Source organism: Aythya ferina (assembly GCF_964211825.1).
Source record: "Aythya ferina genome assembly, contig: HAP1_SCAFFOLD_97, whole genome shotgun sequence".
Classification (NCBI taxonomy): domain Eukaryota; kingdom Metazoa; phylum Chordata; class Aves; order Anseriformes; family Anatidae; genus Aythya; species Aythya ferina.
This window is the reverse complement of record NW_028181421.1, coordinates 154,605-298,783: the sequence shown is the minus strand read 5'-3', so window position 1 is coordinate 298,783 and position 144,179 is coordinate 154,605. Positions and strand designations below refer to the sequence as shown.

The window sequence follows — 144,179 nt, the reverse complement described above, 5'->3', positions numbered from 1 at the left end:
CATAGATCCACCCCAAAAGTCCCCCTAAGCCTACCTGATGTTCTCCAAAACCCACAATTTACCCTTTTTCACAATGATGACCAACGAGAACCCAACAAAACCCAACGGACAACCCCAAAACACGTCAAAAACACCCCAAAAAAGAACAGGATCACCCCAAAAAACAGAAGAAAACCCCAAATACCATGAATCCACCCCAAAAGTCCCCCTAAACCTACCTGAAGTTCTCCAAAACCCACAATTTACCCTTTTCCACCAAGATGCCAACAGAAAACCCAACAAAACCCAACAGAGACATCAAAACATGTCAAAAACACCCCAAAAAAGAACGGGATAACCCCCAAAACTGGAAGAAAATCCCCAAAAAGCATGGATCCAATCCCAAAACCACTCTAAACCTACCTGATCTTCTCCAAATCCCAAAGTCCACTCCCAACCACCATAAAACCCATTAGGAACTCAACAAAACGCAACAGAAACCCCAAAACACCTCAAAAACACCCCAAAAGCAAACCGGATCAGAAGAAAATACGTGATTTAACGCCAAGAAAACCCTTAAACCTACCTGATCTTCTCCAAATCCCAAAATCCACTCCCACCCACCATAAAACCCATTAGGAACTCAACAAAACGCAACGGAAACCCCAAAACACGTCAAAAACACCCCAAAAAAGAACTGGATCAGAAGAAAAAAAAAAACAAAACTATGCATTTCCCTCCCAAATCACCCTAAACTCACCTGATCTTCTTCAAAACCCACAATCCACTCCCATTTAGCTTAACGACCAACGAGAACCCAACAAAACCCAACGGAGACCCCAAAAACGTCAAAAACACCCCAAAAAAGAACTGGTTCAACCCCAACAACGAAAGAAAACACCAAAAGACATAGATCCACACCAAAAATCCCCCTAAACCAACCTGAAGTTCTCCAAAACCCACAATTTACACTTTTCCACATTGATGACCATGGAAAACCCAACGAAACCCAACGGAGACCACAAAACACGTCAAAAAAAAAAAAAAAAAAAAAAAAAAAGAAAGGGATCACCCCCAAAATTGGAAGAAAATCCTTCAAAATCATAGATCCACCCCAAAACCACCCTAAACCTACCTGATGATCTCCAAAACCCACAATTTACAATTTTCCAACATGATGACCATGGAAAACCCAACGAAACCCAACGGAGACCCCAAAAGAAGTCAAAAACACCCAAAACAAGAACGGGATAAACCCTAAAAACGAAAGAAAACCCCAAAAGCCATAGATCCACACCAAAAGTCCCCCTAAACCAACCTGAAGTTCTCCAAAACCCACAATTTACACTTTTCCACATTGATGACCATGGAAAACCCAACGAAACCCAACGGAGACCACAAAACACGTCAAAAAAAAAAAAAAAAAAAAAAAAAAAAAAAAAAAAAAGAAAGGGATCACCCCCAAAATTGGAAGAAAATCCTTCAAAATCATAGATCCACCCCAAAACCACCCTAAACCTACCTGATGATCTCCAAAACCCACAATTTACAATTTTCCAACATGATGACCATGGAAAACCCAACGAAACCCAACGGAGACCCCAAAAGAAGTCAAAAACACCCAAAACAAGAACGGGATAAACCCTAAAAACGAAAGAAAACCCTAAAAGCCGTTGATCCACCCCAAAAGTCCCCCTAAACCTACCTGATGTTCTCCAATACCCACAATTTACCCGTTTTCACCATGATGAACAACAAGAACCCAACAAAAACCAACGGAGACCCCAAAACACGTCAAAAACACCCCAAAAAAGAACTGAATCAGAAGAAAAAACACCAAAAACTATGAATTTCCCCGCAAAACCACCCTAAACTCACCTGATCTTCTTCAAAACCCACAATCCACTCCCATTTCCCTTAAGGACCAACGAGAATCCAACTAAAACCCAACGGAGACCCCAAAACAAGTCAAAAACACCCCAAACAAGAACGGAATCACCCCCAAAACTGGAAGAAAATCCCCAAAAAACATAGATCCACCCCAAAACGACACTAAACCTACCTGATGTTCTCCAAAACACGCAAGTTAAACTTTTCCAACATGATGAAAAACAAGAACCCAACAAAACCCAACAGAGACCCCAAAACATGTCAAAAACACCCCAAAAAAGAACGGGATCACCCCCAAAACTGGAAGAAAATTCCCCCCCCCAAAAATTTACAATTTTCACCATGATGACCAACATGAACCAAACGAAAACCCAAAAGGAGACACCAAAACACGTCAAAAACACCCCAAAAAAGAAAGGGATCACCCATAAACTGGAAGAAAATCCCCAAAAAGCACAGATCCAATCCCAAAACCAGCCTAAACCTACCTGATGTTCTCCAAAACCCACAAATTTACCCTTTTCCACCATGATGACCATGGAAAACCCAACGAAACCCAATGGAGACAAAAAACGTGTCAAAAAAAAAAAAAAAAAAAAAAAAAAAAAAAACAACAAAAAAGAACAGGATCTCCCCCAAAAACAGAAGAAAAACCCAAATGCCATAGATCCACCCCAAAAGTCCCCCTAAGCCTACCTGATGTTCTCCAAAACCCACAATTTACCCTTTTTCACAATGATGACCAACGAGAACCCAACAAAACCCAACGGACAACCCCAAAACACGTCAAAAACACCCCAAAAAAGAACAGGATCACCCCAAAAAACAGAAGAAAACCCCAAATACCATGAATCCACCCCAAAAGTCCCCCTAAACCTACCTGAAGTTCTCCAAAACCCACAATTTACCCTTTTCCACCAAGATGCCAACAGAAAACCCAACAAAACCCAACAGAGACATCAAAACATGTCAAAAACACCCCAAAAAAGAACGGGATAACCCCCAAAACTGGAAGAAAATCCCCAAAAAGCATGGATCCAATCCCAAAACCACTCTAAACCTACCTGATCTTCTCCAAATCCCAAAGTCCACTCCCAACCACCATAAAACCCATTAGGAAATCAACAAAACGCAACAGAAACCCCAAAACACCTCAAAAACACCCCAAAAGCAAACCGGATCAGAAGAAAATACGTGATTTAACGCCAAGAAAACCCTTAAACCTACCTGATCTTCTCCAAATCCCAAAATCCACTCCCACCCACCATAAAACCCATTAGGAACTCAACAAAACGCAACGGAAACCACAAAACACGTCAAAAACACCCCAAAAAAGAACTGGATCAGAAGAAAAAAAAAAACAAAACTATGCATTTCCCTCCCAAATCACCCTAAACTCACCTGATCTTCTTCAAAACCCACAATCCACTCCCATTTAGCTTAACGACCAACGAGAACCCAACAAAACCCAACGGAGACCCCAAAAACGTCAAAAACACCCCAAAAAAGAACTGGTTCAACCCCAACAACGAAAGAAAACCCCAAAAGACATAGATCCACACCAAAAATCCCCCTAAACCAACCTGAAGTTCTCCAAAACCCACAATTTACACTTTTCCACATTGATGACCATGGAAAACCCAACGAAACCCAACGGAGACCACAAAACACGTCAAAAAAAAAAAAAAAAAAAAAAAAAAAAGAAAGGGATCACCCCCAAAATTGGAAGAAAATCCTTCAAAATCATAGATCCACCCCAAAACCACCCTAAACCTACCTGATGATCTCCAAAACCCACAATTTACAATTTTCCAACATGATGACCATGGAAAACCCAACGAAACCCAACGGAGACCCCAAAAGAAGTCAAAAACACCCAAAACAAGAACGGGATAAACCCTAAAAACGAAAGAAAACCCCAAAAGCCATAGATCCACACCAAAAGTCCCCCTAAACCAACCTGAAGTTCTCCAAAACCCACAATTTACACTTTTCCACATTGATGACCATGGAAAACCCAACGAAACCCAACGGAGACCACAAAACACGTAAAAAAAAAAAAAAAAAAAAAAAAAAAAAAAAAAGAAAGGGATCACCCCCAAAATTGGAAGAAAATCCTTCAAAATCATAGATCCACCCCAAAACCACCCTAAACCTACCTGATGATCTCCAAAACCCACAATTTACAATTTTCCAACATGATGACCATGGAAAACCCAACGAAACCCAACGGAGACCCCAAAAGAAGTCAAAAACACCCAAAACAAGAACGGGATAAACCCTAAAAACGAAAGAAAACCCTAAAAGCCGTTGATCCACCCCAAAAGTCCCCCTAAACCTACCTGATGTTCTCCAATACCCACAATTTACCCGTTTTCACCATGATGAACAACAAGAACCCAACAAAAACCAACGGAGACCCCAAAACACGTCAAAAACACCCCAAAAAAGAACTGAATCAGAAGAAAAAACACCAAAAACTATGAATTTCCCCGCAAAACCACCCTAAACTCACCTGATCTTCTTCAAAACCCACAATCCACTCCCATTTCCCTTAAGGACCAACGAGAATCCAACTAAAACCCAACGGAGACCCCAAAACAAGTCAAAAACACCCCAAACAAGAACGGAATCACCCCCAAAACTGGAAGAAAATCCCCAAAAAACATAGATCCACCCCAAAACGACACTAAACCTACCTGATGTTCTCCAAAACACGCAAGTTAAACTTTTCCAACATGATGAAAAACAAGAACCCAACAAAACCCAACAGAGACCCCAAAACATGTCAAAAACACCCCAAAAAATAACGGGATCACCCCCAAAACTGGAAGAAAATTCCCCCCCAAAAAATTTACAATTTTCACCATGATGACCAACATGAACCAAACGAAAACCCAAAAGGAGACACCAAAACACGTCAAAAACACCCCAAAAAAGAAAGGGATCACCCATAAACTGGAAGAAAATCCCCAAAAAGCACAGATCCAATCCCAAAACCAGCCTAAACCTACCTGATGTTCTCCAAAACCCACAAATTTACCCTTTTCCACCATGATGACCATGGAAAACCCAACGAAACCCAATGGAGACAAAAAACGTGTCAAAAAAAAAAAAAAAAAAAAAAAAAAAAACAACAAAAAAGAACAGGATCTCCCCCAAAAACAGAAGAAAAACCCAAATGCCATAGATCCACCCCAAAAGTCCCCCTAAGCCTACCTGATGTTCTCCAAAACCCACAATTTACCCTTTTTCACAATGATGACCAACGAGAACCCAACAAAACCCAACGGACAACCCCAAAACACGTCAAAAACACCCCAAAAAAGAACAGGATCACCCCAAAAAACAGAAGAAAACCCCAAATACCATGAATCCACCCCAAAAGTCCCCCTAAACCTACCTGAAGTTCTCCAAAACCCACAATTTACCCTTTTCCACCAAGATGCCAACAGAAAACCCAACAAAACCCAACAGAGACATCAAAACATGTCAAAAACACCCCAAAAAAGAACGGGATAACCCCCAAAACTGGAAGAAAATCCCCAAAAAGCATGGATCCAATCCCAAAACCACTCTAAACCTACCTGATCTTCTCCAAATCCCAAAGTCCACTCCCAACCACCATAAAACCCATTAGGAACTCAACAAAACGCAACAGAAACCCCAAAACACCTCAAAAACACCCCAAAAGCAAACCGGATCAGAAGAAAATACGTGATTTAACGCCAAGAAAACCCTTAAACCTACCTGATCTTCTCCAAATCCCAAAATCCACTCCCACCCACCATAAAACCCATTAGGAACTCAACAAAACGCAACGGAAACCACAAAACACGTCAAAAACACCCCAAAAAAGAACTGGATCAGAAGAAAAAAAAAAACAAAACTATGCATTTCCCTCCCAAATCACCCTAAACTCACCTGATCTTCTTCAAAACCCACAATCCACTCCCATTTAGCTTAACGACCAACGAGAACCCAACAAAACCCAACGGAGACCCCAAAAACTTCAAAAACACCCCAAAAAAGAACTGGTTCAACCCCAACAACGAAAGAAAACCCCAAAAGACATAGATCCACACCAAAAATCCCCCTAAACCAACCTGAAGTTCTCCAAAACCCACAATTTACACTTTTCCACATTGATGACCATGGAAAACCCAACGAAACCCAACGGAGACCACAAAACACGTCAAAAAAAAAAAAAAAAAAAAAAAAAAAAAAAAAAAAAAAGAAAGGGATCACCCCCAAAATTGGAAGAAAATCCTTCAAAATCATAGATCCACCCCAAAACCACCCTAAACCTACCTGATGATCTCCAAAACCCACAATTTACAATTTTCCAACATGATGACCATGGAAAACCCAACGAAACCCAACGGAGACCCCAAAAGAAGTCAAAAACACCCAAAACAAGAACGGGATAAACCCTAAAAACGAAAGAAAACCCCAAAAGCCATAGATCCACACCAAAAGTCCCCCTAAACCAACCTGAAGTTCTCCAAAACCCACAATTTACACTTTTCCACATTGATGACCATGGAAAACCCAACGAAACCCAACGGAGACCACAAAACACGTCAAAAAAAAAAAAAAAAAAAAAAAAAAAAAAAAAAAAAGAAAGGGATCACCCCCAAAATTGGAAGAAAATCCTTCAAAATCATAGATCCACCCCAAAACCACCCTAAACCTACCTGATGATCTCCAAAACCCACAATTTACAATTTTCCAACATGATGACCATGGAAAACCCAACGAAACCCAACGGAGACCCCAAAAGAAGTCAAAAACACCCAAAACAAGAACGGGATAAACCCTAAAAACGAAAGAAAACCCTAAAAGCCGTTGATCCACCCCAAAAGTCCCCCTAAACCTACCTGATGTTCTCCAATACCCACAATTTACCCGTTTTCACCATGATGAACAACAAGAACCCAACAAAAACCAACGGAGACCCCAAAACACGTCAAAAACACCCCAAAAAAGAACTGAATCAGAAGAAAAAACACCAAAAACTATGAATTTCCCCGCAAAACCACCCTAAACTCACCTGATCTTCTTCAAAACCCACAATCCACTCCCATTTCATTAAGGACCAACGAGAATCCAACTAAAACCCAACGGAGACCCCAAAACAAGTCAAAAACACCCCAAACAAGAACGGAATCACCCCCAAAACTGGAAGAAAATCCCCAAAAAACATAGATCCACCCCAAAACGACACTAAACCTACCTGATGTTCTCCAAAACACGCAAGTTAAACTTTTCCAACATCATGAAAAACAAGAACCCAACTAAAACCCAACGGAGACCCCAAAACATGTCAAAAACACCCCAAAAAAGAACGGGATCACCCCCAAAACTGGAAGAAAATTCCCCCCCAAAAAATTTACAATTTTCACCATGATGACCAACATGAACCAAACGAAAACCCAAAAGGAGACACAAAAACACGTCAAAAACACCCCAAAAAAGAAAGGGATCACCCATAAACTGGAAGAAAATCCCCAAAAAGCACAGATCCAATCCCAAAACCAGCCTAAACCTACCTGATGTTCTCCAAAACCCACAAATTTACCCTTTTCCACCATGATGACAATGGAAAACCCAACGAAACCCAATGGAGACAAAAAACGTGTCAAAAAAAAAAAAAAAAAAAAAAAAAAACAACAAAAAAGAACAGGATCTCCCCCAAAAACAGAAGAAAAACCCAAATGCCATAGATCCACCCCAAAAGTCCCCCTAAGCCTACCTGATGTTCTCCAAAACCCACAATTTACCCTTTTTCACAATGATGACCAACGAGAACCCAACAAAACCCAACGGACAACCCCAAAACACGTCAAAAACAACCCAAAAAAGAACAGGATCACCCCAAAAAACAGAAGAAAACCCCAAATACCATGAATCCACCCCAAAAGTCCCCCTAAACCTACCTGAAGTTCTCCAAAACCCACAATTTACCCTTTTCCACCAAGATGCCAACAGAAAACCCAACAAAACCCAACAGAGACATCAAAACATGTCAAAAACACCCCAAAAAAGAACGGGATAACCCCCAAAACTGGAAGAAAATCCCCAAAAAGCATGGATCCAATCCCAAAACCACCCTAAACCTACCTGATCTTCTCCAAATCCCAAAGTCCACTCCCAACCACCATAAAACCCATTAGGAACTCAACAAAACGCAACAGAAACCCCAAAACACCTCAAAAACACCCCAAAAGCAAACCGGATCAGAAGAAAATACGTGATTTAACGCCAAGAAAACCCTTAAACCTACCTGATCTTCTCCAAATCCCAAAATCCACTCCCACCCACCATAAAACCCATTAGGAACTCAACAAAACGCAACGGAAACCACAAAACACGTCAAAAACACCCCAAAAAAGAACTGGATCAGAAGAAAAAAAAAACAAAACTATGCATTTCCCTCCCAAATCACCCTAAACTCACCTGATCTTCTTCAAAACCCACAATCCACTCCCATTTAGCTTAACGACCAACGAGAACCCAACAAAACCCAACGGAGACCCCAAAAACGTCAAAAACACCCCAAAAAAGAACTGGTTCAACCCCAACAACGAAAGAAAACCCCAAAAGACATAGATCCACACCAAAAATCCCCCTAAACCAACCTGAAGTTCTCCAAAACCCACAATTTACACTTTTCCACATTGATGACCATGGAAAACCCAACGAAACCCAACGGAGACCACAAAACACGTCAAAAAAAAAAAAAAAAGAAAAAAGAAAAAAAAAAAGAAAGGGATCACCCCCAAAATTGGAAGAAAATCCTTCAAAATCATAGATCCACCCCAAAACCACCCTAAACCTACCTGATGATCTCCAAAACCCACAATTTACAATTTTCCAACATGATGACCATGGAAAACCCAACGAAACCCAACGGAGACCCCAAAAGAAGTCAAAAACACCCAAAACAAGAACGGGATAAACCCTAAAAACGAAAGAAAACCCCAAAAGCCATAGATCCACACCAAAAGTCCCCCTAAACCAACCTGAAGTTCTCCAAAACCCACAATTTACAATTTTCCAACATGATGACCATTGAAAACCCAACGAAACCCAACGGAGACCCCAAAAGAAGTCAAAAACACCCAAAACAAGAACGGGATAAACCCTAAAAACGAAAGAAAACCCCAAAAGCCATAGATCCACACCAAAAGTCCCCCTAAACCTACCTGATGTTCTCCAAAACCCACAATTTACACTTTTTCACCAGGATGACCAACATGAACCAAACGAAAACCCAAAACGAGACAACAAAACACGTCAAGAACACCCCAAAAATAAAGGGATCACCCATAAACTGGAAGAAAATTCCCAAAAAGCACGGATCCAATCCCAAAACCACCCTAAACCTACCTGATGTTCTCCAAAACCCACAATTTACCATTTTCCGCCACGATGACCAACGAGTACACAACAAAACCCAACGGAGACCCCCAAACACCTCAAAAATTTCCCAAAAAAGAACGGGACCACCCCAAGAAACAGAAGAAAACACCAAAAAACATGACTCTGCCCCAAAAGTCCCCCTAAACCTACCTGATGTTCTCCAAAAGCCACAATTTACACTTTTTCACCATGATGACCAACAAGAACCCAACTAAAACCCAACGGAGACCCCAAAACAACACCTTATAAACACCCCAAAAAAGAACAGGATCACCCAAAAAAAACAGAAGAAAAGACCAAATACCATGAATCCACCCCAAAATTCCCCTAAACCTACCTGAAGTTCTCCAAAACCCACAATTTACAATTTTCCACCACCATGACCACGGAAAACCCAAGGAATACCAACGGAGACCCCAAAACACGTCAAAAACACCCCAAAAAAGAACGGGATCACCCCCAAAAACAAAAGAAAATCCCCCAAAACCATAGATCCAATCCCAAAACCAACCTAAACCTACCTGATGTTCTCCAAAACCAACAATTTACCCTTTTCCACCATGATGACCACGGAAAACCCAACGAAACCCAACGGAGACCACAAAACACGTCAAAAACACGCCGAAAACACACTGGATCACTAGAAAAAACAGAAGAAAACCCTAAAAACCATGAATCTGCCCCAAAAGTCCTCATAAACCTACCTGATGTTCTCCAAAACCCACAATTTACACTTTTCCACCATGATGACCACGGAAAACCCAACGAAACCCAACGGAGAACCCAAAACACGTCCAAAACACCCCAAACAAGAACAGGATCACCCCCAAAACCAAAGAAAACCCCAAAAAGCACGGATCCAATCCCAAAACCACTCTAAACGTACCTGATGTTCTCCAAATCCAAATGTCCACTCCCAACCACCATAAAACCCATTAGGAACTCAACGAAACCCAACGGAAACCCCAAAACACATCAAAAACACCCCAAAAAAGAACTGAATCAGAAGAAAAAACACCAAAAACTATGAATTTCCCCGCAAAACCACCCTAAACTCACCTGATCTTCTTCAAAACCCACAATCCACTCCCATTTCCCTTAAGAACCAGCGAGAATCCAACTAAAACCCAACGGAGACCCCAAAACAAGTCAAAAAAACCCCAAACAAGAACAGGATAACCCCTAAAAAAGAAAGAAAACCCCAAAAAAACATAGATCCACCCCAAAACCACACTAAACCTACCTGATGTTCTCCAAATCCCAAAGTCCACTCCCAACAAACTTAAAACACATTAGGAAATCAACAAAACGCAACGGAAACCCCAAAACACGTCAAAAATACCACAAAAAAAAAAAGCGGGATCACCCCCAAAACCGAAAGAAAACCCTAAAAGCCGTTGATCCACCCCAAAAGTCCCCCTAAACCTACCTGATGTTCTCCAATACCCACAATTTACCCGTTTTCACCATGATGAACAACAAGAACCCAACAAAAACCAACGGAGACCCCAAAACACGTCAAAAACACCCCTAAAAAGAACTGAATCAGAAGAAAAAACACCAAAAACTATGAATTTCCCCGCAAAACCACCCTAAACTCACCTGATCTTCTTCAAAACCCACAATCCACTCCCATTTCCCTTAAGGACCAACGAGAATCCAACTAAAAACCAACGGAGACCCCAAAACAAGTCAAAAACACCCCAAACAAGAACGGAATCACCCCCAAAACTGGAAGAAAATCCCCAAAAAACATAGATCCACCCCAAAACGACACTAAACCTACCTGATGTTCTCCAAAACACGCAAGTTAAATTTTTCCAACATGATGAAAAACAAGAACCCAACAAAACCCAACAGAGACCCCAAAACATGTCAAAAACACCCCAAAAAAGAACGGGATCACCCCCAAAACTGGAAGAAAATTCCCCCCCCCAAAAATTTACAATTTTCACCATGATGACCAACATGAACCAAACGAAAACCCAAAAGGAGACACCAAAACACGTCAAAAACACCCCAAAAAAGAAAGGGATCACCCATAAACTGGAAGAAAATCCCCAAAAAGCACAGATCCAATCCCCAAACCAGCCTAAACCTACCTGATGTTCTCCAAAACCCACAAATTTACCCTTTTCCACCATGATGACCATGGAAAACCCAACGAAACCCAATGGAGACAAAAAACGTGTCAAAAAAAAAAAAAAAAAAAAAAAAAAAAAAAACAACAAAAAAGAACAGGATCTCCCCCAAAAACAGAAGAAAAACCCAAATGCCATAGATCCACCCCAAAAGTCCCCCTAAGCCTACCTGATGTTCTCCAAAACCCACAATTTACCCTTTTTCACAATGATGACCAACGAGAACCCAACAAAACCCAACGGACAACCCCAAAACACGTCAAAAACACCCCAAAAAAGAACAGGATCACCCCAAAAAACAGAAGAAAACCCCAAATACCATGAATCCACCCCAAAAGTCCCCCTAAACCTACCTGAAGTTCTCCAAAACCCACAATTTACCCTTTTCCACCAAGATGCCAACAGAAAACCCAACAAAACCCAACAGAGACATCAAAACATGTCAAAAACACCCCAAAAAAGAACGGGATAACCCCCAAAACTGGAAGAAAATCCCCAAAAAGCATGGATCCAATCCCAAAACCACTCTAAACCTACCTGATCTTCTCCAAATCCCAAAGTCCACTCCCAACCACCATAAAACCCATTAGGAACTCAACAAAACGCAACAGAAACCCCAAAACACCTCAAAAACACCCCAAAAGCAAACCGGATCAGAAGAAAATACGTGATTTAACGCCAAGAAAACCCTTAAACCTACCTGATCTTCTCCAAATCCCAAAATCCACTCCCACCCATGTGGTGTAAATGCCTGGAGTAACTAGGAAAATAAAACTAACATTCACATTTTTGAGGAAAAGGTACAGCATTGAAGAGGCTTTCAGGGTAGGGCATAACTGCATTATTTGAGCGTTCCCTAGGCTCCCAACCTTTGATGCTATCGCGCTGGGGAAACTTGGTGTGCTAGCTCTAAGGAACAGCACGGAGTGTAGAGTGGAGTGGAGACACCACGGCTAGGCTCTGTAATCAGATGGGGCCTCGATTGTTCTTGTGCACACAGCTGCACTTTTTGCCACCCTAAGCCAAAGACCTGTCATGTTTTGACAAATGCTGTACCCTAGTGTACTTTTTGCTCATTATAATATCATTATAATACCAAAACACACCTCCATCCCAAAAGCTACCCGCCTCCAAGGTGCGACCACCCCTCACTGAGCATGCGCTCTGAATTCCTCGGAGCCTATTACTTTAAACGGAGACGGGAAAACTTTACACCAATCATAACTAAGATATGCTTGACTAGAGCCACTCAAGCTCCACCTAAAAGATAGAAAATAATATAAATTGGCCCAAGAGAAAGGGGATGTTAGGGAAGATACCACCGTCAGGGGAGATACCATCCCGAGGACAACATCCTTAGGACCTCCTGACTCTTGGGATCAGTCGACGGGCTGAGCCTCTCTTCCCCCCCCATTGGGACGCCTTTGGGTGAGATCTGAATACTTGCTTATGAACCTCTATAGAGTCTTTGATCCTTTTAACGCGTTTATTTCTAGGCTGCGCACCTGTAACATCTGTAAACACCTGTAACATCTGTAACACCTATAACACCTATAACACCTGTGTATTTTATGCATACTAACTTGCTTTTGCAGACAGTCACTATCGCCGGCAATCCAAAAGAACCTGATTATCTGTTGCTGTAATAAACCATACTTGATTGCATTGTGATAACTCTCATTGAGTGCAACGAGGGTGAGGGTGGTTATCCGTGATAGTTCAGTGTTCTGAATCTAACCAGACCCCCAGGCGGTTAATGCATTTTTGGTGAATGTCCGAGCGGACCCCCAGATGGTTAATGCGTTTTTGGTGAATGTCTGAACGGACCCCCAGGCCGTTAATGCGTTTTTGGTGAATGTCTGACTGGACCCCCAGACGGTTAATGTGTTTTTGGTGAATGTCCGACTGGTTCAGTAACCTGAATCTGACCGGGCCCGTAACGGTTAATCAGCTACACCCCTTAACGCGACAGTAAAATTGGCGTAGTCGGCAGGATTGCTATGGATAAACGTCTGCAAAAATACAAATGTGCCCCTTCCCAGGCAGGGAAGGAGTTTTCCCAAAAGTTTTGGAAAGATGAGGAGAAAGTGGTAGAGTGCATTGAGCAGTGTCAGGCTTCACGAAAGATTGGTCAAAGAAAGGGTAAAGGTGCAATTTGTGCTGTGTTAGGAGCCTGTTTGTCTTGTGCTCGGCAAAAAGCTAAGGAAACTCCTGCTCCCAAACTGATCTCTGATGCGGAACATACAGCTTTGAAATCAGTGAATGAGGTGTTGAAGTCATCATTGGCCTTTGAAAGGGAGACAGGAAAAACATTAGGAATCAGAGTGGATAAACTTTTGGATGAAAATAATAAACTTTCCATTGAGAATGACAAACTTGTGACTGAAAATGATAAACTTGTGAGTGAGAATAATCATCTTAAACAATTGCTGGAGAGGGTTAGTCATCTGTTAAATGAAGTACAGCCTTGCGCTCCGGTCAAGCAGATTCGTGGAGTGCTGCATAGTGTAGAACCTGAAAGCTGGGACAGTGATTTCTGGTCTGACAGTGATGATGGTGTTGAAGAGATTTCTGATTCTGAACCTCAATCGATTTCCTTGAGACCTTTGGTTAAGACTGAGACTACTGTTGATGATAATGATGAAATCCGTACTACTGTGCAAACGATTCCGTTGTCACCAGCAGAGTTGGTTAAAATACAGGAGAAGTTCTCAAGGCGGTCAGGGGAATCAGAAGTTGAGTATGTGTGTCGAGTTTCTCTTAAAGGAGGAGATCGAATGATGTTGTGTAAGGAAGAAGTAGGAGGCTTTTGGAGACCTGGAGTATTTTTAACCACCACACCAGGAGCTGACTTGGCTGTAGCAGTACAGAAAGCAGCCTGCATTCAGGCAATATATGAAAGAGATAAATTAAGGAATTCCCCAATGTTAGCTCCTATTGACCCGGTTCAATTAACCCCTCTCATCCGTGGACTCCCTGATTGTCTTAAGATGTTTGTAGAAAACACCCAAGATCACATACTAGCTGCTTGTAGGGATGATGATAGTGGTTGCAGGCGAAATCCTAACTCCCCTATTCCCACCTGGAGTGAATTGGTACAAGACATAGATAAATACGGATGCCAAATAGGCTGGATTAATTCATCCAGTGTTAAATCCCAAAACCACTCTCGGCGAGTCTGCCAAATCCACACTAAAAATCCCAGATATCCCAAATTCAAAGAGAGGTTGAAACCTAATAGGGAACGAGGTGAGTTGTGGTGTCGGCAAAAAAACTCTTGTCCCCGGGGAGGGCAGTGAGCCACCCTGCTCAGCGGGTATTAGCAATTCAATGGCTCTCTAATGAACACTCTGACCCTATAATTGCCATTCCTGTTGAACCCCCAAAAATACTGGTAAATTTTCTTATTGATACCAGGACCCAAATGTCAGTAATTACACATGAGACAGCACAAACCCTGAGCATAACACCTGGTCAACGCAGGGTTAAATTCACGGGAATTAATGGTGTGGAAAAACAATGCCCCACTGCAAAAATTTCACTCTGGTTGCCAGAGGAACAAAAATTAACCAGGATAGAAGTATTAGTTGGTGCTGCATATACTAATATTTTAGGATTTGACATACTGCATGGTTGCATGTGGAAACTCCCTGATGGAACTGTGTGGAGTTTCGCGACACATCAAAGGGATTCAGGCACCATGAGACTGAGCCTGTTACAAACATCCATACCCTTATCCCCTGCTAAAATCATTAATGATCGGCAATATCTGTTGTCAGCAGCAGTATTTATGGGGATTGACGGGGTGGTAACAGAATTGGAAAAAAGAGGCATTATTAAAAGGACCCATTCACCTTATAATTCACCAGTGTGGCCAGTAAAGGAACCAACCAGGCAATGGCATTTTACAGTGGATTACAGACAGTTGAATGCTAACACTATACCTTTGACTGCCGCAGTTCCAAACATGGCAGAGATAGTGAAAGCCCTCTGTGTGTCTAACAGTAGTAATAGTGCTAACTACTCCCGAATATTTCTATGCATGGGAAATCAAAGATTGCTATTTCACCCTCTTTCTAACCCTGCCGGTTGAATACAACCGAGCATATTTTATTTTCTTTTGTGTTCACAGGAACCCTGAGCAAACTGTATATGGACAGCTGGAAGATGACGAATCAACAGTTTGGATTAATAATGCCATGCTTTACCCTGACCTTGATGCAATTACAGACCTTAAAGGAAACTTAGCTACTGTGGCTGTGCATGGAGCTGAGGTGTTTCACCATGGCATCTAACCATGTATTGTCACAGTATAGCACAGTCACTGGAACATCTCAAAACAGAAAGGACCTAAATCTCTCTACTTTAGTTATGAATGGAGTTGGAATGATTCTCTAAGAATGGCTGAACTTCAAGCCACATCTGGCCAGATAATACAAATTGGTTGTCGAATAACTAACCGATCCACTTATAATCGGCTGACTGAAATTAAGACAGTTTCCACAATAACTGAACCAAATTTTGATTGCTGGTACAATTTTACTTTCACCAAACCTATAATTGTGTACTGTCTTTGGGGTTACAGAGGCACAGAATTACAAAGGATAAGAAGCCTCTGCCTCCGCAAATACTTGAAAATGAACCGACTCAACCCCCCATTGGTCTAACTCCCTCCATCTTCAACACAGGTCCTTATATAATTAAAAATGTGGGACAACAACAAATTCTCTTTAACCCTAGTTGGTCCCTAAAAGAGGGCCACGGGATGCAAATGGGTTATTAGGGACAGGATTAGGTATATTAAATAGCATTGATGCTGAGGTTTTAATAAGTAGAATAACTGCTACTACAGATGACCTAAGGAAACTGGAACAACCAATAAAATCATCCTTATTGGCTTTAGGAGCAAATCAATGGCTTCTATCGGATATTTTACCCCATTGGGAACAAATTGAGGAAAATGATCATCAATTAATTGTAAATGCCCTTGGAAAAGCCCAAGGTAATACCTCCCTTGCCTTGAGCTGTATCCAAGCACAGTTATGGATACAATCTGTAGCAGCAGCTATAATTAGAGAGGGAGAAGGAGGAACTTTGCCCACTGAAATTCGAAAATTGATTTGGGATAACGCTTCAGGATTTGAAAAAGAATTTCAAGCATGGTGGCAATTAGTCAACTTTACCCATTATGCAGAAAATGATAAAATTGTTGCCTTTGTACTTACTATAAGCAATGCCACCGTATACAATGTATATCCAATCATTGCATTAGGACTCAATCATAATGGAACTATACTTTATCCTAAAGAGCATAAAGTATGGGCCCATCAAAAGGGAGGAAAGTGGCAAACAATTGATGTTAATGCATGTATTGTGCGTGAACAAAAAGGTTTCATCTGTGAAAGTAACACGCTGGAATCCCAAGACATTTGTCTTGACACTGAGCAAAATATTTGCCACTTTGAGATATATCCTAATGAAACCCTTGAAACTGTACTTGTATATATTGGGAAAGGTTGCGTTTGTATGAGAACTCATTGTGATTCTATAGTCGTAGATAATGCAGTGGTAGATATCAATAATCACTCTAATGTTTGTGTTTGCAATTTTACCAAAATTCTAGGATGTGATTTTAAATACTCAGCTCCTGTCACTTCTTATCAACTTATTGCATCTAATTATATTCTGCTTCATGAACTGCTGCCTACTCCTATTGGAATGAACCTTACCTTGGTGAAGAAATTGCTGGTACATGAGGACCTGAAGCAGCTGATGACACAGGTCCGAGAAAATGGACAAAAGACTCTGATTACTGTCCATCATGATGCGCAAGAAATACATCGAGTGATGGAAAGAGTGCAGAGAGATGAGAGACACCGTTGGTGGGACACTTTGTTTGGATGGTCGCCAGCTGCCAAGGGAATCTTCAACAAGATGCTTCACCCTGTTATTGTTCTGCTAATACTCACTGTATTATGTTTTATACTGACAATTAGTTTGTATGTTAAACTCTGGTTTATGATGAAACGCTTAGCATCTCTACACAATGTACATACACTAGATAAACCCCAATCCGAGAATGTATGTGATATCCCCGACATATTCCAACTGTCGTGAAGCTTGAGTGACTATAGTCACGGGGTGGATTATGTGGTGTAAATGCCTGGAGTAACTAGGAAAATAAAACTAACATTCACATTTTTGAGGAAAAGGTACAGCATTGAAGAGGCTTTCAGGGTAGGGCATAACTGCATTATTTGAGCGTTCCCTAGGCTCCCAACCTTTGATGCTATCGCGCTGGGGAAACTTGGTGTGCTAGCTCTAAGGAACAGCACGGAGTGTAGAGTGGAGTGGAGACACCACGGCTAGGCTCTGTAATCAGATGGGGCCTCGATTGTTCTTGTGCACACAGCTGCACTTTTTGCCACCCTAAGCCAAAGACCTGTCATGTTTTGACAAATGCTGTACCCTAGTGTACTTTTTGCTCATTATAATATCATTATAATACCAAAACACACCTCCATCCCAAAAGCTACCCGCCTCCAAGGTGCGACCACCCCTCACTGAGCATGCGCTCTGAATTCCTCGGAGCCTATTACTTTAAACGGAGACGGGAAAACTTTACACCAATCATAACTAAGATATGCTTGACTAGAGCCACTCAAGCTCCACCTAAAAGATAGAAAATAATATAAATTGGCCCAAGAGAAAGGGGATGTTAGGGAAGATACCACCGTCAGGGGAGATACCATCCCGAGGACAACATCCTTAGGACCTCCTGACTCTTGGGATCAGTCGACGGGCTGAGCCTCTCTTCCCCCCCCATTGGGACGCCTTTGGGTGAGATCTGAATACTTGCTTATAAACCTCTATAGAGTCTTTGATCCTTTTAACGCGTTTATTTCTAGGCTGCGCACCTGTAACATCTGTAAACACCTGTAACATCTGTAACATCTATAACATCTGTAACATCTATAACATCTATAACATCTATAACATCTATAACATCTATAACATCTATAACATCTATAACACCTGTAACATCTATAACACCTATAACACCTATAACACCTGTGTATTTTATGCATACTAACTTGCTTTTGCAGACAGTCACTATCGCCGGCAATCCAAAAGAACCTGATTATCTGTTGCTGTAATAAACCATACTTGATTGCATTGTGATAACTCTCATTGAGTGCAACGAGGGTGAGGGTGGTTATCCGTGATAGTTCAGTGTTCTGAATCTAACCAGACCCCCAGGCGGTTAATGCATTTTTGGTGAATGTCCGAGCGGACCCCCAGATGGTTAATGCGTTTTTGGTGAATGTCTGACTGGACCCCCAGACGGTTAATGTGTTTTTGGTGAATGTCCGACTGGTTCAGTAACCTGAATCTGACCGGGCCCGTAACGGTTAATCAGCTACACCCCTTAACGCGACAACCCACCATAAAACCCATTAGGAACTCAACAAAACGCAACGGAAACCCCAAAACACGTCAAAAACACCCCAAAAAAGAACTGGATCAGAAGAAAAAAAAAAACAAAACTATGCATTTCCCTCCCAAATCACCCTAAACTCACCTGATCTTCTTCAAAACCCACAATCCACTCCCATTTAGCTTAACGACCAACGAGAACCCAACAAAACCCAACGGAGACCCCAAAAACGTCAAAAACACCCCAAAAAAGAACTGGTTCAACCCCAACAACGAAAGAAAACCCCAAAAGACATAGATCCACACCAAAAATCCCCCTAAACCAACCTGAAGTTCTCCAAAACCCACAATTTACACTTTTCCACATTGATGACCATGGAAAACCCAACGAAACCCAACGGAGACCACAAAACACGTCAAAAAAAAAAAAAAAAAAAAAAAAAAAAAAAAAAAAAGAAAAAGAAAGGGATCACCCCCAAAATTGGAAGAAAATCCTTCAAAATCATAGATCCACCCCAAAACCACCCTAAACCTACCTGATGATCTCCAAAACCCACAATTTACAATTTTCCAACATGATGACCATGGAAAACCCAACGAAACCCAACGGAGACCCCAAAAGAAGTCAAAAACACCCAAAACAAGAACGGGATAAACCCTAAAAACGAAAGAAAACCCCAAAAGCCATAGATCCACACCAAAAGTCCCCCTAAACCTACCTGATGTTCTCCAAAACCCACAATTTACACTTTTTCACCAGGATGACCAACATGAACCAAACGAAAACCCAAAACGAGACAACAAAACACGTCAAGAACACCCCAAAAATAAAGGGATCACCCATAAACTGGAAGAAAATCCCCAAAAAGCACGGATCCAATCCCAAAACCACCCTAAACCTACCTGATGTTCTCCAAAACCCACAATTTACCATTTTCCGCCACGATGACCAACGAGTACACAACAAAACCCAACGGAGACCCCCAAACACCTCAAAAATTTCCCAAAAAAGAACGGGACCACCCCAAGAAACAGAAGAAAACACCAAAAAACATGACTCTGCCCCAAAAGTCCCCCTAAACCTACCTGATGTTCTCCAAAAGCCACAATTTACACATTTTCACCATGATGACCAACAAGAACCCAACTAAAACCCAACGGAGACCCCAAAACAACACCTTATAAACACCCCAAAAAAGAACAGGATCACCCAAAAAAAACAGAAGAAAAGACCAAATACCATGAATCCACCCCAAAATTCCCCTAAACCTACCTGAAGTTCTCCAAAACCCACAATTTACAATTTTCCACCACCATGACCACGGAAAACCCAAGGAATACCAACGGAGACCCCAAAACACGTCAAAAACACCCCAAAAAAGAACGGGATCACCCCCAAAAACAAAAGAAAATCCCCCAAAACCATAGATCCAATCCCAAAACCAACCTAAACCTACCTGATGTTCTCCAAAACCAACAATTTACCCTTTTCCACCATGATGACCACGGAAAACGCAACGAAACCCAATGGAGACCCCAAAACACGTCAAAAACACCCCAAAAATGAATAGGATCACCCCCCCCCCACAAAAAAAAAAAAAAAAAAAAAACAGAAGAAAACCCCATATATCATGAATCCACCCCAAAAGTCCCCCTAAACCTACCTGATGTTCTCCAAAAGCCACAATTTACACATTTTCACCATGATGACCAACAAGAACCCAACTAAAACCCAACGGAGACCCCAAAACAACACCTTATAAACACCCCAAAAAAGAACAGGATCACCCAAAAAAAAACAGAAGAAAAGACCAAATACCATGAATCCACCCCAAAATTCCCCTAAACCTACCTGAAGTTCTCCAAAACCCACAATTTACAATTTTCCACCACCATGACCACGGAAAACCCAAGGAATACCAACGGAGACCCCAAAACACGTCAAAAACACCCCAAAAAAGAACGGGATCACCCCCCAAAACAAAAGAAAATCCCCCAAAACCATAGATCCAATCCCAAAACCAACCTAAACCTACCTGATGTTCTCCAAAACCAACAATTTACCCTTTTCCACCATGATGACCACGGAAAACGCAACGAAACCCAATGGAGACCCCAAAACACGTCAAAAACACCCCAAAAATGAATAGGATCACCCCCCCCCCCCCAAAAAAAAAAAAAAAAAACAAAACAGAAGAAAACCCCATATATCATGAATCCACCCCAAAAGTCCCCCTAAACCTACCTGATGTTCTCCAAAACCCACAATTTACACTTTTCCACCATGATGACAACGGAAAACCCAACGAAACCCAACGAAGAACCCAAAACACGTCAGAAACACCCCAAAAATGAATTCGATCACCCCAAAACTGGAACAAAATCCCCCAAAACCATAGATCCACCCCAAAAACACCCTAAATCTACCTGATGTTCTCCAAAACCCACAATTTACACTTTTCCACCATGATGACCACGGAAAACCCAACGAAACCCAACGGAGACCACAAAACACGTCAAAAACACGCCGAAAACACACTGGATCACTAGAAAAAAACAGAAGAAAACCCTAAAAACCATGAATCTGCCCCAAAAGTCCTCATAAACCTACCTGATGTTCTCCAAAACCCACAATTTACACTTTTCCACCATGATGACCACGGAAAACCCAACGAAACCCAACGGAGAACCCAAAACACGTCCAAAACACCCCAAACAAGAACAGGATCACCCCCAAAACCAAAGAAAACCCCAAAAAGCACGGATCCAATCCCAAAACCACTCTAAACGTACCTGATGTTCTCCAAATCCAAATGTCCACTCCCAACCACCATAAAACCCATTAGGAACTCAACGAAACCCAACGGAAACCCCAAAACACGTCAAAAACACCCCAAAAAAGAACTGAATCAGAAGAAAAAACACCAAAAACTATGAATTTCCCCGCAAAACCACCCTAAACTCACCTGATCTTATTCAAAACCCACAATCCACTCCCATTTCCCTTAAGGACCAACGAGAATCCAACTAAAACCCAACGGAGACCCCAAAACAAGTCAAAAACACCCCAAACAAGAACAGGATAACCCCTAAAAAAGAAAGAAAACCCCAAAAAAACATAGATCCATCCCAAAACCACACTAAACCTACCTGATGTTCTCCAAAACACGCAAGTTAAACTTTTCCAACATGATGAAAAACAAGAACCCAACAAAACCCAACAGAGACCCCAAAACATGTCAAAAACACCCCAAAAAAGAACGGGATCACCCCCAAAACTGGAAGAAAATTCCCCCCCCCAAAAATTTACAATTTTCACCATGATGACCAACATGAACCAAACGAAAACCCAAAAGGAGACACCAAAACACGTCAAAAACACCCCAAAAAAGAAAGGAATCACCCATAAACTGGAAGAAAATCCCCAAAAAGCACAGATCCAATCCCAAAACCAGCCTAAACCTACCTGATGTTCTCCAAAACCCACAAATTTACCCTTTTCCACCATGATGACCATGGAAAACCCAACGAAACCCAATAGAGACAAAAAACGTGTCAAAAAAAAAAAAAAAAAAAAAAAAAAACAACAAAAAAGAACAGGATCTCCCCCAAAAACAGAAGAAAAACCCAAATGCCATAGATCCACCCCAAAAGTCCCCCTAAGCCTACCTGATGTTCTCCAAAACCCACAATTTACCCTTTTTCACAATGATGACCAACGAGAACCCAACAAAACCCAACGGACAACCCCAAAACACGTCAAAAACAACCCAAAAAAGAACAGGATCACCCCAAAAAACAGAAGAAAACCCCAAATACCATGAATCCACCCCAAAAGTCCCCCTAAACCTACCTGAAGTTCTCCAAAACCCACAATTTACCCTTTTCCACCAAGATGCCAACAGAAAACCCAACAAAACCCAACAGAGACATCAAAACATGTCAAAAACACCCCAAAAAAGAACGGTATAACCCCCAAAACTGGAAGAAAATCCCCAAAAAGCATGGATCCAATCCCAAAACCACCCTAAACCTACCTGATCTTCTCCAAATCCCAAAGTCCACTCCCAACCACCATAAAACCCATTAGAAACTCAACAAAATCCAACGGAGACCCCAAAAACGTCAAAAACACCCCAAAAAAGAACTGGTTTAACCCCAACAACGAAAGAAAACCCCAAAAGCCATAGATCCACACCAAAAATCCCCCTAAACCAACCTGAAGTTCTCCAAAACCCACAATTTACACTTTTCCACATTGATGACCATGGAAAACCCAACGAAACCCAACGGAGACCACAAAACACGTCAAAAAAAAAAAAAAAAAAAAAAAAAAAAAAGAAAGGGATCACCCCCAAAATTGGAAGAAAATCCTTCAAAATCATAGATCCACCCCAAAACCACCCTAAACCTACCTGATGATCTCCAAAACCCACAATTTACAATTTTCCAACATGATGACCATGGAAAACCCAACGAAACCCAACGGAGACCCCAAAAGAAGTCAAAAACACCCAAAACAAGAACGGGATAAACCCTAAAAACGAAAGAAAACCCCAAAAGCCATAGATCCACACCAAAAGTCCCCCTAAACCTACCTGATGTTCTCCAAAACCCACAATTTACACTTTTTCACCAGGATGACCAACATGAACCAAACGAAAACCCAAAACGAGACAACAAAACACGTCAAGAACACCCCAAAAATAAAGGGATCACCCATAAACTGGAAGAAAATCCCCAAAAAGCACGGATCCAATCCCAAAACCACCCTAAACCTACCTGATGTTCTCCAAAACCCACAATTTACCATTTTCCGCCACGATGACCAACGAGTACACAACAAAACCCAACGGAGACCCCCAAACACCTCAAAAATTTCCCAAAAAAGAACGGGACCACCCCAAGAAACAGAAGAAAACACCAAAAAACATGACTCTGCCCCAAAAGTCCCCCTAAACCTACCTGATGTTCTCCAAAAGCCACAATTTACACTTTTTCACCATGATGACCAACAAGAACCCAACTAAAACCCAACGGAGACCCCAAAACAACACCTTATAAACACCCCAAAAAAGAACAGGATCACCCAAAAAAAACAGAAGAAAAGACCAAATACCATGAATCCACCCCAAAATTCCCCTAAACCTACCTGAAGTTCTCCAAAACCCACAATTTACAATTTTCCACCACCATGACCACGGAAAACCCAAGGAATACCAACGGAGACCCCAAAACACGTCAAAAACACCCCAAAAAAGAACGGGATCACCCCCAAAAACAAAAGAAAATCCCCCAAAACCATAGATCCAATCCCAAAACCAACCTAAACCTACCTGATGTTCTCCAAAACCAACAATTTACCCTTTTCCACCATGATGACCACGGAAAACGCAACGAAACCCAATGGAGACCCCAAAACACGTCAAAAACACCCCAAAAATGAATAGGATCACCCCCCCCCCCCAAAAAAAAAAAAAAAAAAAAAAAACAGAAGAAAACCCCATATATCATGAATCCACCCCAAAAGTCCCCCTAAACCTACCTGATGTTCTCCAAAACCCACAATTTACACTTTTCCACCATGATGACAACGGAAAACCCAACGAAACCCAACGAAGAACCCAAAACACGTCAGAAACACCCCAAAAATGAATTCGATCACCCCAAAACTGGAACAAAATCCCCCAAAACCATAGATCCACCCCAAAAACACCCTAAATCTACCTGATGTTCTCCAAAACCCACAATTTACACTTTTCCACCATGATGACCACGGAAAACCCAACGAAACCCAACGGAGACCACAAAACACGTCAAAAACACGCCGAAAACACACTGGATCACTAGAAAAAAACAGAAGAAAACCCTAAAAACCATGAATCTGCCCCAAAAGTCCTCATAAACCTACCTGATGTTCTCCAAAACCCACAATTTACACTTTTCCACCATGATGACCACGGAAAACCCAACGAAACCCAACGGAGAACCCAAAACACGTCCAAAACACCCCAAACAAGAACAGGATCACCCCCAAAACCAAAGAAAACCCCAAAAAGCACGGATCCAATCCCAAAACCACTCTAAACGTACCTGATGTTCTCCAAATCCAAATGTCCACTCCCAACCACCATAAAACCCATTAGGAACTCAACGAAACCCAACGGAAACCCCAAAACACGTCAAAAACACCCCAAAAAAGAACTGAATCAGAAGAAAAAACACCAAAAACTATGAATTTCCCCGCAAAACCACCCTAAACTCACCTGATCTTATTCAAAACCCACAATCCACTCCCATTTCCCTTAAGGACCAACGAGAATCCAACTAAAACCCAACGGAGACCCCAAAACAAGTCAAAAACACCCCAAACAAGAACAGGATAACCCCTAAAAAAGAAAGAAAACCCCAAAAAAACATAGATCCATCCCAAAACCACACTAAACCTACCTGATGTTCTCCAAAACACGCAAGTTAAACTTTTCCAACATGATGAAAAACAAGAACCCAACAAAACCCAACAGAGACCCCAAAACATGTCAAAAACACCCCAAAAAAGAACGGGATCACCCCCAAAACTGGAAGAAAATTCCCCCCCCCAAAAATTTACAATTTTCACCATGATGACCAACATGAACCAAACGAAAACCCAAAAGGAGACACCAAAACACGTCAAAAACACCCCAAAAAAGAAAGGAATCACCCATAAACTGGAAGAAAATCCCCAAAAAGCACAGATCCAATCCCAAAACCAGCCTAAACCTACCTGATGTTCTCCAAAACCCACAAATTTACCCTTTTCCACCATGATGACCATGGAAAACCCAACGAAACCCAATAGAGACAAAAAACGTGTCAAAAAAAAAAAAAAAAAAAAAAAAAACAACAAAAAAGAACAGGATCTCCCCCAAAAACAGAAGAAAAACCCAAATGCCATAGATCCACCCCAAAAGTCCCCCTAAGCCTACCTGATGTTCTCCAAAACCCACAATTTACCCTTTTTCACAATGATGACCAACGAGAACCCAACAAAACCCAACGGACAACCCCAAAACACGTCAAAAACAACCCAAAAAAGAACAGGATCACCCCAAAAAACAGAAGAAAACCCCAAATACCATGAATACACCCCAAAAGTCCCCCTAAACCTACCTGAAGTTCTCCAAAACCCACAATTTACCCTTTTCCACCAAGATGCCAACAGAAAACCCAACAAAACCCAACAGAGACATCAAAACATGTCAAAAACACCCCAAAAAAGAACGGGATAACCCCCAAAACTGGAAGAAAATCCCCAAAAAGCATGGATCCAATCCCAAAACCACCCTAAACCTACCTGATCTTCTCCAAATCCCAAAGTCCACTCCCAACCACCATAAAACCCATTAGGAACTCAACAAAATCCAACGGAGACCCCAAAAACGTCAAAAACACCCCAAAAAAGAACTGGTTTAACCCCAACAACGAAAGAAAACCCCAAAAGCCATAGATCCACACCAAAAATCCCCCTAAACCAACCTGAAGTTCTCCAAAACCCACAATTTACACTTTTCCACATTGATGACCATGGAAAACCCAACGAAACCCAACGGAGACCACAAAACACGTCAAAAAAAAAAAAAAAAAAAAAAAAAAAAAGAAAGGGATCACCCCCAAAATTGGAAGAAAATCCTTCAAAATCATAGATCCACCCCAAAACCACCCTAAACCTACCTGATGATCTCCAAAACCCACAATTTACAATTTTCCAACATGATGACCATGGAAAACCCAACGAAACCCAACGGAGACCCCAAAAGAAGTCAAAAACACCCAAAACAAGAACGGGATAAACCCTAAAAACGAAAGAAAACCCCAAAAGCCATAGATCCACACCAAAAGTCCCCCTAAACCTACCTGATGTTCTCCAAAACCCACAATTTACACTTTTTCACCAGGATGACCAACATGAACCAAACGAAAACCCAAAACGAGACAACAAAACACGTCAAGAACACCCCAAAAATAAAGGGATCACCCATAAACTGGAAGAAAATCCCCAAAAAGCACGGATCCAATCCCAAAACCACCCTAAACCTACCTGATGTTCTCCAAAACCCACAATTTACCATTTTCCGCCACGATGACCAACGAGTACACAACAAAACCCAACGGAGACCCCCAAACACCTCAAAAATTTCCCAAAAAAGAACGGGACCACCCCAAGAAACAGAAGAAAACACCAAAAAACATGACTCTGCCCCAAAAGTCCCCCTAAACCTACCTGATGTTCTCCAAAAGCCACAATTTACACTTTTTCACCATGATGACCAACAAGAACCCAACTAAAACCCAACGGAGACCCCAAAACAACACCTTATAAACACCCCAAAAAAGAACAGGATCACCCAAAAAAAACAGAAGAAAAGACCAAATACCATGAATCCACCCCAAAATTCCCCTAAACCTACCTGAAGTTCTCCAAAACCCACAATTTACAATTTTCCACCACCATGACCACGGAAAACCCAAGGAATACCAACGGAGACCCCAAAACACGTCAAAAACACCCCAAAAAAGAACGGGATCACCCCCAAAAACAAAAGAAAATCCCCCAAAACCATAGATCCAATCCCAAAACCAACCTAAACCTACCTGATGTTCTCCAAAACCAACAATTTACCCTTTTCCACCATGATGACCACGGAAAACGCAACGAAACCCAATGGAGACCCCAAAACACGTCAAAAACACCCCAAAAATGAATAGGATCACCCCCCCCCCACAAAAAAAAAAAAAAAAAAAAACCAGAAGAAAACCCCATATATCATGAATTCACCCCAAAAGTCCCCCTAAACCTACCTGATGTTCTCCAAAACCCACAATTTACACTTTTCCACCATGATGACAACGGAAAACCCAACGAAACCCAACGAAGAACCCAAAACACGTCAGAAACACCCCAAAAATGAATTCGATCACCCCAAAACTGGAACAAAATCCCCCAAAACCATAGATCCACCCCAAAAACACCCTAAATCTACCTGATGTTCTCCAAAACCCACAATTTACACTTTTCCACCATGATGACCACGGAAAACCCAACGAAACCCAACGGAGACCACAAAACACGTCAAAAACACGCCGAAAACACACTGGATCACTAGAAAAAAACAGAAGAAAACCCTAAAAACCATGAATCTGCCCCAAAAGTCCTCATAAACCTACCTGATGTTCTCCAAAACCCACAATTTACACTTTTCCACCATGATGACCACGGAAAACCCAACGAAACCCAACGGAGAACCCAAAACACGTCCAAAACACCCCAAACAAGAACAGGATCACCCCCAAAACCAAAGAAAACCCCAAAAAGCACGGATCCAATCCCAAAACCACTCTAAACGTACCTGATGTTCTCCAAATCCAAATGTCCACTCCCAACCACCATAAAACCCATTAGGAACTCAACGAAACCCAACGGAAACCCCAAAACACGTCAAAAACACCCCAAAAAAGAACTGAATCAGAAGAAAAAACACCAAAAACTATGAATTTCCCCGCAAAACCACCCTAAACTCACCTGATCTTATTCAAAACCCACAATCCACTCCCATTTCCCTTAAGGACCAACGAGAATCCAACTAAAACCCAACGGAGACCCCAAAACAAGTCAAAAACACCCCAAACAAGAACAGGATAACCCCTAAAAAAGAAAGAAAACCCCAAAAAAACATAGATCCATCCCAAAACCACACTAAACCTACCTGATGTTCTCCAAAACACGCAAGTTAAACTTTTCCAACATGATGAAAAACAAGAACCCAACAAAACCCAACAGAGACCCCAAAACATGTCAAAAACACCCCAAAAAAGAACGGGATCACCCCCAAAACTGGAAGAAAATTCCCCCCCCCAAAAATTTACAATTTTCACCATGATGACCAACATGAACCAAACGAAAACCCAAAAGGAGACACCAAAACACGTCAAAAACACCCCAAAAAAGAAAGGAATCACCCATAAACTGGAAGAAAATCCCCAAAAAGCACAGATCCAATCCCAAAACCAGCCTAAACCTACCTGATGTTCTCCAAAACCCACAAATTTACCCTTTTCCACCATGATGACCATGGAAAACCCAACGAAACCCAATGGAGACAAAAAACGTGTCAAAAAAAAAAAAAAAAAAAAAAAAAAACAACAAAAAAGAACAGGATCTCCCCCAAAAACAGAAGAAAAACCCAAATGCCATAGATCCACCCCAAAAGTCCCCCTAAGCCTACCTGATGTTCTCCAAAACCCACAATTTACCCTTTTTCACAATGATGACCAACGAGAACCCAACAAAACCCAACGGACAACCCCAAAACACGTCAAAAACAACCCAAAAAAGAACAGGATCACCCCAAAAAACAGAAGAAAACCCCAAATACCATGAATACACCCCAAAAGTCCCCCTAAACCTACCTGAAGTTCTCCAAAACCCACAATTTACCCTTTTCCACCAAGATGCCAACAGAAAACCCAACAAAACCCAACAGAGACATCAAAACATGTCAAAAACACCCCAAAAAAGAACGGGAGAACCCCCAAAACTGGAAGAAAATCCCCAAAAAGCATGGATCCAATCCCAAAACCACCCTAAACCTACCTGATCTTCTCCAAATCCCAAAGTCCACTCCCAACCACCATAAAACCCATTAGGAACTCAACAAAATCCAACGGAGACCCCAAAAACGTCAAAAACACCCCAAAAAAGAACTGGTTTAACCCCAACAACGAAAGAAAACCCCAAAAGCCATAGATCCACACCAAAAATCCCCCTAAACCAACCTGAAGTTCTCCAAAACCCACAATTTACACTTTTCCACATTGATGACCATGGAAAACCCAACGAAACCCAACGGAGACCACAAAACACATCAAAAAAAAAAAAAAAAAAAAAAAAAAAAAGAAAGGGATCACCCCCAAAATTGGAAGAAAATCCTTCAAAATCATAGATCCACCCCAAAACCACCCTAAACCTACCTGATGATCTCCAAAACCCACAATTTACAATTTTCCAACATGATGACCATGGAAAACCCAACGAAACCCAACGGAGACCCCAAAAGAAGTCAAAAACACCCAAAACAAGAACGGGATAAACCCTAAAAACGAAAGAAAACCCCAAAAGCCATAGATCCACACCAAAAGTCCCCCTAAACCTACCTGATGTTCTCCAAAACCCACAATTTACACTTTTTCACCAGGATGACCAACATGAACCAAAGAAAACCCAAAACGAGACAACAAAACACGTCAAAAACACCCCAAAAATAAAGGGATCACCCATAAACTGGAAGAAAATCCCCAAAAAGCACGGATCCAATCCCAAAACCACCCTAAACCTACCTGATGTTCTCCAAAACCCACAATTTACCATTTTCCGCCACGATGACCAACGAGTACACAACAAAACCCAACGGAGACCCCCAAACACCTCAAAAATTTCCCAAAAAAGAACGGGACCACCCCAAGAAACAGAAGAAAACACCAAAAAACATGACTCTGCCCCAAAAGTCCCCCTAAACCTACCTGATGTTCTCCAAAAGCCACAATTTACACTTTTTCACCATGATGACCAACAAGAACCCAACTAAAACCCAACGGAGACCCCAAAACAACACCTTATAAACACCCCAAAAAAGAACAGGATCACCCAAAAAAAACAGAAGAAAAGACCAAATACCATGAATCCACCCCAAAATTCCCCTAAACCTACCTGAAGTTCTCCAAAACCCACAATTTACAATTTTCCACCACCATGACCACGGAAAACCCAAGGAATACCAACGGAGACCCCAAAACACGTCAAAAACACCCCAAAAAAGAACGGGATCACCCCCAAAAACAAAAGAAAATCCCCCAAAACCATAGATCCAATCCCAAAACCAACCTAAACCTACCTGATGTTCTCCAAAACCAACAATTTACCCTTTTCCACCATGATGACCACGGAAAACGCAACGAAACCCAATGGAGACCCCAAAACACGTCAAAAACACCCCAAAAATGAATAGGATCACCCCCCCCCCCCAAAAAAAAAAAAAAAAAAAAAAAAACAGAAGAAAACCCCATATATCATGAATCCACCCCAAAAGTCCCCCTAAACCTACCTGATGTTCTCCAAAACCCACAATTTACACTTTTCCACCATGATGACAACGGAAAACCCAACGAAACCCAACGAAGAACCCAAAACACGTCAGAAACACCCCAAAAATGAATTCGATCACCCCAAAACTGGAACAAAATCCCCCAAAACCATAGATCCACCCCAAAAACACCCTAAATCTACCTGATGTTCTCCAAAACCCACAATTTACACTTTTCCACCATGATGACCACGGAAAACCCAACGAAACCCAACGGAGACCACAAAACACGTCAAAAACACGCCGAAAACACACTGGATCACTAGAAAAAAACAGAAGAAAACCCTAAAAACCATGAATCTGCCCCAAAAGTCCTCATAAACCTACCTGATGTTCTCCAAAACCCACAATTTACACTTTTCCACCATGATGACCACGGAAAACCCAACGAAACCCAACGGAGAACCCAAAACACGTCCAAAACACCCCAAACAAGAACAGGATCACCCCCAAAACCAAAGAAAACCCCAAAAAGCACGGATCCAATCCCAAAACCACTCTAAACGTACCTGATGTTCTCCAAATCCAAATGTCCACTCCCAACCACCATAAAACCCATTAGGAACTCAACGAAACCCAACGGAAACCCCAAAACACGTCAAAAACACCCCAAAAAAGAACTGAATCAGAAGAAAAAACACCAAAAACTATGAATTTCCCCGCAAAACCACCCTAAACTCACCTGATCTTATTCAAAACCCACAATCCACTCCCATTTCCCTTAAGGACCAACGAGAATCCAACTAAAACCCAACGGAGACCCCAAAACAAGTCAAAAACACCCCAAACAAGAACAGGATAACCCCTAAAAAAGAAAGAAAACCCCAAAAAAACATAGATCCATCCCAAAACCACACTAAACCTACCTGATGTTCTCCAAAACACGCAAGTTAAACTTTTCCAACATGATGAAAAACAAGAACCCAACAAAACCCAACAGAGACCCCAAAACATGTCAAAAACACCCCAAAAAAGAACGGGATCACCCCCAAAACTGGAAGAAAATTCCCCCCCCCAAAAATTTACAATTTTCACCATGATGACCAACATGAACCAAACGAAAACCCAAAAGGAGACACCAAAACACGTCAAAAACACCCCAAAAAAGAAAGGAATCACCCATAAACTGGAAGAAAATCCCCAAAAAGCACAGATCCAATCCCAAAACCAGCCTAAACCTACCTGATGTTCTCCAAAACCCACAAATTTACCCTTTTCCACCATGATGACCATGGAAAACCCAACGAAACCCAATAGAGACAAAAAACGTGTCAAAAAAAAAAAAAAAAAAAAAAAAAAAAAAACAACAAAAAAGAACAGGATCTCCCCCAAAAACAGAAGAAAAACCCAAATGCCATAGATCCACCCCAAAAGTCCCCCTAAGCCTACCTGATGTTCTCCAAAACCCACAATTTACCCTTTTTCACAATGATGACCAACGAGAACCCAACAAAACCCAACGGACAACCCCAAAACACGTCAAAAACAACCCAAAAAAGAACAGGATCACCCCAAAAAACAGAAGAAAACCCCAAATACCATGAATACACCCCAAAAGTCCCCCTAAACCTACCTGAAGTTCTCCAAAACCCACAATTTACCCTTTTCCACCAAGATGCCAACAGAAAACCCAACAAAACCCAACAGAGACATCAAAACATGTCAAAAACACCCCAAAAAAGAACGGGATAACCCCCAAAACTGGAAGAAAATCCCCAAAAAGCATGGATCCAATCCCAAAACCACCCTAAACCTACCTGATCTTCTCCAAATCCCAAAGTCCACTCCCAACCACCATAAAACCCATTAGGAACTCAACAAAATCCAACGGAGACCCCAAAAACGTCAAAAACACCCCAAAAAAGAACTGGTTTAACCCCAACAACGAAAGAAAACCCCAAAAGCCATAGATCCACACCAAAAATCCCCCTAAACCAACCTGAAGTTCTCCAAAACCCACAATTTACACTTTTCCACATTGATGACCATGGAAAACCCAACGAAACCCAACGGAGACCACAAAACACGTCAAAAAAAAAAAAAAAAAAAAAAAAAAAGAAAGGGATCACCCCCAAAATTGGAAGAAAATCCTTCAAAATCATAGATCCACCCCAAAACCACCCTAAACCTACCTGATGATCTCCAAAACCCACAATTTACAATTTTCCAACATGATGACCATGGAAAACCCAACGAAACCCAACGGAGACCCCAAAAGAAGTCAAAAACACCCAAAACAAGAACGGGATAAACCCTAAAAACGAAAGAAAACCCCAAAAGCCATAGATCCACACCAAAAGTCCCCCTAAACCTACCTGATGTTCTCCAAAACCCACAATTTACACTTTTTCACCAGGATGACCAACATGAACCAAACGAAAACCCAAAACGAGACAACAAAACACGTCAAGAACACCCCAAAAATAAAGGGATCACCCATAAACTGGAAGAAAATCCCCAAAAAGCACGGATCCAATCCCAAAACCACCCTAAACCTACCTGATGTTCTCCAAAACCCACAATTTACCATTTTCCGCCACGATGACCAACGAGTACACAACAAAACCCAACGGAGACCCCCAAACACCTCAAAAATTTCCCAAAAAAGAACGGGACCACCCCAAGAAACAGAAGAAAACACCAAAAAACATGACTCTGCCCCAAAAGTCCCCCTAAACCTACCTTATGTTCTCCAAAAGCCACAATTTACACATTTTCACCATGATGACCAACAAGAACCCAACTAAAACCCAACGGAGACCCCAAAACAACACCTTATAAACACCCCAAAAAAGAACAGGATCACCCAAAAAAAACAGAAGAAAAGACCAAATACCATGAATCCACCCCAAAATTCCCCTAAACCTACCTGAAGTTCTCCAAAACCCACAATTTACAATTTTCCACCACCATGACCACGGAAAACCCAAGGAATACCAACGGAGACCCCAAAACACGTCAAAAACACCCCAAAAAAGAACGGGATCACCCCCAAAAACAAAAGAAAATCCCCCAAAACCATAGATCCAATCCCAAAACCAACCTAAACCTACCTGATGTTCTCCAAAACCAACAATTTACCCTTTTCCACCATGATGACCACGGAAAACGCAACGAAACCCAATGGAGACCCCAAAACACGTCAAAAACACCCCAAAAATGAATAGGATCACCCCCCCCCACAAAAAAAAAAAAAAAAAAAAAACAGAAGAAAACCCCATATATCATGAATCCACCCCAAAAGTCCCCCTAAACCTACCTGATGTTCTCCAAAACCCACAATTTACACTTTTCCACCATGATGACAACGGAAAACCCAACGAAACCCAACGAAGAACCCAAAACACGTCAGAAACACCCCAAAAATGAATTCGATCACCCCAAAACTGGAACAAAATCCCCCAAAACCATAGATCCACCCCAAAAACACCCTAAATCTACCTGATGTTCTCCAAAACCCACAATTTACACTTTTCCACCATGATGACCACGGAAAACCCAACGAAACCCAACGGAGACCACAAAACACGTCAAAAACACGCCGAAAACACACTGGATCACTAGAAAAAAACAGAAGAAAACCCTAAAAACCATGAATCTGCCCCAAAAGTCCTCATAAACCTACCTGATGTTCTCCAAAACCCACAATTTACACTTTTCCACCATGATGACCACGGAAAACCCAACGAAACCCAACGGAGAACCCAAAACACGTCCAAAACACCCCAAACAAGAACAGGATCACCCCCAAAACCAAAGAAAACCCCAAAAAGCACGGATCCAATCCCAAAACCACTCTAAACGTACCTGATGTTCTCCAAATCCAAATGTCCACTCCCAACCACCATAAAACCCATTAGGAACTCAACGAAACCCAACGGAAACCCCAAAACACGTCAAAAACACCCCAAAAAAGAACTGAATCAGAAGAAAAAACACCAAAAACTATGAATTTCCCCGCAAAACCACCCTAAACTCACCTGATCTTATTCAAAACCCACAATCCACTCCCATTTCCCTTAAGGACCAACGAGAATCCAACTAAAACCCAACGGAGACCCCAAAACAAGTCAAAAACACCCCAAACAAGAACAGGATAACCCCTAAAAAAGAAAGAAAACCCCAAAAAAACATAGATCCATCCCAAAACCACACTAAACCTACCTGATGTTCTCCAAAACACGCAAGTTAAACTTTTCCAACATGATGAAAAACAAGAACCCAACAAAACCCAACAGAGACCCCAAAACATGTCAAAAACACCCCAAAAAAGAACGGGATCACCCCCAAAACTGGAAGAAAATTCCCCCCCCCAAAAATTTACAATTTTCACCATGATGACCAACATGAACCAAACGAAAACCCAAAAGGAGACACCAAAACACGTCAAAAACACCCCAAAAAAGAAAGGGATCACCCATAAACTGGAAGAAAATCCCCCAAAAGCACAGATCCAATCCCAAAACCAGCCTAAACCTACCTGATGTTCTCCAAAACCCACAAATTTACCCTTTTCCACCATGATGACCATGGAAAACCCAACGAAACCCAATGGAGACAAAAAACGTGTCAAAAAAAAAAAAAAAAAAAAAAAAAAACAACAAAAAAGAACAGGATCTCCCCCAAAAACAGAAGAAAAACCCAAATGCCATAGATCCACCCCAAAAGTCCCCCTAAGCCTACCTGATGTTCTCCAAAACCCACAATTTACCCTTTTTCACAATGATGACCAACGAGAACCCAACAAAACCCAACGGACAACCCCAAAACACGTCAAAAACAACCCAAAAAAGAACAGGATCACCCCAAAAAACAGAAGAAAACCCCAAATACCATGAATACACCCCAAAAGTCCCCCTAAACCTACCTGAAGTTCTCCAAAACCCACAATTTACCCTTTTCCACCAAGATGCCAACAGAAAACCCAACAAAACCCAACAGAGACATCAAAACATGTCAAAAACACCCCAAAAAAGAACGGGATAACCCCCAAAACTGGAAGAAAATCCCCAAAAAGCATGGATCCAATCCCAAAACCACCCTAAACCTACCTGATCTTCTCCAAATCCCAAAGTCCACTCCCAACCACCATAAAACCCATTAGGAACTCAACAAAATCCAACGGAGACCCCAAAAACGTCAAAAACACCCCAAAAAAGAACTGGTTTAACCCCAACAACGAAAGAAAACCCCAAAAGCCATAGATCCACACCAAAAATCCCCCTAAACCAACCTGAAGTTCTCCAAAACCCACAATTTACACTTTTCCACATTGATGACCATGGAAAACCCAACGAAACCCAACGGAGACCACAAAACACGTCAAAAAAAAAAAAAAAAAAAAAAAAAAAAAGAAAGGGATCACCCCCAAAATTGGAAGAAAATCCTTCAAAATCATAGATCCACCCCAAAACCACCCTAAACCTACCTGATGATCTCCAAAACCCACAATTTACAATTTTCCAACATGATGACCATGGAAAACCCAACGAAACCCAACGGAAACCCCAAAAGAAGTCAAAAACACCCAAAACAAGAACGGGATAAACCCTAAAAACGAAAGAAAACCCCAAAAGCCATAGATCCACACCAAAAGTCCCCCTAAACCTACCTGATGTTCTCCAAAACCCACAATTTACACTTTTTCACCAGGATGACCAACATGAACCAAAGAAAACCCAAAACGAGACAACAAAACACGTCAAGAACACCCCAAAAATAAAGGGATCACCCATAAACTGGAAGAAAATCCCCAAAAAGCACGGATCCAATCCCAAAACCACCCTAAACCTACCTGATGTTCTCCAAAACCCACAATTTACCATTTTCCGCCACGATGACCAACGAGTACACAACAAAACCCAACGGAGACCCCCAAACACCTCAAAAATTTCCCAAAAAAGAACGGGACCACCCCAAGAAACAGAAGAAAACACCAAAAAACATGACTCTGCCCCAAAAGTCCCCCTAAACCTACCTTATGTTCTCCAAAAGCCACAATTTACACATTTTCACCATGATGACCAACAAGAACCCAACTAAAACCCAACGGAGACCCCAAAACAACACCTTATAAACACCCCAAAAAAGAACAGGATCACCCAAAAAAAACAGAAGAAAAGACCAAATACCATGAATCCACCCCAAAATTCCCCTAAACCTACCTGAAGTTCTCCAAAACCCACAATTTACAATTTTCCACCACCATGACCACGGAAAACCCAAGGAATACCAACGGAGACCCCAAAACACGTCAAAAACACCCCAAAAAAGAACGGGATCACCCCCAAAAACAAAAGAAAATCCCCCAAAACCATAGATCCAATCCCAAAACCAACCTAAACCTACCTGATGTTCTCCAAAACCAACAATTTACCCTTTTCCACCATGATGACCACGGAAAACGCAACGAAACCCAATGGAGACCCCAAAACACGTCAAAAACACCCCAAAAATGAATAGGATCACCCCCCCCCCCCAAAAAAAAAAAAAAAAAAAAAAAAACAGAAGAAAACCCCATATATCATGAATCCACCCCAAAAGTCCCCCTAAACCTACCTGATGTTCTCCAAAACCCACAATTTACACTTTTCCACCATGATGACAACGGAAAACCCAACGAAACCCAACGAAGAACCCAAAACACGTCAGAAACACCCCAAAAATGAATTCGATCACCCCAAAACTGGAACAAAATCCCCCAAAACCATAGATCCACCCCAAAAACACCCTAAATCTACCTGATGTTCTCCAAAACCCACAATTTACACTTTTCCACCATGATGACCACGGAAAACCCAACGAAACCCAACGGAGACCACAAAACACGTCAAAAACACGCCGAAAACACACTGGATCACTAGAAAAAAACAGAAGAAAACCCTAAAAACCATGAATCTGCCCCAAAAGTCCTCATAAACCTACCTGATGTTCTCCAAAACCCACAATTTACACTTTTCCACCATGATGACCACGGAAAACCCAACGAAACCCAACGGAGAACCCAAAACACGTCCAAAACACCCCAAACAAGAACAGGATCACCCCCAAAACCAAAGAAAACCCCAAAAAGCACGGATCCAATCCCAAAACCACTCTAAACGTACCTGATGTTCTCCAAATCCAAATGTCCACTCCCAACCACCATAAAACCCATTAGGAACTCAACGAAACCCAACGGAAACCCCAAAACACGTCAAAAACACCCCAAAAAAGAACTGAATCAGAAGAAAAAACACCAAAAACTATGAATTTCCCCGCAAAACCACCCTAAACTCACCTGATCTTATTCAAAACCCACAATCCACTCCCATTTCCCTTAAGGACCAACGAGAATCCAACTAAAACCCAACGGAGACCCCAAAACAAGTCAAAAACACCCCAAACAAGAACAGGATAACCCCTAAAAAAGAAAGAAAACCCCAAAAAAACATAGATCCATCCCAAAACCACACTAAACCTACCTGATGTTCTCCAAAACACGCAAGTTAAACTTTTCCAACATGATGAAAAACAAGAACCCAACAAAACCCAACAGAGACCCCAAAACATGTCAAAAACACCCCAAAAAAGAACGGGATCACCCCCAAAACTGGAAGAAAATTCCCCCCCCCAAAAATTTACAATTTTCACCATGATGACCAACATGAACCAAACGAAAACCCAAAAGGAGACACCAAAACACGTCAAAAACACCCCAAAAAAGAAAGGGATCACCCATAAACTGGAAGAAAATCCCCCAAAAGCACAGATCCAATCCCAAAACCAGCCTAAACCTACCTGATGTTCTCCAAAACCCACAAATTTACCCTTTTCCACCATGATGACCATGGAAAACCCAACGAAACCCAATGGAGACAAAAAACGTGTCAAAAAAAAAAAAAAAAAAAAAAAAAAAAACAACAAAAAAGAACAGGATCTCCCCCAAAAACAGAAGAAAAACCCAAATGCCATAGATCCACCCCAAAAGTCCCCCTAAGCCTACCTGATGTTCTCCAAAACCCACAATTTACCCTTTTTCACAATAATGACCAACGAGAACCCAACAAAACCCAACGGACAACCCCAAAACACGTCAAAAACAACCCAAAAAAGAACAGGATCACCCCAAAAAACAGAAGAAAACCCCAAATACCATGAATACACCCCAAAAGTCCCCCTAAACCTACCTGAAGTTCTCCAAAACCCACAATTTACCCTTTTCCACCAAGATGCCAACAGAAAACCCAACAAAACCCAACAGAGACATCAAAACATGTCAAAAACACCCCAAAAAAGAACGGGATAACCCCCAAAACTGGAAGAAAATCCCCAAAAAGCATGGATCCAATCCCAAAACCACCCTAAACCTACCTGATCTTCTCCAAATCCCAAAGTCCACTCCCAACCACCATAAAACCCATTAGGAACTCAACAAAATCCAACGGAGACCCCAAAAACGTCAAAAACACCCCAAAAAAGAACTGGTTTAACCCCAACAACGAAAGAAAACCCCAAAAGCCATAGATCCACACCAAAAATCCCCCTAAACCAACCTGAAGTTCTCCAAAACCCACAATTTACACTTTTCCACATTGATGACCATGGAAAACCCAACGAAACCCAACGGAGACCACAAAACACGTCAAAAAAAAAAAAAAAAAAAAAAAAAAAAAAAAAAAAAAAAGAACAGGATCTCCCCAAAAAAACAGAAGAAAAACCCAAATGCCATAGATCCACCCCAAAAGTCCCCCTAAGCCTACCTGATGTTCTCCAAAACCCACAATTTACCCTTTTTCACAATGATGACCAACGAGAACCCAACAAAACCCAACGGACAACCCCAAAACACGTCAAAAACACCCCAAAAAAGAACAGGATCACCCCAAAAAACAGAAGAAAACCCCAAATACCATGAATCCACCCCAAAAGTCCCCCTAAACCTACCTGAAGTTCTCCAAAACCCACAATTTACCCTTTTCCACCAAGATGCCAACAGAAAACCCAACAAAACCCAACAGAGACATCAAAACATGTCAAAAACACCCCAAAAAAGAACGGGATAACCCCCAAAACTGGAAGAAAATCCCCAAAAAGCATGGATCCAATCCCAAAACCACCCTAAACCTACCTGATCTTCTCCAAATCCCAAAGTCCACTCCCAACCACCATAAAACCCATTAGGAACTCAACAAAACGCAACAGAAACCCCAAAACACCTCAAAAACACCCCAAAAGCAAACCGGATCAGAAGAAAATACGTGATTTAACCCCAAGAAAACCCTTAAACCTACCTGATCTTCTCCAAATCCCAAAATCCACTCCCACCCACCATAAAACCCATTAGGAACTCAACAAAACGCAACGGAAACCACAAAACACGTCAAAAACACCCCAAAAAAGAACTGGATCAGAAGAAAAAAAAAAACAAAACTATGCATTTCCCTCCCAAATCACCCTAAACTCACCTGATCTTCTTCAAAACCCACAATCCACTCCCATTTAGCTTAACGACCAACGAGAACCCAACAAAACCCAACGGAGACCCCAAAAACGTCAAAAACACCCCAAAAAAGAACTGGTTCAACCCCAACAACGAAAGAAAACCCCAAAAGACATAGATCCACACCAAAAATCCCCCTAAACCAACCTGAAGTTCTCCAAAACCCACAATTTACACTTTTCCACATTGATGACCATGGAAAACCCAACGAAACCCAACGGAGACCACAAAACACATCAAAAAAAAAAAAAAAAAAAAAAAAAAAGAAAGGGATCACCCCCAAAATTGGAAGAAAATCCTTCAAAATCATAGATCCACCCCAAAACCACCCTAAACCTACCTGATGATCTCCAAAACCCACAATTTACAATTTTCCAACATGATGACCATGGAAAACCCAACGAAACCCAACGGAGACCCCAAAAGAAGTCAAAAACACCCAAAACAAGAACGGGATAAACCCTAAAAACGAAAGAAAACCCCAAAAGCCATAGATCCACACCAAAAGTCCCCCTAAACCTACCTGATGTTCTCCAAAACCCACAATTTACACTTTTTCACCAGGATGACCAACATGAACCAAACGAAAACCCAAAACGAGACACCAAAACACGTCAAGAACACCCCAAAAATAAAGGGATCACCCATAAACTGGAAGAAAATCCCCAAAAAGCACGGATCCAATCCCAAAACCACACTAAACCTACCTGATGTTCTCCAAAACCCACAATTTACCATTTTCCACCACGATGACCAACGAGTACACAACAAAACCCAACGGAGACCCCCAAACACCTCAAAAATTTCCCAAAAAAGAACGGGACCACCCCGAGAAACAGAAGAAAACACCAAAAAACATGACTCTGCCCCAAAAGTCCCCCTAAACCTACCTGATGTTCTCCAAAAGCCACAATTTACACTTTTTCACCATGATGACCAACAAGAACCCAACTAAAACCCAACGGAGACCCCAAAACAACACCTTATAAACACCCCAAAAAAGAACAAGATCACCCAAAAAAAAAACAGAAGAAAAGACCAAATACCATGAATCCACCCCAAAATTCCCCTAAACCTACCTGAAGTTCTCCAAAACCCACAATTTACAATTTTCCAACACCATGACCACGGAAAACCCAAGGAATACCAACGGAGACGCCAAAACAAGTCAAAAACACCCCAAAAAAGAACGGGATCACCCCCAAAAACAAAAGAAAATCCCCCAAAACCATAGATCCAATCCCAAAACCACCCTAAACCTACCTGATGTTCTCCAAAACCAACAATTTACCCTTTTCCACCACGATGACCACGGAAAACGCAATGAAACCCAATGGAGACCCCAAAACACGTCAAAAACACCCCCAAAATGAATTGGATCACCCCCCCCCCCAAAAAAAAAAAAAAAAAAAAAAAAAGAAAACCCCATATATCATGAATCCACCCCAAAAGTCCCCCTAAACCTACCTGATGTTCTCCAAAACCCACAATTTACACTTTTCCACCATGATGACAACGGAAAACCCAACGAAACCCAACGAAGAACCCAAAACACGTCAGAAACACCCCAAAAATGAATTCGATCACCCCAAAACTGGAACAAAATCCCCCAAAACCATAGATCCACCCCAAAAACACCCTAAATCTACCTGATGTTCTCCAAAACCCACAATTTACACTTTTCCACCATGATGACCACGGAAAACCCAACGAAACCCAACGGAGACCACAAAACACGTCAAAAACACGCCGAAAACACACTGGATCACTAGAAAAAACAGAAGAAAACCCTAAAAACCATGAATCTGCCCAAAAAGTCCTCATAAACCTACCTGATGTTCTCCAAAACCCACAATTTACACTTTTCCACCATGATGACCACGGAAAACCCAACGAAACCCAACGGAGAACCCAAAACACGTCCAAAACACCCCAAACAAGAACAGGATCACCCCCAAAACCAAAGAAAACCCCAAAAAGCACGGATCCAATCCCAAAACCACTCTAAACGTACCTGATGTTCTCCAAATCCAAATGTCCACTCCCAACCACCATAAAACCCATTAGGAACTCAACGAAACCCAACGGAAACCCCAAAACACGTCAAAAACACCCCAAAAAAGAACTGAATCAGAAGAAAAAACACCAAAAACTATGAATTTCCCCGCAAAACCACCCTAAACTCACCTGATCTTCTTCAAAACCCACAATCCACTCCCATTTCCCTTAAGGACCAACGAGAATCCAACTAAAACCCAACGGAGACCCCAAAACAAGTCAAAAACACCCCAAACAAGAACAGGATAACCCCTAAAAAAGAAAGAAAACCCCAAAAAAACATAGATCCACCCCAAAACCACACTAAACCTACCTGATCTTCTCCAAATCCCAAAGTCCACTCCCAACAAACTTAAAACACATTAGGAAATCAACAAAACGCAACGGAAACCCCAAAACACGTCAAAAACACCACAAAAAAAAAAAAAAAAAATCGGGATCACCCCCAAAACCGAAAGAAAACCCTAAAAGCCGTTGATCCACCCCAAAAGTCCCCCTAAACCTACCTGATGTTCTCCAATACCCACAATTTACCCGTTTTCACCATGATGAACAACAAGAACCCAACAAAATCCAACGGAGACCCCAAAACACGTCAAAAACACCCCAAAAAAGAACTGAATCAGAAGAAAAAACACCAAAAACTATGAATTTCCCCGCAAAACCACCCTAAACTCACCTGATCTTCTTCAAAACCCACAATCCACTCCCATTTCCCTTAAGGACCAACGAGAATCCAACTAAAACCCAACGGAGACCCCAAAACAAGTCAAAAACACCCCAAACAAGAACGGAATCACCCCCAAAACTGGAAGAAAATCCCCAAAAAACATAGATCCACCCCAAAACGACACTAAACCTACCTGATCTTCTCCAAAACACGCAAGTTAAACTTTTCCAACATGATGAAAAACAAGAACCCAACAAAACCCAACAGAGACCCCAAAACATGTCAAAAACACCCCAAAAAAGAACGGGATCACCCCCAAAACTGGAAGAAAATTCCCCCCCCCCAAAAATTTACAATTTTCACCATGATGACCAACATGAACCAAACGAAAACCCAAAAGGAGACACCAAAACACGTCAAAAACACCCCAAAAAAGAAAGGGATCACCCATAAACTGGAAGAAAATCCCCAAAAAGCACAGATCCAATCCCAAAACCAGCCTAAACCTACCTGATGTTCTCCAAAACCCACAAATTTACCCTTTTCCACCATGATGACCATGGAAAACCCAACGAAACCCAACGGAGAACCCAAAACACGTCCAAAACACCCCAAAAAAGAACGGGACCACGTAAAAAACCGAAGAAAACCCAAAAAAAACCAGAAGAATTCCCCCAAAACCATAGATACACAACCCAAAAAAAAATTAAAAACACCTGATATTCTCCAAAACTATGCAAAATTTACACTTTTCCAACATGATGACCAACAAGAACCCAACAAAACCTAACGGAGACCCCAAAACACATCAAAAACACCCCAAAAAAGAACGGGATCACCCCCAAAAAAACAGAAAAAAAAAACAAATACCATGAATCCACCCCAAAAGTCCCCCTAAACCTACCTGATGTTCTCCAAAACCCATAATTTACACCTTTCCACCATGATGACCACGGAAAACCCAACGAAACCCAACGGTTTAAAGAAAATTAAGCAAAAGAATTTTCATAGTGTCTAGGCAAGCATTATGCAGCTCCTTACTTCAGCAGGGAGCTTTCGCAGCTCACGCTCCTCAAACAGAACTCCTTGTTTTTATAATACAAAAGACAATGAACAAACATTTATGGTGTATTACCCTAAGTTTTTGGGTTAGGGTTTTTTGCGTCTTAATGTTTTGGGATTAGGGTTTGGAGCGCCCTAAGTTTTTGGGCTAGGGCTTTGAGCATTCCTAACGTTTTGGGTTGGGTTTGGGTTTTGAGCATCCTAAGATTTTGGGTTGGGGGTTTTAGGCATAGGTCTTCAGGGGTTTAGTGTGGTAAATAGTTTGGGTTAGGTCTGTAGGAGTTTCGAGGTTTTTTTGGATGTTAGGGCTTGAGGCTTTTTTTGTAAGGGCGGTGAGGGTTCCAGTGAGTGCTGGTAAATGCAGTTCTCGAGCACTCGGCCTGTGATTGGCCACGCTGGCTGTGCGGGGAATGCTGGTAGGTGTAGTTTTCCAGCACTGGGAGGCCATGTTGTGTGCCCAGAGCATGCCGGGAGATGTAGTTCTCGGGACTCCGGACTTCCGGGAGGCCATGTTGCGTTCCCAGAGTATGCCGGGAAATGTAGTTTTCGGATTCGGGACTTCCGGGAGGCCATGTTGAATGCCCAGAGCATACCGGGAGATGTAGTTCTCGGGAACTAGGGTTAGGGTTAGGGGCTAGGGCTGGGGCTAGAGTTAGGGTTTCGGGTGAGGGTTGGGGTTGGGGGTTATTGTTAGGGTTAGTGGTTTAGGGTTAGGCTTAGAAGGTTATGGTTAGGGATAGGTTAGGGGTAGGTTTAGAGCGTTAGGGTAAGGGTTAGGGGTTAGGGGTTGGGACTGTTGTTAGGCTTAGGGTAAGGGTTAGGGTGAGGGTATTAGGGTTGGGGTTCGGGTTCAGATTAGGGTAAGGGTAAGGGCAAAGGTAAGTGTTAGGGTAAGGCTAAGGGTAAGGCTTAGGGTGAGGATAAGGTTTAGGGAAAGGGTTAGGTTTAGGGTAAGGGTAGGGTAAGGATTAGGGTAAGGGTAAGGATTAGGGTTAGGTTTAGGGTAAGAATAAGGGTAAGCTAATGGTTAGGCTAAGGGTAAGGGTTAGGGTAAAGGTTTTCATTTGTTAAAGCTGAAACGCAGTATGCAATCTGGGACGTCACAGCCAGAGCTGCCTATGGCAAGGTGAGAGAGGAAAAGACGGAGCAGATGTTCTACTCCTAGTTTTTTCTTTATACGTAAATAAAAGTTTGAGCTAATTCCAGTTGGAAGAGTTCCAATTACTTGCTTGGTCATAATGTCTTTTAATATTGAAAGCTGCAGCAAAAGCATGGGGATTTTTGCTTCTAGAAACACCCTAGTTCTCTTGTCTGCACTATGCATGCTTTTGAGCTAAAACTGATTAAAAAATAAAAAGAAAAATCACACACGCACACAAAAAAAAAAAACCACACACCACAGCTGCTGCTGCTCTCTTCCTACTTCCTTGTGCTTTGCCCCTACCCTTCCCAGGTGATTGGGTTTGGGTGCTAGTCGGGGCCAAATGGTATGTGAGTCCCAGGCATCCCCTCAGAGAGCTCATTCTGCTTGGGCTGCTCTTTGGGGTGTTTGTTTTTCCTTCGGTCAGTTGCAGGCTTCTTCAGGTGGATGAGAGTTTATGGACTGATGCGTTTCCAAGTAGCGAGGGGTACGCACATCTTTTTGAGGTAACAGCTAGTAGAATCTGTTAGAATAAACTAATGTAGTATTGATGCCTTTATTGCATGCAGTTCTTTATCAGGTGAGTAACTGTTGCGAGTAACTGAAGTCAATGTTACTTGGTGTGTTTGCTATGCAGTGCCTGTGCGGACTATTGCACGAGACACAGCTTTCTGACATCTGGCCCAGCACCTACTAAATAAGGGGAGGGGAGAAGCTGAAGAACGACCAAAGGACAAAGCCTGGGAGGAAGACTACGAGCCTTCAGTACGAGCGGCCCCCAGAGGGACCACCGGAGACTGATAACGCCTGCACCAGTGGGAGGGTTTGGATTCTGGGAACTAATTAGAATAACGCTGCCTTTTGTAGAAGTAGTAATGAATATGTATTAGCCTAGCAGCATAAAAACCAGCCGCCTGATGTAACTTGTGTGCGTCTTGGTGGAGCAGAGACTCCTGGCGCACCCAGCGCTGCTTGCTTACCTCTATTCCTTTAATAAATCATAAACATTAATTGTAAGCCTATTTGGGACTCGGTCATTTATTACAAGTGGGACCTCCCGATGGGTGGAAGCTGTCGGGATAGCTCGGGATGCTGAGGCGTGGTGCTGCAAGGAGGTTGGTGGTCGGTGGCGCCCTGGGGCAGGCCGAATTGGGAGGGGGCGAGGCGGCGGGTGGTCGGTGGCTTCTGTGGAAAAGGCGCTTGTATGGGGGGGCTACGCGTTCAGAGGAACCTTGACAGGCTGCAGATAGGGGCAGGCAGAAACCTTTTGAAGTTCAGGAGAGGGAAATGCCAAGCCCTACCCCTAGGGAGAAACACCTCTGTTTACCAGCACTGGCTAGCTCGATACTGAATAAGCATTTCTTCATGGAAGGGGTGCTTTGCTATTAGAACAGGCTGCCCGGGGAAGTGGTAAGAGACCGGATCCTTGAAAGTATTGAAGAGCCATGTGGACATAGCCCGGGAGTCCGGCCTCCGGCAGGGCGGGAGCTGGCTCTTCCGAGCCCCTGTGCTCCGGTCTTGTGCGACGCGTTTGCAAGCAGCACCGGGTGCCGGGTCCGACATCGGACGGTTCGGGGACGGCGATTCCGGGGCCGTCGGCTAGCGGGGGCCGGCTATGTCGTGTCCCGGGGATCCGACTTCAGGGGGCGTGGGGGCCGGCCGTGCAGTGAAGCGGGGGGCTGGCGTCCGCCGGCTTCCCAGAGAGCGGGCTTTCGGTGCCGTGCGGTTCGGTGGCCGGCCGTCCCGAAACGCTGGGCACCGGTCTTGTGCTAGACTCAGCGGGCTCCGGGGCCGAACTCGGCTTCTCGGGGCCGGCGGTCGCGGTGTCCAGGTGTCCCTTCTCGAGGCGGGCGGCGCGGGGCCGGCTGTCCCTAGCAGCTGGGTTCCCAAGAGCTTCTGGGCTCCCAAGCGTCGCCCAAGACCGGATCCCAGAGAATCGGGACGGCCGGCCACACCGCTGCGACTAGCACAAGCGTCTCCCGACAACGGAGCCCAGGAGCTTGCGAGGGTCAGATTCCGCGCCCCGGGATAGAGAAACGGGGAGCGCGGGTCGGCCGGCCGCAGCTTCGCACGGGACCGAACCCCCTGTCTCCGGCACGGCCAGACCCCGAGCCGGCAGACAGCAGCCTCCCGCTTCACGGCACAGTCGGCCCCTAACCCGCCCGAGTTCTGATCGCCGGGACACGGGACAGCCGGCCGCGCCGCCCGAGGCCGGACACCTGGAGCCCGGGACCGCCGTCCCTGACAAAGCCAAAGTCGACCCGGACCCCGCTGCGGCTAGCACACGCGTCGCCCAGGACCGCAGCCTAGGACCTCGGGACGGTCGCATCCCGCGCCTCCGGCAGGAGCTACCCGGGAGGGCAGGACGGCCTGCCGCAGCTCCGCAAGAGACCGAACCTGCTGGATTCCGGGACGGCCAGAGCCCGAGCCGGTGGGCAGCAGCCTCCCGCTTCACGGCTCGGCAGGCACCCACGTCGCCCGACTTCGGACCCACGGGACAGCCGGCACCCGCGCCGCCGGAGGCCGGACACACGGGCCTCGGCATCGCCGTCCCCGAACCGCACGAAGTCACACACGGTCTCCGGTGCGTCCAGCACACGCATCGCAAAGACCGGAGCCCAGATTATAGGATCAGCCAGCCCCGCGCCGCCCGAGGAAGGACCGGGAACCCGGTGCGCTTGGCACATGCGTCGCCCAAGAACGGCACCCAGGGCCGCGGGATGGCCGTGCGTCACGCAGCCCGAGTTCGGACCCCCGGAACACAGGACAACTGGCACCCGCGCCACCGGAGGACAGAATCCCGTGCCCCGGGATTGTGTTGTATTTTCTCCCCCTCCCTCTTTGAGGAGAGGGGGAGTGAGGGAGCGGTTGTGGTGGAGCTCGGCTGCCCACCTGAGTAAAACCACCACTGTCCTTTTTGGCGCCCAACGTGGGGCTCGAGGGTTGAGATAACAGTAGTATTGATTGAAGTATTTACAACTAACATATTGGTTGTCATAATGCTCGGTTTTCTGATAATACTTTTCTCTGTGGATATGTTGTATGTAGCCCACTCTCTGTTTTCTTTTTTCCTTTACATCCGATCGGAGAAAATGTTGAAGTCTGTGCTTGTTTTTTTAACATGTTGTGCTGTAACATACTGGCCTTCAGTTTGGTTTGGTATTCAAGCCCGGCATTGTTATCCTCCTGGTCTCCTGGAGTTTATCTTATTGACAATATTAAGAATTACAGTGCCTTCTTTTTTGCCCCCAGCAGTCAATCAGTGAATAATATCGGGTGTGGTGTCTTCTACTTTTCTCCCTGTGGGCTAATTACAGCAGCCTTTCAGTATCTTGGATACCCCTGGTGAGATATTATCCTCCTCTTACTAGGTGTAGTGTTTGTCTTCTTCCCCAAGGCAAAGCAGTTTATTAAGAATATTATCCAAGGACCTGTCCCCAGACAAAGTTGTGGGTGGCAAGGTGTGTGGGGGGATTTGGGCAGGTACCTATCACGGTTTTCTCCTCCAATGGTTCTAAATTTCACCCCTGAACAAGTACAAAATCCAAGAAAGTTGGTAGAATGTTTGAAAGATGTATGCCCTGACCCTGGCAATACTAGAGAACTCCACCAGCTGGCTGCACTCTGCTGGGGTCTGGCTTACGCCTATCAGATGTCAATTAACATTGCCCAGCACCCTCAAGGGGATAGGGAGGTTCTTGAATTTGATGATGAGACAGCACACACTGTGATCACCCCAGAGGACCGACCATCTTTGGTATCAGTCGCCCCCGTAGTAAAGACAAAACAGTGGAAACGGAGATCAGGTCGTTTAGTAAGGGAAGGAGCGCCTCCTATGGATGAGGGAGAAGAGGAAAAGGCAAGCGGCTCTAAAGCAGCGTTATCACGGCAACATCACGAAGAAGAGACTGAAATCATAGATGAATCAGAAACTACTCGGTCTCCGTCCTTGAGTGAGCTGCGAGAAATACGAAAAGCCTTTAGTCGCCGTCCAGGTGAGCACATCCTCACTTGGCTGCTTTGACACTGTGATAGTGGGGCCAATACCCAACAGCTAGAAGGCAACGAAGCCAAGCAGCTGGGATCCCACAAGCCTCTGGGAAGATTGAGAGGTACAATGGACTGTTAAAAACTATGCTGCGAGCATTGGGTGCTGCGACATGGAAACATTAGGATATAAACCTACCAGAGGCCACTTGGTTAGTTAACAACAGGGGGTCTGAAAGCCGTGCTGGTCCTGCTGAAACAAAACCCCTACACACTGTGGGAGATGCTAAAGTCATTGTAGTGCATGTGGGGAAGTGGATGGGGAAGGCGGTGTGGGTTGCCCCTGCCATGGGAAAAGGCAAACCCACTCGTGGGACTGTCTTTGCCCAAGGTCCAGGGTATACCTAGTGGGTGATGCAGAAAGATGGGGATATCAAGTGTGTGCCTCAAGGAGATTTAACACTGGGAGAAAATTAATCTGTCATCCAAGTTATGTGTTGTAGGAGGACACTGCAGAACCAATGAAAGGTCAACTTTGCAAGGAACCAGGCAAGTGCAACAGGGATGTGAGCTAAGCTGGTGCTGGTGTCAAGAAAACCAACTTCGCCTGCCCTGAGTGACCACTTTGACAGATGATGGTGAAACCATGAACAGTTTTTATAAGCATTTTGGGAAAAGACCTATAGAATAAAGAGAAGTACAGACATAAAAATGCTTCAATGGACAGAAAACTATGGTGATGAGACCATCTATATACTAAACTGTACCTGATTGTGACACAAATGTTATGGAATAAGGGGTGGAAGTTGTGTTGCGTCTGTCTGAGCTGGAGTCACCGTTTCCCTGCAGCAGCCCGCACAGTGCTGTACTCTGCACTCGTAGCTGGAACAACACTGAAATCACTCCAGTGTTGTGCCTATTGCTGCATAGTGCTGGCACAGCATCAGGACTCTTTCCAAGTCCCTAAGAGCCAGGCACGAGTGCCGGCAGTCCCGTGTTCCGGGGGTCCGAACTCGGGCTGCGTGACGCACGACCATCCCGCGGCCCTGGGCGCCGTTCTTGGGCGACGCATGTGCCAAGCGCACCGGGTTCCCGGTCCTTCCTCGGGCGGCGCGGGGCTGGCTGATCCTATAATCTGGGCTCCGGTCTTTGCGATGCGTGTGCTGGACGCACCGGAGACGTGTGTGACTTCGTGCGGTTCGGGGACGGTGATACCGAGGCCCGTGTGTCCGGCCTCCGGCGGCGCGGGTGCCGGCTGTCCCGTGGGTCCGAAGTCGGGCGACGTGGGTGCCTGCCGAGCCGTGAAGCGGGAGGCTGCTGCCCACCGGCTCGGGCTCTGGCCGTCCCGGAATCCAGCAGGTTCGGTCTCTTGCGGAGCTGCGGCAGGCCGTCCTGCCCTCCCGGGTAGCTCCTGCCGGAGGCGCGGGATGCGACCGTCCCGAGGTCCTAGGCTGCGGTCCTGGGCGACGCGTGTGCTAGCCGCAGCGGGGTCCGGGTCCGACTTTGGCTTTGTCAGGGACGGCGGTCCCGGGCTCCAGGTGTCCGGCCTCGGGCGGCGCGGCCGGCTGTCCCGTGTCCCGGCGATCAGAACTCGGGCGGTTTGGGGGCCGACTGTGCCGTGAAGCGGGAGGCTGCTGTCTGCCGGCTCGGGGTCTGGCCGTGCCGGAGACGGGGGTTCGGTCCCGTGCGAAGCTGCGGCCGGCCGACCCGCGCTCCCCGTTTCTCTATCCCGGGGCGCGGAATCTGACCCTCGCAAGCTCCTGGGCTCCGTTGTCGGGAGACGCTTGTGCTAGTCGCAGCGGTGTGGCCGGCCGTCCCGATTCTCTGGGATCCGGTCTTGGGCGACGCTTGGGAGCCCAGAAGCTCTTGGGAACCCAGCTGCTAGGGACAGCCGGCCCCGCGCCGCCCGCCTCGAGAAGGGACACCTGGACACCGCGACCGCCGGCCCCGAGAAGCCGAGTTCGGCCCCGGAGCCCGCTGAGTCTAGCACAAGACCGGTGCCCAGCGTTTCGGGACGGCCGGCCACCGAACCGCACGGCACCGAAAGCCCGCTCTCTGGGAAGCCGGCGGACGCCAGCCCCCCGCTTCACTGCACGGCCGGCCCCCACGCCCCCTGAAGTCGGATCCCCGGGACACGACATAGCCGGCCCCCGCTAGCCGACGGCCCCGGAATCGCCGTCCCCGAACCGTCCGATGTCGGACCCGGCACCCGGTGCTGCTTGCAAACGCGTCGCACAAGACCGGAGCACAGGGGCTCGGAAGAGCCAGCTCCCGCCCTGCCGGAGGCCGGACTCCCGGGCTATGTCCACATGGCTCTTCAATACTTTCAAGGATCCGGTCTCTTACCACTTCCCCGGGCAGCCTGTTCTAATAGCAAAGCACCCCTTCCATGAAGAAATGCTTATTCAGTATCGAGCTAGCCAGTGCTGGTAAACAGAGGTGTTTCTCCCTAGGGGTAGGGCTTGGCATTTCCCTCTCCTGAACTTCAAAAGGTTTCTGCCTGCCCCTATCTGCAGCCTGTCAAGGTTCCTCTGAACGCGCAGCCCCCCATACAAGCGCCTTTTCCACAGAAGCCACCGACCACCCGCCGCCTCGCCCCCTCCCAATTCGGCCTGCCCCAGGGCGCCACCGACCACCAACCTCCTTGCAGCACCACGCCTCAGCATCCCGAGCTATCCCGACAGCTTCCACCCATCGGGAGGTCCCACTTGTAATAAATGACCGAGTCCCAAATAGGCTTACAATTAATGTTTATGATTTATTAAAGGAATAGAGGTAAGCAAGCAGCGCTGGGTGCGCCAGGAGTCTCTGCTCCACCAAGACGCACACAAGTTACATCAGGCGGCTGGTTTTTATGCTGCTAGGCTAATACATATTCATTACTACTTCTACAAAAGGCAGGGTTATTCTAATTAGTTCCCAGAATCCAAACCCTCCCACTGGTGCAGGCGTTATCAGTCTCCGGTGGTCCCTCTGGGGGCCGCTCGTACTGAAGGCTCGTAGTCTTCCTCCCAGGCTTTGTCCTTTGGTCGTTCTTCAGCTTCTCCCCTCCCCTTATTTAGTAGGTGCTGGGCCAGATGTCAGAAAGCTGTGTCTCGTGCAATAGTCCGCACAGGCACTGCATAGCAAACACACCAAGTAACATTGACTTCAGTTACTCGCAACAGTTACTCACCTGATAAAGAACTGCATGCAATAAAGGCATCAATACTACATTAGTTTATTCTAACAGATTCTACTAGCTGTTACCTCAAAAAGATGTGCGTACCCCTCGCTACTTGGAAACGCATCAGTCCATAAACTCTCATCCACCTGAAGAAGCCTGCAACTGACCGAAGGAAAAACAAACACCCCAAAGAGCAGCCCAAGCAGAATGAGCTCTCTGAGGGGATGCCTGGGACTCACATACCATTTGGCCCCGACTAGCACCCAAACCCAATCACCTGGGAAGGGTAGGGGCAAAGCACAAGGAAGTAGGAAGAGAGCAGCAGCAGCTGTGGTGTGTGGTTTTTTTTTTTTGTGTGCGTGTGTGATTTTTCTTTTTATTTTTTAATCAGTTTTAGCTCAAAAGCATGCATAGTGCAGACAAGAGAACTAGGGTGTTTCTAGAAGCAAAAATCCCCATGCTTTTGCTGCAGCTTTCAATATTAAAAGACATTATGACCAAGCAAGTAATTGGAACTCTTCCAACTGGAATTAGCTCAAACTTTTATTTACGTATAAAGAAAAAACTAGGAGTAGAACATCTGCTCCGTCTTTTCCTCTCTCACCTTGCCATAGGCAGCTCTGGCTGTGACGTCCCAGATTGCATACTGCGTTTCAGCTTTAACAAATGAAAACCTTTACCCTAACCCTTACCCTTAGCCTAACCATTAGCTTACCCTTATTCTTACCCTAAACCTAACCCTAATCCTTACCCTTACCCTAATCCTTACCCTACCCTTACCCTAAACCTAACCCTTTCCCTAAACCTTATCCTCACCCTAAGCCTTACCCTTAGCCTTACCCTAACACTTACCTTTGCCCTTACCCTTACCCTAATCTGAACCCGAACCCCAACCCTAATACCCTCACCCTAACCCTTACCCTAAGCCTAACAACAGTCCCAACCCCTAACCCCTAACCCTTACCCTAACGCTCTAAACCTACCCCTAACCTATCCCTAACCATAACCTTCTAAGCCTAACCCTAAACCACTAACCCTAACAATAACCCCCAACCCCAACCCTCACCCGAAACCCTAACTCTAGCCCCAGCCCTAGCCCCTAACCCTAACCCTAGTTCCCGAGAACTACATCTCCCGGTATGCTCTGGGCATTCAACATGGCCTCCCGGAAGTCCCGAATCCGAAAACTACATTTCCCGGCATACTCTGGGAACGCAACATGGCCTCCCGGAAGTCCGGAGTCCCGAGAACTACATCTCCCGGCATGCTCTGGGCACACAACATGGCCTCCCAGTGCTGGAAAACTACACCTACCAGCATTCCCCGCACAGCCAGCGTGGCCAATCACAGGCCGAGTGCTCGAGAACTGCATTTACCAGCACTCACTGGAACCCTCACCGCCCTTACAAAAAAAGCCTCAAGCCCTAACATCCAAAAAAACCTCGAAACTCCTACAGACCTAACCCAAACTATTTACCACACTAAACCCCTGAAGACCTATGCCTAAAACCCCCAACCCAAAATCTTAGGATGCTCAAAACCCAAACCCAACCCAAAACGTTAGGAATGCTCAAAGCCCTAGCCCAAAAACTTAGGGCGCTCCAAACCCTAATCCCAAAACATTAAGACGCAAAAAACCCTAACCCAAAAACTTAGGGTAATACACCATAAATGTTTGTTCATTGTCTTTTGTATTATAAAAACAAGGAGTTCTGTTTGAGGAGCGTGAGCTGCGAAAGCTCCCTGCTGAAGTAAGGAGCTGCATAATGCTTGCCTAGACACTATGAAAATTCTTTTGCTTAATTTTCTTTAAACCGTTGGGTTTCGTTGGGTTTTCCGTGGTCATCATGGTGGAAAGGTGTAAATTATGGGTTTTGGAGAACATCAGGTAGGTTTAGGGGGACTTTTGGGGTGGATTCATGGTATTTGTTTTTTTTTTCTGTTTTTTTGGGGGTGATCCCGTTCTTTTTTGGGGTGTTTTTGATGTGTTTTGGGGTCTCCGTTAGGTTTTGTTGGGTTCTTGTTGGTCATCATGTTGGAAAAGTGTAAATTTTGCATAGTTTTGGAGAATATCAGGTGTTTTTAATTTTTTTTTGGGTTGTGTATCTATGGTTTTGGGGGAATTCTTCTGTTTTTTTTTGGGTTTTCTTCGGTTTTTTACGTGGTCCCGTTCTTTTTTGGGGTGTTTTGGACGTGTTTTGGGTTCTCCGTTGGGTTTCGTTGGGTTTTCCATGGTCATCATGGTGGAAAAGGGTAAATTTGTGGGTTTTGGAGAACATCAGGTAGGTTTAGGCTGGTTTTGGGATTGGATCTGTGCTTTTTGGGGATTTTCTTCCAGTTTATGGGTGATCCCTTTCTTTTTTGGGGTGTTTTTGACGTGTTTTGGTGTCTCCTTTTGGGTTTTCGTTTGGTTCATGTTGGTCATCATGGTGAAAATTGTAAATTTTTGGGGGGGGGGAATTTTCTTCCAGTTTTGGGGGTGATCCCGTTCTTTTTTGGGGTGTTTTTGACATGTTTTGGGGTCTCTGTTGGGTTTTGTTGGGTTCTTGTTTTTCATCATGTTGGAAAAGTTTAACTTGCGTGTTTTGGAGAACATCAGGTAGGTTTAGTGTCGTTTTGGGGTGGATCTATGTTTTTTGGGGATTTTCTTCCAGTTTTGGGGGTGATTCCGTTCTTGTTTGGGGTGTTTTTGACTTGTTTTGGGGTCTCCGTTGGGTTTTAGTTGGATTCTCGTTGGTCCTTAAGGGAAATGGGAGTGGATTGTGGGTTTTGAAGAAGATCAGGTGAGTTTAGGGTGGTTTTGCGGGGAAATTCATAGTTTTTGGTGTTTTTTCTTCTGATTCAGTTCTTTTTTGGGGTGTTTTTGACGTGTTTTGGGGTCTCCGTTGGATTTTGTTGGGTTCTTGTTGTTCATCATGGTGAAAACGGGTAAATTGTGGGTATTGGAGAACATCCGGTAGGTTTAGGGGGACTTTTGGGGTGGATCAACGGCTTTTAGGGTTTTCTTTCGGTTTTGGGGGTGATCCCGATTTTTTTTTTTTTTTTTGTGGTGTTTTTGACGTGTTTTGGGGTTTCCGTTGCGTTTTGTTGATTTCCTAATGTGTTTTAAGTTTGTTGGGAGTGGACTTTGGGATTTGGAGAAGATCAGGTAGGTTTAGTGTGGTTTTGGGGTGGATCTATGTTTTTTTGGGGTTTTCTTTCTTTTTTAGGGGTTATCCTGTTCTTGTTTGGGGTGTTTTTGACTTGTTTTGGGGTCTCCGTTGGGTTTTAGTTGGATTCTCGTTGGTCCTTAAGGGAAATGGGAGTGGATTGTGGGTTTTGAAGAAGATCAGGTGAGTTTAGGGTGGTTTTGCGGGGAAATTCATAGTTTTTGGTGTTTTTTCTTCTGATTCAGTTCTTTTTTGGGGTGTTTTTGACGTGTTTTGGGGTTTCCGTTGGGTTTCGTTGAGTTCCTAATGGGTTTTATGGTGGTTGGGAGTGGACATTTGGATTTGGAGAACATCAGGTACGTTTAGAGTGGTTTTGGGATTGGATCCGTGCTTTTTGGGGTTTTCTTTGGTTTTGGGGGTGATCCTGTTCTTGTTTGGGGTGTTTTGGACGTGTTTTGGGTTCTCCGTTGGGTTTCGTTGGGTTTTCCGTGGTCATCATGGTGGAAAAGTGTAAATTGTGGGTTTTGGAGAACATCAGGTAGGTTTATGAGGACTTTTTGGGCAGATTCATGGTTTTTAGGGTTTTCTTCTGTTTTTTCTAGTGATCCAGTGTGTTTTCGGCGTGTTTTTGACGTGTTTTGTGGTCTCCGTTGGGTTTCGTTGGGTTTTCCGTGGTCATCATGGTGGAAAAGTGTAAATTGTGGGTTTTGGAGAACATCAGGTAGATTTAGGGTGTTTTTGGGGTGGATCTATGGTTTTGGGGGATTTTGTTCCAGTTTTGGGGTGATCGAATTCATTTTTGGGGTGTTTCTGACGTGTTTTGGGTTCTTCGTTGGGTTTCGTTGGGTTTTCCGTTGTCATCATGGTGGAAAAGTGTAAATTGTGGGTTTTGGAGAACATCAGGTAGGTTTAGGGGGACTTTTGGGGTGGATTCATGATATATGGGGTTTTCTTCTGTTTTTTTTTTTTTTTTTTTTTTGGGGGGGGGGTGATCCAATTCATTTTGGGGGTGTTTTTGACGTGTTTTGGGGTCTCCATTGGGTTTCATTGCGTTTTCCGTGGTCATCGTGGTGGAAAAGGGTAAATTGTTGGTTTTGGAGAACATCAGGTAGGTTTAGGGTGGTTTTGGGATTGGATCTATGGTTTTGGGGGATTTTCTTTTGCTTTTGGGGGTGATCCCGTTCTTTTTTGGGGTGTTTTTGACTTGTTTTGGCGTCTCCGTTGGTATTCCTTGGGTTTTCCGTGGTCATGGTGTTGGAAAATTGTAAATTGTGGGTTTTGGAGAACTTCAGGTAGGTTTAGGGGAATTTTGGGGTGGATTCATGGTATTTGGTCTTTTCTTCTGTTTTTTTTTTGGGTGATCTTGTTCTTTTTTGGGGTGTTTATAAGGTGTTGTTTTGGGGTCTCCATTGGGTTTTAGTTGGGTTCTTGTTGGTCATCATGGTGAAAAAGTGTAAATTGTGGCTTTTGGAGAACATCAGGTAGGTTTAGGGGGACTTTTGGGGCAGAGTCATGTTTTTTGGTGTTTTCTTCTGTTTCTCGGGGTGGTCCCGTTCTTTTTTGGGAAATTTTTGAGGTGTTTGGGGGTCTCCGTTGGGTTTTGTTGTGTACTCGTTGGTCATCGTGGTGGAAAATGGTAAATTGTGGGTTTTGGAGAACATCAGGTAGGTTTAGTGTGGTTTTGGGATTGGATCCGTGCTTTTTGGGGATTTTCTTCCAGTTTATGGGTGATCCCTTTATTTTTGGGGTGTTCTTGACGTGTTTTGGTGTCTCGTTTTGGGTTTTCGTTTGGTTCATGTTGGTCATCCTGGTGAAAAAGTGTAAATTGTGGGTTTTGGAGAACATCAGGTAGGTTTAGGGGGACTTTTGGTGTGGATCTATGGCTTTTGGGGTTTTCTTTCGTTTTTAGGGTTTATCCCGTTCTTGTTTTGGGTGTTTTTGACTTCTTTTGGGGTCTCCGTTGGGTTTCGTTGGGTTTTCCATGGTCATCATGTTGGAAAATTGTAAATTGTGGGTTTTGGAGATCATCAGGTAGGTTTAGGGTGGTTTTGGGGTGGATCTATGATTTTGAAGGATTTTCTTCCAATTTTGGGGGTGATCCCTTTCTTTTTTTTTTTTTTTTTTTTTTTTTTTGATGTGTTTTGTGGTCTCCGTTGGGTTTCGTTGGGTTTTCCATGGTCATCAATGTGGAAAAGTGTAAATTGTGGGTTTTGGAGAACTTCAGGTTGGTTTAGGGGGATTTTTGGTGTGGATCTATGTCTTTTGGGGTTTTCTTTCGTTGTTGGGGTTGAACCAGTTCTTTTTTGGGGTGTTTTTGACGTTTTTGGGGTCTCCGTTGGGTTTTGTTGGGTTCTCGTTGGTCGTTAAGCTAAATGGGAGTGGATTGTGGGTTTTGAAGAAGATCAGGTGAGTTTAGGGTGATTTGGGAGGGAAATGCATAGTTTTGTTTTTTTTTTTCTTCTGATCCAGTTCTTTTTTGGGGTGTTTTTGACGTGTTTTGTGGTTTCCGTTGCGTTTTGTTGAGTTCCTAATGGGTTTTATGGTGGGTGGGAGTGGATTTTGGGATTTGGAGAAGATCAGGTAGGTTTAAGGGTTTTCTTGGGGTTAAATCACGTATTTTCTTCTGATCCGGTTTGCTTTTGGGGTGTTTTTGAGGTGTTTTGGGGTTTCTGTTGCGTTTTGTTGAGTTCCTAATGGGTTTTATGGTGGTTGGGAGTGGACTTTGGGATTTGGAGAAGATCAGGTAGGTTTAGGGTGGTTTTGGGATTGGATCCATGCTTTTTGGGGATTTTCTTCCAGTTTTGGGGGTTATCCCGTTCTTTTTTGGGGTGTTTTTGACATGTTTTGATGTCTCTGTTGGGTTTTGTTGGGTTTTCTGTTGGCATCTTGGTGGAAAAGGGTAAATTGTGGGTTTTGGAGAACTTCAGGTAGGTTTAGGGGGACTTTTGGGGTGGATTCATGGTATTTGGGGTTTTCTTCTGTTTTTTGGGGTGATCCTGTTCTTTTTTGGGGTGTTTTTGACGTGTTTTGGGGTTGTCCGTTGGGTTTTGTTGGGTTCTCGTTGGTCATCATTGTGAAAAAGGGTAAATTGTGGGTTTTGGAGAACATCAGGTAGGCTTAGGGGGACTTTTGGGGTGGATCTATGGCATTTGGGTTTTTCTTCTGTTTTTTTGGGGAGATCCTGTTCTTTTTTTTTTTTTTTTTTTTTTTTGACATGTTTTTTGTCTCCATTGGGTTTCGTTGGGTTTTCCATGGTCATCATGGTGGAAAAGGGTAAATTTGTGGGTTTTGGAGAACATCAGGTAGGTTTAGGCTGGTTTTGGGATTGGATCTGTGCTTTTTGGGGATTTTCTTCCAGTTTATGGGTGATTCCTTTCTTTTTTGGGGTGTTTTTGATGTGTTTTGGTGTCTCCTTTTGGGTTTTCGTTTGGTTCATGTTGGTCATCATGGTGAAAATTGTAAATTTTTTGGGGGGGAATTTTCTTCCAGTTTTGGGGGTGATCCCGTTCTTTTTTGGGGTGTTTTTGACATGTTTTGGGGTCTCCGTTGGGTTTTAGTTGGGTTCTTGTTTTTCATCATGTTGGAAAAGTTTAACTTGCGTGTTTTGGAGAACATCAGGTAGGTTTAGTGTCGTTTTGGGGTGGATCTATGTTTTTTTGGGGTTTTCTTTCTTTTTTAGGGGTTATCCTGTTCTTGTTTGGGGTGTTTTTGACTTGTTTTGGGGTCTCCGTTGGGTTTTAGTTGGATTCTCGTTGGTCCTTAAGGGAAATGGGAGTGGATTGTGGGTTTTGAAGAAGATCAGGTGAGTTTAGGGTGGTTTTGCGGGGAAATTCATAGTTTTTGGTGTTTTTTCTTCTGATTCAGTTCTTTTTTGGGGTGTTTTTGACGTGTTTTGGGGTCTCCGTTGGTTTTTGTTGGGTTCTTGTTGTTCATCATGGTGAAAACGGGTAAATTGTGGTTATTGGAGAACATCCGGTAGGTTTAGGGGGACTTTTGGGGTGGATCAACGGCTTTTAGGGTTTTCTTTCGGTTTTGGGGGTGATCCCGCTTTTTTTTTTTGTGGTGTTTTTGACGTGTTTTGGGGTTTCTGTTGCGTTTTGTTGATTTCCTAATGTGTTTTAAGTTTGTTGGGAGTGGACTTTGGGATTTGGAGAACATCAGGTAGGTTTAGTGTGGTTTTGGGGTGGATCTATTTTTTTGGGGGTTTTCTTTCTTTTTTAGGGGTTATCCTGTTATTGTTTGGGGTGTTTTTGACTTGTTTTGGGGTCTCCGTTGGGTTTTAGTTGGATTCTCGTTGGTCCTTAAGGGAAATGGGAGTGGATTGTGGGTTTTGAAGAAGATCAGGTGAGTTTAGGGTGGTTTTGCGGGGAAATTCATAGTTTTTGGTGTTTTTTCTTCTGATTCAGTTCTTTTTTGGGGTGTTTTTGACGTGTTTTGGGGTTTCCGTTGGGTTTCGTTGAGTTCCTAATGGGTTTTATGGTGGTTGGGAGTGGACATTTGGATTTGGAGAACATCAGGTACGTTTATAGTGGTTTTGGGATTGGATCCGTGCTTTTTGGGGTTTTCTTTGGTTTTGGGGGTGATCCTGTTCTTGTTTGGGGTGTTTTTGACGTGTTTTGGGTTCTCCGTTGGGTTTCGTTGGGTTTTCCGTGGTCATCATGGTGGAAAAGGGTAAATTGTGGGTTTTGGAGAACATCAGGTAGATTTAGGGTGTTTTTGGGGTGGATCTATGGTTTTGGGGGATTTTGTTCCAGTTTTGGGGTGATCGAATTCATTTTTGGGGTGTTTCTGACGTGTTTTGGGTTCTTCGTTGGGTTTCGTTGGGTTTTCCGTTGTCATCATGGTGGAAAAGTGTAAATTGTGGGTTTTGGAGAAAATCAGGTAGGTTTAGGGGGACTTTTGGGGTGGATTCATGATATATGGGGTTTTCTTCTGTTTTTTTTTTTTTTTTTTTTTTTTTTGTGGGGGGGGGGTGATCCAATTCATTTTGGGGGTGTTTTTGACGTGTTTTGGCGTCTCCATTGGGTTTCATTGCGTTTTCCGTGGTCATCATGGTGGAAAAGGGTAAATTGTTGGTTTTGGAGAACATCAGGTAGGTTTAGGTTGGTTTTGGGATTGGATCTATGGTTTTGGGGGATTTTCTTTTGTTTTTGGGGGTGATCCCGTTCTTTTTTGGGGTGTTTTTGACGTGTTTTGGGGTCTCCGTTGGTGTTCCTTGGGTTTTCCGTGGTCATGGTGGTGGAAAATTGTAAATTGTGTGTTTTGGAGAACTTCAGATAGGTTTAGGGGAATTTTGGGGTGGATTCATGGTATTTGGTCTTTTCTTCTGTTTTTTTTTTGTGTGATCCTGTTCTTTTTTGGGGTGTTTATGACGTGTTTTGGGGTCTCCGTTGGGTTTTAGTTGGGTTCTTGTTGGTCATCATGGTGAAAAAGTGTAAATTGTGGCTTTTGGAGAACATCAGGTAGGTTTAGGGGGACTTTTGGGGCAGAGTCATGTTTTTTGGTGTTTTCTTCTGTTTCTTGGGGTGGTCCCGTTCTTTTTTGGGAAATTTTTGAGGTGTTTGGGGGTCTCCGTTGGGTTTTGTTGTGTACTCGTTGGTCATCGTGGCGGAAAATGGTAAATTGTGGGTTTTGGAGAACTTCAGGTTGGTTTAGGGGGATTTTTGGTGTGGATCTATGGCTTTTGGGGTTTTCTTTCGTTGTTGGGGTTGAACCAGTTCATTTTTTGGGGTGTTTTTGACGTTTTTGGGGTCTCCGTTGGGTTTTGTTGGGTTCTCGTTGGTCGTTAAGCTAAATGGGAGTGGATTGTGGGTTTTGAAGAAGATCAGGTGAGTTTAGGGTGATTTGGGAGGGAAATGCATAGTTTTGTTTTTTTTTTTCTTCTGATCCAGTTCTTTTTTGGGGTGTTTTTGACGTGTTTTGTGGTTTCCGTTGCGTTTTGTTGAGTTCCTAATGGGTTTTATGGTGGTTGGGAGTGGACTTTGGGATTTGGAGAAGATCAGGTAGGTTTAGGGTGGTTTTGGGATTGGATCCATGCTTTTTGGGGATTTTCTTCCAGTTTTGGGGGTTCTCCCGTTCTTTTTTGGGGTGTTTTTGACATGTTTTGATGTCTCTGTTGGGTTTTGTTGGGTTTTCTGTTGGCATCTTGGTGGAAAAGGGTAAATTGTGGGTTTTGGAGAACTTCAGGTAGGTTTAGGGGGACTTTTGGGGTGGATTCATGGTATTTGGGGTTTTCTTCTGTTTTTTGGGGTGATCCTGTTCTTTTTTGGGGTGTTTTTGTCGTGTTTTGGGGTTGTCCGTTGGGTTTTGTTGGGTTCTCGTTGGTCATCATTGTGAAAAAGGGTAAATTGTGGGTTTTGGAGAACATCAGGTAGGCTTAGGGGGACTTTTGGGGTGGATCTATGGCATTTGGGTTTTTCTTCTGTTTTTTTGGGGAGATCCTGTTCTTTTTTTTTTTTTTTTTTTTTTTTTTTTTGACATGTTTTTTGTCTCCATTGGGTTTCGTTGGGTTTTCCATGGTCATCATGGTGGAAAAGGGTAAATTTGTGGGTTTTGGAGAACATCAGGTAGGTTTAGGCTGGTTTGGGGATTGGATCTGTGCTTTTTGGGGATTTTCTTCCAGTTTATGGGTGATCCCTTTCTTTTTTGGGGTGTTTTTGACGTGTTTTGGTGTCTCCTTTTGGGTTTTCGTTTGGTTCATGTTGGTCATCATGGTGAAAATTGTAAATTTTTTGGGGGGGGAATTTTCTTCCAGTTTTGGGGGTGATCCCGTTCTTTTTTGGGGTGTTTTTGACATGTTTTGGGGTCTCTGTTGGGTTTTGTTGGGTTCTTGTTTTTCATCATGTTGGAAAAGTTTAACTTGCGTGTTTTGGAGAACATCAGGTAGGTTTAGTGTCGTTTTGGGGTGGATCTATTTATTTGGGGTTTTCTTTCGTTTTGGGGGGTTATCCCATTCTTTTTTGGGGTGTTTTTGACGTGTTTTGAGGTCTCCGTTTGTTTTTTTTTTGGGTTTCCATTGGGTTTTCTGGTGGTTGGGAGTGGATTGTACATTTAGGAGAACATCAGGTAGGTTTAAGGGGTTTTTGTGTTGTTAGATCACATTTTTTCTTCTGATTCGGTTCGCTTTTGGGGTGTTTTTGACGTGTTTTGGAGTTTCCGTTGCGTTTTGTTGAGTTTTGACAAATTGACAAATCCTTGAAGTCCCTTTTGATTGCTCACAGGCTATGCGTTGCCACTCCTTCTCCTCCCAGATATAGGACGAGCAATCGGTAATAGTCTGACGGTTGAACCAAGCTGGGAAGCCTCCTTGTGATGTCCTAACCCAGGCCCTAGGAAGGCAGCAGATTTCCCTTAGAGGAGGGTCCCTTCTACATATTGGACCCTCTGTTCCACTGATTGATAAATCACCCACAACTAAAACTCACCTTTTCTTCCTGCTGCCTGTGGTCACTATACGGGGGGGTTGGCTTTTCCAACCCTGCCAATATCTCTGGTGGAGAGGGATTATAGCCTTTTCCATCCATCGATTGCCTTTCGGCCTCCAGGGCCTTATACCTGTTGCGCAGGTCTACCTGATAGTGTGATATGGTTGAGATTTTGATAAAATTGCAAACACAAACATTAAAGTGATTACTGGTATCTACCACAGCATTATCTACGACTATAGAATCACAATGACTTCTCATGCAAACACAACCTTTCCCAATATATACAAGTACAGTATCAAGGGTTTCATTAGGATGTATCTCAACGTGGCAAATATTTTGCTCAGTGTCAAGACAAATGTCTTGGGATTCCAGCGTGTTACTTTCACAGATGGAACTTTTTTGTTCACGCACAATGCATGCATTTACATCAATTGTTTGCCACTTTCCTCCCTTTTGATGGGCCCATACTTTATGCCCTTTAGTATAAAGTATAGTTCCATTATGATTGAGTCCTAATGCAATGATTGGCTATACATTGTATACGGTGGCATTACTTATAGTAAGTATAAAGGACACAATTTGATCATTTTCTGCATAAAGGGTAAAGTTGACTAATTGCCACCATGCTTGAAAATCTTTTTCAAATTCTGAAGCATTATCCCAAATAAATTTTCGAATTTCAGTGGGCAAAGTTCCTCCTTCTCCCTGTCTCTAATAATAGCTGCTGCTAAAGATTGTATACATTACTGCGTTTGGATACAGCTCCAAGCAAGGGAGGTATTGCCTTGGCTTTTTCCAAGGGCATGTACAATTAATTTATGATATAGAAGCCATTGCTTTGCTAAAGACAATAAGGATGATTTTTATAGGATGATCAAGTTACTGTAGTCAGAAACTAAACCTAACCCTAAACTAACCCTAACACTAACCCAACCCTAAACCTAACCCTAACCCTAACGGCTGCCCACGGATCTAAACCTAATGCTCAAACCCTAATCCTAACCCTAACCCTAACCCGAACCGAACACTAAAGCTAAACCTAACCCTAACCCTAACCCTATTCCTAACACTAACCCTAACCCTAACCCTAACCCTAATCCAAACAGAACCCTAAACCTTACCCTAAACCTAACCCTAAACCTAACCCTAACCCTAAATCTAACCCTAACATAACCCTAAGCCTAAACCTAAACCTAAGCCTAAACCTAAGCCTAAGCCTAACCCTAACCCTAACACTAACCCTAACGGAACCCTAACCCTAACCCTAACAAAACCCTAAACCTAACCCTAACCCTAACCCTAACCTTAACCCTAACCCTAACCCTAACCCTAACCCTAACCCTAACCCTAATCTAACCCTAACCCTACTCCTAACAAAACCCTAACCCTAACCCTAACCCTAACCCTAACCCTAACCCTAACACTAATCCTAACCCTAACAACCCTAACCCTCTAACCCTAACCCTAACCCTAACCCTAACCCTAACCCCTAACCCTAACCCTAACCGTAACCCTAACCCATAACCCTAGCCCTAACCCTAATCCTAACCCTAAAAGAATTCGAACCCGAACCCTAACCCTAACTCTAACCCTAAGACCCTAACCCTAACGCTAACCCTAACAGAATTCTAACCCTAACCATAACCCTAACCGTATCCCTAATCCTAACCTTAACCCTAACCCTAACCCTAACAGAACCCTAACCCTAACCGAAACCCTAAAACTAAACCTAAACCTAACCTAACCCTAACCCTAACCCTAACCCTAACCCTAACCCTAACCCTAACCCTAACCCTAACCCTAACCCTAACCCTAACCCTAACCCTAACCCTAACCCTAACAGAATTCTAACCCTAACCCTAACCCTAACTGTATCCCTAATCCTAACCCTAAACCTAACCCTAACCCTAACCCTAACCCTAACCCTAACAGAATTCTAACCCTAACCCTAACCCTAACTGTATCCCTAATCCTAACCCTAAACCTAACCCTAACCCTAACCCTAAGACCCTAACCCTAACCCTAACAACCCTAACCCTAACCCTAACCCTAACACTACCCCTAACCCTAACCCTAACCCTAAACCTAACCCTTACCCTAACCCTAACCCTAACCCTAACCCTAACCCTAACCCTAACCCTAACCCTAACCCTAACAACCCTAACCCTCTAACCCTAACCCTAACCCTAACCCTAACCCTAACCCTAACCCTAACCCTAACAGAATTCGAACCCTAACCCTAACCCTAACGGTATCCCTAACCCTAACCCGAACCCTAACTCTAAACCTAAGACCCTAACCCTAACCCTAACCCTAACCCTAACAGAATTCTAACCCTAACCCTAACCGTATCCCTAATCCTAACCCTAACCCTAACCCTAACCCTAACCCTAAGACCCTAACCCTAACCCTAACCCTAACCCTAACCCCTAACCCTAACACTAACCCTAACCCTAACCCTAACCCTAACCCTAACCCTAACCCTAACCCTAACCTTAACCCTAACCCTAACCCTCTAACCCTAACCCTAACGCTTACCCTAATCCTTACCCTACCCTTATCCTTACCATTACTCTATCCTTTACCCTAACTCTTAACCCTAACCCTAACCCTTACCCTAACCCTTACCATAAACCTAACGCTTTGCCTAAACCTAAACCTTATCCTCACCCTCAGCCTTACCCTAACCCTTACCCTTAGCCTTACCCTAACACTTACCCTTGCCCTAACCCTTACCCGTACCCTAATCTGAACCCAAACCCTAACCCTAATACTCTCACCCTAACCCTTACTCTAACCCTAACCACAACCCCAACCCCTAACCCCTAACCCTCACCCTAACCCTCTAAACCTACCCCTAACCTATCCCTAACCCTAACCCTCTAAGCCTAACCCTAACCCTCTAAGCCTAACAATAACCCCCAACCCCAACCCTCACCCGAAACCCTAACTCTAGCCCCAGCCCTAGCCCCTAACCCTAGTTCCCGAGAACTACATCTCCCGGTATGCTCTGGGCATTCAACATGGCCTCCCGGAAGTCCCGAATCCGAAAACTACATCTCCCGGCATGCTCTGGGCACACAGCATGGCCTCCCAGTGCCGGAAAACTACACCTACCAGCATTCCCCGCACAGCCAGCATGGCCAATCACAGGCCGAGTGCTCGAGAACTGCATTTACCAGCACTCACTGGAACCCTCACCGCCCTTACAAAAAAAGCCTCAAGCCCTAACATCCAAAAAACCTCGAAACCCCTACAGACCTAACCCAAACTATTTACCACACTAAACCCCTGAAGACCTATGCCTAAAACCCCCAACCCAAAATCTTAGGATGCTCAAAACCCAAACCCAACCCAAAACGTTAGGAATGCTCAAAGCCCTAGCCCAAAAACTTAGGGCGCTCCAAACCCTAACCCCAAAACATTAAGACGCAAAAAACCCTAACCCAAAAACTTAGGGTAATACACCATAAATGTTTGCTCATTGTCTTTTGTATTACAAAAACAAGGAGTTCTGTTTGAGGAGCGGGAGTTGCGAAAGCTCCCTGCTGAAGTAAGGAGCTGCATAATGCTTGCCTAGACATTATGAAAATTCTTTTGCTTAACGTAACAAAAAATAGACCCCCCAACCCATTCTCCTTCTGCATCTCAGTTGCCTCTTTTGTACAAAGACACTGTTGCAAAGCTCATGTAACCATCTCCTGATAAGTTGCTAAAGTAGTGTATCGACATACATGCCTTCCTGTCTAACGCTGGGCCAACATGACCAAATAATAAAAGAAGTTGAACCACAACGCCGAGGAAGACTACGGCCTTCATCTTCACAACCACCAGAGGGACAGAGACGACCCCCTAGCAACAGTGCGTGCAGTCGCAGAATATACCAGGATGTGCTGCGTAATCCCAGAATTAGCAAAATATAAATAAAAAGGGACTCTGGCGGGGGTGAGGTGCGTGCCGTTGGCGGAGCTGAGACTCCCCGGCCGCCCAGTGCTGTTTTGCTTGATGTTTGCTCACTCAATAAATTCCTTTCTATGATTAATACAATGCTCTATGAAAATTAATTAAGGGGGCAACTTATAACACTTTGGACGCTCAAAACCCTATCCCGAAAACATTAGGACGCTCCAAACTCTATCCAGAAAACTTAGGACTCTCCAAACCCTATTCCAAAAACTTAGGACGCTCAAAACCCTATCCTGGAAACATTGAGATGCTCAAAACCCTTTCCCGAAAACTTAGGATGCTCCAAACCCTATCCTGGAAACATTAAGATGCTCAAAACCCTAACCCAATTACTTAGGATGCTTGAAAGCCTATCCCAAAAAATTAGGGCACACAAAAGCCTAACCCCAAAAATTAAGATGCTCAAAATCCAAACCCCCAAAATTAGGATACTCAAAACCCTGGACCTGGAGAACCTAACCTGAAAAAACAAAACAAAACAAAACAAAAAAAAGATCTTAAAACCCTAACCGTAAATAACTGACCAAAAATAAAACCTTAAGACTCTAACCCTAAAAAACATATCAACACTACAACCCAAAAAACTCTAATACCCTAACACGCTAACCCTGAAACCCTTAAAACCCTAACCCCCAAATCCTTAAAACCCTAACCGTTAAAACTCCAACCCTAAAAACCTTAAAATCCTAAACATAAACCCTGAAACCCCTTACCCTGAAACCCAACCCTAGTGCCCAATCCCTGAAACCTTAAAACCCTGAATCAATCTGTAGCAAATAGCATAGGCTGAGTCGAGGATCTCAGTACAGTAGCATTATTATTCGAGATTACAATGGCGGGTGTCCCACAAGCAGGAGGGTGCCTACTAATTCCATACACAGTTTATACACTTTTTTTTTCTGCCGAGGACCGGGACCCTCCCGACCCTCCCCTGTTTCCCCTTTAACTGTGCTATTCAAGGTTCATAATCTAGCTGGTGCTTCACAGAAAATACACAGCTGCTGGCCTGTTACAAGTCACATTTCTTTTGAGGTTTTTACTCTTTGAGGTGGTAATGTTTCTTACGCCGTGATTTCCACCTAATTGCTGTAAGGATTCTGGTTGTCTGCGTTTTACAAGGTTGTCTGTTATAATAAATAAAAGTCCCAAATAGGATTACAATCAAAGTTTACAATTCACTGAATGAATAGAGGTAAGCAAACAGTGCTGGGTACGCCGGGAGTCTCTGCTCCACCAAGACGCGCACCAGTTATACACCAGTTACCTCCCTTAAGGGATATAGAGAAGCCCTCTCAGATACTTCCGTCCTGCTTCTCCTGCATGTGGCCGGAGGTCGGTCTAATTCTGGTGCTGTTGGTGGTGGAAGCTGGGGCAACGGTGGTACTGGTGGCGATACCACAGCCACCGGAGGGGGAGCCGCCGGGGGTGGATTGTTAGGATATGGAGGTGGTAGCTTATCCAACGGCTCACGTTTATCTTCTTTTTCTTTTTCATGTTCTTCTTGTTCTTCAAATTTCTTACCTGCTTTTAGTGTAAATATTGAGGCTGGAAAAGGACGTGAAGTCCTCCTGATCCATAATCCTGCATAATCACTTTCTTCCTGGCTAAAAGCTTCCTTTGAATTAACATGGATATTTAAGGCCTGGCAAATCCAGTCTTCGAAGGTTCCAAAAACAGGCCAAAAGACATGTAGTCTTAAAGGCTCCTTTGGCCATTCTGTCACATAATACTGGACCATTTTTAATTTACTTTTTCCTTTTCTGGGGTCCCTATCATTCCAATTTCTAATCGTTATTCCTAATGGACTTTCTGGTGGTATGACTGGTAATTTGCTCCCTTTCTTCTGGTCTCTGGTCTTCGATTTTGTCTGACCCATCTAGGAATTTTACTATGGCAATTCCCATAGCCCTTGGTTACCTTAGTAAGAGTGTCTTGCAGGGGGTCGAGGACCTATCACACACCCACAAGTCCTATAGGAATCCCTTCGGTCCTTCACCGGCCAAGTCCCTCGCGGGAGATTGGAACCGCGGTTAGAAGACCTCCACAATCGCTTCGGAACTAAGTTCCATCTCAGTCACACTCTTACACACACAGGCAACCGAACCCCACCCAACCGAACGGTATACGCTTTAAATGCTTACGACTCCGTCATCTTCGTTCGGATCTTCACACACACAATTATGGGCAAAATATAGTGCTGCAGCTGGCAAGGGAGCTGAAAAAAAGAATCAGAAACTTTGCTTACCTTTATTCAGGTTTAAGATGCCATTAGTTCCGACCTGACTCAAACAGCAGCCACCAAATGGTGGGGGTGCCTCTCCTAGATCAAACCAGAAATCAGGAACCAAAGCCCTCCCGGACGAGAGCCCACTTGTAATAAATGACTGGGTCCCAAATAGGATTGCAATTGAAATTTACAATTTATTAAATGAATAGAGGTAAGCAAGCAGCGCTGGGTGCGCCAGGAGTCTCTGCTCCACCAAGACGCACACAAGTTACATTAGGCGGCTGGTTTTTATGCTGCTAGGCTATTACTACTTCTACAAAAGGCAGGGTCATTCTAATTAGTTCCCAGAATCCAAACCCTCCCACTGGTGCAGGCGTTATCAGTCTCCGGTGGTCCCTCTGGGGGCCGCTCGTACTGAAGGCTCGTAGTCTTCCTCCCAGGCTTTTCTCTTGTCCATCTCCTTTGTCCATCTTGGCTGGATGGCAGACACTTGCATAGTGTCCCATGCAACAGTTGTAATAGTTAGCAGTTATTCTGAAACCCCTTTGTTCTCTTATCCCCTATTGACCCGAATTGCTGGACCATTCCTTTGCAAGATACAAGAACTATATATATTAACCACTCTGGTTTTCTCAGACTTTTCATCATATCATGCGGCCCTAGCATTGTTCCATATTGACACGAATCAGATGAACTCATTTCACACTGTTAAGCTGTCTTATCACTGCAAGCATATCTCAATACCACCTTCCTTCCCTCTACAGGATGTAACTGCGCAAAAACAACATTTTTATTCCCACAACCTTGATCCCCTTACCCTGAAATCCTTATTCCCCTTAAACCTAACAACTCTAACCACAACCCTAACCCTTATTATCAACCCCCTAACGCTAATGACACTGACCTTAATCCAAACCCCAAACTGCCCCTAACCCCAGACAACCAACAACGAAACACACACACACAAAGATGGAAACTACAAAAAAGGCAAAACCCACGATACAGGCCCCAAATCACAAATACGCAACCAAAATGCTACAGAAAAGCCCCAGATGCAGGCCCCAAATGCTACTGCTAGGCCTCAAAAGCTCAAGATGCATCCCAAAGCAAAAATGCAGGCCCCAAACGTTACAGAAAAGCCCCCAAACCCAGGCTGCACAAGTCTACAAGCAGGCCCCAAACTGCCAACAGAAGCAGGCACCAACCACACCCAGATGCAGACCCCAACTGCCCACAAGCAGCTCCTACCCCACCACCCCCTCCCAAGAACTGGACTCCACCCAGACACTGGCCCAAGACCCGGGCCCGCCCCCCGCCATCCCCCCTACCCTCCCCCCCGACACAGGTGTACAAGCAGCTCACAACCCGCCCCTTCAGAGACCGGTCCCACTCCCCCCCCCCCTCCCCAAGACATGGGATGCGGAGGTGTACAACCAACTCCCAACTCCCTCCCCCTCAAAGGGAGGCCCCAAAGACCCCCAAATGGAGGCTCCTAGAGTGAACAAGCACCTCCCAACTCCCCCAGGCACAGGCCCACCCCCCCCCCCCCCAAACACAGGCCACAGAGGTGTATAAACAGCCCAGACCCCCCTCCAAGACCATGGCCCCTATAGTGTACAAGCAGCTCCCAACCACCCACAGATGCAGGCCCCAACCCTTTTCAAAAGGGAGGCACCTAGAATGCATGAGCAACTCCCAACCCCCCTCAAATAAAGACCCCAAAAGTGTACAAGTAGCTCCCCCCCAGAGACAGGACCCAAAGGTGTACAACCAGTTCCCAACACCCCTGAGACACAGGCCCCAACCCCCTCCCCAGACACAGGGACCCAAATTCTACAAGCAGCTCCCAACCCCTGCCAGGCAGGCCCCCTACCCTATACAAGCAGCTCCCAACCCTCCCCCCCCCCCGAGGGAGGCCCCCAAGCCCCCCACAAACACAGGCCCCTACAGTGTACAGGCAGCTCCCAGCCACCCCCCAGCCACCCCCAGATGCTGGCCCCAAAGTTGTACAAACAGCTCCCAGCCACCCTGCAGAAACAGATTCCTACATTGTACAAGCAGTTCCCAGCCCGCTAGACACAGGCCCTGACCCCCCACACATGCAGGCCCCAAAGGTATACAAGCAGCTCCCACCCCTCCCCCAGACGCAGGTCCCAAGCCCCCCCCCCCCCAAACACAGGCCCCTACAACCAGCACCTAATCCTAAAATTTAATTATTAAATTAAAGCCAGGAGAGAAACCCGTTAAGGTTAAGTAATATCCTTTGAGGATAGAAGATAGGAAAGGAATTAAAGAGATAATTGATCAATTTTTACAGTATGGATTATTGATTGAATGCGAATCAGAATACAATGCACCCATATTGCCAATTAAAAAGGCAGATGAAAAAGCTATAGGCTAGTTCAGGATTTGAGGGCCATAAATAAAATCACTGAGGATATACATCCAGTAGTGGCAAACCCTTATACTTTGCTGACTAAATTAAAGAATAGTCAAGTCTGGTTTACCGTACTGGATTTAAAAGATGCCTTCTTCTGCCTAGGCTTAGCCACAGAAAGCCAAAACCTATTCGCCTTTGAATTGGAAAATCCCGATTCAGGCAGAAAGACGCAGCTTACGTGGACATTACTACCTCAAGGATTCAAGAATAGCCCCACTATTTTTGGAAACCAATTAGCAAGGGAACTTGAAACATGGATACCTCCGGACACTGAAGGTGCTTTGTTACAATATGTAGATGATCTCTTAATAGCTACCGAGACTAAAGGGAGTTGTATTCAATGGACTATAAGTCGTCTTAATTTTCTGGGTTTAAATGGATATCAAGTCTCTTGACAGAAAGTCCAGCTGGCTCAACAAAGTGTGACCTATCTGGGATTTGACATTTCGGAAGGACAACGAGAACTAGGAACTGAACATAAGGAAGTCATTTGCCGGACTCCAGAACCTCAAATAGTAAAGGAGCTACAAAGCTTTTTAGGAATGACAGGTTGGTGTCGCCTTTGGATTTATAATTATGGACTATTGGTAAAGCCTCTATGTGAATTGATAAAGATTAACCAGTCAAAGTTACTCTGGACTGGGGAAGCACAAAAAGTCTTTAAACAACTTAAACAAGAATTGATGATTTTGAAATATCAAGCAATATTGGTAGAACAGGATGACGTGGAAATTGTGATAATTCATATTGTGAATCTAGCCTCTTTTCTTAGTGATGCTCCGGCACAAGCTGTGATTCACGATCGTTTAGAAACTCTAGAGACTGTGTATTCCAGCCGACCAGACCTTAAGGAGGAGCCCATGGAAGATGCGGAAGAAACTTGGTTCACGGATGGGAGCAGTTTTGTTACGCAAAGACAACGTAAAGCTGGATATGCTATAACAACTACTCAGCAGGTAATCGAGTCTAAGCCTTTACCCCCTGGAACATCAGCTCAAAAGGCGGAGATAGTTGCTCTCACGAGAGCATTGGAACTGGCAGCGGGAAAAAGGGTAAATATTTGGACAGATTCTAAATATACATTCGGCGTGGTACATGCTCATGGAGCAATTTGGAAAGAACATGGATTGCTGACCGCTCAGTGAAAACACAAAGTATGCTGAAGAAATTTTAAAATTGTTAGAGGCTGTAAAACAACCAGAAAAGGTAGCTATCATGCATTGTCAGGGACACCAAAAGGGGAACAGCGATTTTGAAATTGGAAAATCGATTGGCAGAGGCTAAGCAGGCAGCTGAAATAACTGAGGTGAAGGCATTGTCTTTGATACCAGACGGTAAAATCCAAACTATATCAAATTATACAAAAGAAGACTTAAAATTAATTGAAGATTTGAAAGGTAAAATGAAACCAGATGGATGAGTATATTTAAAAGATAACCACATAGTAATACCCTCTAGTTTGACATGGCCCATAGTTCTTACAGAACACAATAAAACGCATTGGGGAGCTGGCACACTGCATAAGAGCCCGAGTCAGACATTAGTGGGACGATATGATAAAACAAGTAACTCAACAATGTAGCATTTGCTTACACAATAACCCCAATACCAAGGATAGAATAAAATTTGGAATAATCAGTAAAGGAAATTATTCGGGGCAACAGTGGCAAATTGATTTTTCAGAACTCCCTAGAAAAGGGGGGTATCATTATTTACTGGTTCTGACTGACACGTTTTCAGGAAGGCCTGAAGCCTTTCCCTGTCGAACAAACAAAGCAAGAGAAGTGGTTAAAGTCTTGTTAAATGAAATAATACCATGCTTTGGGATTCTAGTAGCAATGTCTTCTGATAGAGTTTCACATTTTTGTGCACAAGTGGTAGAACAGATAAGTAAGATTCTAAAGATAGATTGGCAACTGCATACTCCTTATAGACCACAGGCAAGTGGACAGGTAGAAAAAATGAACCATTTAATTAAACAATAAATAGCTAAAATTGGATAAGAAGCTAATTTGTCATGGCCTCAATCCCTCCCTTTAGCATTACTTGGAATTAGAGTCAAACCTAGAATAAAAGGGAATTTGAGTCCCTTCAAAATCTTATATGGAAGGCCGTAGCAATTTCTATTTAGTGGAGAGGACCTAATGCAGTTAGGATCAGAATATTTATATGCTTATATAACTGAACTTCAGAAACAATTAAATAAAGTACATACATTTGTTTTAGGGACCAGGGCTAGAGGGTTGGATCAACCGATCCACCCCTTTAAGCTCGGGGATTATATATATATAAAGACTTTGTCAGGACAACCCGTGCAGGAAAAATGGAAGGAAAGTGGATGGGACCATACCAAGTATTACTGACAACACACACCGCCATTAAGATTAAGAAGCAAGCAGCTTGGATCCACAATTCAAGGGTGAAGAAGGTCCCGGCGAGGATATAGACCACCACTCCAATTGGACCAACAAAATTACGGTTTTCCAGATCCTAATGATTGCAGGGGTGCGGTTCTCGGATTCGGGGTGGGCAACTTGGGATGAGAACTTACACCTGACCTTAATACAAACAATTTCTCAAGTAACTAATAAGACGAACTGTTGGGTATGCACCCATCTGCCACAGCATGGGAATAAGGGTGTATCGTTAATCGGGATTCCCTTGCCTGCAAACTTATCTTGGACTAATTTGTGGGAAAACACATCTTGGGGTCGAAAATATTAAGAAGTTTTGGAACTAGAAGTGAGTAGCTTCATGCCGTTAGAATCCTATTATGTATGTGTACAAAGGTGTAACCCGCCTAAGGGTATAGGAAAACAGCATTGTATAAATACGGATACTACTTATGTGGGAAATCAGACATCTTGTAATTGAACAATTGATATTAGTACGACTAGCGGCTGGGCAAATTCAACCAGCTGGACGGTTCCAAAAGGAAAAGGGTGGTATTGGCTATGCAATGATACAGCCCGTAAGGTCTTGCCTGAGAATTGGAAGGGAACTTGCACTCTTGGAGCGGTAGTCCCCAATATGACAGTACATGATGTAGTGCCTCGAGGTTACTTGAGAAATCATATCCGGAGAATCAGATGAAAAATTAACAATACATTGGTAGAGAGACACACCCCTTTTCATAGTTTTGTGTGATGGTTTGTCACATGGTTAGGAGTGAGTGAATTGGAAAAGGCAATAGTTAATATTTCTGCAATTATAGAGAAGTTAGAAAACAAAATTCTGGATGCTATGAAGGCTCAACAAGAAGAGATATCTAGTTTATCACAGGTAGTATTACAAAAGCAGATGACCCTAGACTTGTTACTGGCCACTCAAGGGGGAGTCTGTACAGTAATAAACACAAGCTGTTGTATGTATGTAGATCAGAGTGGAAGGATCTCTACCGACCTGGAAGAAATATGGAAGCAGACAAGGATCCTACATGAGATCAGTAAAGATGATCTTTCATGGAGTTTTAGTGAAATATGGAATAAGTTAACCTCCTGGTTGCCCAATTTCCAATGGTTGAAACAAGTATTCATTGCTCTAATCGTATTAGTAGTGTTAGGAATATTTGCGTGCATGTTGTTTAGATGCCTGCTTTGTTGTGTTACTGTAAATAATGAAAGTATCTGATGCAAAAGAATTTGCATGGGAAAAGAAAAGGGGGGATTGATTAAGGAGGTATTGGGGAGGCATTGGGGAGGCAAGGACAATCCCCAGACATGGACTGTATATCTCAAAACAAGACACTGAAACTCATGATAAGGAAGCGGCAGACGGACAGAGAAACAAACGTAAGGACTATAAATCTCAAAACTGGACATTGGAATTCATTATAAAGATACAACAAACGGAAGAATTGGCAACAACCAGCTCTCGCAATTAAGAAACATGCCAATTCAGCAGATTCTTGACCAAAGGTGAAAAGTACACTGTGAGGAAGACTCGGGGTCTTCCTCCCAGAGACCCCTGCCCACGTCCCAAAGACCCCTGCCCACAATTCTTGGAAGGCTCTACGCAGGCGCAAGGTGCCAAAAGGCTAATTAGCATAAGAAGCGAGGGAAGGCGGGGATAGGTAATGCGTATGTATAGGTGCTTGTAGAATATTGATAGATTGATTGTATAAATTCAAGACTGCTTTCCGCTTTAGGTATTCACGATAGGTGGAGGGATCCCCCGTGCATCCAGCGCTGCAATAAAGAATATACCACTTAAAGGAATTTCGGCTTCGATCTTTGAATCACAACCCCCCTCAAATACAGACCCCAAAAGTGTACAAGTAGCTCCCCCCCTGAGACAGGACCCAAAGGTGTACAACCAGTTCCCAACACCCCTGAGACACAGGCCCCAACCGCCCCCCCAGACACAGCGACCCAAATTCTACAAGCAGCTCCCAACCCCTGCCAGGCAGGCCCCCTACCCTATACAAGCAGCTCCCAACCCTCCCCCCCTGCCGCGAGGGAGGCCCCCAAGCCCCCCACAAACACAGGCCCCTACAGTGTACAGGCAGCTCCCAGCCACCCCCAGATGCTGGCCCCAAAGTTGTACAAACAGCTCCCAGCCACCCTGCAGAAACAGATTCCTACATTGTACAAGCAGTTCCCAGCCCGCTAGACACAGGCCCTGACCCCCCACACATGCAGGCCCCAAAGGTGTACAAGCAGCTCCCACCCCTCCCCCAGACGCAGGTCCCAAGCCCCCCCCCCCCCAAACACAGGCCCCTACAACCAGCACCCAACCCCCTACCCCCGATGCCAGGCCCAAAGGTGTAGAAGCAGCTCCAAACCTCCTCCCTCAACCCAGGCTCCAACAGTGTACAAGCAGCTCCCAACCAACCCTCCCCTTCCCCCCCGCCCCCCGACACAGGCTCCAAAGGAATACAAAGAGCTCCCACCCCTCCCCCAGATGCTGGTCTCAACCCCCCCCCCCGCCCCCAGAAGCAGGCCCCAAAGGTGTAGAGTCAGCTCCCAACCCCCTCAATGCCGGCCCCAAGGGTCTACAAGCAGCTCCCCCCTTGCCCCCAGATACCGGCCCCCAGACACAGACCCCAAAAGCCTAATCACAGGCCCTGAACTCTAGAGGCAGGCTCCAAAACCCAGGACAAAGCCCCACTGGTTCGAGACAGGGCCCAAATCCCAGACACAGGCCCCAAACGCTAAACATATGCCAAAAAAAGTATTAGTGCTGGTGCCAAATGTTACAGACAGGCCCAAAAGCCCGAGATGCTCAAGGCTGAGACGTAACTTGGCTTTCTGAATTACTGGAAAGCAGCTTTCATTCTCAGATAATTGTGTGCAGGCTAGATAGGATGGGGCTTCAGGCACCTCTTCACCTGAGGAAACACACTGCCATCAGGCACCGCTGTGCCAGACAAGCTTGTTCTGCTAGAACACCCTACTCAGATGCACTGTGGCATTCAAGTGAACTGCTTTCATGCAAATATAAGGACTGATGTTACAACCCACCTTGCCTGTGGCACCTGATGAACAGAAGAGTAAGCCACCGCAGCGCTTCAAAACCATCCCTGCACGTGCCGCTCCTTGTCGCTCTCTGGCCTTATCTCATATCCTTATCCACTTCTGTGGAGAGCCTGCCACGGCACCTGCAAAGCAAGACGGACACCTTTCATAGTCACCTTGTGCTACTTGGTCGTTCTGCTCCAACCCAGCTCATGACCAGCCCCTCTTCTTACACAGCTCTTCAGAGTGCAGTTTGCTCCTTTGAGCCTGTGCGAGACACCTGTGAAAGAAAAAGAAACGCATAGGCCGATGCAGCATCCAAAGACACAGCACAACTAGGTAAGTTACTCTCATCTGCTCCCTTACCTCTGCCGCTTACCAGCCCCCGAGGCAGATGCTTCAATCTACCCTCTTCAAACAGCTACAACACCTCTAAAAGACAAAGAGGGGATGCTTAGAGGAACAGTGAGACCTACAACACAACAACTGCTACATCTGTTCCTCACTCACCTTGCCAGAGGCAGCTCTGCGTGTGACGTCCCAGGTTGTACACTGCGTTACCTAACCCTTACCGTAACCCTTACCCTAACCCTTCTCACCCTTACCATTACCCAAATCCTTACCTTTACTTTTTCCTTACCCTTACTCTTTCCTTTAACCATAACCTTACCCTTACCCTATACCTTACTCCAACCCTTCCCCTTACCTTCCCCTTCCCCTTCCCCTTAACCTAACCCTAAACCTTAAACCTTACCGTAAACCTTACCCTTTCTGCTACACTTACCCTTAGCATAAATCTAAACCTTACACTTACCCTTAGCCTAACCCTCACCCTTACCATTACCCATACCCTTATTCTTACTCTTATCCTAACCCTTTCCTTTACACTTACGGTTACCATTAACCTTACCCTTACCCTAACACTTATCCTTAACCTAACCCTTACCCTAAACCTTACACTTACTCTTAACATTAACCTTACCCTTAACCTTTAGCTAATACTTAATCTTACGTTTCTCTCACCCTAACCCTATAATTAACCATAACCATTACCCTAACACTTAACCTTACCCTTACAATAAGCCACACAACAACACTTAAATGTACACTTACGCTTAAACTTGCCCTAGCAATTACTCGTACAATTAAAATATTAATTAATTAAATTAAAAAATTTTAATTTAAAATAAATTGAATTAAAAAAATTAAATACCATTATCCTTATACCTTATCCTTAACCCTCACCCTTATCATTACCAATACCCTTACTCTTACACTTATTCTTATACATACAACTTACCCTTTTCCTAACACTTAACCCTAACCTAACTCTAACCCTAAACCTTACCTGAACCCTTTCCAGGACGCTTACATTAACCCTTACCCTTAACCTAAACCTTACACTTGCTCTTAACCTTAACCTAATACTTACCTTTACGTTTTCCTCACACTAACCCTAAAATTAACCCTAACCATTACCCTAACAGTTACCCCTAACCTAACCCTTACTCTAACACTTACAGTGACCCGTACACTTAAACATACCCTTACACTTACTCTTACCCTAACCCTTACCCTTATCATAACCCATACTCTAACACATACTTCCACCCGTACCCTTACGCTTTCCGTTACCCTAACTCTTACTCTTACCCTTACCCTTACCCTTACCCTTACTCTTACCCTATCCCTTACCCAATCCCTTACCCTATCCCTTACCCTTAACCTAACCCTAAACCTTACCCTTATCCTAACACTTACCCTTATCGTAAACCTTACCCTTTCTGCTACACTTAACCTTAGCCTAAATCTAAACCTTACACTTAACCTTAGCCTAACCCTCACCCTTACCATTACCCATACCCTTATTCTTACTCTTACCCTAACCCTTACCTTTACACTTACGGTTACCATTAACCTTACTCTTACCCTAACACTTACCCTTAACCTAACCCTTACCCTAAACCTTACCCCAACCCTTACCCTGACCCTTACATTAACCCTAACCCTTACCCTAAACCTTACACTTACTCTTAACCTTAACCTTAGCTGTAACCTAATACTTACCCTTACGTTTCCCTCACCCTAACCCTAAAATTAACCCTAACCATTACCCTAACACTTAACCTTACCCTAACCCTAAAATTACTCGTACAATTACCCTTACGCTTACCCTTACCCTTAACCTAAGCCTAAACCATACAGTAAACCTTACCCTTTCTGCTACACTTACCCTTAGCCTAAATCTAAACCTTACTCTTACCCTTAGCCTAATCTTTACCCTTAACCTAACCCTAACCCTAAACCTTATCCCAGCCCTTACCCTGACCCTTACATTAACCCTAACCCTTACCCTATAACTTACACTTACTCTTAACCGTAACCTTACCCTTAACCATTACCCTAACACTTACCCTTACGTTTCCCTCAACCTAACCCGAAAATTAACCCTAACCATTACCCTAACACTTACCCTTACCCTAACCCTAACCGTAACTCTAACCCTTACTGTAACCCTTACCCTGACCCGTACCCTTACACTTACCCTTACCCTAAGCCTTTCCCTTACCATGACCCATACCCTAACACGTACTTGTAGCCTTAACCTTACCGTTCCCCTTACCCTTACCTTTACTGTCTCCGTTACCCTTACACTTACACTTAACATAAACCTTAACCTTAACCTAAACCTTATCATAAGCCATACAAACACACTTACATGTAAATTTACGCTTGACTTACCCTAGCAATTACTCATACAATTACCCTTAACCTTACTATTAAGCTAACCCTAAACCTTACCCTTATGATAACACTTACCCTTATCGTAAACCTTACCCTTTCTGCTACACTTAACCTTAGCCTAAATCTAAACCTTACACTTAACCTTAGCCTAACCCTCACCCTTACCATTACCCATACCCTTATTCTTACTCTTACCCTAACCCTTACCTTTACACTTACGGTTACCATTAACCTTACTCTTACCCTAACACTTACCCTTAACCTAACCCTTACCCTAAACCTTACCCCAACCCTTACCCTGACCCTTACATTAACCCTAACCCTTACCCTAAACCTTACACTTACTCTTAACCTTAACCTTAGCTGTAACCTAATACTTACCCTTACGTTTCCCTCACCCTAACCCTAAAATTAACCCTAACCATTACCCTAACACTTAACCTTACCCTAACCCTAAAATTACTCGTACAATTACCCTTACGCTTACCCTTACCCTTAACCTAAGCCTAAACCATACAGTAAACCTTACCCTTTCTGCTACACTTACCCTTAGCCTAAATCTAAACCTTACTCTTACCCTTAGCCTAATCTTTACCCTTAACCTAACCCTAACCCTAAACCTTATCCCAGCCCTTACCCTGACCCTTACATTAACCCTAACCCTTACCCTATAACTTACACTTACTCTTAACCGTAACCTTACCCTTAACCATTACCCTAACACTTACCCTTACGTTTCCCTCAACCTAACCCGAAAATTAACCCTAACCATTACCCTAACACTTACCCTTACCCTAACCCTAACCGTAACTCTAACCCTTACTGTAACCCTTACCCTGACCCGTACCCTTACACTTACCCTTACCCTAAGCCTTTCCCTTACCATGACCCATACCCTAACACGTACTTGTAGCCTTAACCTTACCGTTCCCCTTACCCTTACCTTTACTGTCTCCGTTACCCTTACACTTACACTTAACATAAACCTTAACCTTAACCTAAACCTTATCATAAGCCATACAACAACACTTACATGTAAATTTACGCTTGACTTACCCTAGCAATTACTCATACAATTACCCTTAACCTTACTATTAAGCTAACCCTAAACCTTACCCTTATGATAACACTTACCCTTATCCTAAAACTTACCCTTTCTGCTACACTTACCGTTTGCCTAATTCTAAACCTTACCCTAACCCTCACCCTTACCTAAATCTAACCATTACCCTAAGCCTCACCCTTACCCTTACCATTATACTTACTTTTACCCTTAACCTAAACCTTACCCCAACCGTTACCCTGACCCTTACATTAACCCTAACCCTTACGCTAACCCTAACCCTAACCCTAACCCTAACCCTAACCCTAACCCTAACCCTGACCCTGACCCTGACCCTGACCCTAACCCTAACCCTAACCCTAACCCTAACCCTTACTCTAAACCTAACCCTTAACCTAAACCTTACACTTAATCTTATCTTTAACCTTACCCTTAAACTAATACATACCCTTACGTTTCCCTCATCATAACCCTAAAATTAACCGTAACCATTACCCTAACACTTATACTTACCTAACCCTAAACCTTACTCTAACTTTTACCCTGAGCCAGAACCTTAGACTTGCCCTTCCCCTTCCCCTTACTAATACCGTTACCATAACCCTTACCCATACACTTACAGTTACCATTAACCTTACCCTTACCCTAACACTTACCTTACCCTATACCTTACACTTATCTTATCCATACAAATTACGCATTCCCTAACACTTAACCTTAACCTAACCCTAACCCTAAACCTTACCTGAACCCTTACTCTGACCCTTACATTAACCCTTACCCTAAAACTTACACTTAACCTTAACCTTACCCTTAACCTTAACCTAATACTTACCCTTACTTTTCCCTCACCCTAACCCTAAAATTAACCCTAACCATTACCCCAACACTTACCCTTACCCTAACCCTTACCCTTACCATAACCCATACTCTAACACATACTTCTACCCGTACCCGTACCCTTACGGTAACTCTTACCCTTACCGTAACCCTTACCCTTACCGTTACCGTTACCGTGGCCCTTACCCTTACCCTTACCCTTACCCTTACCCTTACCCTTACCGTTACCCTTACCCTTACCCTTACCCTTACCCTTACCCTTACCCTTACCCTTACCCTTACCCTTACCCTTACCCTTACCCTTACCCTAACCCTAAATCTTACCCTTATCCTAACACTTACCCTTACCGTAAACCTTACCCTTTCTGCTACACTTACCCTTAGCGTAAATCTAAACCTTACACTTACCCTTAGCCTTACCCTCACCCTTACCCTTACCCATACCCTTATTCTTACCCTTTCCCTAACCCTTACCTTTACACTTACGGTTACCATTAACCTTACCCTTACCCTAACACTTATCCTTAACCTAACCCTTACCCCAACCCTTACCCTGACCCTTACATTAACCCTAACCCTTACCCTAAACCTTACACTTACTCTTAACCTTAACCTTACCCTTAACATTAACCTAATACTTACGCATACGTTTTCCTGACTTTAACCCTAAAACTAACCCTAACCATTACCCTAACACTTAACCTTACCCTAACCCTAACCCTAACCCTTACTCTAACCCTTACCCTGACCTGTACCCGTACACTTACCCTTACCCTTATACTCACCCTAATTCTTACCCATACCATAACCCATACCCTAACACATATTTGTACCCTTAACCTTACCGTTACCCTTAACCTTACCCTTACCCTTACTCTATCCCTTACCCTTACGCTTACCCTTAATATAAACCTTACCCTTGACCTTACCCTTACCATAAGCCATACAACAACACTTACATGTACACTTACATGTACACTTACGCTTACACTTACCCTAGCAATTCCTCGTACAATTACCCTTACCCTTACCCTTAACCGAAGCCGAAACATTAAACCTTACAGTAAACCTTACCCTTTCTGCTACACTTACCCTTAGCCTAACCCTCACCCTTACCCTTACCCATACTCTTATTCTTACCCTTACCCTAACCCTAACCCTTACCTTTACACTTACGGTTACCATTAACCTTACCCTTACCCTAACGCTTATCCTTAACCTAACGCTTACCCTAAACCTTACCCCAACCCTTACCCTGACCCTTACATTAACCCTAACCCTTACCCTAAATCTTACACTTACTCTTAACCTTAACCTTAGCTGTAATCTAATACTTACCCTTACGTTTCCCTCACCCTAACCCTAAAATTAACCCTAACCATTACCCTAACACTTACCCTTACCCTAACCCTTACTGTAACCCTTACAATGAACCATACGCTTACACATACCCTTACCCTTACTCTTACTCTACCCTTACCCTTACCATAGCCCATACTCTAACACATACTTCTACCCTTAACCTTACTTTTACCCTTACCCTTACTCTATTTGTTACTCTTACGCTTATCCTTAACATAAAACTTACTCTTAACCTTACCCTTACCATAAGCCATAGAACAACACTTACATGTTCACTTACGTTTCCACTTACCCTGGCAACTACTCGTACAATTAACCTTACCCTTACCCTTACCAAACCATTACCCTTACCCTTAACCTAATCCTCAACCTTACACTTATCCTAGCACTTACCCTTACCGTAATCCTTACCCTTTCTGCTACACTTACTCTTTGCCTAATTCTAAACCTTACCCTACACTCACCCTTACCCTTATCATAATGCTTACATTAACCCTTAACCTAAACCTTACCCCAACCCTTACCCTGACCCTTACATTAACGCTAACCCTTACCCTAAACCTTACACTTACTCTTAACCTTAACTTTACTCTTAACATTAACCTAATACTTACGCATATGTTTTCCTGACTTTAACCCTTAAATTTACCCTAACCATTACCCTAACACTTAACCTTACCCTAACCCTAAAATTACTCGTACAATTACCCTTACCCTTACCCTTAACCTAAGCCGAAACCTTACAGTAAACCTTACCCTTTCTGCTACACTTACCCTTAGCCTAAATCTAAACCTTACACTTACCCCTACTGTAACCCTCACCCTTATCATTACCAATACCCTTACTCTTACCCTTACCCTAACCCTTCTCCTTACACTTACTGTTACCTTTAACATTACCCTTACCCTAACACTTACACTTATCCTTATCCATGCCCTTACCCTTACCCTAATCTTTACCCTTAACCTAACCCTAACCCTAAACCTTATCCCAGCCTTTACCCTGACCCTTACATTAACCGTAACCCTTACCCTAAAGCTTACACTTACTCTTAACCTTAACCTTACCCTTAACCATTACCCTAACACTTACCCTTACGTTTCCCTCACCCTAAGTCCTAAAATTAACCCTAACCATTACCCTAACACTTACCCTAACCCTTACCCTAACCCTAACCCTAACCCTTACTCTAACCCTAACCCTTAACCTAAACCTTACACTTAATCTTAACTTTAACCTTACACTTAATCTTAACTTTAACCTTACCCTTAAACTAATACATACCCTTACGTTTCCCTCATCATAACCCTAAAATTAACCGTAACCATTACCCTAACACTTATCCTTACCTAACCCTAACCCTAACCCTTACTCTAACTTTAAACCCTGACCTGTAACCTTAGACTTCCCCTTCCCCTTCCCCTTACGCTTACCCTTACCCTAACCCTTACCCTTACACTTACGGTTACCATTAACCTTACCCTTACCCTAACACTTACTCTTACCCTATCCCTTACACTTATACTTATCCATACAACTTACGTTTACCCTAACACTTAACCTTAACCTAACCCTAACCCTAAACCTTACCTGAACCCTTACCCTGACCCTTACATTAACCCTTACCCTAAAACTTACACTTAACCTTAACCTTACCCTTAACCTTAACCTAATACTTACCCTTACTTTTCCCTCAGCCTAATCCTAAAATTAACCCTAACCATTACCCCTACACTTACCCTTACCCTAACCCTTACCCTTACCATAACCCATACTCTAACACATACTTCTACCCGTACCCGTACCCTTACGGTAACCCTTACCCTTACCGTAACCCTTACCCTTACCCTACCCTTACCCTTACGCTTACCCTATCCCTTACCCTTACCCTAACCCTAAACCTTACCCTTATCCTAACACTTACCCTTACCGGAAACCTTACCCTTTCTGCTACACTTACCCTTAGCCTAAATCTAAACCTTACACTTACCCTTAGCCTAACCCTCACCCTTACCATTACCCATACCCTTATTCTTACCCTTACCCTTACCTTTACACTTACGGTTACCATTAACCTTACACTTACCCTAACACTTATCCTGAACCTAACCCTTACCCTAAACCTTACCCCAACCCTTACCCTGACCCTTACATTAACCCTAACCCTTACCCTAAAACTTACACTTACTCTTAACCTTACCCTTAACCATTACACTAACACTTACCCTTACGTTTCCCTCACCCTAACCCTAAAATTAACCCTAACCATTACCCCAACACTTACCCTTACCCTAACCCTAACCGTAACTCTAACCCTTACTCTAACCCTTACCCTGACCCGTACCCTTACACTTACCCTTACCCTAACCCTTACCCTTACCATAACCCATACCCTAACACGTACTTGTAGCCTTAACCTTACCGTTCCCCTTACCCTTACCTTTACTGTCTCCGTTACCCTTACACTTACACTTAACATAAACCTTAACCTTAACCTAAACCTTATCATAAGCCATACAACAACACTTACATGTACACTTACGCTTGCACTTACCCTAGCAATTACTCGTACAATTACTCTTAACCTTACTATTAAGCTAACCCTAAACCTTACCCTTATCCTAACACTTACCCTTATCCTAAACCTTACCCTTTCTGCTACACTTAACCTTTGCCTAATTCTAAACCTTACCCTAACCCTCACCCTTACCTAAATCTAACCATTACCCTAACCTTCACTCTTACCCTTACCATTATACTTACTTTTACCCTTAACCTAAACCTTACCCCAACCCTTACCCTGACCCTTACATTAACCCTTACCCTAACCCTAACCCTTACTCTAACCCTAACCCTTAACCTAAACCTTACACTTAATCTTAACTTTAACCTTACCCTTAAACTAATACATACCCTTACGTTTCCCTCATCATAACCCTAAAATTAACCGTAACCATTACCCTAACACTTATCCTTACCGAACCCTAACCCTAACCCTTACTCTAACTTTTACCCTGACCCGGACCCTTAGACTTCCCCTTCCCCTTCCCCTTACTCTTCCCCTTACCCTAACCCTTACCCTTACACTTACGGTTACCATTAACCTTACCCTTACCCTAACACTTACCCTTACCCTATCCCTTACACTTATCCTTATCCATACTACTTACGCTTACCCTAACACTTAACCTTAAGCTAACCCTAACCCTAAACCTTACCTGAACCCTTACTCTGACCCTTACATTAACCCTTACCCTAAAACTTACACTTAACCTTAACCTTACCCTTAACCTTAACCTAATACTTACCCTTACTTTTCCCTCACCCTAACCCTAAAATTAACCCTAACCATTACCCCAACACTTACCCTTACCCTAACCCTTACCTTTACCATAACCCATACTCTAACACATACTTCTACCCGTACCCGTACCCTTACCATAACCCTTACCCTTACCCTTACCCTTACCCTTACCCTTACCCTTACCCAATCCCATACCCTTAACCTAACCCTAAACCTTACCCTTATCCTAACACTTACCCTTACCGTAATCCTTACCCTTTCTGCTACACTTACCCTTAGCCTAAATCTAAACCTTACACTTACCCTTAACCTAACCATCACCCTTACCATTACCCATACCCTTATTCTTACCCTTACCGTAACCCTTACCTTTACACTTACGGTTACCATTAACCTTACCCTTACCCTAACACTTATCCTGAACCTAACCCTTACCCTAAACCTTACCCCAACCCTTACCCTGACCCTTACATTAACCCTAACCCTTACCCTAAACCTTACACTTACTCTTAACCTTAACCTTACCCTTAACATTAACCTAATACTTACGCATACATTTTCCTGACTTTAACCCTAAAACTAACCCTAACCATTACCCTAACACTTAACCTTACCCTAACCCTAACCCTTACTCTTACCATTACCCTGACCTGTACCCGTACACTTACCCTTACCCTTATACTCACCCTAATTCTTACCCATACCATAACCCATACCCTAACACATATTTGTACCCTTAACCTTACCGTTACCCTTAACCTTACCCTTACCCTTACTCTATCCCTTACCCTTACGCTTACCCTTAACATAAACCTTACCCTTGACCTTACCCTTACCATAAGCCATACAACAACACTTACATGTACACTTACGCTTACACTTACCCTAGCAATTACTTGTAAAATTACCCTTAACCTTACCCTTACCAAACCATTACTCTTTTTCTTAACCTAACCATAAACATTAAGGATAAGCTAAAGGGTCACCCTTAAGGTTAACGTTATCATAACTCTTACACTTAAGTGGGTAAGTGGAAGTGTAAGGGTACAGTTCAGGGTAAGCGTTAGAGTAAGGGTAAGAGTTAGGGTAATGGTTAGGCTAATTTTAGGTTTAGGGTGAGGGAAACATAAGGGTAAGTATTAGGTTAAGTTTAAGGATAAGGTTAAGAGTTATGGTAAGGGTTAGGTTTAATGTAAGGGTAAGGGTTTCGGAAACGTTTAGGATAAGGGTAAGAGAAGGGATAATGGTAAGGGTAAGGATGATGTTTAGTGTAAGGGTTAGATTTAGTTAAGGGTAAGGTTTAGTGTAAGTTTAAGAGTAAGGGTAAGTGTAAGGGTATGTGTAAAAGTACGGGTAATTGTAAGGGTTAGAGTAAGGGTTAGGGTAAGGGTAAGAGTAAGGGTAATGGTTAGGGTTAATTTTAGGGTTAGGGTGAGGGAAACGTAAGAGTAAGTATTAGGTTACAGCTAAGTTTAAGGTTAAGAGTAAGTGTAAGGTTTAGGGTAAGGATTAGGGTTAATGTAAGGGTCAGGGTAAGGGTTGGGGTAAGGTTTAGGGTAAGGGTTAGGTTAAGGATAAGTGTTAGGGTAAGAGTAAGGTTAATGGTAACCGTAAGTGTAAAGGTAAGGGTTACAGTAAGGGTAAGAATAAGGGTATGGGTAATGGTAAGGGTGAGGGTTAGGCTAAGGGTAAGTGTAAGGTTTAGATTTAGGCTAAGTGTAGCAAAAAGTGTAAGGTTTACGGTAAGGGTAAGTGTTAGGATAAGGGTAAGGTTTAGGGTTAGGTTAAGGGTAAGGGATAGGGTAAGGGTAAAGGTAACGGTAAGGGTAAGGGTTACGGTAAGGGTAAGGGTTACCGTAAGGGTACGGGTACGGGTAGAAGTATGTGTTAGAGTATGGGTTATGGTAAGGGTATGGGTTAGGGTAAGGGTAAGTGTTGGGGTAATGGTTAGGGTTAATTTTAGGGTTAGGGTGAGGGAAAAGTAAGGGTAAGTATTAGGTTAAGTTTAAGGGGAAGGTTAAGGTCAAGTGTAATTTTTAGGTACGGGTTAATGTAAGGGTCAGGGTAAGGGTTCAGGTAAGGTTTAGGGTTAGGGTTAGGTTAAGGTTAAGTGTTAGGGTAAGCGTAAGTAGTATGGATAAGGATAAGTGTAAGGGATAGGGTAAGGGTAAGTGTTAGGGTAAGGTTAATGGTAACCGTAAGTGTAAGGGTAAGGGTTAGGGTAAGGGGAAGAGTAAGGGGAAGGGGAAGGGGAAGTCTAAGGGTCCGGGTCAGGGTAAAAGTTAGAGTAAGGGTTAGGGTTAGGGTTCGGTAAGGATAAGTGTTAGGGTAACGTTTACGGTTAATTTTAGGGTTATGGTGAGGGAAACGTAAGGGTATGTATTAGTTTAAGGGTAAGGTTAAAGTTAAAATGAAGTGTAAGGTTTAGGTTAAGGGTTAGGGTTAGAGTAAGGGTTAGGGTTAGGGTTAGGATTAGGGTAAGGGTTTGGGATAATGTAAGGGTCAGGGTAAGGGTTGGGGTAAGGTTTAGGTTAAGGGTAAAAGTAAGTATAATGGTAAGGGTAAGAGTGAAGGTTAGGGTAATGGTTAGCTTTAGCTAAGGGTGAGGGTTAGGGTAAGGTTTAGAATTAGGCAAAGGGTAAGTGTAGCAGAAAGGGTAAGGTTTAGGATAAGGGTAAGTGTTAGGATAAGGGTAAGGTTTAGGGTTAGCTTAATAGTAAGGTTAAGGGTAATTGTACGAGTAATTGCTAGGGTAAGTGCAAGCGTAAGTGTACATGTAAGTGTTGTTGTATGGCTTATGATAACGGTTAGGTTTAGGTTAAGCTTAAGGTTTATGTTAAGTGTAATTGTAAGGGTAACAGAGACAGTAAAGGTAAGGGTAAGGGGAACGGTAAGGTTAAGGCTACAAGTACGTGTTAGGGTATGGGTTATGGTAAGGGTAAGGGTTAGGGTAAGGGTAAGGGTAAGTGTAAGGGTACGGGTCAGGGTAAGGGTTAGAGTAAGGGTTAGACTTACGGTTAGGGTAAGTGTTAGGGTTAATGTAAGGGTCATGGTAAGGGTTGGGGTAAGGTTTAGGGTTAGGGTTAGGTTAAGGGTAAAGATTAGGGCAAGGGTAAGGGCATGGATAAGGATAAGTGTAAGTGTTAGGGTAAGGGTAATGTTAAAGGTAACAGTAAGTGTAAGGAGAAGGGTTAGGGTAAGGGTAAGGGTACGAGTAAGGGTATTGGTAATGATAAGGGTGAGGGTTACAGTAGGGGTAAGTGTAAGGTTTAGATTTAGGCTAAGGGTAAGTGTAGCAGAAAGGGTAAGGTTTACTGTAAGGTTTCGGCTTAGGTTAAGGGTAAGGGTAAGGGTAAGGGTAATTGTACGAGTAATTTTAGGGTTAGGGTAAGGTGAAGTGTTAGGGTAATGGTTAGGGTTAATTTTAGGGTTAGGGTGAGGGAAACGTAAGGGTAAGTATTAGGTTACAGCTAAGGTTAAGGTCAAGAGTAAGTGTAAGGTTTAGGGTAAGGGTTAGGGTTAATTTAAGGGTCAGGGTAAGGGTTGGGGTAAGGTTTAGGGTAAGGGTAAGGGTAAGGGTAAGTGTTAGGGTAAGAGTAAGGTTAATGGTAACCGTAAGTGTAAAGGTAAGGGTTAGGGTAAGGGTAAGAATAAGGGTATGGGTAAGGGTAAGGGTGAGGGTTAGGCTAAGGGTAAGTGTAAGGTTTAGATTTAGGCTAAGGATAAGTGTAGCAGAAAGGGTAAGGTTTACGGTAAGGGTAAGTGTTAGGATAAGGGTAAGGTTTAGGGTTAGGTTAAGGGTAAGGGATAGGGTAAGGGATAGGGTAAGGGATAGGTAAGGGATAGGGATAGGGTAAGGTAAGGGTAAGGGTTAGGGTAACGGTAAGGGTAAGGGTACGGGTAGAAGTATGTGTTAGAGTAGGGGTTATGGTAAGGGTAAGGGTTAGGGTAAGAGTAAGTGTAAGGGTATGTGTAAGTGTACGGGTCACTGTAAGTGTTAGAGTAAGGGTTATGTTAGGGGTAACTGTTAGGGTAATGGTTAGGGTTAATTTTAGGGTTAGTGTGAGGAAAACGTAAAGGTAAGTATTAGGTTAAGGTTAAGAGCAAGTGTAAGGTTTAGGTTAAGGGTAAGGGTTAATGTAAGCGTCCTGGAAAGGGTTCAGGTAAGGTTTAGGGTTAGAGTTAGGTTAGGGTTAAGTGTTAGGAAAAGGGTAAGTTGTATGTATAAGAATAAGTGTAAGAGTAAGGGTATTGGTAATGATAAGGGTGAGGGTGAAGGATAAGGTATAAGGATAACGGTATTTTAATTTTTTAATTCAATTAATTTTAAATTAATTTTTTTAAATTTAATTAATTAATATTTTAATTGTACGAGTTATTGCTAGGGTATGTTTAAGCTTAAGTGTACATTTAAGTGTTGTTGTATGGCTTATTTTATGGGTAAGGTTAAGTGTTAGCGTAATGGTTATGGTTAATTATAGGGTTAGGGTGAGAAAAACGTAAGGTTAAGTATTAGCTAAAGGTTAAGGGTAAGGTTAATGTTAAGAGTAAGTGTAAGGTTTAGGGTAAGGGTTAGGGTTAATGTAAGGGTCAGGGTAAGGGTTGGGGTAAGGTTTAGGGTAAGGGTTAGGTTCAGGATAGGTGTTAGGGTAAGGGTAAGGTTAATGGTAACCGTAAGTGTAAAGGTAAGGGTTACGGTAAGGGTAAGAATAAGGGTATGGGTAATGGTAAGGGTGAGGGTTAGGCTAAGGGTAAGTGTAAGGTTTAGATTTAGGCTAAGGGTAAGTGTAGCAGAAAGGGTAAGGCTTACGGTAAGGGTAAGTGTTAGGATAAGGGTAAGGTTTAGGGTTAGGTTAAGGGTATGGGATTGGGTAAGGGTAAGGGTAAGGGTTATGGTAAGGGTACGGGTACGGGTAGAAGTATGTGTTAGAGTATGGGTTATGGTAAAGGTAAGTGTTAGGGTAAGGGTAAGTGTTGGGGTAATGGTTAGGGTTAATTTTAGGGTTAGGGTGAGGGAAAAGTAAGGGTAAGTATTAGGTTAAGGTTAAGGGTAAGGTTAAGGTTAAGTGTAAGTTTTAGGGTAAGGGTTAATGTAAGGGTCAGAGTAAGGGTTCAGGTAAGGTTTAGGGTTAGGGTTAGGTTAAGGTTAAGTGTTAGGGTAAGCGTAAGTAGTATGGATAAGGATAAGTGTAAGGGATAGGGTAAGGGTAAGTGTTAGGGTAAGGGTAAGGTTAATGGTAACCGTAAGTGTAAGGGTAAGGGTTAGGGTAAGGGGAAGAGTAAGGGGAAGGGGAAGGGGAAGTCTAAGGGTCCGGGTCAGGGTAAAAGTTAGAGTAAGGGTTAGGGTTAGGGTTCGGTAAGGATAAGTGTTAGGGTAATGGTTACGGTTAATTTTAGGGTTATGGTGAGGGAAACGTAAGGGTATGTATTAGTTTAAGGGTAAGGTTAAAGTTAAGATTAAGTGTAAGGTTTAGGTTAAGGGTTAAGGTTAGAGTAAGGGTTAGGGTTAGGGTAAGGGTTAATGTAAGGGTCAGGGTAAGGGTTGGGGTAAGGTTTAGGTTAAGGGTAAAAGTAAGTATAATGGTAAGGGTAAGAGTGAAGGTTAGAGTAATGGTTAGATTTAGGTAAGGGTGAGGGTTAGGGTAAGGTTTAGAATTAGGCAAAGGGTAAGTGTAGCAGAAAGGGTAAGGTTTAGGATAAGGGTAAGTGTTAGGATAAGGGTAAGGTTTAGGGTTAGCTTAATAGTAAGGTTAAGAGTAATTGTACGAGTAATTGCTAGGGTAAGTGCAAGCGTAAGTGTACATGTAAGTGTTGTTGTATGGCTTATGATAAGGTTTAGGTTAAGGTTAAGGTTTATGTTAAGTGTAAGTGTAAGGGTAACGGAGACAGTAAAGGTAAGGGTAAGGGGAACGGTAAGGTTAAGGCTACAAGTACGTGTTAGGGTATGGGTTATGGTAAGGGTAAGGGTTAGGGTAAGGGTAAGTGTAAGGGTACGGGTCAGGGTAAGGGTTAGAGTAAGGGTTAGAGTTACGGTTAGGGTTAGGGTAAGGGTAAGTGTTGGGGTAATGGTTTGGGTTAATTTTAGGACTTAGGGTGAGGGAAACGTAAGGGTAAGTGTTAGTGTAATGGTTAAGGGTAAGGTTAAGAGTAAGTGTAAGTTTTAGGGTAAGGGTTAGGGTTAATGTAAGGGTCAGGGTAAGGGTTGGGGTAAGGTTTAGGGTTAGGGTTAGGTTAAGGGTAAAGATTAGGGCAAGGGTAAGGGCATGGATAAGGATAAGTGTAAGTGTTAGGGTAAGGGTAATGTTAAAGGTAACAGTAAGTGTAAGGAGAAGGGTTAGGGTAAGGGTAAGGGTAAGAGTATTGGTAATGATAAGGGTGAGGGTTACAGTAGGGGTAAATGCAAGGTTTAGATTTCGGCTAAGGGTAAGTGTAGCAGAAAGGGTAAGGTTTACTGTAAGGTTTCGGCTTAGGTTAAGGGTAAGGGTAAGGGTAATTGTACGAGTAATTTTAGGGTTAGGGTAAGGTCAAGTGTTAGGGTAATTTTTAGGGTTAATTTTAGGGTTAGGGTGAGGGAAACATAAGGGTAAGTATTAAATACAGCTAAGGTTAAGGTTAAGAGTAAGTGTAAGGTTTAGGGTAAGGGTTAGGGTTAATGTAAGGGTCAGGGTAAGGGTTGGGGTAAGGTTTAGGGTAAGGGTTAGGTTAAGGGTAAGTGTTAGGGTAAGAGTAAGGTTAATGGTAACCGTAAGTGTAAAGGTAAGGGTTAGGGTAAGGGTAAGAATAAGGGTATGGGTAATGGTAAGGGTGAGGGTTAGGCTAAGGGTAAGTGTAAGGTTTAGATTTAGGCTAAGGGTAAGTGTAGCAGAAAGGGTAAGGTTTACGGTAAGGGTAAGTGTTAGGATAAGGGTAAGGTTTAGGGTTAGGTTAAGGGTAAGGGATAGGGTAAGGGATAGGGTAAGGGATAGGGATAGGGTAAGGTAAGGGTAAGGGTTAGGGTAACAGTAAGGGTAAGGGTACGGGTAGAAGTATGTGTTAGAGTAGGGGTTATGGTAAGGGTAAGGGTTAGGGTAAGAGTAAGTGTAAGGGTATGTGTAAGTGTACGGGTCACTGTAAGTGTTAGAGTAAGGGTTATATTAGGGGTAACTGTTAGGGTAATGGTTAGGGTTAATTTTAGGGTTAGTGTGAGGAAAACGAAAAGGTAAGTATTAGGTTAAGGTTAAGAGCAAGTGTAAGGTTTAGGTTAAGGGTAAGGGTTAATGTAAGCGTCCTGGAAAGGGTTCAGGTAAGGTTTAGGGTTAGAGTTAGGTTAGGGTTAAGTGTTAGGAAAAGGGTAAGTTGTATGTATAAGAATAAGTGTGAGAGTAAGGGTATTGGTAATGATAAGGGTGAGGGTGAAGGATAAGGTATAAGGATAACGGTATTTTAATTTTTTAATTCAATTAATTTTAAATTATTTTTTTTTAATTTAATTAATTAATATTTTAATTGTACGAGTAATTGTTAGGGTAAGTTTAGGTGTAAATGTACATTTAAGTGTTGTTGTATGGCTTATGTTAAGGGTAAGGTTAAGTGTTAGCGTAATGGTTATGGTTAATTATAGGGTTAGGGTGAGAAAAACGTAAGGTTAAATATTAGCTTAAGGTTAAGGGTAAGGTTAATGTTAAGAGTAAGTGTAAGGTTTAGGGTAAGGGTTAGGGTTAATGTAAGGGTCAGGGTAAGGGTTGGGGTAAGGTTTAGGGTAAGGGTTAGGTTCAGGATAAGTGTTAGGGTAAGTGTAAGGTTAATGGTAACCGTAAGTGTAAAGGTAAGGGTTAGGGTAAGAATAAGGGTATGGGTAATGGTAAGGGTGAGGGTTAGGCTAAGGGTAAGTGTAAGGTTTAGATTTAGGCTAAGGGTAAGTGTAGCAGAAAGGGTAAGGTTTCCGGTAAGGGTAAGTGTTAGGATAAGGGTAAGGTTTAGGGTTAGGGTAAGGGTAAGGGATAGGGTAAGCGTAAGGGTAAGGGTAGGGTAAGGGTAAGGGTTACGGTAAGGGTAAGGGTTACCGTAAGGGTACGGGTACGGGTAGAAGTATGTGTTAGAGTATGGGTTATGGTAAGGGTAAGGGTTAGGGTAAGGGTAAGTGTAGGGGTAATGGTTAGGGTTAATTTTAGGATTAGGCTGAGGGAAAAGTAAGGGTAAGTATTAGGTTAAGGTTAAGGGTAAGGTTAAGGTTAAGTGTAAGTTTTAGGGTAAGGGTTAATGTAAGGGTCAGGGTAAGGGTTCAGGTAAGGTTTAGGGTTAGGGTTAGGTTAAGGTTAAGTGTTAGGGTAAACGTAAGTTGTATGGATAAGTATAAGTGTAAGGGATAGGGTAAGAGTAAGTGTTAGGGTAAGGGTAAGGTTAATGGTAACCGTAAGTGTAAGGGTAAGGGTTAGGGTAAGGGTAAGCGTAAGGGGAAGGGGAAGGGGAAGTCTAAGGTTACAGGTCAGGGTTTAAAGTTAGAGTAAGGGTTAGGGTTAGGGTTAGGTAAGGATAAGTGTTAGGGTAATGGTTACGGTTAATTTTAGGGTTATGATGAGGGAAACGTAAGGGTATGTATTAGTTTAAGGGTAAGGTTAAAGTTAAGATTAAGTGTAAGGTTAAAGTTAAGATTAAGTGTAAGGTTTAGGTTAAGGGTTAGGGTTAGAGTAAGGGTTAGGGTTAGGGTTAGGGTAAGGGTTAGGGTAAGTGTTAGGGTAATGGTTAGGGTTAATTTTAGGACTTAGGGTGAGGGAAACGTAAGGGTAAGTGTTAGGGTAATGGTTAAGGGTAAGGTTAAGGTTAAGAGTAAGTGTAAGCTTTAGGGTAAGGGTTACGGTTAATGTAAGGGTCAGGGTAAAGGCTGGGATAAGGTTTAGGGTTAGGGTTAGGTTAAGGGTAAAGATTAGGGTAAGGGTAAGGGCATGGATAAGGATAAGTGTAAGTGTTAGGGTAAGGGTAATGTTAAAGGTAACAGTAAGTGTAAGGAGAAGGGTTAGGGTAAGGGTAAGAGTAAGGGTATTGGTAATGATAAGGGTGAGGGTTACAGTAGGGGTAAGTGTAAGGTTTAGATTTAGGCTAAGGGTAAGTGTAGCAGAAAGGGTAAGGTTTACTGTAAGGTTTAGGCTTAGGTTAAGGGTAAGGGTAAGGGTAATTGTACGAGTAATTTTAGGGTTAGGGTAAGGTTAAGTGTTAGGGTAATGGTTAGGGTAAATTTAAGGGTTAAAGTCAGGAAAACATATGCGTAAGTATTAGGTTAATGTTAAGAGTAAAGTTAAGGTTAAGAGTAAGTGTAAGGTTTAGGGTAAGGGTTAGCGTTAATGTAAGGGTCAGGGTAAGGGTTGGGGTAAGGTTTAGGTTAAGGGTTAATGTAAGCATTATGATAAGGGTAAGGGTGAGTGTAGGGTAAGGTTTAGAATTAGGCAAAGAGTAAGTGTAGCAGAAAGGGTAAGGATTACGGTAAGGGTAAGTGCTAGGATAAGTGTAAGGTTGAGGATTAGGTTAAGGGTAAGGGTAATGGTTTGGTAAGGGTAAGGGTAAGGTTAATTGTACGAGTAGTTGCCAGGGTAAGTGGAAACGTAAGTGAACATGTAAGTGTTGTTCTATGGCTTATGGTAAGGGTAAGGTTAAGAGTAAGTTTTATGTTAAGGATAAGCGTAAGAGTAACAAATAGAGTAAGGGTAAGGGTAAAAGTAAGGTTAAGGGTAGAAGTATGTGTTAGAGTATGGGCTATGGTAAGGGTAAGGGTAGAGTAAGAGTAAGGGTAAGGGTATGTGTAAGCGTATGGTTCATTGTAAGGGTTACAGTAAGGGTTAGGGTAAGGGTAAGTGTTAGGGTAATGGTTAGGGTTAATTTTAGGGTTAGGGTGAGGGAAACGTAAGGGTAAGTATTAGATTACAGCTAAGGTTAAGGTTAAGAGTAAGTGTAAGATTTAGGGTAAGGGTTAGGGTTAATGTAAGGGTCAGGGTAAGGGTTGGGGTAAGGTTTAGGGTAAGGGTTAGGTTAAGGATAAGCGTTAGGGTAAGGGTAAGGTTAATGGTAACCGTAAGTGTAAAGGTAAGGGTTAGGGTAAGGGTAAGAATAAGAGTATGGGTAAGGGTAAGGGTGAGGGTTAGGCTAAGGGTAAGTGTAGCAGAAAGGGTAAGGTTTACTGTAAGGTTTAATGTTTCGGCTTCGGTTAAGGGTAAGGGTAAGGGTAATTGTACGAGGAATTGCTAGGGTAAGTGTAAGCGTAAGTGTACATGTAAGTGTACATGTAAGTGTTGTTGTATGGCTTATGGTAAGGGTAAGGTCAAGGGTAAGGTTTATATTAAGGGTAAGCGTAAGGGTAAGGGATAGAGTAAGGGTAAGGGTAAGGTTAAGGGTAACGGTAAGGTTAAGGGTACAAATATGTGTTAGGGTATGGGTTATGGTATGGGTAAGAATTAGGGTGACTATAAGGGTAAGGGTAAGTGTACGGGTACAGGTCAGGGTAAGGGTTAGAGTAAGGGTTAGGGTTAGGGTTAGGGTAAGGTTAAGTGTTAGGGTAATGGTTAGGGTTAGTTTTAGGGTTAAAGTCAGGAAAACGTATGCGTAAGTATTAGGTTAATGTTAAGGGTAAGGTTAAGGTTAAGAGTAAGTGTAAGGTTTAGGGTAAGGGTTAGGGTTAATGTAAGGGTCAGGGTAAGGGTTGGGGTAAGGGTTAGGTTAAGGATAAGTGTTAGGGTAAGGGTAAGGTTAATGGTAACCGTAAGTGTAAAGGTAAGGGTTAGGGAAAGGGTAAGAATAAGGGTATGGGTAAGGGTAAGGGTGAGGGTAAGGCTAAGGGTAAGTGTAAGGTTTAGATTTACGCTAAGGGTAAGTGTAGCAGAAAGGGTAAGGTTTACGGTAAGGGTAAGTGTTAGGATAAGGGTAAGATTTAGGGTTAGGGTAAGGGTAAGGGTAACGGTAAGGGTAAGGGTAAGGGTAAGGGTAAGGGTAAGGGTAAGGGTAAGGGCCACGGTAACGGTAACGGTAAGGGTAAGGGTTACGGTAAGGGTAAGAGTTACCGTAAGGGTACGGGTACGGGTAGAAGTATGTGTTAGAGTATGGGTTATGGTAAGGGTAAGGGTTAGGGTAAGGGTAAGTGTTGGGGTAATGGTTAGGGTTAATTTTAGGGTTAGGGTGAGGGAAAAGTAAGGGTAAGTATTAGGTTAAGGTTAAGGGTAAGGTTAAGGTTAAGTGTAAGTTTTAGGGTAAGGGTTAATGTAAGGGTCAGAGTAAGGGTTCAGGTAAGGTTTAGGGTTAGGGTTAGGTTAAGGTTAAGTGTTAGGGAATGCGTAATTTGTATGGATAAGATAAGTGTAAGGGATAGGGTAAGGGTAAGTGTTAGGGTAAGGGTAAGGTTAATGGTAACTGTAAGTGTATGGGTAAGGGTTATGGTAACGGTATTAGTAAGGGGAAGGGGAAGGGCAAGTCTAAGGTTCTGGCTCAGGGTAAAAGTTAGAGTAAGGTTTAGGGTTAGGTAAGTATAAGTGTTAGGGTAATGGTTACGGTTAATTTTAGGGTTATGATGAGGGAAACGTAAGGGTATGTATTAGTTTAAGGGTAAGGTTAAAGATAAGATTAAGTGTAAGGTTTAGGTTAAGGGTTAGGTTTAGAGTAAGGGTTAGGGTTAGGGTTAGGGTTAGGGTTAGGGTCAGGGTCAGGGTCAGGGTCAGGGTTAGGGTTAGGGTTAGGGTTAGGGTTAGGGTTAGGGTTAGCGTAAGGGTTAGGGTTAATGTAAGGGTCAGGGTAACGGTTGGGGTAAGGTTTAGGTTAAGGGTAAAAGTAAGTATAATGGTAAGGGTAAGGGTGAGGCTTAGGGTAATGGTTAGATTTAGGTAAGGGTGAGGGTTAGGGTAAGATTTAGAATTAGGCAAACGGTAAGTGCAGCAGAAAGGGTAAGGTTTAGGATAAGGGTAAGTGTTATCATAAGGGTAAGGTTTAGGGTTAGCTTAATAGTAAGGTTAAGGGTAATTGTACGAGTAATTGCTAGGGTAAGTCAAGCGTAAATTTACATGTAAGTGTTGTTGTATGGCTTATGATAAGGTTTAGGTTAAGGTTAAGGTTTATGTTAAGTGTAAGTGTAAGGGTAACGGAGACAGTAAAGGTAAGGGTAAGGGGAACGGTAAGGTTAAGGCTACAAGTACGTGTTAGGGTATGGGTCATGGTAAGGGAAAGGCTTAGGGTAAGGGTAAGTGTAAGGGTACGGGTCAGGGTAAGGGTTACAGTAAGGGTTAGAGTTACGGTTAGGGTTAGGGTAAGGGTAAGTGTTAGGGTAATGGTTAGGGTTAATTTTTGGGTTAGGTTGAGGGAAACGTAAGGGTAAGTGTTAGGGTAATGGTTAAGGGTAAGGTTATGGTTAAGAGTAAGTGTAAGTTATAGGGTAAGGGTTAGGGTTAATGTAAGGGTCAGGGTAAGGGCTGGGATAAGGTTTAGGGTTAGGGTTAGGTTAAGGGTAAAGATTAGGCTAAGGGTAAGAGTAAGGTTTAGATTTAGGCTAAGGGTAAGTGTAGCAGAAAGGGTAAGGTTTACTGTATGGTTTAGGCTTAGGTTAAGGGTAAGGGTAAGCGTAAGGGTAATTGTACGAGTAATTTTAGGGTTAGGGTAAGGTTAAGTGTTAGGGTAATGGTTAGGGTTAATTTTAGGGTTAGGGTGAGGGAAACGTAAGGGTAAGTATTAGGTTACAGCTAAGATTAAGGTTAAGAGTAAGTGTAAGGTTTAGGGTAAGGGTTAGGGTTAATGTAAGGGTCAGGGTAAGGGTTGGGGTAAGGTTTAGGGTAAGGGTTAGGTTAAGGGTAAGTGTTAGGGTAAGAGTAAGGTTAATGGTAACCGTAAGTGTAAAGGTAAGGGTTAGGGTAAGAGTAAGAATAAGGGTATGGGTAATGGTAAGGGTGAGGGTTAGGCTAAGGTTAAGTGTAAGGTTTAGATTTAGGCTAAGGTTAAGTGTAGCAGAAAGGGTAAGGTTTACGATAAGGGTAAGTGTTAGGATAAGGGTAAGGTTTAGGGTTAGGTTAAGGGTAAGGGATAGGGTAAGGGATTGGGTAAGGGATAGGGTAAGAGTAAGGGTAAGGGTAAGGGTAAGGGTAAGAGTAAGAGTTAGGGTAACGGAAAGCGTAAGGGTACGGGTGGAAGTATGTGTTAGAGTATGGGTTATGATAAGGGTAAGGGTTAGGGTAAGAGTAAGTGTAAGGGTATGTTTAAGTGTACGGGTCACTGTAAGTGTTAGAGTAAGGGTTAGGTTAGGGGTAACTGTTAGGGTAATGGTTAGGGTTAATTTTAGGGTTAGTGTGAGGGAAACGTAAAGGTAAGTATTAGGTTAAGGTTAAGAGCAAGTGTAAGGTTTAGGTTAAGGGTAAGGGTTAATGTAATGGTACTGGAAAGGGTTCAGGTAAGGTTTAGGGTTAGAGTTAGGTTAGGGTTAAGTGTTAGGAAAAGGGTAAGTTGTATGTATAAGAATAAGTGTAAGAGTAAGGGTATTGGTAATGATAAGGGTGAGGGTTAAGGATAAGGTATAAGGATAATGGTATTTAATTTTTTTAATTCAATTTATTTTAAATTAAAATTTTTTAATTTAATTAATTAATATTTTAATTGTACGAGTAATTGCTAGGGCAAGTTTAAGCGTAAGTGTACATTTAAGTGTTGTTGTGTGGCTTATTGTAAGGGTAAGGTTAAGTGTTAGGGTAATGGTTATGGTTAATTATAGGGTTAGGGTGAGAAAAACGTAAGATTAAGTATTAGCTAAAGGTTAAGGGTAAGGTTAATGTTAAGAGTAAGTGTAAGGTTTAGGGTAAGGGTTAGGTTAAGGATAAGTGTTAGGGTAAGTGTAAGGTTAATGGTAACCGTAAGTGTAAAGGAAAGGGTTAGGATAAGAGTAAGAATAAGGGTATGGGTAATGGTAAGGGTGAGGGTTAGGCTAAGGGTAAGTGTAAGGTTTAGATTTACGCTAAGGGTAAGTGTAGCAGAAAGGGTAAGTTTTACGGTAAGGTTTAAGGTTTAGGGTTAGGTTAAGGGGAAGGGGAAGGGGAAGGTAAGGGGAAGGGTTGGAGTAAGGTATAGGGTAAGGGTAAGGTTATGGTTAAAGGAAAGAGTAAGGGTAAGGAAAAAGTAAAGGTAAGGATTTGGGTAATGGTAAGGGTGAGAAGGGTTAGGGTAAGGGTTACGGTAAGGGTTAGGTAACGCAGTGTACAACCTGGGACGTCACACGCAGAGCTGCCTCTGGCAAGGTGAGTGAGGAACAGATGTAGCAGTTGTTGTGTTGTAGGTCTCACTGTTCCTCTAAGCATCCCCTCTTTGTCTTTTAGAGGTGTTGTAGCTGTTTGAAGAGGGTAGATTGAAGCATCTGCCTCGGGGGCTGGTAAGCGGCAGAGGTAAGGGAGCAGATGAGAGTAACTTACCTAGTTGTGCTGTGTCTTTGGATGCTGCATCGGCCTATGCGTTTCTTTTTCTTTCACAGGTGTCTCGCACAGGCTCAAAGGAGCAAACTGCACTCTGAAGAGCTGTGTAAGAAGAGGGGCTGGTCATGAGCTGGGTTGGAGCAGAACGACCAAGTAGCACAAGGTGACTATGAAAGGTGTCCGTCTTGCTTTGCAGGTGCCGTGGCAGGCTCTCCACAGAAGTGGATAAGGATATGAGATAAGGCCAGAGAGCGACAAGGAGCGGCACGTGCAGGGATGGTTTTGAAGCGCTGCGGTGGCTTACTCTTCTGTTCATCAGGTGCCACAGGCAAGGTGGGTTGTAACATCAGTCGTTATATTTGCATGAAAGCAGTTCACTTGAATGCCACAGTGCATCTGAGTAGGGTGTTCTAGCAGAACAAGCTTGTCTGGCACAGCGGTGCCTGATGGCAGTGTGTTTCCTCAGGTGAAGAGGTGCCTGAAGCCCCATCCTATCTAGCCTGCACACAATTATCTGAGAATGAAAGCTGCTTTCCAGTAATTCAGAAAGCCAAGTTACGTCTCAGCCTTGAGCATCTCGGGCTTTTGGGCCTGTCTGTAACATTTGGCACCAGCACTAATACTTTTTTTGGCATATGTTTAGCGTTTGGGGCCTGTGTCTGGGATTTGGGCCCTGTCTCGAACCAGTGGGGCTTTGTCCTGGGTTTTGGAGCCTGCCTCTAGAGTTCAGGGCCTGTGATTAGGCTTTTGGGGTCTGTGTCTGGGGGCCGGTATCTGGGGGCAAGGGGGGAGCTGCTTGTAGACCCTTGGGGCCGGCATTGAGGGGGTTGGGAGCTGACTCTACACCTTTGGGGCCTGCTTCTGGGGGCGGGGGGGGGGGTTGAGACCAGCATCTGGGGGAGGGGTGGGAGCTCTTTGTATTCCTTTGGAGCCTGTGTCGGGGGGCGGGGGGGAAGGGGAGGGTTGGTTGGGAGCTGCTTGTACACTGTTGGAGCCTGGGTTGAGGGAGGAGGTTTGGAGCTGCTTCTACACCTTTGGGCCTGGCATCGGGGGTAGGGGGTTGGGTGCTGGTTGTAGGGGCCTGTGTTTGGGGGGGGGGGGGGCTTGGGACCTGCGTCTGGGGGAGGGGTGGGAGCTGCTTGTACACCTTTGGGGCCTGCATGTGTGGGGGGTCAGGGCCTGTGTCTAGCGGGCTGGGAACTGCTTGTACAATGTAGGAATCTGTTTCTGCAGGGTGGCTGGGAGCTGTTTGTACAACTTTGGGGCCAGCATCTGGGGGTGGCTGGGAGCTGCCTGTACACTGTAGGGGCCTGTGTTTGTGGGGGGCTTGGGGGCCTCCCTCGGGGGGAGGGGGGGGAGGGTTGGGAGCTGCTTGTATAGGGTAGGGGGCCTGCCTGGCAGGGGTTGGGAGCTGCTTGTAGAATTTGGGTCGCTGTGTCTGGGGGGGCGGTTGGGGCCTGTGTCTCAGGGGTGTTGGGAACTGGTTGTACACCTTTGGGTCCTGTCTCAGGGGGGGAGCTACTTGTACACTTTTGGGGTCTGTATTTGAGGGGGGTTGTGATTCAAAGATCGAAGCCGAAATTCCTTTAAGTGGTATATTCTTTATTGCAGCGCTGGATGCACGGGGGATCTCTCCACCTATCGTGAATACCTAAAGCGGAAAGCAGTCTTGAATTTATACAATCAATCTATCAATATTCTACAAGCACCTATACATATGCATTACCTATCCCCGCCTTCCCTCGCTTCTTATGCTAATTAGCCTTTTGGCACCTTGCGCCTGCGTAGAGCCTTCCAAGAATTGTGGGCAGGGGTCTTTGGGACGTGGGCAGGGGTCTCTGGGAGGAAGATCCCGAGTCTTCCTCACAGTGTACTTTTCACCTTTGGTCAAGAATCTGCTGAATTGGCATGTTTCTTAATTGCGAGAGCTGGTTGTTGCCAATTCTTCCGTTTGTTGTATCTTTATAATGAATTCCAATGTCCAGTTTTGAGATTTATAGTCCTTACGTTTGTTTCTCTGTCCGTCTGCCGCTTCCTTATCATGAGTTTCAGTGTCTTGTTTTGAGATATACAGTCCATGTCTGGGGATTGTCCTTGCCTCCCCAATGCCTCCCCAATACCTCCTTAATCAATCCCCCCTTTTCTTTTCCCATGCAAATTCTTTTGCATCAGATACTTTCATTATTTACAGTAACACAACAAAGCAGGCATCTAAACAACATGCACACAAATATTCCTAACACTACTAATACGATTAGAGCAATGAATACTTGTTTCAACCATTGGAAATTGGGCAACCAGGAGGTTAACTTATTCCATATTTCACTAAAACTCCATGAAAGATCATCTTTACTGATCTCATGTAGGATCCTTGTCTGCTTCCATATTTCTTCCAGGTCGGTAGAGATCCTTCCACTCTGATCTACATACATACAACAGCTTGTGTTTATTACTGTACAGACTCCCCCTTGAGTGGCCAGTAACAAGTCTAGGGTCATCTGCTTTTGTAATACTACCTGTGATAAACTAGATATCTCTTCTTGTTGAGCCTTCATAGCATCCAGAATTTTGTTTTCTAACTTCTCTATAATTGCAGAAATATTAACTATTGCCTTTTCCAATTCACTCACTCCTAACCATGTGACAAACCATCACACAAAACTATGAAAAGGGGTGTGTCTCTCTACCAATGTATTGTTAATTTTTCATCTGATTCTCCGGATATGATTTCTCAAGTAACCTCGAGGCACTACATCATGTACTGTCATATTGGGGACTACCGCTCCAAGAGTGCAAGTTCCCTTCCAATTCTCAGGCAAGACCTTACGGGCTGTATCATTGCATAGCCAATACCACCCTTTTCCTTTTGGAACCGTCCAGCTGGTTGAATTTGCCCAGCCGCTAGTCGTACTAATATCAATTGTTCAATTACAAGATGTCTGATTTCCCACATAAGTAGTATCCGTATTTATACAATGCTGTTTTCCTATACCCTTAGGCGGGTTACACCTTTGTACACATACATAATAGGATTCTAACGGCATGAAGCTACTCACTTCTAGTTCCAAAACTTCTTAATATTTTCGACCCCAAGATGTGTTTTCCCACAAATTAGTCCAAGATAAGTTTGCAGGCAAGGGAATCCCGATTAACGATACACCCTTATTCCCATGCTGTGGCAGATGGGTGCATACCCAACAGTTCGTCTTATTAGTTACTTGAGAAATTGTTTGTATTAAGGTCAGGTGTAAGTTCTCATCCCAAGTTGCCCACCCCGAATCCGAGAACCGCACCCCTGCAATCATTAGGATCTGGAAAACCGTAATTTTGTTGGTCCAATTGGAGTGGTGGTCTATATCCTCGCCGGGACCTTCTTCACCCTTGAATTGTGGATCCAAGCTGCTTGCTTCTTAATCTTAATGGCGGTGTGTGTTGTCAGTAATACTTGGTATGGTCCCATCCACTTTCCTTCCATTTTTCCTGCACGGGTTGTCCTGAAAAAGTCTTTATATATATATAATCCCCGAGCTTAAAGGGGTGGATCGGTTGATCCAACCCTCTAGCCCTGGTCCCTAAAACAAATGTATGTACTTTATTTAATTGTTTCTGAAGTTCAGTTATATAAGCATATAAATATTCTGATCCTAACTGCATTAGGTCCTCTCCACTAAATAGAAATTGCTACGGCCTTCCATATAAGATTTTGAAGGGACTCAAATTCCCTTTTATTCTAGGTTTGACTCTAATTCCAAGTAATGCTAAAGGGAGGGATTGAGGCCATGACAAATTAGCTTCTTATCCAATTTTAGCTATTTATTGTTTAATTAAATGGTTCATTTTTTCTACCTGTCCACTTGCCTGTGGTCTATAAGGAGTATGCAGTTGCCAATCTATCTTTAGAATCTTACTTATCTGTTCTACCACTTGTGCACAAAAATGTGAAACTATCAGAAGACATTGCTACTAGAATCCCAAAGCATGGTATTATTTCATTTAACAAGACTTTAACCACTTCTCTTGCTTTGTTTGTTCGACAGGGAAAGGCTTCAGGCCTTCCTGAAAACGTGTCAGTCAGAACCAGTAAATAATGATACCCCCCTTTTCTAGGGAGTTCTGAAAAATCAATTTGCCACTGTTGCCCCGAATAATTTCCTTTACTGATTATTCCAAATTTTATTCTATCCTTGGTATTGGGGTTATTGTGTAAGCAAATGCTACATTGTTGAGTTACTTGTTTTATCATATCGTCCCACTAATGTCTGACTCGGGCTCTTATGCAGTGTGCCAGCTCCCCAATGCGTTTTATTGTGTTCTGTAAGAACTATGGGCCATGTCAAACTAGAGGGTATTACTATGTGGTTATCTTTTAAATATACTCATCCATCTGGTTTCATTTTACCTTTCAAATCTTCAATTAATTTTAAGTCTTCTTTTGTATAATTTGATATAGTTTGGATTTTACCGTCTGGTATCAAAGACAATGCCTTCACCTCAGTTATTTCAGCTGCCTGCTTAGCCTCTGCCAATCGATTTTCCAATTTCAAAATCGCTGTTCCCCTTTTGGTGTCCCTGACAATGCATGATAGCTACCTTTTCTGGTTGTTTTACAGCCTCTAACAATTTTAAAATTTCTTCAGCATACTTTGTGTTTTCACTGAGCGGTCAGCAATCCATGTTCTTTCCAAATTGCTCCATGAGCATGTACCACGCCGAATGTATATTTAGAATCTGTCCAAATATTTACCCTTTTTCCCGCTGCCAGTTCCAATGCTCTCGTGAGAGCAACTATCTCCGCCTTTTGAGCTGATGTTCCAGGGGGTAAAGGCTTAGACTCGATTACCTGCTGAGTAGTTGTTATAGCATATCCAGCTTTACGTTGTCTTTGCGTAACAAAACTGCTCCCATCCGTGAACCAAGTTTCTTCCGCATCTTCCATGGGCTCCTCCTTAAGGTCTGGTCGGCTGGAATACACAGTCTCTAGAGTTTCTAAACGATCGTGAATCACAGCTTGTGCCGGAGCATCACTAAGAAAAGAGGCTAGATTCACAATATGAATTATCACAATTTCCACGTCATCCTGTTCTACCAATATTGCTTGATATTTCAAAATCATCAATTCTTGTTTAAGTTGTTTAAAGACTTTTTGTGCTTCCCCAGTCCAGAGTAACTTTGACTGGTTAATCTTTATCAATTCACATAGAGGCTTTACCAATAGTCCATAATTATAAATCCAAAGGCGACACCAACCTGTCATTCCTAAAAAGCTTTGTAGCTCCTTTACTATTTGAGGTTCTGGAGTCCGGCAAATGACTTCCTTATGTTCAGTTCCTAGTTCTCGTTGTCCTTCCGAAATGTCAAATCCCAGATAGGTCACACTTTGTTGAGCCAGCTGGACTTTCTGTCAAGAGACTTGATATCCATTTAAACCCAGAAAATTAAGACGACTTATAGTCCATTGAATACAACTCCCTTTAGTCTCGGTAGCTATTAAGAGATCATCTACATATTGTAACAAAGCACCTTCAGTGTCCGGAGGTATCCATGTTTCAAGTTCCCTTGCTAATTGGTTTCCAAAAATAGTGGGGCTATTCTTGAATCCTTGAGGTAGTAATGTCCACGTAAGCTGCGTCTTTCTGCCTGAATCGGGATTTTCCAATTCAAAGGCGAATAGGTTTTGGCTTTCTGTGGCTAAGCCTAGGCAGAAGAAGGCATCTTTTAAATCCAGTACGGTAAACCAGACTTGACTATTCTTTAATTTAGTCAGCAAAGTATAAGGGTTTGCCACTACTGGATGTATATCCTCAGTGATTTTATTTATGGCCCTCAAATCCTGAACTAGCCTATAGCTTTTTCATCTGCCTTTTTAATTGGCAATATGGGTGCATTGTATTCTGATTCGCATTCAATCAATAATCCATACTGTAAAAATTGATCAATTATCTCTTTAATTCCTTTCCTATCTTCTATCCTCAAAGGATATTACTTAACCTTAACGGGTTTCTCTCCTGGCTTTAATTTAATAATTAAATTTTAGGATTAGGTGCTGGTTGTAGGGGCCTGTGTTTGGGGGGGGGGGGGCTTGGGACCTGCGTCTGGGGGAGGGGTGGGAGCTGCTTGTACACCTTTGGGGCCTGCATGTGTGGGGGGTCAGGGCCTGTGTCTAGCGGGCTGGGAACTGCTTGTACAATGTAGGAATCTGTTTCTGCAGGGTGGCTGGGAGCTGTTTGTACAACTTTGGGGCCAGCATCTGGGGGTGGCTGGGAGCTGCCTGTACACTGTAGGGGCCTGTGTTTGTGGGGGGCTTGGGGGCCTCCCTCGGGGGGAGGGGGGGGAGGGTTGGGAGCTGCTTGTATAGGGTAGGGGGCCTGCCTGGCAGGGGTTGGGAGCTGCTTGTAGAATTTGGGTCCCTGTGTCTGGGGAGGGGGTTGGGGCCTGTGTCTCAGGGGTGTTGGGAACTGGTTGTACACCTTTGGGTCCTGTCTCTGGGGGGGAGCTACTTGTACACTTTTGGGGTCTTTATTTGAGGGGGGTTGGGAGTTGCTCATGCATTCTAGGTGCCTCCCTTTTGAAAAGGGTTGGGGCCTGCATCTGTGGGTGGTTGGGAGCTGCTTGTACACTATAGGGGCCATGGTCTTGGAGGGGGGTCTGGGCTGTTTATACACCTCTGTGGCCTGTGTTTGGGGGGGGGGGGTGGGCCTGTGCCTGGGGGAGTTGGGAGGTGCTTGTTCACTCTAGGAGCCTCCATTTGGGGGTCTTTGGGGCCTCCCTTTGAGGGGGAGGGAGTTGGGAGTTGGTTGTACACCTCCGCATCCCATGTCTTGGGGAGGGGGGGGGGGAGTGGGACCGGTCTCTGAAGGGGCGGGTTGTGAGCTGCTTGTACACCTGTGTCGGGGGGGAGGGTAGGGGGGATGGCGGGGGGCGGGCCCGGGTCTTGGGCCAGTGTCTGGGTGGAGTCCAGTTCTTGGGAGGGGGTGGTGGGGTAGGAGCTGCTTGTGGGCAGTTGGGGTCTGCATCTGGGTGTGGTTGGTGCCTGCTTCTGTTGGCAGTTTGGGGCCTGCTTGTAGACTTGTGCAGCCTGGGTTTGGGGGCTTTTCTGTAACGTTTGGGGCCTGCATTTTTGCTTTGGGATGCATCTTGAGCTTTTGAGGCCTAGCAGTAGCATTTGGGGCCTGCATCTGGGGCTTTTCTGTAGCATTTTGGTTGCGTATTTGTGATTTGGGGCCTGTATCGTGGGTTTTGCCTTTTTTGTAGTTTCCATCTTTGTGTGTGTGTGTTTCGTTGTTGGTTGTCTGGGGTTAGGGGCAGTTTGGGGTTTGGATTAAGGTCAGTGTCATTAGCGTTAGGGGGTTGATAATAAGGGTTAGGGTTGTGGTTAGAGTTGTTAGGTTTAAGGGGAATAAGGATTTCAGGGTAAGGGGATCAAGGTTGTGGGAATAAAAATGTTGTTTTTGCGCAGTTACATCCTGTAGAGGGAAGGAAGGTGGTATTGAGATATGCTTGCAGTGATAAGACAGCTTAACAGTGTGAAATGAGTTCATCTGATTCGTGTCAATATGGAACAATGCTAGGGCCGCATGATATGATGAAAAGTCTGAGAAAACCAGAGTGGTTAATATTGTTCTTGTATCTTGCAAAGGAATGGTCCAGCAATTCGGGTCAATAGGGGATAAGAGAACAAAGGGGTTTCAGAATAACTGCTAACTATTACAACTGTTGCATGGGACACTATGCAAGTGTCTGCCATCCAGCCAAGATGGACAAAGGAGATGGACAAGAGAAAAGCCTGGGAGGAAGACTACGAGCCTTCAGTACGAGCGGCCCCCAGAGGGACCACCGGAGACTGATAACGCCTGCACCAGTGGGAGGGTTTGGATTCTGGGAACTAATTAGAATAACCCTGCCTTTTGTAGAAGTAGTAATAGCCTAGCAGCATAAAAACCAGCCGCCTAATGTAACTTGTGTGCGTCTTGGTGGAGCAGAGACTCCTGGCGCACCCAGCGCTGCTTGCTTACCTCTATTCATTTAATAAATTGTAAATTTCAATTGCAATCCTATTTGGGACCCAGTCATTTATTACAAGTGGGCTCTCGTCCGGGAGGGCTTTGGTTCCTGATTTCTGGTTTGATCTAGGAGAGGCACCCCCACCATTTGGTGGCTGCTGTTTGAGTCAGGTCGGAACTAATGGCATCTTAAACCTGAATAAAGGTAAGCAAAGTTTCTGATTCTTTTTTTCAGCTCCCTTGCCAGCTGCAGCACTATATTTTGCCCATAATTGTGTGTGTGAAGATCCGAACGAAGATGACGGAGTCGTAAGCATTTAAAGCGTATACCGTTCGGTTGGGTGGGGTTCGGTTGCCTGTGTGTGTAAGAGTGTGACTGAGATGGAACTTAGTTCCGAAGCGATTGTGGAGGTCTTCTAACCGCGGTTCCAATCTCCCGCGAGGGACTTGGCCGGTGAAGGACCGAAGGGATTCCTATAGGACTTGTGGGTGTGTGATAGGTCCTCGACCCCCTGCAAGACACTCTTACTAAGGTAACCAAGGGCTATGGGAATTGCCATAGTAAAATTCCTAGATGGGTCAGACAAAATCGAAGACCAGAGACCAGAAGAAAGGGAGCAAATTACCAGTCATACCACCAGAAAGTCCATTAGGAATAACGATTCGAAATTGGAATGATAGGGACCCCAGAAAAGGAAAAAGTAAATTAAAAATGGTCCAGTATTATGTGACAGAATGGCCAAAGGAGCCTTTAAGACTACATGTCTTTTGGCCTGTTTTTGGAACCTTCGAAGACTGGATTTGCCAGGCCTTAAATATCCATGTTAATTCAAAGGAAGCTTTTAGCCAGGAAGAAAGTGATTATGCAGGATTATGGATCAGGAGGACTTCACGTCCTTTTCCAGCCTCAATATTTACACTAAAAGCAGGTAAGAAATTTGAAGAACAAGAAGAACATGAAAAAGAAAAAGAAGATAAACGTGAGCCGTTGGATAAGCTACCACCTCCATATCCTAACAATCCACCCCCGGCGGCTCCCCCTCCGGTGGCTGTGGTATCGCCACCAGTACCACCGTTGCCCCAGCTTCCACCACCAACAGCACCAGAATTAGACCGACCTCCGGCCACATGCAGGAGAAGCAGGACGGAAGTATCTGAGAGGGCTTCTCTATATCCCTTAAGGGAGGTAACTGGTGTATAACTGGTGCGCGTCTTGGTGGAGCAGAGACTCCCGGCGTACCCAGCACTGTTTGCTTACCTCTATTCATTCAGTGAATTGTAAACTTTGATTGTAATCCTATTTGGGACTTTTATTTATTATAACAGACAACCTTGTAAAACGCAGACAACCAGAATCCTTACAGCAATTAGGTGGAAATCACGGCGTAAGAAACATTACCACCTCAAAGAGTAAAAACCTCAAAAGAAATGTGACTTGTAACAGGCCAGCAGCTGTGTATTCTCTGTGAAGCACCAGCTAGATTATGAACCTTGATTAGCACAGTTAAAGGGGAAACAGGGGAGGGTCGGGAGGGTCCCGGTCCTCGGCAGAAAAAAAAAGTGTATAAACTGTGTATGGAATTAGTAGGCACCCTCCTGCTTGTGGGACACCCGCCATTGTAATCTCGAATAATAATGCTACTGTACTGAGATCCTCGACTCAGCCTATGCTATTTGCTACAGATTGATTCAGGGTTTTAAGGTTTCAGGGATTGGGCACTAGGGTTGGGTTTCAGGGTAAGGGGTTTCAGGGTTTATGTTTAGGATTTTAAGGTTTTTAGGGTTGGAGTTTTAACGGTTAGGGTTTTAAGGATTTGGGGGTTAGGGTTTTAAGGGTTTCAGGGTTAGCGTGTTAGGGTATTAGAGTTTTTTGGGTTGTAGTGTTGATATGTTTTTTAGGGTTAGAGTCTTAAGGTTTTATTTTTGGTCAGTTATTTACGGTTAGGGTTTTAAGATCTTTTTTTTGTTTTGTTTTGTTTTGTTTTTTCAGGTTAGGTTCTCCAGGTCCAGGGTTTTGAGTATCCTAATTTTGGGGGTTTGGATTTTGAGCATCTTAATTTTGGGGGTTAGGCTTTTGTGTGCCCTAATTTTTTGGGATCGGCTTTCAAGCATCCTAAGTAGTTGGGTTAGGGTTTTGAGCATCTTAATATTTTGGGTCTGGGTAATGAGCATCCTCAGTTTTCAGGATAGGGTTTTGAGCATCTTAATGTTTCCAGGATAGGGTTTGGAGCGTCCTAATGTTTTGGGTTGGGGCTTTGAGCGTCCTAATGTTTTGGGTTAGGGTTTGGAGCATCCTAAATTTTGAGGATAGGGTTCTGAGCATCTCAGTGTTTCCAGGATAGGGTTTTGAGCGTCCTAAGTATTTGGGATAGGTCTTTGAGCTTCCTAATGTTTTCCGGATAGGGTTTGGAGCATCTTAATGTTTTGGGTTTGGGTTTTGAGCGTCCGAATGTTTTTGGGTTAGGGCTTGGAGCATCCTAATGTTTTTGGGTTAGGGCTTTGAGCGTCCTGTTTTCGGGATAGGGTTTTGAGTGTCCAAAGTTTTTGGGTTTGGGTTTTGAGCGTCCAAAGTGTTATAAGTTGCCCCCTTAATTAATTTTCAGAGAGCATTGTATTAATCATAGAAAGGAATTTATTGAGTAAGCAAACATCAAGCAAAACAGCACTGGGCAGCCGGGGAGTCTCAGCTCCGCCAACGCCACGCACCTCACCCCTGCCAGGGTCCCTTTTTATACCTTGCTAATTCTGGGATTACTCAGCACATCCTGGTATATTCTGCGACTGCGCGCACTGTTGCTATGTTCCTTCAACATAACCCTAAAATTAACCGTAACCATTACCCTAACACTTATCCTTACCTAACCCTAACCCTAACCCTTACTCTAACTTTTAACCCTGACCCATAACCTTAGACTTCCCCTACCCTTACCCTTACTCATCCCCTTCCCCTAACCCTTACCCTTACACTTACGGTTACCATTAACCTTACCCTTACCCGAACACTTACCCTTACCCTATCCCTTACACTAATCCTTATCCATACAACTTCCGCTTACCCTAACACTTAACCTTAACCTTTACCCTAACCCTAAACCTTACCTGAACCCTTACCCTGACCCTTACATTAACCCTAACCCTAAAACTTAACCTTAACCTGTGGAGGAATGGTTAAGTGAAGTAGGTCATGTGAATGTTGAGCAACTAGGAGGTCGCGAGCTAACAAAGTATCGAACGCAGCTCATATGAGTCTGAGAAAGTACGTAAAATCTGGGAGGTTTCTGGGAGGTTTCTGGGAGGTTTTAGGGAGGTTTCAGGGAGGTTTCAGGTACAAGAACATGATATCTGTTGGTATGCTGGGAAAGTACTAACTGTGTTATTTTGGTGGGAAACTAGCTGATAGAATAGAGAAATGCACTAACCAATCATGAGCTTAGCTTTTGCAATATGTATGAGCTAATTATATTGAATTAGATAAAAGACGACTGAGCTATCCAATAAATCGAAGTTCACTGATCACTCATATTGAGCGTCTGTGTCTTCCTTCCGTCGACAACAAATGTCCACGCAACAAATGGCGCCCAACGTGGGGCTTACAATACAGGAACAGGGACTTCGCTGGAGTTGAACCTGCGCTGGAATTGTACCTGCGAGCCACGGTTGGACGGAATATAAGGACCGGTCCTGCAACGCAGCTCAGGAGGTGAAAAGGATTAAAAATTGTTGAATCTCCGCACCCGAGACCTGAAAGGTGAAAGGGACGAAAACTTGAAATCCCCGCACCCGCAGCTCGGAAAGAGAGTCCTCGCACCCGGGACGAGCCCATAGAGGGTCCCGCCGGAAAGCGCCGCCGAGGTCTTTGCAAAGGCTGCAACGGTACCGACGTATATAAAGGTATGGAGAGACAAGCGGCGTATGATTTGCTCAAATGCTTTTTAGAAAAGCGGAGCACACAGCTTATAGACTGCAAAAAGGATTTACCAGGATTATTAGCATATGGGGTAGCTAAGGGTTGTTTTATCAATCCTGATACAGTTTTTGAACAAACAGAGTGGCGTAAATTTGGGGACAAATTGTTTGATGAAAATAAGGCTGCTAAAAAATTATTGAAGCCTTGGAGAGCAGTCACTAATGCCTTAGTTATACATCAGGCTGAGCAGAGAGTTACTGCTACCGCTACAGAGCGACTGGGATTGCCGGGAAGTGCTGGAGCTGGGGATTGCCCACTGCCGCCTTCAGTGAGAACGATAGCGCTGCCTCAGGGGGCCACGGGGCAATGGGAGCCTCCCCCCCCTCAGTCACCGCCACGAGCAGCGCTGCACTCGGAGTTCCGCGGAATCGAACGGCAGCCGACCCTCACCGTGTGGCGAGTCGGCACAGAGAAGAGGGACGGACATCAGGACCCTGCAGCCTGTCTGACGTAACCATGGAAGCAGCGGCGGCTGTGCTGCTTCTCTCTGGCATTCTTTTTATAAGAGGTTTACCTTGCAATGAAAAAGGGATACTAACTGGAGTGTTAATAATTGTATGTGTTATTCTTAAATGTCCAGGTATTTTGTGTTGAAAGTATTTGTGTAAGGGTAAGGTTTTAAAACAAAGTGTTGCAAGTCACTTCAGGAGGAACACAATGAGAGACAATACTTGTTTGTTTGGTTATGATTCTAAATTATATTGGCCGCACGTATTGTTTGCTTATCATTCTAAATTATATTCTTGTGGTATGATTGAGGTTGTGGTATGATTGAGAGTGAGATGTGCCAGAGGCCTCTGAGTGTACAATTGTGCTCTGAGCGTGCAAGTGTGCTCTGGGTGTGCAAGTGTGCTGTGTACTGTGTTAGTGAGAGCCCATTTATTGCCATAGTACAGGCTGAAATCATAGGAAATTAGTACTGGTCAAGCAAAATCATGTTTCACAAGTATGGGGTCATTGTGTGAAGTAGCCACTAGGAGAAACTTAAGGGAACGTACTGTTTAAAACTTTTTGATCATAATGAGTCAATTCACAAATCCATTACTTTCTTGAAAGAGCACATGAGAAAGAGTCAATATGGTATCAATCCTTTCAATCAATGGTTCACTGATTTGTTTGAAACAATGCATAGATGGTTACTGGGATTAGTCAAAGGGGGATTAAAGATTCTGTTCGCTGTGGTGTCAATCATCATTGCATGTAGTACTGTGATAAATGTGGTTAAAGGGTTACTTGCAAAAATGCTATAAAATGTTATAGAGATTTTGAAATGGTGCTGGAAACAGGTACCCAGTGGATCACTGCAAAGTGGACTGAAGCAGCTTTAGAATCTGCACAAGCCGAAGACGACCAGGAAGAGGTTCCTGATAATTATTCTGACAATGACGTGGGTTGTGACACCTCGATAACTGTCAAGAACAGCCTTCGATCACCATCAAGTGATTAGGTTTAAGTGTGTTACTATTAAGTTGTGTTACTTACTATTAATTGTGTTACCATTAAGTGCTTACAGTAATTGTAGTGTTATTAGGGTTAAGTTGTATAGTTGTGTTATGTTATGTATCCTTTTAGAACATGCTTATTTGGGGTCCCAATAGGGGATCCAAAGGAACTGAGCGAAATGTTAGCACCATATTCTGCCAGTATTACTCTGCTTAATGGATCTTTTTCTGACTGTAGGAACTGCACACGCTTTGACTAACATTAATAAGCTTGCTTGTTGGGCTGTTAAACAATCAAATGTAACAACACAAGTTCTTTCTGAAATGTCGCAAGATATGGAGAGCATAAGACATGCTGTGTTACAAAATAGGGCCGCTATTGATTTCTTGTTATTAGCTCAAGGACATGGGTGTGAAGATGTAGAAGGAATGTGTTGCTTTAATCTCTCTGATCATGGGCAATCAATTCACAATCAATTGAAATGGTTAATGGATCATACACAAAAAATTACGATACAGAATAATTGGTTTGATGATTGGCTTAAATCTGTCTTTGGAAATGTAGGGGGATGGGTTTTTAACTTAATCAAAGAGGGACTTCGCCTTTTGCTTATAATTGTATTGATTATAATTGCTGCACGGGTAGTCTTTAGCTGCTTATCTAGGAAACTAGAACAACTCACAGAGAAGGTGTTTATAGCCCAAAATAAAAACGGGGGAATTGTGGAGGAATGGTTAAGTGAAGTAGGTCATGTGAATGTTGAGCAACTAGGAGGTCGCGAGCTAACAAAGTATCGAACGCAGCTCATATGAGTCTGAGAAAGTACGTAAAATCTGGGAGGTTTCTGGGAGGTTTCTGGGAGGTTTTAGGGAGGTTTCAGGGAGGTTTCAGGTACAAGAACATGATATCTGTTGGTATGCTGGGAAAGTACTAACTGTGTTATTTTGGTGGGAAACTAGCTGATAGAATAGAGAAATGCACTAACCAATCATGAGCTTAGCTTTTGCAATATGTATGAGCTAATTATATTGAATTAGATAAAAGACGACTGAGCTATCCAATAAATCGAAGTTCACTGATCACTCATATTGAGCGTCTGTGTCTTCCTTCCGTCGACAACAAATGTCCTCGCAACATTAACCTTACCCTTAACCTTAACCTAATACTTACCCTTACTTTTCCCTCACCCTAACCCTAAAATTAACCCTAACCATTACCCCAACACTTACCCTTACCCTAACCCTTACCCTTACCATAACCCATACTCTAACACATACTTCTACCCGTACCCGTACCCTTACCGTAACCCTTACCCTTACCGTTACCGTAACCCTTACCCTTACCCTATCCCTTACCCTTAACCTAACCCTAAACCTTACCCTTATCCTAACACTTACCCTTACCGTAAACCTTACCCTTTCTGCTACACTTACCCTTAGCCTAAATCTAAACCTTACACTTACCCTTAGCCTAACCCTCGCCCTTACCATTACCCATACCCTTATTCTTACCCTTACCGTAACCCTACGGTTACCATTAACCTTACCCTTACCCTAACACTTATCCTGAACCTAACCCTTACCCTAAACCTTACCCCAACCCTTACCCTGACCCTTACATTAACCCTAACCCTTACCCTAAACCTTACCCTTACTCTTACCCTTAACCTTACCCTTAACATTCACCTAATACTTACGCATACGTTTTCCTGACTTTAACCCTAAAACTAACCCTAACCATTACCCTAACACTTAACCTTACCCTAACCCTAACCCTTACTCTAACCCTTACCCTGACCTGTACCCTTACACTTACCCTTACCCTTATACTTACCCTAATTCTTACCCATACCATAACCCATACCCTAACACATATTTGTACCCTTAACCTTACCCTTACCCTTACTCTATCCGTTACCCTTACGCTTACCCTTAACATAAACCTTACCCTTGACCTTACCCTTACCATAAGCCCTACAACAACACTTACATGTACACTTACGCTTACACTTACCCTAGCAATTACTCGTACAATTACCCTTACCCTTACCCTTAACCGAAGCCGAAACCTTAAACCTTACAGTAAACCTTACCCTTTCTGCTACACTTACCCTTAGCCTAAATCTAAACCTTACAGTTACCCTTACTGTAACCCTCACCCTTACTGTTGCCAATACCCTTACTCTTACCCTTACCCTAACCCTTCTCCTTACACTTACTGTTACCTTTAACATTACCCTTACCCTAACACTTACACTTATCCTTATCCATACCCTTACCCTTACCCTAATCCTTACCCTTTACCTAACCCTAACCCTAAACCTTACCCCAGCCCTTACCCTGACCCTTACATTAACCCTAACCCTTACCCTAAAACTTACACTTACTCTTAACCTTAACCTTACCCTTAACTATTACCCTAACACTTACCCTTATGTTTCCCTCACCCTAACCCTAACCATTACCCTAACACTTACCCTTACCCTAACCCTTACCCTTACCATAACCCATATCCTAACACGTACTTGTAGCCTTAACTTTACCATTCCCCTTACCCTTACCTTTACTGTCTCCGTTACCCTTACACTTACACTTAACATAAACCTTAAAGTTAACCTAACCCTTCTTATAAATGGCTCAGGATTCAAATTAGGATTAAATAAAAAAATAGGATTTATTGAAAGAATATAAAGGAATAGAGGTAAGCAAACAGCGCTGGGTGCACCGGGAGTCTCCGCTCCACCAGGACGCACACCAGTTACATCAAGCAGCTGATTTTTATGCTCCTAGACTAATACATATTCATTACTACTTCTAAAAAAAATAGATTATTAAAATTAGCTTCCGGGGTGCAGTCCCTCCTACTGGAGCATGCGCAGTCTCCTCTGGGGTCTCTTCTGGGGGTCTCTAGGGGTCTTTCATGCTGAAGGCTCGTAGTCTTCCTCTCCCCCTTTGTACTTACTTGGCACCATACCAAGTTTATAGAACATTCTCTTCAAGACTTGTCTCCCAGCCGTCCTTCAGCTTCTTTTTCCTTCCTCTTAATCTCTCGGCCCCCCTAACCAGATACCAAAGATCCGCATAGTATCCCATAACAGTCACTAGTTGTTATCAGTTGTTCTGAAACTCCCAGACATCAAACACAAACAGCTTCACGAGTAATTAAAACATTCTTCCCCAGCCATTCACAGACACATCTATAGCAGTGTTAGAAATAGAAGTCCGGAATAACAAAAGCAAACAGGTTCATAAATTTAAGGAGTGATAAATTGACTAGAATGAGGGGGAGACTGGGACACACTGCAGCTGAGGTTCAAGAATTAAATTGCCAGTGCAGGGCCCAGAGGCAGACAGGATTCAAACAGAATTGTTCTTTATGGACACGAATTGTTAAAACATTCCTCACAATCCCTTATCTTCTTTTTAACATCCCCAATTCGTGTCTCTTCTGTTATTAATAATTGGATTTCATCAGTTTGTTCTTGGAGGGTCCAATTCTTAAGCATCATAATTGACATATTCCCTTCTTTTTTTAATGAAGTTATTACAAATGTACTATTTATCACCCGGTGTATTAATAATGTAAGACAAGGTATCATACAAGGTACAAATAATAACGTAATTACACCACATAACAATAAAAATAACACTCTTTTGACCCATGGTCCACCAGGCAGCCATGAAAATAAATCCCATTCCATATCCTTCCAGGTTTGTGTTTGCTCGCTCACCTCCCCCCTCCTTCTCTGGGATGGGAGAGAGAAATGGGAAAGTGAAGCCTGTGAGTTGAGATAAAAACAAGAAGATAATAACAATAATGATGATAATAGTACTACTAGTAATAATGTGTACGAAACAAGTGATGCACAATGCAATTGCTCACCACCTGCTGTCCGATGCCCAACCTAACCCCGAGCAGTCCGGCCCTCCTCCCAGCCTGCCTGCTGGCAGGACAGTGAGAAGCTGAATTTGGCTTGGTCCTTGGCTTGGTGTAAGCACTGCTCTGTAACAATTAAAAACAATTAAAACATCAGCATATTATTAACATTCTTCTCATCCTAAACCAGAACATAACATTCTATCAGTTACTAGGAAGAAACACCTTTTCATCAATCTTTAAACATTAATTATTAAAGTTAAATTTTCCACAGACTTCTCCTTCTTGTGCTAGCAAACAATCCAAAGCTAGGCAATTTTGATACAAAGCAGTTCTCATCTTTATAACTCATTTAGATCAGTTCTCATCATTTATAACTATTTCTATTACAGCTAATAACCTAATTATTCTATTAAGTATATATACTGAGGTCCTATAGCCCCAGGATCTGTCTTCTGCCCATGTAGCTGGATCATAATAGGCAAACGCCTTCAGGGTCGATTCAGGCTTGTGTTACCGTTCGGCCTGTCAGGGTGATCCAGCTCCTGTAAAACGAATCACAATTTTATATAGGTTTAAAAAAGAGGTTTTTTATGTTATTTTCTCGGGACAACCTGATCTTAGTGTGGGAGAAGTCCGGTCGAGGCCCTCTCATTCGGCAGTCAATACCGATAGGGGTTGCCTCCCTCGGTAGACCATACACACCACAGTGGAGGGTCCTGCCCCAGTCTTGCCTTCTCCCTTTTCTCCCTTTAGGCTTGTCCTTTTTATTTGGCATCCTTAATTCATGCAGAGCCTCGTTGCCAGAATATTAGTTCTCCCTTAGCTTGAGTTTCAGTTTCCCAGGAGCGGACTCAACCCTCCAAGTTTCAGTAGTTACTGGTCCTTTTATTCTGGATGCGTGGGTCCCTTTCTGCAGTTCTCACAGCTGTTTCAGTAGTCAGTAAAACAAGGTACAGTCCCTCACATCGAGGGTTCAGTGATTCTTCCCTCCCGTGGCTGCTTGTTGAAACACTTTATTTTTTATCTTCTGACAAGTTAAATAACAGTTATTTAATTTGCTTTGCCGTATGGCCCTTTCCAGGTTCCTGTAGCAGGATTCATCTGATAGCCTTTCAGGTTGATACAGATTTGACTACAGGGTTTTGGCATTCATCACTATCTCCACAGTTTCACAGCTGGACAGTCACATTCATTTATGTTGCATTCCTTCAGGGGCTCATCACCCCAGTCCTTGCAGTCTCTCTGCTGGTTACACACTTTATTGATATCTATGCATTCTCCACTTCTGCACTTGAATTTGCCAGGTCCAGAGCACTGAATAACATTGTTACAGTTTGCTTCATCAGTGCCATCCAGACAGTCTCTCACACCACTGCACTGCCTACTCCCATGGACACAGTTCACATCTGAACTGGTCTGGCCTACAGGTCCAGGAAGGGCAGTTAATTTCATCTCTTCCATCCTTACAGTAAGGATCTCTATCACATCGCCACAATTCTCTTCATCTTCATCGGGTCCCTATCTTTTAGGGGAAAAAGGATCCTGGGCCAGGAACTGGCAGGGCTCATTGAGAGGGCTTTAAACTAGGTAGGAAGGGGGATGGGGCTGAGGCTAGGATTGTTGGGGCTGTGCCAGGGGGAACAATGGTAAGGCCGGAGGATAAGGCAATGGCCCAGCTGAAGTGCATCTACACCAATGCACGCAGCATGGGTAACAAACAGGAGGAGCTGGAAGCCATCGTGCGGCAGGCAGGCTACGACTTGGTTGCCATCACGGAGACGTGGTGGGACCAGTCTCATGACTGGAGTGCTGCAATGCCTGGCTATAAGCTCTATAGAAGGGACAGGCAGCATAGAAGGGGTGGTGGTGTGGCTCTCTATATTAGAGAGTCTTTCGAGGTTGTAGAACTCGAGGTTGGGAATGACAAGGTCGAGTCCCTTTGGGTTAGGATCGGCAGGGACAACAAGGCTAGTGTCCTGGTCGGGGTCTGCTATAGACCGCCGAACCAGGATGAGGAGACGGATGAGGAATTCTACAGGCAGCTGACAGAGGTTGCAAAATCATCAGCTCTTGTACTCGTGGGGGACTTCAACTTCCCTGACATATCCTGGAAGCACAACACAGCCCTGAGAAAGCAGTCTAGGAGGTTTCTGGAGAGCGTGGAAGATAGCTTCCTGACGCAGCTGGTTAGTGAGCCTACCAGGGGAGGTGCCCCGCTAGACCTTCTCTTCACAAACAGAGAAGGACTGGTGGAGGACGTGATCGTCGGGAGCTGTCTAGGGCAGAGTGACCACGCAATGGTGGAGTTCACTATTCTTGGCGAGGCCAGGAAGGGGACCAGTAAAACCGCTGTATTGGACTTTCGGAGGGCTGACTTTGAGCTGCTCAGGACACTGGTTGGTGGAGTCCCTTGGGAGGCGGTTCTGAAGGGCAGAGGGGTCCAGGAAGGCTGGGCGCTCTTCAAGAGGGAAGTCTTCATGGCGCAGGAACGGTCTGTTCCCACGTGCCCAAAGACGAGCTGGCGGGGAAGAAGACCGGCCTGGCTCAACAGAGAATTGTGGCTTGATCTTAGGAGGAAAAAGAGGGTTTATAAGCTTTGGAAAAGTGGGCAGGCCACTAAGGAGGACTTTAAAGAAGTAGCGAGGCTGTGCAGGGACAAAATTAGGAAGGCCAAAGCTCATCTGGAGCTCAATCTGGCTACTGCCGTTAAAGATAACAAAAAACGTTTCTATAAATACATCAACACAAAAAGGAGGACTAAGGAGAATCTCCATCCTTTACTGGATGCGGGGGGAAACTTAGTTACAAGAGATGAGGAAAAGGCGGAGGTGCTCAATGCCTTCTTTGCCTCAGTCTTTAGCGGCAATACCGGATGTTCTCTGGATACCCAGTACCCTGAGCTGGTGGAAGGGGATGGGGAGCAGGATGTGGCCCTCATTATCCATGAAGAACTGGTTGGTGACCTACTACGGCACTTAGATGTGCACAAGTCGATGGGGCCAGATGGGATCCACCCAAGGGTACTGAGGGAACTGGCAGAGGAGCTGGCCAAGCCACTGTCCATCATTTATCAACAGTCCTGGCTATCGGGGGAGGTCCCAATCGACTGGCGGCTAGCAAACGTGACGCCCATCTACAAGAAGGGCCGGAGGGCAGACCCAGGAAACTACAGGCCTGTCAGTTTGACCTCAGTGCCAGGAAAGCTCATGGAGCAGATCCTCCTGAGAGTCATCATGCAGCACTTGAAGGGGAAGCAGGCGATCAGGCCCAGTCAGCATGGCTTTATGAAAGGCAGGTCATGCCTGACGAACCTGATCTCCTTCTATGACAGAGTGACGCGCTGGGTGGATGAGGGAAAGGCTGTGGATGTGGTCTACCTTGACTTCAGCAAGGCTTTTGACACCGTCTCCCACAGCATTCTCCTCAAGAAACTGGCTGCTCTTGGCTTGGACTGGCGCACGCTTCGTTGGGTTAGAAACTGGCTGGATAGTCGGGCCCAAAGAGTCGTGGTGAATGGAGCCAAGTCCAGTTGGAGGCCAGTCACTAGTGGCGTCCCCCAGGGCTCGGTGCTGGGGCCGGTCCTCTTTAATATCTTCATCGATGATCTGGACGAGGGCATCGAGTGCACCCTCAGTAAGTTCGCAGATGACACCAAGTTAGGTGCGTGTGTCGATCTGCTTGAGGGTAGGAAAGCTCTGCAGGAGGATCTGGATAGGCTGCACCGATGGGCTGAGGTCAACTGCATGAAGTTCAACAAGGCCAAGTGCCGGGTCCTGCACCTGGGGCGCAATAACCCCAAGCAGAGCTACAGGCTGGGAGAGGAATGGTTGGAAAGCTGCCAGGCAGAGAAGGACCTGGGAGTGATGGTGGACAGTCGGCTGAATATGAGCCAGCAGTGTGCTCAGGTGGCCAAGAAGGCCAACGGCATCCTGGCTTGTATTAGGAACAGCGTGACCAGCAGGGCTAGGGAGGTGATCGTCCCCCTGTACTCAGCTCTGGTGAGGCCGCACCTCGAGTACTGTGTTCAGTTTTGGGCCCCTCGCTACAAGAAGGACATCGAGGTGCTTGAGCGGGTGCAGAGAAGGGCGACGAAGCTGGTGAGGGGCCTGGAGAACAAGTCCTACGAGGAGCGGCTGAGGGAGCTGGGCTTGTTCAGCCTGGAGAAGAGGAGGCTCAGGGGCGACCTTATCGCTCTTTTTAGGTACCTCAAGGGAGGCTGTAGCGAGGTGGGGGTTGGCCTGTTCTCCCACGTGCCTGGTGACAGGACGAGGGGGAATGGGTTTAAGTTGAGCCAGGGGAGTTTTAGGCTAGATGTTAGGAAGAACTTCTTCACTGAAAGGGTTGTGAGGCACTGGAACAGGCTGCCCAGGGAAGTGGTGGAGTCACCATCCTTGGAAGTCTTCAAAAGACGTTTAGATGTAGAGCTTAGGGATATGGTTTAGTGGAGGGCTGTTAGCGTTAGGTTGGAGGTTGGACTCGATGACCTTGAGGTCTCTTCCAACCTAGAAAATTCTGTGATTCTGTGATCTTCTCCACTGTCACAGTCTTTTTCACCATCACATTTCCATGACACTGTTCTCATATGACACAGCTCAGCACTTTCATCAGACCCATCTTCACAATCCAGATCCCCATCACACTGCCATCTGTTTGGCACACACTGACCACCGTTGCACACAAAGTCAGATTCAGCACACATCTTCTTCACACATCTTCTTCACACAAACACTCTCATCACTGCCATCTGAGCAGTCTTCACATTTTACTCTAGCACCGTCGGCAGCAGTGCACAGTCAGGCGAAGGCGAGCAGCAGGCAGAGCGCCTTGCCTCGCACCATCACCTGTGTCACTTATACTACTCCTATTACCCATGCTGTTAGTGTCAGTGGCATCCTCCTTTTCTTTTTGCCACTGACCATTCACCACAAATGGATGAGACACATGATTACTAGTTAGGAAAGAGAGTGTAACGTCTGCTATATGGCTGCAGGCAGTGCCAGCTGCAACCTTAGGTTTGTGAAAGAGCCTGCTGGTGGTCATTTGGCAGTGTAATCTGCGTCTCTGCACTCCTGCCCTGCAATAGAGCTTAGTCGTCATTAGTAACAGTTATAACACCGATCTGGAGACTAATAGTCTTTTTTGCATTGCAAGATAAACCTTTTATAAAAAGAATGCTAGAGTGAAGCAGCACAGCCGCTGCTGCCGCTGCCTCCATGGTTACGTCAGACAGGCTGCAGGGTCCTGATGTCCGCCCCTCTGCTCTGTGCCGACTGGCCACACGGTGAGGGTCGGCTACCGGTGTCCACTGATGCCTCTGGTCTCCCGTAGCAACTCGATCTTGGATGTCCCGCAATTACTTCAATTCCCCGTGTTTTCCGGCTTCTGTCCGGTCTATTCTGTGTCTCTCAGAGCCGTCCGTGGCTCTGCAGCGTCTCTCAGGGCTCTCTCCGTCCAGTGGTAGTCCCTCCGTAGTGTCTCGGGTCTCCCAGCGCCACTCCAGTCTCTCGGCACAGCTCCGGTCTCTCGGCCTGTTCAGGTCTCAGCGAGTCCAGGTCTCGGCCTGTGCAGGCCTCATATGTTGCAGAAAGCATGTCATATCATGCTCCTGCCTTTTTCTTGTCACAGTCAAAACATTTAAGAGCAAAAATAGGATACACAAGATACACAAGATACACTGGGCACCACCACTCAAAACTTGGATAAAACAGCACTTCTTTTCAGTCTGTCAAGCACTTCGTTCGTCTCTGCCCACTCCCCTTGTGGAGAGTACGGAACAACGGATCGGAACTCTGCACTCGCTTTGCAGCAACGCTGCGTCTCACTCACACAGCACAATCGCACACGGAGGCCTCCAGCACATCTCATTCATACCACAGGAATATAATTTAGAATGATAACCAACCAAACAAGTATTGTCTCTGACTGTGTTCTTCGTGAAGTGACTTGTAACACTTTGTTTCAAACCCTTACATTTACACAAATACTTTCAACACAAAATACATACAATATGCAAATATTACAATATACAAAATGTCAACACAAAATACATACATAAAAACACATACAATTATTAACACTCCAGTTAGTATCCCTCCAGCAGCTGAAAACATACCGTTTGTCTGCAGTTTCAGGAGATCTTTGCTCCTGCGGTGAGCAGCTGAGAGTGGAGTCCCCTCCGAGCAAAAACGCTCAGGGTGCACCTAGGGGCGTCCACGCTGCAGCCGATCCCGCAGCCGAGCAGAGTGTCTCCTGCCTGGCTCACCAAAATGACTCACAGAAAGCTGACTCCACAATCAGTAAGATTGTAAAGTAGGTATGTTTACTCAGTTCCATGCAGCACGGGGCGGGTAGTCCCACCAAAGTCGTGCACGCCTAACGTGGCAAATTGCTCTAGTAAAGAGTTACATATACATGAACATTCCTATACATATACATATTCCTAAGCTGTCCCTTTGTGAGCAGTCCTCCTTATCTCAGACCCCTTGATTAAAGTCCGAACCATGAGGTTGTTTTTGATCTGGTTCTCGGGGTCCGAGAGGCTCCTGTTATCTGGTGGTATAAGTGCAGCACAGGCACAAATGTAGCACATATTCATTCTTAATCAATTGCTCTCAAATTTCTAATTCCAATGTTTCAGCTTGCTCTTTTCTGGATCCATGGGTATTCTACTATTAATGTTCAAAGCCTGACAGACCCCGTCCTCCGTGGATCAAAATACATGGGGTCTTAAGAGTTCTTTTGGTCATTCTATCATATAATACAGGATCATTTTTAATTTACTCTTTAATTTTCTGGGGCCCCTATTGTTCCAATTTCTAATCATTATTCGTAATGGACTTTTTGGTCATATAACTGGTAATTTGCTCCCTTTCTGGCCCTTGGTCTTCGATTTTATCTGACCCATCCGGGAATTTTACTAGTGGCAATTCCCACAGTCCTTGGTTGCCCCTAGTGAGAGTGTCTTGCAGGGGGTTTAGGACCTATCACCCACCCACGTATCCCTCTCTTCACCAGCCCAGCACCCCCGACAGGAGATTAGAACTGGTGAGAAAACAAAAAGACCTCCACACGGACTTTAGAAGTCTCAGTTACACTCTCACACACAAACACTAGCAACCGCACCTTTACCCAACCGGACGGTATCTTACGAATCAGTCGTATTCATCCAGAATCCAACTGGACGGTATCCACAAGCATCTCTGCTGTCTTCGTCTGGGATCGAACCAGACGGTATCCACAAACGACTGTCGTCTTCATCCGGTTCGATTCCGGACACCGGAATCCAACCGAACGGTATCCAAACGACCTTGTCGTCTTCGTCCGGATCTTCGCGCGCAGAATTACAGGCAAAAAACAGCCAGCAAGGGAGCTCAAAAAAAAACCAAAACAAATTCTTTGCTTACCTTTATTCAGGTTCAGGATGGCATTAGTCCCGATCTGACTCAAAGAGGAGCCACCAAATGGTGGGGCGCCTCTCCTAGATTAAATCAGAATTCAGGAACTATAGCCATCCCGGACGAGCCCCAAAATTGTTATAAATGGCTCAGGATTCAAATTAGGATTAAATAAAAAAATAGGATTTATTGAAAGAATATAAAGGAATAGAGGTAAGCAAACAGCGCTGGGTGCACCGGGAGTCTCCGCTCCACCAGGACGCACACCAGTTACATCAAGCAGCTGATTTTTATGCTCCTAGACTAATACATATTCATTACTACTTCTAAAAAAAATAGATTATTAAAATTAGCTTCCGGGGTGCAGTCCCTCCTACTGGAGCATGCGCAGTCTCCTCTGGGGTCTCTTCTGGGGGTCTCTAGGGGTCTTTCATGCTGAAGGCTCGTAGTCTTCCTCTCCCCCTTTGTACTTACTTGGCACCATACCAAGTTTATAGAACATTCTCTTCAAGACTTGTCTCCCAGCCGTCCTTCAGCTTCTTTTTCCTTCCTCTTAATCTCTCGGCCCCCCTAACCAGATACCAAAGATCCGCATAGTATCCCATAACAGTCACTAGTTGTTATCAGTTGTTCTGAAACTCCCAGACATCAAACACAAACAGCTTCACGAGTAATTAAAACATTCTTCCCCAGCCATTCACAGACACATCTATAGCAGTGTTAGAAATAGAAGTCCGGAATAACAAAAGCAAACAGGTTCATAAATTTAAGGAGTGATAAATTGACTAGAATGAGGGGGAGACTGGGACACACTGCAGCTGAGGTTCAAGAATTAAATTGCCAGTGCAGGGCCCAGAGGCAGACAGGATTCAAACAGAATTGTTCTTTATGGACACGAATTGTTAAAACATTCCTCACACCCTTATCATAAGCCATACAACAACACTTACATGTACACTTACGCTTGCACTTACCCTACATTACTCGTACAATTACTCGTACAATTACCCTTAACCTTACTATTAAGCTAACCCTAAACCTTACCCTTATCCTAACACTTACCCTTATCCTAAACCTTACCCTTTTTGCTACACTTACCCTTTGCCTAATTCTAAACCTTACCCTAACCCTCACCCTTACCCTTACCATTATACTTACTTTTACCCTTGACCTAAACCTTACCCCAACCCTTACCCTGACCCTTACATTAACCCTAACCCTTACCCTAACCCTAACTCTAATCCTAACCCTTAACCTAAACCTTACACTTAATCTTACCTTTAACCTTACCCTTAAACTAATACATACCCTTACCTTTCCCTCACCATAACCCTAAAATTAACCGTAACCATTACCTGAACACTTATCCTTACCTAACCCTAACCCTTACTCTAACTTTTACCCGGACCCGGACCCTTAGACTTCCCCTTCCCCTTCCCCTTACTCTTCCCCTTACCCTAACCCTTACCCTTACACTTACGGTTACCATTTACCTTACCCTTACCCTAACACTTAACCTTAACCTAACCCTAACCCTAAACCTTACCTGAACCCTTACCCTGACCCTTACATTAACCCTAACCCTAAAACTTAACCTTAACCTTACCCTTAACCTTAACCTAATACTTACCCTTACTTTTCCCTCACCCTAACCCTAAAATTAACCCTAACCATTACCCTTACCCTAACCCTTACTCTAACCCTTACCCTTACCATAACCCATACTCTAACACATACTTCTACCCGTACCCGTACCCTTACCGTAACCCTTACCCTTACCGTTACCGTTACCCTTACCCTTACCGTTACCCTTACCCTTACCGTTACCCTTAACATTACCCTTAACCTAACCCTAAACCTTACCCTTATCCTAACACTTACCCTTATCCTAAACCTTACCCTTTCTGCTACACTTACCCTTAGCCTAAATCTAAACCTTACACTTACCCTTAGCCTAACCCTCGCCCTTACCGTTACCCATACCCTTATTCTTACCCTTACCCTAACCCTTACCTTTACACTTACGGTTACCATTAACCTTACCCTTACCCTAACACTTATCCTGAACCTAACCCTTACCCTAAACCTTACCCCAACCCTTACCCTGACCCTTACATTAACCCTAACCCTTACCCTAAACCTTACCCTTACTCTTAACCTTAACCTTACCCTTAACATTCACCTAATACTTACGCATACGTTTTCCTGAGTTTAACCCTAAAACTAACCCTAACCATTACCCTAACACTTAACCTTACCCTAACCCTAACCCTAACCCTTACTCTAACCCTTACCCTGACCTGTACCCGTACACTTACCCTTACCCTTATACTTACCCTAATTCTTACCCATACCATAACCCATACCCTAACACATATTTGTACCCTTAACCTTACCGTTACCCTTAACCTTACCCTTACCCTTACTCTATCCGTTACCCTTACGCTTACCCTTAACATAAACCTTACCCTTGACCTTACCCTTACCATAAGCCATACAACAACACTTACATGTACACTTACGCTTGCACTTACCCTACATTACTCGTACAATTACTCGTACAATTACCCTTAACCTTACTATTAAGCTAACCCTAAACCTTACCCTTATCCTAACACTTACCCTTATCCTAAACCTTACCCTTTCTGCTACACTTACCCTTTGCCTAATTCTAAACCTTACCCGAACCCTCACCCTTACCTAAATCTAACTAAAATCTAACCATTACCCTAACCCCTCACCCTCAGAATATACATATTTTTACCCTTTACCTAAACCTTTACCCCAACCGTTACCTTGACCCTTACATTAACCCTAATCCTTACACTAAACCTTACACTTACTCTTAACCTTAATCTTAGCTGTAACCTAATACTTACTCTTACGTTTCCCTCACCCTAAACCTAAAATTAGCCTAACCATTACCCTAACACTTACCCTTACTTTAACCCTTACCCTGAACTTAAGTGTAAGTGTTAGGATAACGTTAACCTTAAGGGTGACCCTTAAGCTTATCCTTAATGTTTATGGTTAGGTTAAGGGTAATTGTACGAGTAATTACTAGGATAAGTGTAAGCGTAAGTATACATGTAAGTGTTGATGTATGGCTTATGGTAAGGGTAAGGTAAAGGGTAAGGTTTATGTTAAGGGAAAGTGTAAGAGTTACGGATAGAATAAGGGTAAGTGTAACGGTTAAGTGTTAGGGTAATGGTTAGGGTTAATTTTAGGATTAGGGTGAGAAAAATATAAGGTTAAGTACTAGCTTAAGGTTAAGGGTAAGGTTAAGGTTAAGAGTAAGTGTAAGGTTTAGGTTAAGGGTTATGGTTAATGTAAGGTTCAGGGAAAGGTTTGGGGTAAGGTTTAGGGTTAGGTTCAGCTTAAGGGTAAGGGTTGGGGTAAGGTTAAGGGTATGGATAAGGATAAGTGTAAGGGATAGGGTAAGGGTAAGGGTTAGCGTAAGGGTAAGATTAATGGTAAGGTTTATGCTAAGGGTAAGCGTAAGGGTAACAGATAGAGTAAGGGTAAGGGTAACGGTAAGGTTAAGGGTACAAATATGTGTTAGGGTATGGGTTATGGTATGGGTAAGAGTTAGGGTAATGTAAGGGTAAGGGTGAGTGTAAGGGTATAGGTCAGGGTGAGGGTTAGAGTAAGGGTTAGGGTTAGGGTAAGGGTAAGTGTTAGAATAATGGTTAGGGTTAATTTTAGGGTTAGGGTGAGGGAAACGTAAGGGTTAGTATTGGGTTAAGGTAAGGGTAAGTGTAAGGTTTAGATTTAGGCTAATGGTAAATGTAGCAGAAAGGGTAAGGTTTACGATAAGGGTAAGTGTTAGGGTAAGGGTAAGGTTTAGGGTAACATAAAGGGTAAGGATTACGGTAAGGGTAAGGGTACGGGTAGAATTTGTTAGAATATGGCTTATGGTAAGGGTAAGGTTTAGGGTAAGAGTAAGGGTAAGTGTATGTGTAAGGGTACGGGTCATTGTAAGGGTTAGAGTAAGGGTTAGGGTAAGGGTAGGTGTTAGGGTAATGGTTAGGGTTAATTTTAGGGTTAGGGTGAGGGAAACGGAAGGGTAAGTATTAGGTTAAGGTTAAGGGTAAGGTTAAGGTTAAGAGTAAGTTTTAGGGTAAGGGTAAGGGTTAATGTAAGGGTCAGAGTAAGGGTTAAGGTAAGGTTTAGGGTTAGAGTTAGGTTAAGGTTAAGTTTTAGGGTAAGGGTAAGTTATATGTATAAGGATAAGTGTAAGGGTAAGTGTTAGGGTAAGTGTAAGGATAAGGATAAGTGTACAAGTCAGGGTAAGGTTTAGAGTTAGGATTAGGGTTTTGGTTAGGGTAAGGGTAAGTGTTAGGGTAATGGTTAGGGTTAATTTTAGGTGTAGGGTGACGGATAAGAAAGGGTAAGTAGTAGGTTAAGGTTAAGCGTAAGGTTAAGGTTAAGAGTAAGTGTAAGTTTTAGGGTACGGTTTAGGGTTAATGTAAGGGTCAGGGTAAGTGTTTGGGTAAGATTTAGGGTTAGGGTAAGAGTAAGTATATGGGTAATGGTAAGGGTAAGTGTTAGGGTTAGGGTAAGTGTAAGGTTTAGATTTAGGCTAAGGGTAAGTGTAGCAGAAAGGGTAAGGGTTACGGTAAGTGTAAGTGTAAGGATAAGGTTAAGGTTTAGGCTTACGTTAAGGGTAAGGGTAATGCTTTGGTAAGGGTAAGAGTAAGGGTAAAGGTAAGGGTTACGGTAAGGGTAAGGGTACTGGTAGAAGTATGTGTTAGAGTACGGCTTATGGTAAGGGTACAAGTAGCTCCCCCCCAGAGACAGGACCCAAAGGTGTACAACCAGTTCCCAACACCCCTGAGACACAGGCCCCAACCCCCCCCCCAGACACAGCGACCCAAATTCTACAAGCAGCTCCCAACCCTCCCCCCCCGCCCCGAGGGAGGCCCCCAAGCCCCCCACAAACACAGGCCCCTACAGTGTACAGGCAGCTCCCAGCCACCCCCAGATGCTGGCCCCAAAGTTGTACAAACAGCTCCCAGCCACCCTGCAGAAACCCTGCAGCCACCATGCTCGCCTGAGCAGAGCCTTCCAAGAATTGTGGGCAGGGGTCTTTGGGACGTGGGCAGGGGTCTTTGGGAGGAAGACCCCGAGTCTTCCTCACAGTGTACTTTTCACCTTTGGTCAGGAATCTGCTGAATTGGCATGTTTCTTAATTGCAAGAGCTGGTTGTTGCCAATTCTTCCGTTTGTTGTATCTTTATAATGAATTCCAATGTCCAGTTTTGAGATTTATAGTCCTTACGTTTGTTTCTCTGTCCGTCTGCCGCTTCCTTATCATGAGTTTCAGTGTCTTGTTTTGAGATATACAGTCCATGTCTGGGGATTGTCCTTGCCTCCCCAGTGCCTCCCCAATACCTCCTTAATCACCTCCTCCCTCAACCCAGGCTCCAACAGTGTACAAGTAGCTCCCAACCAACCCTCCCCTTCCCCCCCGCCCCCCGACACAGGCTCCAAAGGAATACAAAGAGCTCCCACCCCTCCCCCAGATGCTGGTCTCAACCCCACCCCCGCCCCCAGAAGCAGGCCCCAAAGGTGTAGAGTCAGCTCCCAACCCCCTCAATGCTGGCCCCTAGGGTCTACAAGCAGCTCCCCGCTTGCCCCCAGATACCGGCCCCCAGACACAGACCCCAAAAGCCTAATCACAGGTCCTGAACTCTAGAGGCAGGCTCCAAAACCCAGGACAAAGCCCCACTGGTTCGAGACAGGGCCCAAATCCCAGACACAGGCCCCAAACGCTAAACATATGCCAAAAAAAGTATTAGTGCTGGTGCCAAATGTTACAGACAGGCCCAAAAGCCCAAGATGCTCAAGGCTGAGACGTAACTTGGCTTTCTGAATTACTGGAAAGCAGCTTTCATTCTCAGAAAATTGTGTGCAGGCTGATTAAGGAGGTACTGGGGAGGCAAGGACAATCCCCAGACAAGGACTGTATATCTCAAAACAAGACACTGGAACTCATGATAAGGAAGCGGCAGGCGGACAGAGAAACGAATGTAAGGACTATAACTCTCGAAACTGGACATTGGAATTCATTATAAAGATACAACAAACGGGAGAATTGGCAACCACCAGCTCTTGCAATTAAGAAACATGCCAATTCAGCAGATTCCTGACCAAAGGTGAAAAGTACACTGTGAGGAAGACTCGGGGTCTTCCTCCCAAAGACCCCTGCCCACGTCCCAAAGACCCCTGCCCACAATTCTCGGAAGGCTCTGCGCAGGCGCAAGGTGCCAAAAGGCTAATTAGCATGAGAAGCGAGGGAAGGCGGGGATAGGTAATGCATATGTATAGGTGCTTGTAGAATATTGATAGATTGATTGTATAAATTCAAGACTGCTTTCTGCTTTGGGTATGCACGATAGGTGGAGAGATCCCCCGTGCATCCAGCACTGCAATAAAGAATATGCCACTTAAAGGAATTTCGGCTTCGATCTTTGAATCAATTTGGCGACCCAGATGGGACAACCTCTCTGCCGGACTACAGGACCTGCTGGGAACAGGACTCCCTAGGGTACCCCCGGGATTTCCCGGAGGGACTCCTCGACTCACCGGATCACTGCGGAGGCAGACAAGGACCCCATCATTGTAAGTGAGTATATTCTTTATTCTGGTTTGGTTTTCTGGTAGACCGGTCATCTGGAACTGTCTGTAAGTCAGAAGGTGATCTTCTGCGAGGCAGTGTTTGGTATATACTTTGTGGTTATCACCATAAGTACATGTTTGGGGACCTTAAGGAAGGAGCTCGCTTTAAGGTCCATCTGGAATTGTGTTGTCTATTTCGGTTTTCTGACTCATGGAGTATGGTATTTAACTCTGGTTATTGTTACTGCGATTTTGGCTATTTTCCTGGTGGTAATAGTAGGTTCGTGGCATTGTTATAAGAAAGATATCGTTACGGTGTTACACAGTTCGGTTTTCTGACTTATCGCATGTGGAATTTGACTCTGACTATTGTTACTGTGATTTTGGCAATATTGCTGGTAATAGTAGTTTTGTGACATCGCTACTGAAAGATATTGCGTGCCCGTATTTTTGTGAGTGATACGTTTTGTGATACGCTTTTGTAAGTAACATGTGTATTCTGAAAGTGTAAACTGGAAACTGGGGGGCAAACAAGCAGTGAAATTTTAAAGAAAAGTGTGTTAGGATGTGTTTTAAGTCACTGGAAGGATATTGGAGGATCTGCCGGTGGAAGTGTGAACAGGAAAACATTGATAAAATATCGTAATCAGTGGTGGCCGCTTTATAAGCTGGAATGTGGAGAAAAGTGGCCCCTAAATGGAACTTTAAACTAAAATATTTTGCTACAGTTAATGTTGTTTTTTGAGAAGCAGAACAGGAGGAAATGTTGTATACTGATGTTTCAGCATCTTGGTGGGAAAAGGTAGGGAATTAAGTTGGCCCCTGACTGAACCTTTGATGTTGGCATTAGAGAAGTACAGGCTGGAGAAAGATAAAGGAAGTGTTAAAAGGGTTGTTGAAAGTGTTAAAGGTGTTTGAAGTTGAATGAGCAGGGAAAGAGGATGTAGGAATGTTAATAGTTCTGCCTCTGCCCGAGGCAGAGATCTTAAAATCATGGGTGTTAGCCCTTTAGGGCAAAGGGACCATGATCGGTCCGAGAGAGTTGTCACAGAAACAGAAAAGAGGTCAACTCTTAAAACAACCTGAGTTCATGTGCGAGCTCAGATTGCTGATGGGACCGTTCAGGGAACTGTGGACAATTGCATTCCCCGACCGACCCCCACTAAGACCCGAATCATCCTGAAAATTATGAACGGTTAAGTAAATACTAAAACCTGGATGAATTGGGAATTGAGAATATGCTTCCAACAAGGTCTAAAAGAAAGCCCTATGGAATTTTTGGACCAACTCTGAAATGTAATGAAAATAAATAAATAAATAAATAAATAAAACGAAACGGTTTGGACCTGGCTTTGGAGGACAAATTGACTAGCCTTTTCCTAGGGTAATCAACCCCTGATTTCAACAGGAATAACGGGGACCTGGGGAATCTACCCTAGCGGATCCTCCACTGGTTATAATGAAGCTAGGGGAGGAATGGAAGTGAAATTTCTTATTGCTATGGGGCAACGTATTCAGTTCTAAATCAAGCATTAATGCCTTCACAGAATTATTATGTTAGGGTAAAAGGTATGTCGTGGTTTAACCCGGCCGGCAGCTAAACACCACGCAGCTGTTCGCTCACCCTCCCCCTCCCCCCTCCCCCATCCAGCGCTGCAATAAAGAATATACCACTTAAAGGAATTTTGGCTTCGATCTTTGAATCAAGGCTAGATAGGATGGGGCTTCAGGCACCTCTTCACCTGAGGAAACACACTGCCATCAGGCACCGCTGTGCCAGACAAGCTTGTTCTGCTAGAACACCCTACTCAGATGCACTGTGGCATTCAAGTGAACTGCTTTCATGCAAATATAAGGACTGATGTTACAACCCACCTTGCCTGTGGCACCTGATGAACAGAAGAGTAAGCCACCGCAGCGCTTCAAAACCATCCCTGCACGTGCTGCTCCTTGTCGCTCTCTGGCCTTATCTCATATCCTTATCCACTTCTGTGGAGAGCCTGCCACGGCACCTGCAAAGCAAGACGGACACCTTTCATAGTCACCTTGTGCTACTTGGTCGTTCTGCTCCAACCCAGCTCATGACCAGCCCCTCTTCTTACACAGCTCTTCAGAGTGCAGTTTGCTCCTTTGAGCCTGTGCGAGACACCTGTGAAAGAAAAAGAAACGCATAGGCCGATGCAGCATCCAAAGACACAGCACAACTAGGTAAGTTACTCTCATCTGCTCCCTTACCTCTGCCGCTTACCAGCCCCCGAGGCAGATGCTTCAATCTACCCTCTTCAAACAGCTACAACACCTCTAAAAGACAAAGAGGGGATGCCTAGAGGAACAGTGAGACCTACAACACAACAACTGCTACATCTGTTCCTCACTCACCTTGCCAGAGGCAGCTCTGCGTGTGACATCCCAGGTTGTACACTGCGTTACCTAACCCTTACCGTAACCCTTACCCTAACCCTTCTCACCCTTACCATTACCCAAATCCTTACCTTTACTTTTTCCTTACCCTTACTCTTTCCTTTAAACATAACCTTACCCTTACCCTAATCCTTCCCCTTAACCTAACCCTAACCCTAAACATTACCCCAACCCTTACCCTGACCCTTACATTAACCCTAACCCTTACCCTAAACCTTACACTTACTCTTAACATTAACCTTACACTTAACCTTTAGCTAATACTTAACCTTACGTTTTTCTCACCCTAACCCTATAATTAACCATAACCATTACCCTAACACTTAACCTTACCCTTACAATAAGCCATACAACAACACTTAAATGTACACTTACGCTTACAGTTACCCTAGGAATTACTCGTTCAATTACTCCTACCCTTACCCTTACACTTACCCTTACCCTTACCCTTCTGCATACCATTACCCTTACCCTAAACCTTACACTTACCCTTATCCTTACCCTAACCCTAACCCTCACCCTTACCATTAACCATACCCTTACTCTTCTCCTTACCCTAAACCTTACCCCAACCCTTACCCTGACCCTTACATTAACCCTAACCCTTATCCTAAACCTTACACTTACTCTTAACCTTAACCTTATCCTTAACCTTAAACTAATCCTTACCCTTACGTTTCCCTCACCATAAGTCTAAAATTTACCCTAACCATTACCCTAACACCCTTACCCTAACCCTTACTCTAACCCTTACAATGGCTTATGGTAAGGTTAAGGGTAAGGTTTATGTTAAGGTTAAGCGTAAGGGTAACGGATAGAGTAAGGGTAAGGGTAAGGTTAAGGGTAACGGTAAGGTTAAGGGTACAAATATGTGTTAGGGTATGGGTTATGGTATGGGTAAGAATTAGGGTAAGTATAAGGGTAAGGGTAAGTGTAAGGGTACAGGTCAGGGTAAGGGTTAGAGTAAGGGTTAGGGTTAGGGTTAGGGTAAGGTTAAGTGTTAGGGTAATGGTTAGGGTTAGTTTTAGGGTTAAAGTCAGGAAAACGTATGCGTAAGTATTAGGTGAATGTTAAGGGTAAGGTTAAGGTTAAGAGTAAGTGTAAGTTTTAGGGTAAGGGTTAGGGTTAATGTAAGGGTCAGGGTAAGGGTTGGGTTAAGGTTTAGGGTAAGGGTTAGGTTAAGGATAAGTGTTAGGGTAAGGTTAATGGTAACCGTAAGTGTAAAGGTAAGGGTTAGGGTAAGGGTAAGAATAAGGGTATGGGTAATGGTAAGGATGAGGGTTAGGATAAGGGTAAGTGTAAGGTTTAGATTTAGGCTAAGGGTAAGTGTAGCAGAAAGGATAAGCTTTACGGTAAGGTTTAAGGTTTAGGGTTAGGTTAAGGGTAAAGGTAAGGTTAAGGGTACGGGTCACGGTAAGGGTTAGAGTAAGGGTTTGTGTAAGGGTAAGGGTAAGGGTTAGGATAAATGTAAGGGTGCTGCACAGAATTATCTGAAAATGAAAGCTGCTTTCCAGTAATTCAGAAAGCCAAGTTACGTCTCAGCCTTGGGCATCTTGGGCTTTTGGGCCTGTCTGTAACATTTGGCACCAGCACTAACACTTTTTTTGGCATATGTTTAGCGTTTGGGGCCTGTGTCTGGGATTTGGGCCCTGTCTCGAACCAGTGGGGCTTTGTCCTGGGTTTTGGAGCCTGCCTCTAGAGTTCAGGGCCTGTGATTAGGCTTTTGGGGTCTGTGTCTGGGGGCCGGTATCTGGGGGCAAGGGGGGAGCTGCTTGTAGACCCTAGGGGCCAGCATTGAGGGGGTTGGGAGCTGACTCTACACCTTTGGGGCCTGCATCTGGGGGGGGGGGGGGGGGGGGGGGCTGAGACCAGCATCTGGGGGAGGGGTGGGAGCTCTTTGTATTCCTTTGGAGCCTGTGTCGGCGGGGGGGGGGGGGGGGGAGCGGAAGGGGAGGGTTGGTTGGGAGCTGCTTGTACACTGTTGGAGCCTGGGTTGAGGGAGGAGGTTTGGAGCTGCTTCTACACCTTTGGGCCTAGCATCGGGGGTAGGGGGTTGGGTGCTGGTTGTAGGGGCCTGTGTTTGGGGGGGGGGGGCTTGGGACCTGCGTCTGGGGGAGGGGTGGGAGCTGCTTGTACACCTTTGGGGCCTGCATGTGTGGGGGGTCAGGGCCTGTGTCTAGCGGGCTGGGAACTGCTTGTACAATGTAGGAATCTGTTTCTGCAGGGTGGCTGGGAGCTGTTTGTACAACTTTGGGGCCAGCATCTGGGGGTGGCTGGGAGCTGCCTGTACACTGTAGGGGCCTGTGTTTGTGGGGGGCTTGGGGGCCTCCCTCGGGGGGGGAGGGGAGGGTTGGGAGCTGCTTGTATAGGGTAGGGGGCCTGCCTGGCAGGGGTTGGGAGCTGCTTGTAGAATTTGGGTCGCTGTGTCTGGGGGGGCGGCTGGGGCCTGTGTCTCAGGGGTGTTGGGAACTGGTTGTACACCTTTGGGTCCTGTCTCAGGGGGGGAGCTACTTGTACACTTTTGGGGTCTGTATTTGAGGGGGGTGTGGAGCTGCTTGTGCACTTTTGGACCTATGTTTAGGGGGGTTGGGAGTTGCTCGTGCATTCTAGGTGCCTCCCTTTTGAGAAGGGTTGGGGCCTGCATCTGTGGGTGGTTGGGAGCTGCTTGTACACTATAGGGGCCATGGTCTTGGAGGGGGGTCTGGGCTGTTTATACACCTTTGTGGCCTGTGTTTGGCGGGGGGGGGTGGGCCTGTGCCTGGGGAAGTTGGGAGCTGTTTGTTCACTCTAGGAGCCTCCATTTGGGGGTCTTTGGGGCCTCCCTTTGAGGGGGAGGGAGTTGGGAGTTGGTTGTACACCTCCGCATCCCATGTCTTGGGGAGGGTGGGGGGAGTGGGACCGGTCTCTGAAGGGGCGGGTTGTGAGCTGCTTGTACACCTGTGTCGGGGGGAGGGTAGGGGGGGGGGTGGGGGTCGGGCCCGGGTCTTGGGCCAGTGTCTGGGTGGAGTCCAGTTCTTGGGAAGGGGTGGTGGGGTAGGAGCTGCTTGTGGGCAGTTGGGGTCTGCATCTGGGTGTGGTTGGTGCCTGCTTCTGCTGGCAGTTTGGGGCCTGCTTGTAGACTTGTGCAGCCTGGGTTTGGGGGCTTTTCTGTAACGTTTGGGGTCTGCATTTTTGCTTTGGGATGCATCTTGAGCTTTTGAGGCCTAGCAGTAGCATTTGGGGCCTGCATCTGGGGCTTTTCTGTAGCATTTTGGTTGCGTATTTGTGATTTGGGGCCTGTATCGTGGGTTTTGCCTTTTTTGTAGTTTCCATCTTTGTGTGTGTGTGTTTCGTTGTTGGTTGTCTGGGGTTAGGGGCAGTTTGGGGTTTGGATTAAGGTCAGTGTCATTAGCGTTAGGGGGTTGATAATAAGGGTTAGGGTTGTGGTTAGAGTTGTTAGGTTTAAGGGGAATAAGGACTTCAGGGTAAGGGGATCAAGGTTGTGGGAATAAAAATGTTGTTTTTGCGCAGTTACATCCTGTAGAGGGAAGGAAGGTGGTATTGAGATATGCTTGCAGTGATAAGACAGCTTAACAGTGTGAAATGAGTTCATCTGATTCGTGTCAATATGGAACAATGCTAGGGCCGCATGATATGATGAAAAGTCTGAGAAAACCAGAGTGGTTAATGTATATAGTTCTTGCATCTTGCAAAGGAACGGTCCAGCAATTCGGGTCAATAGGGGATAAGAGAACAAAGGGGTTTCAGAATAACTGCTAACTATTACAACTGTTGCATGGGACACTATGCAAGTGTCTGCCATCCAGCCAAGATGGACAAAGGAGATGGACAAGAGAAAAGCCTGGGAGGAAGACTACGAGCCTTCAGTACGAGCGGCCCCCAGAGGGGACTGATACCGGAGACTGATAACGCCTGCACCAGTGGGAGGGTTTGGATTCTGGGAACTAATTAGAATAACCCTGCCTTTTGTAGAAGTAGTAATGAATATGTATTAGCCTAGCAGCATAAAAACCAGCCGCCTGATGTAACTTGTGTGCGTCTTGGTGGAGCAGAGACTCCTGGCGCACCCAGCGCTGCTTGCTTACCTCTATTCATTTAAATTGTAAATTTCAATTGCAATCCTATTTGGGACCCAGTCATTTATTACAAGCGGGCGCTCGTCCGGGAGGGCTTTGGTTCCTGATTTCTGGTTTGATCTAGGAGAGGCACCCCCACCATTTGGTGGCTGCTGTTTGAGTCAGGTCGGAACTAATGGCATCTTGAACCTGAATAAAGGTAAGCAAAGTTTCTGATTCTTTTTTTCAGCTCCCTTGCCAGCTGCAGCACTATATTTTGCCCATAATTGTGTGTGTAAAGATCCGAACGAAGATGACGGAGTCGTAAGCATTTAAAGCGTATACCGTTCGGTTGGGTGGGGTTCGGTTGCCTGTGTGTGTAAGAGTGTGACTGAGATGGAACTTAGTTCCGAAGCGATTGTGGAGGTCTTCTAACCGCGGTTCCAATCTCCCGCGAGGGACTTGGCCGGTGAAGGACCGAAGGGATTCCTATAGGACTTGTGGGTGTGTGATAGGTCCTCGACCCCCTGCAAGACACTCTTACTAAGGTAACCAAGGGCTGTGGGAATTGCCAGAGTAAAATTCCTAGATGGGTCAGACAAAATCGAAGACCAGAGACCGGAAGAAAGGGAGCAAATTACCAGTCATACCACCAGAAAGTCCATTAGGAATAACGATTCGAAATTGGAATGATAGGGACCCCAGAAAAGGAAAAAGTAAATTAAAAATGGTCCAGTATTATGTGACAGAATGGCCAAAGGAGCCTTTAAGACTACATGTCTTTTGGCCTGTTTTTGGAACCTTCGAAGACTGGATTTGCCAGGCCTTAAATATCCATGTTAATTCAAAGGAAGCTTTTAGCCAGGAAGAAAGTGATTATGCAGGATTATGGATCAGGAGGACTTCACGTCCTTTTCCAGCCTCAATATTTACACTAAAAGCAGGTAAGAAATTTGAAGAACAAGAAGAACATGAAAAAGAAAAAGAAGATAAACGTGAGCCGTTGGATAAGCTACCACCTCCATATCCTAACAATCCACCCCCGGCGGCTCCCCCTCCGGTGGCTGTGGTATCGCCACCAGTACCACCGTTGCCCCAGCTTCCACCACCAACAGCACCAGAATTAGACCGACCTCCGGCCACATGCAGGAGAAGCAGGACGGAAGTATCTGAGAGGGCTTCTCTATATCCCTTAAGGGAGGTAACTGGTGTATAACTGGTGCGCGTCTTGGTGGAGCAGAGACTCCCGGCGTACCCAGCACTGTTTGCTTACCTCTATTCATTCAGTGAATTGTAAACTTTGATTGTAATCCTATTTGGGACTTTTATTTATTATAACAGACAACCTTGTAAAACGCAGACAACCAGAATCCTTACAGCAATTAGGTGGAAATCACGGCGTAAGAAACATTACCACCTCAAAGAGTAAAAACCTCAAAAGAAATGTGACTTGTAACAGGCCAGCAGCTGTGTATTTTCTGTGAAGCACCAGCTAGATTATGAACCTTGAATAGCACAGTTAAAGGGGAAACAGGGGAGGGTCGGGAGGGTCCCGGTCCTCGGCAGAAAAAAAAAGTGTATAAACTGTGTATGGAATTAGTAGGCACCCTCCTGCTTGTGGGACACCCGCCATTGTAATCTCGAATAATAATGCTACTGTACTGAGATCCTCGACTCAGCCTATGCTATTTGCTACAGATTGATTCAGGGTTTTAAGGTTTCAGGGATTGGGCACTAGGGTTGGGTTTCAGGGTAAGGGGTTTCAGGGTTTATGTTTAGGATTTTAAGGTTTTTAGGGTTGGAGTTTTAACGGTTAGGGTTTTAAGGGTTTGGGGGTTAGGGTTTTAAGGGTTTCAGGGTTAGCGTGTTAGGGTATTAGAGTTTTTTGGGTTGTAGTGTTGATATGTTTTTTAGGGTTAGAGTCTTAAGGTTTTATTTTTGGTCAGTTATTTACGGTTAGGGTTTTAAGATCTTTTTTTTTTTTTTTTTTTTTTTTTTTTTTTTTTTTTCAGGTTAGGTTCTCCAGGTCCAGGGTTTTGAGTATCCTAATTTTGGGGGTTTGGATTTTGAGCATCTTAATTTTGGGGGTTAGGCTTTTGTGTGCCCTAATTTTTTGGGATCGGCTTTCAAGCATCCTAAGTAGTTGGGTTAGGGTTTTGAGCATCTTAATATTTTGGGTCTGGGTAATGAGCATCCTCAGTTTTCAGGATAGGGTTTTGAGCATCTTAATGTTTCCAGGATAGGGTTTGGAGCGTCCTAAGTTTTTGGGATAGGTCTTTGAGCTTCCTAATGTTTTCCGGATAGGGTTTGGAGCATCTTAATGTTTTGGGTTTTGGTTTTGAGCGTCTGAATGTTTTTGGGTTAGGGCTTGGAGCGTCCTGTTTTCGGGATAGGGTTTGGAGCGTCCTAGTGTTTTCGGGATAGGGTTTTGAGCGTCCAAAGTTTTTGGGTTTGGGTTTTGAGCGTCCAAAGTGTTATAAGTTGCCCCCTTAATTAATTTTCAGAGAGCATTGTATTAATCATAGAAAGGAATTTATTGAGCGAGCAAACATCAAGCAAAACAGCACTGGGCAGCCGGGGAGTCTCAGCTCCGCCAACGGCACGCACCTCACCCCCGCCAAGGTCCCTTTTTATATCTTGCTAATTCCGGGATTACGCATCCTGGTATATTCTGCGACTGCGCGCACTGTTGCGCGGAAAATAATTTTTAAGAATTTAAATCTCTTTAAAAAGAAAATTAAGCAAAAGAATTTTCATAGTGTCTAGGCAAGCATTATGCAGCTCCTTACTTCAGCAGGGAGCTTTCGCAACTCCCGCTCCTCAAACAGAACTCCTTGTTTTTATAATACAAAAGACAATGAGCAAACATTTATGGTGTATTACCCTAAGTTTTTGGGTTAGGGTTTTTTGCGTCTTAATGTTTTGGGGTTAGGGTTTGGAGCGCCCTAAGTTTTTGGGCTAGGGCTTTGAGCATTCCTAACGTTTTGGGTTGGGTTTGGGTTTTGAGCATCCTAAGATTTTGGGTTGGGGGTTTTAGGCATAGGTCTTCAGGGGTTTAGTGTGGTAAATAGTTTGGGTTAGGTCTGTAGGGGTTTCGAGGTTTTTTGGATGTTAGGGCTTGAGGCTTTTTTTGTAAGGGCGGTGAGGGTTCCAGTGAGTGCTGGTAAATGCAGTTCTCGAGCACTCGGCCTGTGATTGGCCATGCTGGCTGTGCGGGGAATGCTGGTAGGTGTAGTTTTCCGGCACTGGGAGGCCATGTTGTGTGCCCAGAGCATGCCGGGAGATGTAGTTCTCGGGACTCCAGACGTCCGGGAGGCCATGTTGCGTACCCAGAGTATGCCGGGAAATGTAGTTTTCGGATTCGGGACTTCCGGGAAGCCATGTTGAATGCCCAGAGCGTACCGGGAGATGTAGTTCTCGGGAACTAGGGTTAGGGTTAGGGGCTAGGGCTGGGGCTAGAGTTAGGGTTTCGGGTGAGGGTTGGGGTTGGGGGTTATTGTTAGGGTTAGGGCTAGGGTTAGGGGTTAGGGTTAGGGTTAGGGTTAGGATTAGGGTTAGGGTTAGGGTTTAGGGTTAGGGTTAGGGTTAGGGTTAGAGGGTTAGGGTTGTTAGTGTTAGGATTAGGGTTAGGGTTAGGGTTAGGGTTAGGGTTAGGGTTAGGGTTAGGGTTAGGGTTAGGGTTAGGGTTAGGGTTAAGGTTAGGGTTAGGGTTAGGGTTAGGGTTAGGTTTAGGGTTAGGGTTAGGGTTAGGTTAGGTTTAGGTTTAGGTTTAGGGTTTCGGTTAGAGTTAAGGTTCTGTTAGGGTTAGGGTTAGGGTTAGCGTTAGGATTAGGTTTAGGTTTATGGTTAGGGTTAGGTTTAGGGTTTTGTTAGGGTTAGGGTTAGGGTTCCGTTAGGGTTAGGGTTAGGCTTAGGCTTAGGGTTAGGGTTAAGTTAGGGGTAGGTTTAGGGTTAGGTTTAGGGTTAGGGTTAGGTTTAGGGTTAGGGTTAGGGTAAGGTTTAGGGTTCTGTTTGGATTAGGGTTAGGGTTAGGGTTAGGGTTAATGTTAGGAATAGTGTTAGGGTTAGGGTTAGGGTTACGTTAGGGTTAGGTTTAGGGTAAGGGTTAGGGTTAGGTTTAGCTTTAGTGTTCGGGTTAGGGTTAGGGTTAGGGTTAGGATTAGGGTTTGAGCGTTAGGTTTAGATCCGCGGGCAGCCGTTAGGGTTAGGGTTAGGTTTAGGGTTGGGCTAGTGTTAGGGTTAGGTTAGGGTTAGGTTTAGTTTCTGACTACAGTAACTCGATCATCCAATAAAAATCATCCTTATTGTCTTTAGCAAAGCAATGGCTTCTATACCATCAATTAATTGTACATGCCCTTGGAAAAAGCCAAGGCAATACCTCCCTTGCTTGGAGCTGTATCCAAACGCAGTAATGTATACAATCTTTAGCAGCAGCTATTATTAGAGACAGGGAGAAGGAGGAACTTTGCCCACTGAAATTCGAAAATTTATTTGGGATAATGCTTCAGAATTTGAAAAAGATTTTCAAGCATGGTTGCAATTAGTCAACTTTACCCTTTATGCAGAAAATGATCAAATTGTGTCCTTTATACTTACTATAAGTAATGCCACCGTATACAATGTATAGCCAATCATTGCATTAGGACTCAATCATAATGGAACTATACTTTATACTAAAGGGCATAAAGTGTGGGCCCATCAAAAGGGAGGAAAGTGGCAAACAATTGATGTAAATGCATGCATTGTGCATGAACAAAAAAGTTCCATCTGTGAAAGTAACACGCTGGAATCCCAAGACATTTGTCTTGACACTGAGCAAAATATTTGCCACGTTGAGATATATCCTAATGAAACCCTTGATACTGTACTTGTATATATTGGGAAAGGTTGTGTTTGCATGAGAAGTCATTGTGATTCTATAGTCGTAGATAATGCTGTGGTAGATACCAGTAATCACTTTAATGTTTGTGTTTGCAATTTTATCAAAATCTCAACCATATCACACTATCAGGTAGACCTGCGCAACAGGTATAAGGCCCTGGAGGCCGAAAGGCAATCGATGGATGGAAAAGGCTATAATCCCTCTCCACCAGAGATATTGGCAGGGTTGGAAAAGCCAACCCCCCCGTATAGTGACCACAGGCAGCAGGAAGAAAAGGTGAGTTTTAGTTGTGGGTGATTTATCAATCAGTGGAACAGAGGGTCCAATATGTAGAAGGGACCCTCCTCTAAGGGAAATCTGCTGCCTTCCTAGGGCCTGGGTTAGGACATCACAAGGAGGCTTCCCAGCTTGGTTCAACCGTCAGACTATTACCGATTGCTCGTCCTATATCTGGGAGGAGAAGGAGTGGCAACGCATAGCCTGTGAGCAATCAAAAGGGACTTCAAGGATTTGTCAATTTGTCAAA

At 44.1% G+C, this 144,179-nt stretch overlaps 4 long non-coding RNA genes across 4 annotated transcripts; 2 read left to right on the top strand and 2 right to left on the bottom strand.

The window, feature by feature from the left end:
- The first annotated feature begins 16,073 nt into the window (after positions 1 to 16,073).
- Positions 16,074 to 17,709, top strand: LOC311428595. The gene is made up of 2 exons (XR_014687785.1): positions 16,074 to 17,249; positions 17,293 to 17,709. It is a non-coding gene; the product is annotated as an uncharacterized lncRNA (long non-coding RNA).
- Positions 17,710 to 69,692: 51,983 nt separating this feature from the next.
- Positions 69,693 to 134,596, bottom strand: LOC311428592. Its single transcript, XR_014687780.1, has 7 exons — positions 134,531 to 134,596; positions 134,398 to 134,444; positions 134,171 to 134,307; positions 77,648 to 77,713; positions 77,515 to 77,561; positions 77,288 to 77,424; positions 69,693 to 69,874 (listed from the first exon to the last, which is right to left on the bottom strand). It is a non-coding gene; the product is annotated as an uncharacterized lncRNA (long non-coding RNA).
- On the top strand, positions 112,284 to 115,488 carry LOC311428597. Its single transcript, XR_014687787.1, has 2 exons — positions 112,284 to 115,242; positions 115,276 to 115,488. It is a non-coding gene; the product is annotated as an uncharacterized lncRNA (long non-coding RNA).
- LOC311428598 lies at positions 124,192 to 126,236 on the bottom strand. Its single transcript, XR_014687788.1, has 2 exons — positions 126,150 to 126,236; positions 124,192 to 125,650 (listed from the first exon to the last, which is right to left on the bottom strand). It is a non-coding gene; the product is annotated as an uncharacterized lncRNA (long non-coding RNA).
- Positions 134,597 to 144,179: the final 9,583 nt, after the last annotated feature.